Genomic DNA, 104092 nt, shown 5'->3' on the forward strand with positions numbered 1-104092 from the left:
GTGACTGTAATTAAGTGGATTATTAAAAATAAATGGAAAGTCTGGGGGCCTCTGGTGATTATAGTAAAATCAGTTAACTTAGAAGAAACTTGCATATGTGCCTTAAAGTATCACCCCATACATGTTCTCTGATGACATGCAGGGACTAATTTGTGCCTTTAAAAAAAACAAATAGCATTTTAACTTTGCAGGTTTTTTTTCCACAATGATGGAAAAATCTAACTGAGGTAAAAGGAATTTGAATTATGCTGTTCCAAATTTTTTTAAAAATGTGAAAACTGATGTATTTCTAGGAAAAAAAAAAAGTTTTCATTTATCAGCATTAAGTTAGAAATAAGCGATGTTTTCTTCTACAGCACGACACAAAGAAGCGAGGACACGAGGGCTGTTTTGCGTCACTATGTACAGCTGTTTTATTTGTGTGATTTCCCCAAAACATCATCAGTATTTTACTAAATACAATGCATTTAACCAAAGTACAATGGATCAACTTCAAAGAGAAGAGCAAATAGAAAAGAGCAAAAAACAAAATAAAAGGTGGTGATTCATACCACACAGAGACATTAGTTCATGTATGTATAACACTATCTGTCTTTACGTAAGGCTATTGATGGTGCCATCAACAGCAGCGCCCTGGCAATTGTGTATTCTGAAAAAGACAAATTTCTGCTCAAAGCACTGAGATCTGCTGAGTTTTACTGCATGGTGGTGTGCATGTGTGAAAGCAAAAGTACTTATTTTGGGACTCTGGTGAGATCAATTATTACTTCAACTTTTATTTTTATTCTACAAGAAATACACAGACCTACATAATAGATCGTTATCTACTGGAAACCCTTTAAAAAGACTTTTAATAGAGCCAAATTAGATTTAAAAAAATTAAATCAGACTCCAAAATGTTTTTTTTCTTGCTTGTTTTTCTGTTTGCTTTAACTCTAAAGTGTCGTCTGAAAGGGGAATAAATAAAGTATCACAACTAGCTGAAACACTGACATAGCACACCCTGTGGAGGATGCGCACCTTCCACATGCACATCGTAAAACCGATTGTGGAAATAAAGGGAGGGTTGGGGAGGGCTACTCGATAAAACTCAACTGTCCTCTACAGAACATCGTGTATTCTGGTTAAAACCCCTGATATTGTCCCAAAATAAGGCTGTGGGTTCTAGGCACACCAAGGTACAACTGAGCTGAGATATATGTGCATTTATGTTTCTTTTCTCTCGTATTTTTAAAGACATGAATCTTTCTATACAGATGAATGAAAAACCTACTCACTTCTAAGCACCTGGCTAGCCCAGGTCTTACTATGGAGATTACAGGTTTTAAAAAAATAAAACTTGATGACTAATTTTTAAAAAAAATGTTTTTAAACATATGTTTTGCAGAGCATTTGGAGACAAAAACACAAGTGCATCATTGGCAAAAAACTGCTGGTGAGGGAAAAGAAGTGGGCACAAGTGTGCGTGTGTTTGAGTGTGTGTCATGTGTTCACTGTCTTCTTACAGTCAGTTACAAATGGGTGCATGTTGACCTTTGAGTGCAGCGTTTTCAGTGTGTGTGTGTCTGTGTAAGCGCATATTGAAAGAGGTAGCAAAGAAATGCAACAGATGACAATCTGTTTAGAGTGAAATCCATCTGTTAGACAACAGAAAAGCTGGCTTTCTATCTGTCCGCTCTCCTTAGGTTCAAACACAGCCAACATATGAATCATATGAGTCACAGCCTGTTGTTCAGAATACAGCTCGTTTAAGTGTAAACTAAGACTAATCCTCCTAATAATAGTTTTAAGGACACTATATGACGTCAATCAGGAGGCAAATTGAATGAAGCATCTCCCAAAGGATTTCCATCAGCAACAGATGAGGGTGCTAAATGAACCTTAGAAAACCAAAAGCACATGCTGTGAGCTGAAACATGACCCATTAATTTCTAGAATGCCACAGTGAAGTCTCGCTAAGTCATTCATATCATATATTTCTAAAGGCCTGCTTTAATTTGAAAGCTAAGTGAGAGCAGCACATAGGTGAAGCATTCAGAGTTAGAAGAAGGCAGAAGTGCTGGGCTGGTGCAGGTGCATGATACTTTGATGCAAAAGAACCCAAAACTGTTACTGTATCTAAAATAGGATCCCAATGTTGTAAAAGCTTATCAGACAACTGAAGGGCACTAGAGAAAAAGAAAACACACGCACACACAAACACACGCAGACAGTAACGGGAAAACAAAGCTGTCCGAGGGTCACTGTGGTGGGAGTTATTTTTTTACATTTTGAATGTTAGGGGGAAAACAAAGTTGTCAAAGTCGAACTGCATTTCTCATTATCTGAGCTGAAGCTGACAACATTTACATAAGTTTGACTGAGAGGTTTCTGACTGTGTGGGATGAATTCATCAACAGCAGTGGGTCAGTAGAGACAAACATCTGTTAGCGTATTATTTTGATTAACTGACGAGCAGACTCAAGTGGGACCAGCTTCCTCTTGTTTCGCAGAGCTCAGATTCTTTTGGTTTCTTTGTAAAGTTTGCACTTAGGTTCTCTGGCTTTATGCTACTTTCATACAACAACCCATGAGACTCGATTCCTGACTGCTCATAATGAACCATCTCTATTTTGACATGCAATCAATTAGCCTCATGAAACTCAAGTTTGTCAAGTATGTTTTGATTTAAAATCACTCATTTGTATTTTGTCCCTGCTTTGTCTTTGATTAACTGCTCTCAACTTTACCTTTGCCTTCTGTGACTTTGTTGTTTAAATGAATTGTTGGGGCAGCGTGATGCTTGCTTTCTTGTAATGGTATAAATGAGATTCATACCACTCTCATGTCTGTATGCCTAATATAAAGCTACATCCTGGAGACAGTTACCTTAAAGTGGACCTGTGATGTTTATTTCCAGCCCCATATTTTTATTGTTGGTCTGTACTGAGTAGTTGGCATGATTCAAGGATAAAAAAAGAACATCCCTTCTTTTAGCTTATACTTGTCCTTGGTGCAGCGCCACAGCTCATCCTGTTCGAAACATTCCTTTCCTCTAAGGGAACCCTCCCCCTAAGCTAACTTTCTTCTGATTGGTTGCCCCTCATACACACACATAGTGTGTACAGCAACTAGGTGAAGCTTACACCAAGACCAAAGGCATCATACAGATCTAGGAGTATAAAAACAGAGTTGAGGTTTTGGCTCACAGTGATTACTTGTACATAAGCCATTCATTATTTGAAGCTTCAGCCATATTTAATATGAGTAGCTTCCATCATAAGTATATATATAAATGATACCAAGCCCCACCCCCCAAACAAATAGGGAAAACATAACAGGTCCACTTTAACAGCAACGTTTGTATGGGTGGAGGTAAAATATGGAGCTTATATAACTTTACATCTTGTTACAGAAACAAAGTCGCCGCTTAATATTTGCACCGAGCCAAAGTGGTATCAATCAAACGTCTAACTTGCTTCATGAAAGCAAGAAAATGAACTTCCATAAATGTTAAACTTGTCACTATTATTTTGCTGAGTTTATGACACATCTCTCTTCAGAATTTTTATAAACTGTTTTTAGGTCCCGCAAACCTCGCAGTAGAGCCTGACTGATACAGGATATTCAAGGTCGATTCTAAAATCGAGTGGTATGAAAATCCAATAATCCAAAATATCGGCTGATTATTTTTGTTTCGTATGCACGATACATACAACTTTCCTGAACATTTGTTATGTGTAGTTATTTATTCACTTGTTCACCTTCTATCCAGCTCACCTCAGATCATCCACTTGTTGTTTGTGCCAAGTGCCCTCTGGTGGAAAAACTATGTAATATCACCGTTCGCAACATGGCTGAAGGGTGTTTCTTCTGTCTCTTCTTTCCATTTCTATTTTCAATTAAAAATGCAGATAACAAAAAATAGCAAATATAGTCCAATAATATCGCCTTGCCAATAAATCAGTCAGGCTCTACCTCTCAGTCATTTCAAAGTTCTGTTATACGATGCTTCAGTCTACAAAACTTCACCTATCGAGTCAACTCTTCTGCTTGGTAAAGGGGACTTTGTAAAGTTACTGTTTCATCAAAATTATGTCTGTTCCACCAATAAGTTGCTCATTTAGATATTTACCTAAACAAATGGGTTTTTTTTCTCTCTTGGGTAAAACAATAATAATAATTATAATAATTTAAAAAACATAAATCTGCTCTTTGAGACACATAAAAAGAATCCAAAAGAATTCTGGCACTTTCTGCTGCTCTGAATGTAGCCTCACTTTCATGCATCATTTTTAACATGCATCTACACACTTAGGTGAGAAAGTGGAGCTAAAGAGGCCTCGGATTTAAGTGAGTTTAAAATTTTATATAGAAATTTGAAGTAAAAAAAAAAATAGATATCATCCAGCATTTTTTTTAAAAAAGAGATAAAAAAAGGAATATACTGTACATATACACCAAAAAACTTCTAAATTAGTGTTAACGTAAAAATGGATGTTTTATATTAAGCACAATCATGCTGCGACAAAAATATATATATTTATAAATTTATGTGCAGAAGGGAGAGGTAGTATGTTTGGCTAAACGCACTGCTAAAGCTTAGCGGTGCGTCGTCCGTTTACAGAGACAGAGAGACGACAAAGTCCGAAGAAAAAAGAGAGCAAAGCAGTGATGACAGCAAGTGAGTAAAGAGAAAAAAAACGAGAGTGTGAAAGTTAACACTGAGAAACATTGGGATCCACTGGCCTACTCACAACAGGATTCTACCTAACAACCTTTTTACAACAATTGGCAACTAGTTTCCTGTATATCTTATGAACACTGCAAAGGTTGCTGAGGAGAGAGTTGTAGTGTGTGTGTTTGTATTGGTGTGTGCTGAGTACATCTGTGGTATGAGTTTATGTTTGGTTCCCTTGAAGGCTATTGTGAAAAGTTGTCCTGTACATTACTGAGGTATCTGTTAAATGTTTCCAGCTGAGTGAGGTTGCTGTAAGTAAGGCTACCGAGGTGGAGCTGCTGACCTGGGTTGAAGGGTGGAGGGGTAATGGTGCGAGAGACTTGTGCATTGTTTGGATTCTTTTGAACGCTAACGGCCTCTAGCATCAGCTACAACTATTAGGTTAAAATGTATAAGCCAGATGTTTCATGTTTAACCCTAAATATATACATTAATAATGGCAAGTAGGGCTTCTCCAGAGAGGAGTCAGCATCCAGCAGCAGCATAGCAAAGTTAAATAGGGAATCCTTACAAGTGAGCAGACTCTCGCACCATCACCCTCTCCTTCATTTCTTTTGAAACAGATGATGTAGATGTAACTGTAAAAAGTCTGTCAACAACTGTTCTTTAGCAAATGACGATTACTTTAAAACAAAACAAAACAAATCTGAATTTAAACAGCTGCGATGCGAGACGCAGAGCAGTGACAAAGGTAACATCCCGCTTTGGATTTTAACAGGCGACGTATCAGTCAGTCAGTGTCACAGTGTGTCACTAAGTCTGCACATCTGTGGCAATTCTCTTTTTAAAGTCTTTTATCTCCTTTAATCCTCTATACAGATTCTACACAGTCTTCTAGAGGTCCACTCCAAAGGTTTCCTGGGTCGAGCCGGACAGAGGAGCCATTCTCGGTTGTCATCTCCACATTTGAGCGACCTGTACAATTCCACAGCAGTTGTGGCCCCTAAAACTTACACTCCCATCAGCCCTTGGTGCACCACAGTTTTCCAAAGTAGAGCTTGACTCGCTGCTGAGTTAAAGCTATGAAGAGTAATCCTGCTGTAACTGGTTATTGAGGTGGTTAGATGGTTGATGAAAAAAGAGGCACGCCCATGCTGTAGCTGCAACAGTTTGCGTTGGTTAAGTCCTGTGAAAGTCAGTTGAGGCAGTGTTAGTTTAGGGTTTGAAGAAGGAGATGTTTTTGTTTTTCTATACAGAGTTGGGGACTGCCTCTCCGTTCACAAAAAAATGGTACAGCTCCAGGTGGAAAACAGCGACACTGACTTCTTTCCTTCCATTAACAAAAATCAGTGTCAGTGTTCCTTCCCTTCCCCGTATGTGAGGATGAAGCCACTATGTGAGTTAAGAAAAAGCTATTCCATCTTCACTCACTTGATATCAGGGGGAAAAAAAGGGAAGAAGAAGCTTGTTCTTGGAAAACGGCTCCAGGAGTCCGCTTTGCTCATCTTTGCTTCACTAAAACGACACTGCAGCGCAGCAAGCCAAGCGCCAGCAAGACGGCAAACTCTGACACGCTATACAAGTGACAGTCTTGAAAGGAACAAAATTAAATCAGTAAATAAAATCAGATGTTCACCAAAATGAAAAGATTATGAATATACTGTATAATTGTCAGAAGCTTATCGATTGACTTTAGAAGGAGAGAGAAAAAGACATACATCCATAAGCCTGAAATGGACAGAGAAGACATTTACTAGCGAGAAGTTACTGAGCTGTTGGGCATGTTTCAAAGGCCGCCAGTGTGTTAGGATGCTTACACCAACTGTGTGTATACTGTGTAGATGGAATGCTCAAAAACAAATGCCACTGGGAATGTTTAATCATATGAAGTGTTTGTAATTATAAAACATATTTTTTCGAAGTCTCATTGATGTTTGTCCACTATTTGGGACTATATTGGCCAATTCAGTAGGAATTCATTTAGCTGTGGTGGTGTTTTACTCATATAAAACAGGTACATTTCTTTCCACTTAATGTCAAAAAGAAAAAAAGCCAGCAGTCTTCTCTGGTTCTCCCTGAAACAGCTCAGCAACCTGTCCAGAACTGCCATGTCTGTCCGTTCTAGCAGAATAAAACATAAGAGTTCAACTCCTAATTGCATATAGCAGAGCATCTCGCCATTAACAAGTGAATTCTCTTCCTATATTATCCTACGTTAAACTCTAAATATGTACAGAATTAGCAAGTGGTATTTACAAAGTTTGTCCACAAGGGGGTGGTCCAGGTCTGCATGAGGGTGAGCAAACACTGTGTCAACAGAAATGTGATGTATGATATGTAGTGATGTTGAAAATTAACATTCTAAACCTCGCTTATGTGGCTGGTGTTAAAATTATACAAATGTGATAAAAAGATATGAGGCTTGAGTTTACCTTTTTACAAATAAAGAAAATCTTTCTCGTGCGTTGTATCGCTACTCTGCTACTAAGAGCATCTTCAGGATTTCATTCACAACATTAAACTACTGTATATTGCTACTTTTCTGACTTTGGGGGAAAAAAACAATCAGACAAACTAAAGCTAAGGCAGATACTTTCACACCAATGAGTCTGCATTTGAAATGTATTAATTATGACCTCTAATGTAATTTCTTTGATCAGATAAGCTTAGAAAACAAAGTCTCGCATTAACTATTATTTCAAAAAGTCCCTCTTTTAGCTTCCTCCTGCTGTTATTTAGTATGATTAGAAATCACAGTGATGCCTAGAGCTTCAAAAACAATCTCGGACTCATGATTGTACGCTTACGCCGCACACATCGTAAACACCAAGTACACAATATGATCAGACAAACTTTTCCCTGAGGCAACAGCTGGTAGCTGGTTTCTCTCCAACTACGCAGCTCTGTCTTAGCAGCAATCTAACCAGCTGAACAAATACTTTTGGATAGTCACTATCCATGCAACATGAAGTTGTGTTTGCGTATGTCACTCTACAAACTTCACAGGTCCAAAATGCTTCCCTGCACTAGACCCTCAGTCAGAGCCTGTACACCCCCCCCCCAGTGGTCCATCAATATTCTCCCTCTCTGTACACGTATCTCGCAAATAAAAGGATTCCTCACACGCTTCTCAGTGTGTGTGTGTAATTGCCTTTTGAAATATGCCCTATACACACACACACACACACACACACACACACACACACACACACACACACACACACACACACACACACACAACAGAGGAGAGGCCTTCAAATCCTCTACATAGTACAATAGTCAGAACTATTTGCTTCCATGGAAGCAACCATGTTTTCCCATATATGTCAGCTTATACGTATCATTTATATTTATATAGCTTTATACATACATTCTTTTTTACTAAATTCCTTTTTGTCCTGTGAAAAAGGAATTCCATCATCTGTAGCACCTGCCTCCATTTATCCAACCTCGTTTCCTCCTTCCTTCCCACCATTCCCATCCTGACGCTTTCCTACTTAAATGTCCTTCTTCAGTCTATTACACTATCTGAGACTACATGCACAGATTCACAGGGAAACACGCCTGCTCCACTCTCACTTTGTATTTCTATGAGATTACTGTAAGCTTGCCGATGGCTTCTGATATTTAATATATTTGGATGTCTTTGCTTTTGAAAACTGTAAACCAACAAGAGTTAATAGCTATCTAAACCGAGTTTATCACCCAGCATGGGTAATGAAAGTAAATCTGTGCATTTGCTCCTGTGTATTGTGGCAATGGCGTGAACATGGAGCAATGTTACAAAGAGGATGAGACATTTGTGTCCATCCCACTGCAGGAAAAGCGGCAGGAATCTAGTAGTTTTTGAGGAAAGGCCATCATGATAAAGGGGTGATTTTTGGAGTTTGGGGATGGAGAGAGGACCAGGATGTCAAAGAGTCTGGATATCTGAGTGATCTAATGAAATCTGATTCTGTACAGTGTTTGCAAATCCAGAAGCAAAAATAAAATCTGATTATCCAAGTGCAACAGAAAGCAAGAACCTGTTTAGTGTGTTTCATTTTTGTAAATCCAGAGGTCCAGTTGTCTGAGTCTTGTAGCTTGAGGTTAGGAGGATGAAGAGATGATGAAGAGGTGAAGATTACTGTCTACCTGTCAGAATATCCATCTTTCTCCCACATGCCCAGGTTTTTATGAGGGCAGTGGCGTTCTTGGGGAAAAGGCAGCAGGGGTTGGTTACTCATCCTCTGTGTTACGAGCGTGTGAATGCATCCACCCAGGCCTCCTCCACCGCTATGACACCTCGCTGCCAAACACTTCCAGCACCAGCGGGGTCAGCTGCATGCTGTGCTCGGGCTGGAAGGAGAGCGAGCGGTACTGCTTGGAGTGCTCCTCGTTCAGGCTGCGCAGGTCAGCCAGCTTCTGGATCATCTTGGCGTAGAGCAGACGTCCACCTGGGTGGTTGACTCGGATGTAGGCCTGCAGCACTTCGGACAGGTCGTCCTGGAGCTGCTCGATGCGGGCATGGTCTTGGACACCGGGACGATCTGACATGGGAGAACAAAGAGGGTGGAGGGAGTGGAGAGTATAGCCCATCGTGAGCAAGGTCACACAACAAACGAGGTGGGGGCGTGGACGGAAAGGCATAATCAGACAGAAGCACAGAGAAAATTAAAGAGGGAGCAGCAGGGTGAGATTGGAGACGGGAGGTGTGGGTGGATGGAACGAGAAAGAAAACATATTTCAGAACATTTAATTGTTTTGTTTTTGAAAATACTGAATTTAAATGTTAAGTAGTAATGCTACCAGCCTACAGACATGTAGGCTGGTATCATGCTCCCTGTTAATAAAAAGTTTGATTTGATCATAAAATTTATGTAATTATCATATCAATTACTTAACACTGTTGCCGAAAAGCGCTATATAAATGCAATCCATTATTATCATTATTATTACTTCTGTCTCATTTCTGTGTTAAATATGCTCCTCATGCTTGACTCAGACTTTAGGATCTTTATATACACGTGTACAAGACGTGATTAATGACGTGGGAGAATGTCTCTTTTCAGGAATGTTTGCTGTTATCTTCACTCTGTAATATCCTCCCTGCACTCAGCAGAGACAGCTGACGCACAGACGCTCTTACTGTCTCTTCAAGAAAAATGCATCAGCTGTCTAGTGTGCATTTCAAATTGAACTATAAACAGTTTTTTCATAGATTGTACAACAATGTTGCTGCTCTAACAGAAAACATTTACCTGCTTTGTATAAAATGTTGTGCAAAAGTTTTGAGCCATCCCTCACATTTTCTTGTAAGTTTGATAGTTAACCCAATCATAATGACCTATCAAGCATTCAAGCATAAAAAAGGCCTACATAATTCTAGCACCAACAAAGTGATTCATCAGAAGATATTACCCATCAACCCAGTATCACGGCAAAACATGTAATAGACACGCCGGTACGTCGAGTCCATTTCACACTTTGCCTCTTTAAAACATGAAATGGACACACATGCAGAAGCTGCATCACCAGCAGGGGGACTCAATATGTTTAAAGCAAAGAAGTAAAGAACAAAAAATGTATAAAGTGCACTTCAAGGTCCTTAATCATCAGAAACGACTATAAAGGACATTTAAAAAAAAATAGGAAAGAAAGCTTGCCTTGAGACCCCACAGTATTGCACAGTATTGTATATGAACAGGTTTATAAAAAGAACACTGTCTGCTATCAGTTAGTGTCTGAGACGTGTAAGGGCCATGGTGATGGGATGTTCTGGGTCTTGATCACACGTCTGTCACTGTTAGTCTTTCTTATTACTGGATAAATATATTTTGAACCTTTTTCTTTTCTGTGTGCTTAGAAATCTGCACCACAGAGTGTGTACTGTAACTAAAGATGTGTAGATAACAAGTTTATATTGGATTACTTTCAACATAATAGCAACAGAGAACAAGGACAGAACTAATGATTTTTTTCCCTCCCTCAAAGAATTTAATTTCTAACTGCGGCTACTTTCTAAGTGCTGTTGCTTTGATACAAATAGTGTGTCCCTGAGGCTCTCGAGTCTCAAGGAAAACAAAACAAACTGTTTTTGAAATGGTGTACATTCTCTACAAATGACCCTGCTGCTTGACAGATTCTTTCTGTGATTCAGGGATTTGATACTCCTAATGTTCATTCACTGGTTCAAACTTGTCATTTACAGCATGCAAACTTCTGCTTCCCACACTGTTTTGTAACCTCATGCTTTAATGTACTGAACAGCACATTTGGTCTTCCAGGAAAAGCTTTTTCTTGTGTTACTGGCAGCACACAACTATAGGAGGAATCTAGGTCGGAAAGAGAATGCGACACACACCCTGCGCCATGCTGTTCACACTTTGATGATACGGTGTTGTTAGTAGTGAAACGAACCACTAACCATCTCTAATCTCTATTCTCAATCTTTAAAGCATGGCTCAGCTGGAAATACTCCAAGACAATGAAGGCACGGACGAACACACAAACAGCAGCGGCAGTACCTGGGGAGAGCAGGCAGATGGCCATCAGCAGCACGTGCTCCTCCTCGTGCAGGTTGAGTTTCTTCAGACCGACTTGGAATTTCACCAGCGGCTCCAACAGCTCCAGAGTGTGACCCGCTGTGAAGGATGACACACACTCACTGTTAGTACATTGTGCTTATGAATGAAAACACACCTGGTCTCTATGTGTATTTCGATTTTGCGGACAGAGAACATCGCTACCTGCCCTTCATGTACGAGTGAATAAGCACAGAGTGTGCGCTTGTGGCTGAAAATACCTGAAATTGAAACCTCACAGTAATGTGCAAGTGTGCGTAAAAAGCCGAGTGTGGGGGATCCTTGTAAGACTGTTATATAAACTGGGAGAAAAATAATCCCAGCTGTGTCACCAGCTTCAACAATTAACACTCTATACCTGGGAGTGTGTAAAGCTATTATTCACCAATGCCTCCAGAGCAGTGACTCAAGAAGAGGACTCCATGTTTTAAGAGTATATATAACAGATAAGCATGGTCTCTTACACGCTCTGTACATGCTTCTTTAAAAATACATACTGTAAACATGAAATGCAGTCACCGATGCTTTAGTTCTACTGTGCAGCTGCTACATGAATGAGAGGAAACCAACCCTTTGTCACATCGGTGATGCAATACTTAAAGTCAGGTCCTCCACAGCTCCAGGACATGTCTTCCAGACTGAATGACTGGTTTGAACGCAGCATGATGATCTCAATGGCACTTGACTTTAAAAGAGCGATCTGGTCCTCTGCTGTCAGGTCTCTGTACAACACACACAGTTACAGATAAAAGCATGAGTCACACTACACTGGTTCAGTCAGGCACAAGCACTGTCAAATCAGTGAATCTGGACCTGGGACAGAAGAAGAAGGTGTTTTCTTTGGTTTACTTTACTTTTTGAAGCCCTGAGAGAAATAGTGCCTTCATAATGCATTAACCATACAAAGTTATACATGTATAACTTCATGAATAACCCATACAAGAGCAAATAAAATAATAATAGATTATCATAAATTGTGAATTAATCATGGGTAAATATATTTAAAATACAGTTTTAACTGTAAAGTGTTTTGTTTAAAAACAAAAAGCCAAAGAAACAAATAGTGCATGTAGTAAGTTTGGAAATGGGTCAGATTGTACTGTTATATAGCGGTACACGTGCACGGTAACAAACACTGGCTGCAAACAAACTTTACATTTTAATTGATGCAAATTAAGCGTGCTAATAAAAAACCCAAAACTTTCTTGTCCCCAGAATACACATGACCCTGTTCCATCTGACGAGTTCCACTTAACCACCTATATACACAAATAACTGTTCGTCTGTGAGGTAGAGAGATAGTAGAACAAGAAATAAAACAATGTATTTTTAACAGGTACTTTAGCAACAGAGATCTTTGCAAACAGAACTAAAAGTATGTGCATCTGCATTCACTGATGCAAGCAGATGCAAATGTAAGAGAACCACAGACCTTTTATCTACATGTTCATGCCATCACTGCTGAATGAAATCAGATTTTTTTTTCCTTTGTTTTTATATACCAAGGATCTAAACACTATTTAAATGTGTCTATAATTATGCCTACAGAAAGAAAAGAAAAAAAGAAAGTTGACAAAGAAATCCCAAACTTCTTCATTTGGGCCTCACAGCATAGACCTTACTTATCCATGAGCCATTATTGTTTCCCAAGATGCAGACATGTATGCGTTATGCACACCCATGTGAGAGATACAGTATTCCATGTTTATTCTTCTGTTTCATCGTCTCTGTATGTGCATACATTTACAAATTTATCTCTGCTCTGCATGTATTTATAAAGCTACAGCCTGTTCTGGAGTATTCTTGGAAGAGCATGTTTGTTTGGGGGTTGATAATAGCATCTCGCCTTACTCGGTAATGCCCAGCAAACAACCGGGCCCTTCATGTGGGTGGGGCATCGTCTATGTGCTACCCATTGGATGCACCAGAATTTACAATGCATCGGGAAAGTATTGACAGTGCTTCACCTGTTCTACATTTTATCATGTTAGTCTTATTTCAAAATTAATTAAATTCATGTGCCACCTCAAAACTTTGGTGAAAAGAGCCCATAGTGAAAAAGTGAAGAAAGTTTGCTTGAAATTCTTGCAAATTTAATTTTAAAAATGAAAATATAACATGGATATACTGTAACGAGTCCATAAAAAAACATATCAGAAACTTAGTTAATGGCATTGAGAATAAGATTGCTAGAATATTAGCGGCTTTATGGTATGAGACGTCTAGCAATCAGAGCCCCTCTGAGCCCAGCAATTTTCCTGCTTATCTCTAATTGGATCAGATTAAGCAGTCTGCTTTGTCTCTAAGACATTTCAATTACATTCACAACAAAGTATTCAAATTATATGTTCAGTCAGATTACTGAATAATCTGCCAATCACTTTATTGGTCTCATGTCTATGGAAATGAAATCTATGTGGGAAAAAAGAAACTGAAAATGTTCTTTAGAATCTTCCATAGCCAAATTAGCAGATTCAGTTAATCCGTACATATTGAAAGTTAGAATGGCCAAATTTTTAGCATTTATGTTTATGTTTTCTTAGTGAATCAAATGAGTAATCTACCGAAATAGCTGATCAGCTATTTTATCGGTGCATTGGGACCCACGTAAACCCAAATAAAGCTAACATTATATAGTGTTTAGCAACTGTTGGTAAATTATGGCAAATTAGATGAATCCATCTTTTTAAAAATATTAGTTACAAAAATAACAAAATGCTTTAATGTACTTTCTTGGCAAATCTCATTAGAGGCTTTAATTGGTACCTGAAGCCTGGGATCATCTTGGCAAAGCCTATAACCTTCTGAATGCTGTAGGACACCAGGTCAGCCAGGTGGGGCAGCATGGAAAGTTTTGTGTCCTCTTCACTGGAGTCTGGACTACTTGCGCCATCTTGGTACATCATTAACAGGTTGCTGAAGTTCATTTTGGTGTCCACTGACTCTGCTCAAGGAGGGGATTAGGAGACAAGTTGATAAAGGAGGAAGGGGGGAAAAGGGAACAGGGTGGGGAAGGAAGGGAGGGATTACAAGAAAACATTTAGAACGGACAGAAATAGCAAAGAGCAAGTTACCGGTTACACAGCGGAGATGGCAAGTGAGTTCACCTTGAACCGATGGGTTTAAATAATAAATGCACCAAAGACTTTTAAGTAATTTAATGAAAGGTATTAAGTGTATTCTGTTTGGCCGATATGGCAAAGAAGCAACAAATTCTAAAAAAGATTGACACACAGCAGCTCAAGATCAGTACAATCACTACAGCTTCACTGTGGAGCATCAGTGAGTCAGTATGACTAACAGTGGGCACAAGCACCCCTCATATTTCTTGTAACTGCAAATATGAGTATTCCTTTATTGGGTCTGTTTGTTTTCCACAGTGGGTATGATCCAGGAGCTCACTGACAATGCAGCTGGTGTGATACAACCGCAAAATGGAGCTTAGTTATTATTATTTTTAATCAATAGATCTCTTCACAGCTGGGTCCTTGTGTCCTAACCCTGATTGATAAAACACACAAGAGAAGAGGGACCCTTTATTGTCTCACCAAGTGAGTGGTTGAATGAGTCAGACGAGGCATCAGAGAGTGAGTGAAGAGAGGCAGCTCTGCTGGCACTGCGTGTAACCGGGCCTTCGCGTACCGGGGGCTGCAAACACACACGTAAACACAAGCATTAATATTACCCAGTGCTGCTTGGCTTGTTTTCATGGGCTCCAAAAGTCCAAGTAATCACAACACACCACAGGTCTGTGTCACAGGAGCAGGGACTGCTGGAACTGTTCTTTTTCTATTTGAGGTTTTACTCAGAATAGCAGTCGCAATAATAAAGTAATAAAGCTTCACATAATAGAATTAGAAATGTCAGGTTTGCCGCACAGTGTGCATGAACACCGTGTTCTGAAAATTTCCTGTATGTACTGGGGTTACCAAAAAAACAAAGAACAAGCAAAAACAGCCCCTGCCTCACCAGCAGCTGATGTAATCACTGATCACTGAAGAACACTTTGATGAATTTCAATAAAGCCCACGTTTCAACAACAGTGAACTATTAAACAGCTAACCTGGTCGGCACACATGGCACAACACTGTTGCTCTATTAGCTCTATTTTTGTATATAAAACAGTGACATTACCAAAAAGTACCAAAATCATGTTCTCAAATTCTCATTACTCATTCAAAAATATTTGCTTCATTGTTACTTATAATTATTTTCTGTGAAAAATATGCATAAGTGGAAACTGTGATTAAAGTATGTCACCTCACATATACATGTCCAGCTCAAGTCAGTGTAATTGTGTAAGAGTTAACGCTCAGTAATAATGAATGGGGCTTGCTGTGGTGTTAACACATTGCAGCAATTCCTGATGTTTTACTGCAGACAAATTTAATCTAATCATATTCATTAGGCACAAAGTAAAAGACAGATCTGATTCCATGCTTTCATCCTGTGTGTACCAGGTCATGACACATGACACCTGGTACACCCATAGTCATTTGGAAAACAAAATGAATTTGCTCCACTAATCATAAAGTGAGCTGTCACTGTCCTAGTAGGGCCTGCTGTGGTTTTACCCTGTATGGTCGTGGGTAAGGTGCTAGCCTTTTTGTACAGCTGACTCTACTCAGCAATTAAGACCAGAGAATAGAGAGCGCTAGTGCAGGGGTGTCAAACATAAGGCCTCCGGACCAGAGTCAGCCCAGCAAAGACTCCAGTCAGACCCACTGGAAGGCTGGAAAACGTGAAAGAGGGGCATACATTTTTGGACTTTTAACTGTAAGTTTTACAGTTTCTCCTCCCCCATGGTCGTTCATGCTAAATCAACTGAACTAAGTAGTACATAAACAATTACATGACAGAAATGTTTCTGTCATTAACCATCTATAGAAATATAGAAACTTTATGTTTTAGAAATACAGGAGACTCTGGGCAGTGAGCTACTTTTTTCTGTAATTTTGCACATTTTTCATGTCGAAACCTGAGACATGCAGTTAAAATTGCACATCTCAGTGATTTCATGTGTAGTTAAACATATTTGCACTGAAAGAGAGGAGATTTTCCTTTATCCCATCTTAAGGTCAAACTGGGCTTTATGTGGCCCATGACGCCAGAGTGCCAGAGAGGCTTTTGTTATGTTTTCTTTCTTTTGAAGGCGATAGCAGCTCGTCCATCTCTTTAAGTTTAATTATTCATTTTTTAAAACTTTAACAATTTTCCTTCCATGTCTCTTTTTTTCAAACCGGACACTTTTTACTTTCCCACACCCCTTGGACTTTTTCAGGAGAACTTAACAAGTGGGGGCTTGTCTCAGATTTTAACCCAGGACCTCTGGCAGGTGTGAAGAAAGAAAGTAACTTTTCACAGGACTAACCCTAAAGCGTGTGAAGTCAGAATAGGAGGCATCGTAGGTCTTGTGGTGAGCTTCCACCAGGCAGGAGATGATCCGAGCCTGTTCCTCATTCAGCCGGGGCCTCATGGCCTCTCGGGCTGCCTCCTCCTCTTTTCTCTTCATTATCATGTCCCTTTTCCGTTGAACCTCTTCATCTGTCAGTATGACTGAAATGGAAGATAGAATAAAAGACACATCAAAACATTTTACAAAGAAATTATGAAAAAGAAGCAAAATCAAGTTAGGAGTTAAAGGAAAGCAATTCCTGTGTGGTACCTTAGATAATAGTTAAGGCATCATTACCAACTTTCATAGATGAAATCTGAGAAAGTCAGCAATAAAAGTAGCTAAGGGCGATGTAATGTAAGCCCCAAATATTTCCATCCCAGGTTACATTACCATTGCATCGCTTCAAGTTGGCAAGCAGAAGAGCCTGTCATGTCTCCTGTCTTTTCATTCAGATGATGCGGTTAATGTTAGATATTTAAGTGCCTTTTTCCTTATTCATGCTGCCCGACAGAAGCTGCAGGCAGTGCGGCGCAGTGGTGCAGAACAGAATAGACTTACTGCTTATAATGACTCTTGACTCGATGAGACGGTTGCTTGGGAATTCCTGGGTTTGCACGCACACGTTTTAGAGCCTTACATTGCTTTCTAATCAGAGACTATCAAAACATATTATTTACTACAGATTGCCGCTGACCTGCATTTGTCTGCTTTGGATTTTAAATATGATATACAATGACAGATGGCCGTGAATCCTCTGACAAAATCTGATCCCTTTGACTAGGCAAACCATGATAGATGGCGCTGATAAAATTGTATTAGAAAAAAAGATCACTGTCAACATTTCCTGAAGTGGCTAATCTCTGGTTTTACATTACAATAAAATGGTCCTGCCACAAGGGATTCATAAATACCATATTTGATACATGGGTTTTGTGAGTTTATGTAACATCTTGTCAGAAGTTTTTTTCACCCCTAAAAAAACCCATAAATGAATCGCAAAATAACACATTGCCGTAAATTACACAAAAATGCCAGCAATGGTAGCAAAAATGATACAAATTAAACTGATCATTAATTTCTTTTTTTTTAAATTAAACAAAAGGTTCAATAAACACTCCAGTTTCAGTTTCTCTTTTAAATGAGCATCTGGATATTTGTCGAATTGAAGGGGCACCTGATTGTAATTTAAATTATTGAAGATAACGTTTTCAGAAATGCTAAAAATACTGGTAAATATTTTTACAGTTAGTATTTATGTTATCTGAAGTTGGAGCCCATGGGTCACTGTAGTCACTGCTGAAGCATTCCACTGACCTATGAATGCCTTGGCCCATATTATACCTTTGACTCTGCGCCATAGTAAACGATTACCCATGAAGAGCTCAACTGGGCAGACAGACAGTGTGATTGCCAGACAGGCTGCGACTGCCAAGAAGAGACAGACTGTCATGGCTGAAGCCCAAAAAGATGAAGCTGCAATCTGACAGCTACAGAAAAACTGTTTTGTTTACGTTTTATGCACAATTAATTTAGTCTAATCACATTATGCTGTTTTTTTTTTAATTGTTTAGTATTTATAGCATGTGCAATTTTTAAAAGACAGGGAACTTTTGTAATTCAGCTGTAGCCTTTCTAATTTTAAATACATCTTTGGATCAAAGGTACAAGGATAGCAAATATTTATGTACTTTAGAGCTTAAGAGACCAATTATATGTCATGGCTGACTGTAAATTAAATAGAACTCAGAAAACACACACTTCATCTTGAATACTGGTTGTTTCCCTGGAAGTTGTAAACAACTAATTTTAAAGTGAACTTTCTGTAATTGCACCCTGGACTGCAACCACAGAAGCAGCGTTACATAATCAAATGATTGGGTGATGCAGAGACCAACGACAACAACAAATACTACTACTTGAGGCTTAAAAAGGCAATTCAATAAGCTTGACTGCTTAGCTAACTAGGTTTTACTAGGCTTTCATCTCTTTTAACTGACTGTAATTAATTAGGCTTTGGCTACACTCCGGTGTCCATCCAGTCACAAGCCAGGACTGTCTTGAACCACTCCTTGTGGTGAAGACATCCAAATAACTCAATCGTGAATGGGCACAATTTGGTCAAGTTTGGCACCAGCCGTCAAAGAAGCTATTCTAAAGCCCAGAACATGATTGAACCGGTTTCCAGCCAAGTTTGAGCACTGGATGGAATCATTAAGGCTTTCCACAAAAAACAACCAACCATCAAAGGAACATCTTGACCACCCCACAGCACTTGGCAGGCAGCAGCAGTTTACCAAAAGAAAGTTTGCTGTTTGTAAAGTCAGTGATTGGATGTGGTGAAGTGCCCAGAGTGGCAGAGGAGAGCAAAGAGAGAAAGGCTGAAAGAAAGAAAGGCAAACTGTGATGGGGGCAATTAATTAAAATCCAACAAGTTTTGGTCAACACCGGTCCTGTTCCCTGGCAATAAGCGAGCAGCAGAGTGCCCCTGTGGTGGAGGCCCAGAGGTTCCCAGCAGGCTTATTCATAAACCAGCCAACCAACCACTTAAACACAATTGAGACTTCTAATACTCCAATTTGGTGAGATATATGTAGAGCTGGGCGATATGAGATTTTTTCATATCACGATATGTTTTTTTCATTTCAGGCGATAACGATATCTATTACGATATAAGCCAAATAACTATATTTGTAAGATTTAAATGTGCCGTTGCTCACAAGTAAAATGTGAAATAATCAGCAGCTTGTTTTTATTTAAATATTTATTTCCCATAATAAGTTCAACAGGGTAGATGTACTTAAGGAACATGAGACTTTTTCAGATAAATAAAGGCAAATATTGCAAACTACACAAAAGGCAGCCGCTAAAGCGTTTAAGTTTCAAAATAGAACAAACGAAACAGACTAAATTGTCAATTCCACTTAGAAACAAAATATTAATTCTAAAAATAAATCTTAGTTTGTTTTACAGAAGATCAGACAAAACTGACTAACTTTTGTCAATATCAAATAAACTGAGAACTAAAAGGAAATTCTCAATCTCTCCTTGTTGTATAGCTGAGCTTTTCAAACAGTTTTAACAGTTACTTTAGTCTGACAAAAGCCGAATGACGAATTAGCGCTTCCAGTCAGAGACTGAGGCTACGTCCACGCGTACACGGGTATTTTTGAAAACGGAGATTTTCCGTTTTCGTTTTAAAAAATAATCCCGTCCACACATAAAGGGAGAAATGAAGGAAAACGCTGCTATGAACATGCCAAAGCAGCAGGTGGCGCTAGATTCCTAACCGTGCAGAAATGTTGGCCAATCAGAAGTCTAGAAGCCTCGGTGGGAAAAAGTAAACAAAGCTGGGGCATAGAAGCAGAACTGAGTCGTATGTGTGGAGGGACAGTAACTGTGTGTATATGTAAGCATTTAAACACTGCAGAGAGTAGAATTAACAGTAACAGTATTGTAGAAATTCATTTCACCGAAACAATAACGTGGCGCACAGTGTGACGCATGCACCAGTTTATTGTATTTCCAGACTTGCTTTCGGCACAATTTACAGTGCACGCTACTCTATTTTTTGTCAGACTTGAAATAGCCGAAATACCTTCACACTACGGAACTTCTATGGCTCTTCCGTTCGACAATTTCTCCGGCATTGGAACCATCATCTGTTTTCTCTTCGGTCACGCTCGGTTGATTTTTCTAGTCGGCACACTCATTTCCTCCATTACGTGCTGGCTCCATTACCCGCTGGCTGCTTCCCAAACAAACACACGTGCGGCTTGGCACTTGTGCTGTATGCAACAAGTCACGCGACGTGACGCTGCGGCTGTGATTGGTTCGGCTCTGCGCTACTTAATTTGGATTGGCTGACCTTTTTTTTTTTTTTTTTTTTTTTAAGAGGACAAGAGCGGCGAGGTCTATCGCGATAGCTTAATTTCTCTATCGAGTAAAAGTTATATCGCGATACATATCGTTATCGTTCTATCGCCCAGCTCTAGATATATGTCAAGGTGGTTCTGGTGACCAATACTGTTGCAGCACTTACTGCACTTACTATTTAGAGAGGAAATAGCCCATTAGATTCATGACGATGAAGCTGGGAGATCAAGCTTTTAGTTTTGGATCCACACCATTTCCCTCTGTTTAACATGTTTGGTCCACAAAGTGAGCATCTGGCAATTCTGGTTACATCGAACAAGAGTAAAGGTTGTCAAAAGGACAGAATACAAAAACATTAGAGAAAGGGTGAAGAATTTAAATTAGGGAACTGATGGGCTTGGCAACAGCAGGCGAGAATCCAGCCACCTAAACGGTAAAATGTTTCAGAAATTCTCCTTAACTTCTAATCCTGTTACAAATAAGCACCCACCCAAGGATAAGCACACAAAAATACACAAACACTGCAAGTATTATGACACACACACACAGGCGTGGGGGAGGGGTGTCCTGGCATCCACCTAACCTCTGTCAAATAAGGACAGCATAGGGGTGTTTACTATGAACTCAGCTGGCACAAATACCAGAGGGCAAACACACACACGGAGTTCTAATCTGAATGGCGGTGAAGCTTAGACAAAGCCGTCAGAATAAAGAGGATAGAATACAGAGACAGAAACACATACACACCAACACTGATGCTAACTGAACTGTGTGAATGAAAAGACTCGTTCAAATTCATTTATTACATGTTATCCTCAAAAACAAAAGAAAAAAAACCCCAAAAAAATCCTGAAACCTAATCCTTATGTTATTTTATTTCCATGGAAATAAAAGCTGACAAAGACATATTATTTTTTTATGAAAATACTTTTGAGTCAGAAGTTTTAACGCAACCGCAGCGAGGCCGCCTGATGAAATAAATCACAAACAGCTGGGATTAGCGCATAAGAACCGCATGGAGATATATGCACAGTTATCAGAGTTATCTTCTTTGTCATACAAGCAAAATTACCCTAAAAACAATGCTTTGAAAACTACTACGAGCACTTGTTTGTTCTCCTTTATCAACTCGACATATCACTTTAAATAAATAAAAAATAAATAAATGTTTGAGTAGATAGAATGCTGTATCTGGCTCTGTGTTGGGATCAGTTTGAATTTTCAGTAATCTGCGGGTATGTTATCACAACAAAGACACATCAGTAAAGATAACTGTACTCTTTTATAACTGGAGGTACACACAGCAGTCCATATACACTTTGATCTTATCTTCTACAGGGTGGGCCATTTATATGGATAAACCGTAATAACATGGGAATGGTTGGTGATATTAAAGTCCTGTTTGTGGCACATTAGTATATGTGAGGGGGCAAACTCCTCAAGATGGGTGGTGACCATGGTGGCCATTTAGAAGTCGGCCATCTTGGATACAACTTTTGTTTTTTCAATAGGAAGAGGGCCATGTGACACATCAAACTTATTGGTAATGTCACAAGAAAAACAATGGTGTGCTTGGTTTCAACATAACTTTATTCTCTGATGTAGAAACTTGTAAATAACTCAAGAAAGAAGCCAACTGTATGTATGTTGCTGAAGCTCCAAGGTGCATACACTACGTAATTTTTATTCAATTCAATTTTATTTGTATAGCGCCAAATCACGACAACAGTTGCCTCAAGGTGCTTTATATTTCAAGGTAGACCCTATAATAATACATACAGAGAAAACCCAACAATCATATGACCCCCTATGAGCAAGCACTTTAGCGACAGCAGGAAGGAAAAACTCCCTTTTAACAGGAAGAAACCTCCTGCAAAACCAGGCTCAGGGAGGGGTGGTCAGCTGCAGTGACCAGTTGGGGTGAGAGAAGGAAGACAGGATTTTATATTGTACAATACTGCATGCATTTTTGCATGCACTCTTGTACATGTTATCTATTGATAATATATTAATATTTTTAACAGTTACTCTATTCACAGAATGCTAATAATCTGACTCGATTCAGTCGTGTGAACTGGGCTTTAGTGTCAAGCTTGCTAGCATACAGTCCTGCTACATTTCTTTTCAGTGTCAATGACACAATTGCAGTTGGTATTAATACGTCTCTTCTATAACAGATTTATCATTACCAAAGATCTGAGGCTTTAACATAGCATACAACGGATATTTATTTGGAAAAATTGCTTCGCAGGCACAATAGAGACAAGCAGAGCAGCTGTAATTCCCAGTAGTGAATACAGTGGGCTGCGTTTTCCCCACAAACCTGTGTATAAGCTCTGACAAAGAGACCATTTTATCCACATAAGAGTCCCTGTCGCTCTCTAACTTCTCGCTCTCTCTTCGCTCTTCTTTCATCAGACACAAACAGACACTGCAGTGTAGCATGTCTATTTATGGTGAACACGGTGGCAATCACCAGTCTGAATTGTGCCCTCTTACACACACACACACACACACACACACACACACACACACAGTCTTTTTGTGAATGAAATGGAAGCTCAACAATTCTGTCTCTTTGAAGAAAGCGAGCCATTGTTGAAAAGTACTTTAACCCCTCCTGGCTTCCTTCCTTCTTTCCTTCCTTCCCCCCTTCCTTCCTTCCTTCCTTCCTTCCTTCCTTCCTTCCCACTTGCTCTCTTATTTACCTCTTGTCATCTACAACTTGTTACAATTATGCTCATGCAGTGATGCTGGCGGTACTTTCTATTACTATATAGTTAGTTTTAATGTGACTGAAATGCACACTGGCTTGTAACATTAAAGTCCCTATTTTTCATTTAAATAAGTTGGATGCAGGACCGTTGATGTAAGCACTGTATAATATGATCGTTTGTAAACATGCAAAATAACTATGGTAGCCACTGCGCATCAAATGCTATTTTGTGTTAACAAAAGGTGAGGTGATGGCTCATTTTCCCTTGACAGCACCTTCTTCTTGTGTTACACCCAGGCCTGCTGCTGCATGCATAACCAACACAGTTAAATGCAGAACACTATCAAACTGAAAATATAAGACAATATTACTTCAGTAACTGATTACAATGCTTTAATCCTACCAACTAAACTTCACTAACTACAGAAGCCCTAATCTGGAAGGCTATAAGGAGAATTAACAACATTATTAAGTTCAGCAACAATCTGACCCACGACTGAGTTTGCCATATGGTGCAAACCTTATGATATCTACTTCCTATAAATCTGATCAATTTACACCAAAACCATTTATGCTATTGGCTGATTTTCCATCCCAGCTACAGAAATAAAATAATTATTACAGATCAATTGTCTTTTGTGCAGCGGTGGCCTTGGTTTCTAATTTAAGCAGTGACACAGAAGCAGCATCAGACCAGCTGCTCAGTATCTCAGATACGAACATGAATATTACATCAAAGGTAAGTCAAGCAGGAGCAAAGCTGTTAATGCTCGCTTTAATATCAGCCTCAGTATCACTCTGCAAAGGCATATATCAAAGTCCAGTACAAACATCAAATAATAGCATGATTTTTAATCATAATCGTGATCTTGAAGCTATCGTAATTTTTCCATCTATAGTCATATAATTTATAATAATGTAATTTATAAAAATAATATTATTTCAGTGTATCTTACTGAAATAAAAAAGTGCTTTGTCTATATGCCCATTTGTTTATATGCTTTGTCCTCATTAACAAAGCATATATTCAACCCCACAGTTGAATATATAAACCAGCAGGTTTCACTCTGATACCCAGCCCAGTAACTTACAACTAATCATTAAAAAAAAGGATCACTTACATACAAGATACTTTAGTCATGTTTTACATGTCAAGCAATGGCACCAACAACATAAGTGCTGTTAGACTATTAGAGGTCATAAATATCAACTTACACTCTTTCATCATGCCGATGTCAATGCAGCGTTTAAGACGACAGGCCTGGCAGTGACGCCGGTTGTCCTTAGTGATGGTGCAGCTCCCGTTAAATGGACAGGTGAAGGAAGCTTTACGTTTCATGCTGCGCCTATGAAGAGCCACAAAGAATCAGTTACTCATTTGGGATCATTTATTATTTATAACATAAGCGATATACTACTAAAAACAGGCATTTCTGGTGATAACCCAGCAACAGATGAACTGTACATACTACTGAAATGTAGACATCCAAAATTTTAAAGTTAAAAAGAGAAGGCCTAAACCAAAAGATTAAATCCATTTTATACTGTACAGATATACTCTGTGGTGCCAAAAACATGATTTGCTGGGACATGAATAAAAAAAAAAATCCTTTTAGTTTCACAACATTTCTGAAACTGGGACGTTTGGTCTCTTAAGTCGTGTGGGTTACATACTTCTGTGATGAGATTAAGATCTGAGTTTGAAGACAAAGATAAGAAACACAATACAGATGAATTGAGTTGTTTCCGAGCAGTTTTTGTGGTTTGGTGTGGCACCTTGTGGGGAAGCCACAGCTTGTGTAACAATGGGTGTTGGTTAGCAACAGTGTTTAAGTGGGTGGTGCGCAACAAAGTAACATCCACATAAATACCAACAGGCAACGTTTTCCATTGTAACAAGACGGTCATTTACTTCAGCTGTCAGTGATTTTCACACTGTGGCTGAATAGTATACATACATTAAAATATCACTGTTTGAGTAATGGGTAAGAAAAAGGAGAAGAGAGATGAGGAAGAAAATGAAAAATAACAGGACTGTGGTGAACACTGAATAATTTATAATCTTCTGAAAGCACTGCAATCGTTGTCATGCAGCCAGGCAGAAACAGACAAACTGTACCTCAGTGTCAACAATAATGCACTCTTCATTAACATGCAGGCAGTAATATCTACAGTTATGATGTAAACTCAGATTGGCAATGTTCAATAAACAGAATGATCATTTTCTTTTCCCATAAGCTATTGAATATACAACTTCATTTATTTTAAACTAGCAAGACCCAGAAGTATACAACAGAAGGTCCCTTTGCTGTTTGAAAGTAAAAACATAACAGCTTTTATTTCTTATCTCAAACTTTTTATTTCTAAGTTTCACTATTTTAACTTGATTAATGGTCCTTTTGGCAGAAATGTGCAAACAACATTATTAAGGGGGCAAACAAACCCCCAAACCAGAGACTGAAATACCCAGCAGGATGTATTCACATTGCCTGGACCCAGAAAAACCCTACACTCAGCAGAAACATACACCAAAACGCAAAACAGACAACATGCAAAAACATCAACTGAAGTATGAAACTCACCTGAAGAACCCTTTGCAGCCCTCACAGGTCATGGCATTGAAGTGGAAGCCGGTGGCCTTGTCCCCGCAGACGCCACAGATCCTGGGGGCATTGCGATCGAACTCCTCCGGCCCGACCACTGACGTCGTCACCGTCATGGGCTCCATCACTAAGGAGAAAAGGGAAAAGACAGTAGAGGTTACCACTGCGGCTCCATGCTGTCTTGGTCACAAAAATTCAAAAAGACATTAAAGTCAGCATAAATACTCTAAGCACAGATCCATAAAAAAGCCAACCTCAAATAAGCTTAAAAATCTCTTTGCCTGTGTCTTCTGTGTGCTCGACAGAGAGGTGAAGTGTGTATTTTTCTCTCTTATACAAACAGGTGTTGGGTTATTAGCATATTTAGCAAAAGGCATTGACAGTCACACTCTGCATTGTGCAGCTATTGGCTGAATGAGTCTGCAGGGACAGCCACAGCCACAGCCACACACACACACACACACACACACACACACACACACACACACACACCTCAAGAATTTTCAAATTACTGTGTTAATGGCAAAAAGAATTAATGACAGAACAGCGTACATTTGAAGAGGCTGTGAAAAGACTGATGCATTTAATACTGCCAAGATGAAACATTCTCTGCCATCGGAATTTTTCCAGCACATCCACCATCTGGCTTTCCTCTGAGAGATATGCAGGAGTAGTGTAACAAAAAGTTACTGGCAACTGTGACCAAAATAATACCAGCAACAGTCTTTTTTTTCTCCAAATGCAACTTTGTCTAAAGTCTGACTAAGACCAAGACTTTCTGGACGACAGTGCCTCTATTTATAGATTTTGTGGGGTGGATGATTTTAAAATGATAGACACCAAATCTCCCCCCTTATGAACCAGCATGTAAACTAGCACAATTGCCCACAATCATCACGAAAACACCATTTAAAGCAAAAATGTTTGGAGGAATGGTGCTCCACCCATCACCGTATGGGTTTCCAGAGATTTGAAGAATCAATGACAAGAATCACTAAAGCTGTTTTTGTGGCCCACTAACTTAATAAATCGCTTGATGTTTTTCATTTAATTTAATTCCCCATTCATCTGTGCATTGATTAAAGTATTGTATTTTCATCAAGTCAACTCATTTGGCTTAATGGTTAATATTTCTTTTTCTCTTTGTGTTAAAAAGATGTCAATTTTATTTATTCACTGTTTTCGCAGTGCACATATGACAAACACCCCGCTACTTATGCAAGTCTTAAAAAGCATTAAAATAGAACATAAACTTTTTACCGCCTTTCATGTTCATTCTATGACATGTTTATTGCGCCTTTAGACTCAAATTGAATTTCTCTTTAAACTTTTTATGATTCTGTCTTCACTGTCTTTGTCCCCTTGTGTTGCCTATGTAATAATCGTATAGATAGTGGTGTTGACTTCCAAGAGTAAAATTTGAAACATGTTGAAATTAATTTGATTTTTAAGAATAAAGTTCTTGAAAAAAGTGAAACAAAACTGTAGAAAATACAAGGAAAAAAACAAAGATGGAGATTTCAATGTGACATATAAATGAGTAGTGTGTTGGAGCCTGCTGATAAACAGCACTACAGAGGGGGAGGTCAAGTTAGGGGAAGACAACAAAATGAGGACAAAGAGAGGAGGGGGCTGCATGCACTGAAGTAAGGAGCAGCAGGAGTCACGTGGCTGCAGAATATAGCCGGGGAGGAGCTGACGTTCATAGAAGTAGAAGCTGTAACACCAGTTCCCAGGAAAACATAAACCCACAGACACGTGAGCTGGGAGCTTCTGGCTGTGAAGGCATCACTCCACTTACCCAGAATACACTGTAGTGGGAGTGCAGGTCACACACCAGCAAACATACAAACATACTTAATACTGAAGGAATATTACTTTAACACACGTTCACCATCTAAACCTGGCTCGTATGTATCGGTGTTTACATATCAGTGATTTCCTCTAACAGTGCGTGTGCATGTGTGTTGGGGTGGTTGGATAGGACAGATCTGCACACACACATACACACAAACACACACACAGACACAAGACCTCCACCATTAGTCATCCTGTCACAAAAACAGCTTTGTTTACTGATGTAGCAGCAGGTGAATAATGAAATAATTAGAGAAGGTAAAGCAGGGAGACAGTGTGTCAAACCTCTCAACAGATCTAAAAAACAAAAAACACCATAACAACCCGCACTTTCATTAATAGCGCTGATTAACAACAATGCGATTCAGCCGCAGGTATGTAATTAACAACTCAAACGGTACTTCTCCTTTAAACACTTTCCCCCTTTTGTGTTTTCTCTCGTTTGTCATTTGTAACACTGCTTAATAACTGTCATTTTATTTATTCACAGCGAGCATGATTAGCTGATAGAGATGACAGCCCTTTTTTCTTCTTTTTTCTCTTGTCCCTCTCCTTTTTTCTTTCTTTCTTTTTTTTTTTACCTGGCAGGTTATTCAGTCTCTCCTCTTGTCTAATCCTGTTACTGAAACCACCTTAATCTCATCATCATTATCTTTCCTTTAAAACAGCAGTTAGATCTGCAAATCACTTTTTCCACAAATCTGGAATCATACTTGAAATGTGTGATAACTAAGATCAGCATAATTGATGGAATAGTGCTACCGCAGTCTGCCAGAAGTCTTTGTGCTTTGTTTGGATTCATTTTAGCAATTTTCAGGGTTTTGCACGCTTACTAGGTATAAGCTGGTTTAAACATTTGATAAACATTTACACCCCTAAAACAAACTGAACTGGATTAAGGGAGCTAACACAGGCAATATTTCTGGACAAAACAGTTCAGCTGTGAATAATGGATTCTAACTATGAATACAATTTTGCCATGTTGCCTTAACCCCCCCCCCCCCCCCCCACACACACACACACAAAGACATTTTACAATAGCACTGAATATAATATAGCATTTTTGTAAAGAAATATATGAATGTGAATATCTGACTCAGTCACCTCATATTATTTTTATACCTCAGTTACTTTATATTTCTTACTATTTATATTCAAACTACCAAGACATAGAATGAATAATGTCTTCCATGTATAAGTGAATCTATGCTGTTTTTGAAACGAAAGCCCACCCCTGCTCACCACACTATTAGAGCCGTGTGACTCCCATCTCACTGTAAATACTCAGTAACAGAATTCAATGGTAAATCAAATGTGTACCAAACAATCATTTTACTAAATGTTATCCAGAAGAGTCATTAAAATTTCATGTCCCGGGTGTGTACATACATAGACTGAGGCATGAAAATAAACCAAAAAAGGTCTGATCTTATTTATGCATCACAGCATCTTGAATTTAATGACTTAAATAAAACAGAAAGACGCGAACAGGACACCAGTTCTAGAATCTCACTGTTCTTTTAAGGACTTCTCAAGTATATAAATATATAGGAATATAAGCCAATTTACATTGTTTGTGGCTTCTTTTCCCCCCCTTCTTTTTTGTAATTAACACTCCAGCATCAGCTGTAAAAACACATCCACAATGCCTCTGAGGGCCATACAGATGACATCTAATGTCAACAGATGAAATATGTAGTGAGGGGGGATAAACAGGCTAGATTACAGTAGCTGTTTATGCTGATGCTGATGCAATTATCCTCTGTGAAGCAGTGGGCAGTGCAGCTGAGAGCCATCTAGTCTTGTTAAAAATTCAGCAATCCCCTCATCGTATGTAAAAACTAGTTCCACAAAGCAGGCTTTAAAATCCCATAGCAGTGCATCGTACAGAACAAACACTCACCAAGAGGACATTTAAAATTCTTTACCGAATCACTACTTTGTGCTTGCTCATAACATAAAATACACTGAAGCTTTTTCAAAAGCGGCAGTGCCACACAGCTTTTAAAAACAACATCTATTAAAGACGCAGGCAGTAAAGGTCAGCGCTGCAGTACACCTGTGGTGATTACATGAGGGTGTTTGCTTCCAGTTGTAAAACCACATTTTAGTCATTTTTGATTACTTTATTAATTATGCACCTCAATGCACTTACCCTGATTTATAACTATTTCTAAAAATGGTTTTTACAGCCTATGATGTTAACACATATGAGAAGAAAATAATTATTTTACCTGTGAAATGGATGAAAGAAAAAAACAACTAAAAGAGCTATGAGTGATGATAAAACTGAAGACCAATAAATACAACCTCTTGCGTAGGAAAACACTCTACTGGAATAAAGCCCGCCCACAACAGTTCACCACAGGGTGGGTACGGTTTTTCTTTTACTCCAGCTTCCCTTCTATCATAAATCACATTTTCTACTTAGACAGATCTTTATATCCTACATGCTGCTAAAACAGCAAGACCACATGGTTGTGGTGGAAGAAACAGAAATGTGCCACATTCCCTGAAAAAATGGGCAGATGTGATTAAAATTTTTGGTCTTAATAGAGAAATAGGGTTGCTGGGATGGCCAGTGTATCTCCCACGCTTCCTTCCAGCATTGTTAGACCATGAATTCAGGGAGTGGTCCAGGCATGGAATCACTGCAATCTCTAAGATAGTTAAGCATGGGGAGCTGATAAATTTTGAGGACATGTGTCAGATTTACGAGATCGGCAGGGAAGATTTTTATCGTTACCTACAGGTTCGGAGCTTCTTCCGGAAGGAAATTAGAATGTTTGACACAGATGCTAGTGGGGTGATCCAAATATTTATGGATGCTTATGGTGAGAACATTATAAGAAGTACTATAGGCAAAATGTACAGAAGTTTTATAGCTATGAAAAAGACCTCAACAAGACATGTCAGTCGTCGATGGGAAAAAGAAGCCGGTATAACTATCTCAGAGGAAGATTGGTTGCGGATGTGGAAGAATGTGTTATCTACCACAAATTCTTTAACATGGCGAGATTTTGGATGGAAGAATTTAATTAGATTATTCATCACACCAAAGCAGAAATCCAAAATAAGTGGTTCAGGCGCTTCATGCTGGAGGGTGTACGGGGAGGTCGCTGCAGGTTGCATCCATGTCTTCTGGTCATGCCCTAAACTGAAGACCTGGAAGTAGCACTGGACTTCTCCTTTAGTACCATGTACCTTGGGAATATCCCTGAGGATATAAATAAAAGAGACTCATACTTACTGAAAATAATTATGGTTGCATGCAAAAAGGCAATTATTAAACGTTGGTTACAGACAAGCCGCCCCACACGGAAGCTGGTCATAGACATTATTAACACAATTCATCGTATGGAACCGATTACCCTCTCACTGCGGCTACAGAAGGAGAAAGGAGAGAGACTTTGGGAACGATGGGCTCGTTATACGTCACGAGACTAGAAACTGATACCTCTGTGATGCAGAGGGACAGCTGCGAATTTGTTTGAATGGAACATGCAACTGTGTAATATGTAATATATGTAAGTAAAATAAGGCGTTGTGTATTTTGGAATATGTGAACATATGTGAATGTGTTGGTTTCCTTTGCCCTCTTTATTTCTGTATGTAAAATAAGATGAAAATCAATAAAGAGAAAGTATAAAAAAAAAGATTTTGCCCAGACATGCCATCTAAGCTCCAAAGGGGAGTTCTTCTAGTAACAGTGACTGAAATACATGCACAGATTAACAAAGACTTAGGTGGAACAGTAAGGCAGACTGGCTTTCTTAAAAAATCTTAAAGTCAATAAAAATGCTTGACTTGTTTGATCAGAATCATAACACATCACATGCTGCTGTAGTGTTTTACAGATACTGAAACTTAAAGCTGGCACTAACTGAGCACAGCAGATAAACTTAATTCCTACCACCTACACTGCTGCTGCTGACCTTTGATCTGGTGTAAACATCAAGAAAAAAGAACAATAAAGGGATCAATAAAGTATTACAGTATTACACTCTTTGAGTGACTAGTTGAAAAATAACTTTTACCACACAAACACTAACTTCTGAACTTCAGAATACTTGAAGCTCCTGAGAAGATGCATAAAATTAGAGATGTGCAATCCAACACCAGTGTAACTCCTACCAGACTGAATGTGGACACAGCATGTTAATGAACCATAGTAACAATAAAGTCTAAACCAGTGTTAATTTCAATTGAAAGCAAGCAACTTTCAATGGTTAAAAACATGACAAACCTGTACACTTTATATTTTACTTAACTGAGCCTTAGATTTGCTCTACTATAATCTTATAATATTCAGTCGACTAAAACTAGAGTAAAATATTGTCAAAATATTCTGTCAAAATTAACCAGAATCTATTTGACAATATTTTACTCCGAAACACAACTATCCACTGCACACTGTAATGCCATTTTAAAATTATGAAGCAGTACATCAACATCAACTGTCCTGTATTTGTTGCATGTACGCTGAGGTTCCTCTCCCTCTCGGCTGTCTAAGGTGGGGCATTCTTAATAACAACATTGGGCTAAATAGTTCAACAAAATACTTTCCATCAGCATTTTCTTCTGGTTAACAAAATCTTGCAAGGCTTAAGAGGGGCCTAACATTTTCCCTCCGAATAGTTTCACTTCAAAGCTGAGCAGAAAAAAGTTTTTTGTTGTTCTTTATATGATATAGTGTGAACTCCTCTATACGCGGCACTACAGGGAACATGGCCTACTTTTACTACCAGCTGCCTCACAGTGGGCCTCACTAGAAGCTAACTGCCATAAACTCTAGTCCACTACATCACAACAGAGCAGCAGCTGAGCCGGAGCTTTAACTCGTACACATACTCAAAAATCCCACAACTCGAAAAATAAATGACTACTTCTAATGTTTCCTCTCTCTGGTGATATACAGAGACTTCTGGCTGTGTCACCTCAGGGCTTGACAGGTTTTGTTTACTGAGCTGGAAAGTGAGAAACTACAAGTTAAATTTTGTTTGACAAGGTGGGTTTTCTCTTTAAAAATTTCAGTCCAAAGACATTTGATTCCCATTTGGCTCCATGAATCCTGGACATCAAAACATACAGAGGGAGGTGGGTGATTTTATGATCTTATATCAAAGACAATCTTGACATATGATCTATGTTTTAGACACATTATGAAATAAATTGCAGTGCTGTCAAAACATTCTCCTGCAAAAGGAACAAGAAGAAAGACTGTTTGTGACAGAAACAGGCTGACCTTCAATGCAAACACTAGGTAAATAGTGGATTGAAAGACAACTATAGGTAGAGGTATGATGGTGCTATCTGGTAAGCAGAATCGGACTTTCAGTGAGCTCAGAAATCAAGCTCAGTGGAGGATGAAGTGCCAAAGGACTCATCACACAGGCTTAGAGAACGATTGGCAACTGCCTGGGAACCACCGGTCTCTATGGAAAAATGAGTGTCTATTGCCGACTGGTCTCTGGGTCTATGTGACTGGGGCCTAAAGGGCCAATATTATGGGGGAAATAAACAAACTCAAAGCAGCAGGTACGTTTAATAAATGTAGACACTTTAGAATGTAGAAACTAGACAATAAATTCTTGAGTTATAACCAAACATTGTTTGTTAACAGAAAACTGAAAGTTTCTGAAAAATTGAGAAAACTAATTCTGTTCAAGGCTATTCTAGATGGCTTCAAACTGACAAGAATAAATGGTCTGATCACGCTAAAACACAATACCTCTGACTTTGGAAGAATGGAGGCTGCAAGGATTAATAAACTACAATAGGCTTGATTAAAGTATGGTAAAAAATCGGCGTCACAAGATGTCAAACATTATGATTTTACGCAAACAGATGCCTGAACGTTGAATGCAATGAAAGCAAAGGAAGTTCTCGTCTTTCAGTGTGTCCAGGTCAGTTTAAAGATACTAATTAGGGCTGCATGATTATGGCCAAAATGACTAAGCATGCTGCTGCCCCCGCAACCCGGCCTCGGATAAAGCGGATGAAGATGGATGGATGGATGACTTATTATGATCAGTATTGAAACCACAATTATTGGTCATGTTTATTCATTGATTTTAGTGAAAAAAGTTTATTGTTGCACCCAACTGTGACACTGCTGTCACAATTATTGGACTACAGTTTACTAATGTACAAATCTTTGCATCAAAATAAAATTTCTCTCCCTTATTAAACTAAATTTTGCACATATCTTAGGAGAAAACTATAAATATATTTTTTTAAATTGCGCCAAAATCTTAAACAAAACTAAATCAACAGTGTACTCGCTTTCACTTTTTAAATGTATTACATTCCAGCTAATTAAAACATCTTTGCAGACACATCATTAATTGTACCTGCTTGCAATTGAAACTCGTAGCAAAGTACTCCCCAGTTGTGAGATCCCTCTCCACTTCCCCTGCATGCTCTTGCGCACAGTACAGGTACTGCTACTTTGAAAAAAATAATTGCTTTTGTCCAGCATGCTGACCATTTTCCAGAAGCCTGGAGACAAAATATTTGTCCAAATGTAATATGGCTGTGTTGGTGGTTTCTCTCCGTCTTTGTGAGCTGGACTGCTATGCAGAGTCTTCTTTCTTAGAGACGACTTTAGTTGATTTTTGAATGCGTTAGTAACCATTGCATTGCTTTTCTTGGCCTTCAGGCATAAATTATCCAGCAGTTTGTGGTGTGTTTTCAGTCAGTTGAATAAGTTGTGTTGCTTTACAGTTGAGACACAACTCTTCAAAACTCTTTGGAGGATTTTTTGGTTAGCACCATTTGCACTAATTCCAAGAATTTCCAACAATAAATGATGGTTCTTTTCCAGAGACAAGCTCTTCACTTTCTACTGTTGTAGACATTTGGATTTTTTGCATATCTGTCTTTTAATGGAGAGTTACTCATCAAGACTATGTCCAAGAAACTTTGTGCAGGAACAGCTGTAATTGGCACATACAACCCTGTGGTCAGGTACTCAGACACAATGTAATTGTGGAAAGTTAAAATTGAGATCAGGACTAAAATTATATTAATTGTGCAGCCCTAGTACTAATGGAGGCCATCAGAAAATTTAATTGACGCAACAACAAAGTCGTGATCTTCCTGCTGTAAGAGCAAAGTCAGACTTAAAAGTCCTCTACTAATGCAGGCTTATTAACATTATTTGAACTGCTAAGAAAGTAGTAATGTTTCAGCTTTGTCAAGGTCTTTAACCATTATGTGCTTTAAGTAAATATAGTTTTCAAGCCAGCAACAAATCATCTATAAATGATACTCCTCAATAAAACACAAAATGCAGATGCACTATAAATTCCTGTTATTCATTAGCCCTACTCAAATTATTACATACAACTCAGTGAACACATTGCAAAACCAGAGCATGTTCTTACCTCCTTTATATGTGCCTACTTGCCAGCATGGTACATGCTGAGCGTGTGCACAAGTTAGTAGGTCAGTTTGTTTTATTTTTTTTTTATTACAGGTACCACAAAGATGGAGGCTGAAAGAAGATGTGCTGGGAAAATACAGGTGAGCACTTAGCTTACTCGGGTGGAGGCCCACGAACAATAGAGTACACATGTCTTTGTGGCAAACACACTCACATTCTAACATTGGAACAACCCAGAACAACCCAGCCGTACAAATGAATAGATTAGTCACATAGAAAATATGCTGGTATACACTAAGCATAGGCAGGATGTGGAAACATGAAAAATGACCAACCAATCAAAATATAATTCCTCAGAAAGTGGCTTTGAACATCGTGTGTTTGTTGGTGCCACACTGTTTTGGTCTGAGTAATTTAGAAACTGCTGATCTGCTGCAATTTTCCAACCATCACTAGTGTTTACAGAGAATGAACTAGAAAAAAGTGAAGATCCAGCAGCAGTTCTACATGTAAAAAAATGCCTTATTGATGTCAGAGGTCAGTGGAGAATGGGGAGACTGATCCGAGCTGATAGAAAAGCAACAGTTACTTAAATAATCACTCAGTACAACCAAGCTATGCACTAGAACATCTCACGTTGAAGCAACTGGGCTACAGGAGTCACTGCTGTCATAACAGGTTACAATTCACACACGTTCATCAAAACTGGAAAAAAGAAATTGAAAAATGTTGCCCGGTCTAATGAGTCCCAGTTTCTGCTGCTGGTCATGATGAGTCATAAACAACAATGACAGCATGGATCCATTCTGCCTTGTATTAACATTTCATATTGTTGTTGCTGGTGCAGAGGGTATTTCCCTTATTCTGAATGCATTTAAGGCACAAGACTTAAGACAAAAACATTTTATTCTTTCACTATCGCATTGAGGGACCAGACAAAGAGCGATTCATAAGACCCTTATGAAAAGGACACCGAGGGAACAGTTTACCCTGCCCGGGATAGGGTTACCGGGGCCCCGCCCTGGAGCCAGGCCCGGGGAGGGTGCCCGAGGGCGAGCGTCTGGTGGCCGGGCCTTAGTCCATGGGGTCCGGCCGGGCACAGCCCGAAGAGGAGACATGGGCCCATCCTCCCGCAGGCCCACCACCCGCAGGAGGCGCCATAGGGGTCGGGTGCATTGTGTGCCGGGTGGCGGCCAGGAGCGGAGGCCCTGGCGGACTGACCCCCGGCTGCCAAGACTGGCAATAGGGACATGGAATGTCACCTCTCTGGTGGGGAAGGAGCCTGAGTTAGTGCGTGAGGTTGAGAGGTACCGGCTAGATATAGTCGGGCTCACCTCTACACATGGCTTGGGCTCTGGAACCAGTCTCCTGGAGAGGGGCTGGACTCTGTCTCAGTCTGGAGTTGCCCCTGGTGAGAGGCGGCGGGCTGGGGTGGGTATCCTAATATCCCCTCGGCTTGCTGCCGGTACGTTGGGGTTTTTCCCGGTGGACGAGAGGGTTTGTTCCCTGCGCCTTAGGGTCGGGGAACGGGTCCTGACTGTCATCTGCGCTTATGCGCCGAGTGGCAGTTCAGAGTACCCAGCCTTCTTAGAGTCCCTGGGGGGGGGGTGCTGGAGGGTGCTCCACCTGGAGACTCTGTTGTCCTGCTGGGAGACTTCAATGCTCACGTGGGTAACGACAGCGAGACCTGGAGGGGCGTGATTGGGAGGAACGGCCTCCCTGATCTGAACCCGAGCGGTGCTCTGTTATTGGACTTCTGTGCTAACCACAGTTTGGCCATAACGAACACCCTGTTCGAACATAAGAGTGTCCATAAGTGCACGTGGCACCAGGACGCTCTAGGCCGTAGGTCGATGATCGATTTTGTAATCGTATCAGCAGACCTGCGACCATATGTTCTGGACACTCGGGTAAAGAGAGGGGCTGAGCTGTCAACTGATCACCACCTGGTGGTGAGTTGGATCAGGTGGCGGGGGAGGACGCTGGACAGACCTGGTGCACCTAAACGCGTAGTGAGGGTGTGCTGGGAACGTCTAGCAGAGGCCCCAGTCCGCGAGATCTTCAACGCACACCTCCGGCAGAGCTTCGACAGCATTCCGAGGGAGACTGGGGACATTGAGTCCGAATGGACCATGTTCAGAGTCTCCATTGCCGAAGCTGCTGTATTGAGCTGCGGCCGCAAGGTGGTGGGTGCCTGCCGTGGTGGTAATCCCCGAACCAAATGGTGGACACCAGAGGTGAAGGGAGCCACCAGGCTGAAGAAGGAGTCCTATCGGGCTTGGTTAGCCTGTGGGACTCCGGAGGCAGCCGACAGGTATCGACAGGCCAAGCGGAATGCGGCTCGGGCAGTGGCTGAAGCAAAAACTCGGGTGTGGGAGGAGTTCGGAGAGGCCATGGAAAAAGACTTTCGGACTGCCTCGAAGAGATTCTGGCAAACCATCAGACGTCTCAGGAGGGGAAAGCGGTGCTCTACCTGCACTGTGTATAGTGCTGGCGGAGCGCTGCTGACGTCGACTGAGAAAATTGTCAGGCGGTGGAAGGAATACTTCGAGGACCTCCTTAATCCCACTGACACGTCTTCCGAGGAGGAAGCAGAGTCTGGGGATGAGGGGAATGACCCGCCAATTTCCGGGGGCGAGGTCACTGAGGCAGTTAAACAACTCCTTGGTGGCAGAGCCCCTGGTGTTGATGAGGTCCGCCCCGAGTTCCTGAAGGCTCTGGACGTTGTAGGGCTGTCCTGGTTGACACGCCTCTGCAATGTTGCGTGGAGATCAGGGGCAGTACCTGTGGACTGGCAGACCGGGGTGGTGGTCCCCATCTTTAAGAAAGGGGACCGGAGGGTGTGTTCCAACTACAGGGGGATCACACTCCTCAGCCTCCCTGGGAAAGTCTATGCCAGGGTGCTGGAAAGGAGAGTTCGTCCGTTAGTCGAACCTCGGATACAGGAGGAACAATGCGGTTTTCGTCCTGGTCGCGGAACACTGGACCAGCTCTTTATCCTCTCCAGGATACTTGAGGGTGCATGGGAGTTTGCCCAACCAGTCTACATGTGTTTTGTGGACTTGGAGAAGGCATTCGACCATGTCCCTCGGGGTGTCCTGTGGGAGGTGTTGCGGGAATATGGGGTGTCTGGCCCATTGCTACGGGCCATTCGATCCCTATACAACCGTTGCAAGAGCTTGGTTCGCATTGCCGGCAATAAGTCGGACTCGTTCCCGGTGGGTGATGGGCTTCGCCAGGGCTGCCCTTTGTCTCCGGTTCTGTTCATAATTTTTATGGACAGGATTTCTAGGCGCAGCCAAGTGGCGGAGGGCTTTCGCTTTGGTGGCCTCAGAATCTCATCTCTGATTTTTGCAGATGATGTGGTTCTGTTGGCTTCATCGGGTGAAGGCCTCCAGCTCGCACTGGAACGGTTCGCAGCCGAGTGTGAAGCAGCGGGAATGAGGATCAGCACCTCCAAATCTGAGGCCATGGTTCTCAGCCGGAAAAAGGTGGAGTGCCCACTCCGGGTCGGGGATGAGTTCCTGCCCCAAGTGGAGGAGTTCAAGTATCTCGGGGTCTTGTTCGCGAGTGATGGGAGAAGGGAGCCGGAGATCGACAGACGGATTGGGGCTGCAGCTGCAGTAATGCGGACGCTGCACCGGTCCGTCATGGTGAAGAGGGAGCTGAGTGTAAAAGCGAAGCTCTCAATTTACCGGTCGATCTACGTCCCTACCCTCACCTATGGCCACGAGCTGTGGGTAGTGACCGAAAGAACGAGATCGCGGATACAAGCGGCAGAAATGAGCTTCCTCCGAAGGGTGGCTGGCCTCTCCCTTAGAGATAGGGTGAGAAGTTCGGCCATCCGGGAGGGGCTCAGAGTAGAGCAGCTGCTGCTCCACATCGAAAGGAGCCAGCTGAGGTGGTTCGGGCATCTGACAAGGATGCCCCCTGGGCGCCTCCTGGGTGAGGTGTTCCAGGCATGTCCCACCGGGAGGAGGCCCCGGGGCAGACCCAGGACACGCTGGAGAGATTATATCTCTCGGCTGGCCTGGGAACGCCTTGGTATTCCCCCGGATAAGCTGGAGGAGGTGGCTGGAGAGAGGGAGGTCTGGGCCTCTTTGCTTAGGCTGCTGCCCCCGCGACCCAGCCCCGGACAAAGCGGATGAAGATGGATGGATGGATGGATGGACTATCGCATTTGAATAAAATGTGTTGAGACGCTGGTCAAGACCAGAGTAAACGATTCCTGTTTTATTCACCCAATTCAAAGTGATTACGTGTGCTGAAATTAAAATGTGGTATCTGGTTAAATTCAAATTCCATCTACTTAAGACGATATTCAAATCTGTTTTGACCCAGGTCTGGCCTCCTTCTGTGTTCCCTCTCCTTCCGCCAATCCACAACAGCAGCTTTGAACTTTAGACCTTGTTTTCTAGGCGGAGGACGAAAACGAACAGGCTGGGCTGTTGGGCTGTTGGCAGACTGTCAGGGAGACGAAGAGGGAGGAGTGAGAGAAAGAGAGGGTGAGACAGAGAGGAGCTTGTAAAGAAAGGAATGAAGTCATGAAAAAAATGAAAGCAGGGAATTAAGTAATGAAAGGAGAAAGTGAAAAAGGGAGAGACAGATGGAAACTGAAGGAGTAAAAGAGGAAAGAAAAAGTAGTATTTGAGAACACAGCGAAGGCCCACTGCTGAAAATATAACAGAAAATAATGAGGCAGTCGAGTGTGGATAAAGAGAAGGAAACAATGAAGATGATTTCTTTCCATTACTCACTGCATGAGCTTTCTTGCGGTAGCACCCTCAGGGCCAAATTTTGCAAATGTTTTCCACACAACTTATAGTTCTTCAGATATGTTAGTCAGGAAATTGTCCTCATAGTTTACAGCTGTCTTTTTTGGAGCCACAGGGTGTCACGTGGTGTGTCCAGCACTGGATGTGGAAGCTTGATTTTGCTGGCTTAGTGAGAAATGTAGCTGTGATGTACACACTGGCAAGGAGACCATTTATTTTGCACAAATCATATCCACTTTTGTTTAGAGGGCATACGGGGTTAAATTCAAAATGCCCAAAAGAGATCTGGGATAAAACAGAGGCTCTTTGCACAACTCCTTCAACTCTTTCAACTGAGAAGACACTTGCACACATGATGAGCTAAGGCTTTGTTATTAGTGATCAATATATTCTTATCATCTGCTGACCTGGAACATGTGAATAATGGCAAACAGCAGCTGATTGAGCTGTCATGCAGAGTCAAAGTCAGAGTACAGCTACAGTGTGGAAAACAGAGCCACAGATAACGACGCAAGCAACCAATCTGTTTTAACTGTAAGATAGTTCTGCTGTTTTCAATAATGTCAGCATACAAGGCAGCCCCTACTTCTGGATTATTTCCAAAATTGATTAAGTAGTGGATCTTGTCAAAATACTACATCAAAAGAAATAATATGCGATTCTATTCAAAATTTTAGGACTGACTAAAGCATCTCTTATACTTTTAAACACAGCTGATTGCTAGCTTACAAAGCTAAAACAACATATACATAAAACTGTACAAACTGCACTTTACAAAAGGGTCTTTGTCAAGCAGCTGAGTGGATATCAACATAGACATTAGGGCTGGGCCATATCATATCGTTCACGGTAATACCGGTATAATGTTGGGCAACGACTATCGCGATAGAATATGGGTAAAACGCGCATGCACAGTGCCTTTGTTTTCATACGCACATGGCGAAAAAGGCGACGGGGAATGAAAATGGCGAAAGCAGATCGTTGAATGAAACGGATGAACCAGAATTGGTTTGTAACAATGCTGCAACTTCAGTGATGTGGAACTGGTTTAGCTTTCGTCTGTCAGATACACAACAAAGCACTATTTTTGGTAGAGCGTGCTAGCGGGCCGTCGTTATTACCGTGTTTTTTGGAAAATACGGCACACTTAAAATCAATCCTTTGATTTTTTTGAAAATCAACAGTGCCCCTTATAATCCCGTGTGCCTTATGTTTGAATTCTGGTTGTGTTTACTGACCTCGAAATGATTTTATGTACACGGCGCTCGAAAATCTGTCAGATGTTTCAGTACGACTTTACTAAACTACGAACCCGGACTGCTTGATGGATTGTCGGAGCATTACGGCTATCGTAGGCAGGAGCCTCGCGGAGTGATACGTACTGTGCTTCAACATAATATTACCGTATTGTGTGTGTATAGCCTCTTTTTAAGTTTTGTGGATATTATACATGGTTATGCTGAGGATATGTCGGCCAATTTCCACTGGAAATGCGTTTTGGTTAAACTATCAGCGAGGAATTTACACTGGCACTGTTACATTTTTATACAACTTAAATGCAGATAAAAAAACAGCTGCTTGTTTAAGTGAAAATACATTGATTTTTTTTTAACTAATAAAGTTGTGGAGTTGGAAAGTATTTTGTCTAGTGTCAATTATATCGTCAGTTATATCATTATCGCAAATTTTCAAATCTATATCGTGATAAATATTTTTGGTCATATCGCCCTGCTCTACTAGACATTATGCTATTTAAATAACTTAATATTAATAATGCCCCTGCTTTCCCTTAAAGCTGGGCCAAGTAAAGCAAATAGCACATTAATAAAGGCTGCAATTCAGGCCAGATCCCTGCTGACGTAAACTGTGATCTAGTGGAGAGATCTGATGGCGGGGCAAAAATGGTAGCAAGCACTGGACATACACCAGTGTTTGCTACATAGATATGTTTGCACAGTAGAAAATGATGTGTGGGAAATAACAAAAAAATGACAAGCATTTAAAAATTAGACAGTAAATTCTGCATTGGATGTGTACTATTTTCGTGTTTTAAAAGCACATGGACTATGATTAAATAAGAACAAAACCTGTTTTCTACCACAGTATCTTCTAAGGATAAACACAGCAAAGTGCAAAGGAAATGCTTCACATTACATTTTGACTTAAGCATTATGACACATCCGCGTAATGCATTACATCCATAACAAAAGACCACAGAACAATGGAAAGTAGCTTATGCCTTCTTTCACAATGTCATTATCAGATTTGGCACACATTTGCTCAACTTCTTATTCCCAATCACTTCTAGATATGGGTTCCATTACATAAAGCCAAATCTACTGCCGCTCATCTGAAATTGCTGTGGATTTTATAGACATCTGTACTGCTTTCCAGTGTTTGCCTAAAGTGAATGGTAACTTCTAATGAGGCATTTCATTGCTTTGCAATGTCTATTCATGTTATCAGTGTCAACAGTTAGTGGAAAATGACTTAGCACTTACATTTTTATTACTGTTACCAGAAAGATAAAACGCAGTGATTTAGGAGGGCTTCTAAACATTAGACCTGCAGAAACTCCCCTCAAAGCATGTTAGGTCCGACAGGACCCAGTCCTAGTTTATATCAGTTTCATCTGGAAAGGACTTTACTGATTACCTTCAAATCACTATGTAGTGACTCTATATTAGGGCTGGGTATCGTCACTGATTTCTAGAATCGATTCAATTCCGATTCACAAGGTCCCGAATCGATTCGATCCACGATTCGATTTAATTCGATTCGATTCGATTTAAATCTGGGAAATTTTGACAGTCAGAAATATTATAATTCAGATCAGTACATTTACATATTTTTGTATCAATAAAAAGGAAGCTGACACACGCAAGACTTTATCAAAGGTGTGAGCATCACAGCAGATGCCTTTGTGTCAAAGTAGCTGAAGATAAAACACAGAAAAACATGAAGGTGGTTTTCCTGGCCTGGGATTTTATAAAAATATTCTGCAGTACATCAAAAACGAAAGAAAACCATTAATCAACATATGAACATTACCTCTGAAGTTACAGAGGTTTTATTAGAGACACGGTTAAGCGTTTTGCATTTTGAATAATTTTAAAAAGTTTAAATTTGTTCAGTATTGAACAGCAGAAATGAGGTTTTCTTTTCAGAAGAATGTAAAAGGGAAAAAAACAGCGGCCGACAGCGCTGTAAACAACGGTAGACTTGTGCATAACAAGCAAGCGAATAATGAAGAAAGGGAAACTGTTCTTGAAGTACACAGAGAGAGAGGGGGGGGGGGGGGGGGGAGAGACAGAGAGAGAGAGAGACAGAGAGAGAGAGAGGGCGAGAGAGAGAGAGACAGAGAGAGAGAGAGAGAGAGCTGTGCATCGCGGTGGAAGCAAAACAGTAAAAGTCAGAGTGAATTCATGACGATGTTTATGTGAATCTTCTTTTGCTGCTGGTTCGGTCAATATTGTTTGGAAAGAGATCAAACTAACAGCTTTAGAATCAGCGCATAAAGGGCGTGAACACAAAGCGTGGACCCGCCGACAGATCAGAATCAGTGAGCTGTCGGCTTTCAGCCCCGACCGTGTCCGTGCCGTCGGGTGAGAAAGGCGACATCTAAATGATTCTGATCCGCGGGTCGCGCTGTGTGTTTAAGTCTTTGTGCAGAATCCGTGTTCCTGCTCTCATTTACTGTCTTAGCTGTTTGGTGGTTGTTGAAATTTTGTGAGATGTCACCAGAGATTCTGGCATTTCGGGCAAAATAAATTTATATTAAAAAAATCGATTCAGGATTTTAATTAATCGATTTTACGTTATCCAAGCCATAATCGATTTTAATCAATGAATCGATTATAAAAACCCACCCCTACTCTATATCTCGGAAGTGTGAACATCTTACACCGCCCAGATGACTCAGACTACATAATCAATTACAGTTAAAAGGTTACAGGCTTAAAATAAAGGATCGTGCTTTATCTGTTTTATCCCCAATTCGGTGGAACAAACATTACTTATTTAACACCAGCATGATCAGTTCCTCATTTCAAAAAGCTTTCAAAGACCCACCAATACAGAGTGGCCTTTGTATAACTTGCATTACTTGTTCTTTTCACTCATTTTATATGTATCAAAAGTTGATTATTATTTTTATTATTTTAGTAGCACTAGTAGTAGGAGCAATAGTAGTTTACCTATTTGCATAACAAGTCAAAGATCCCCAGTTCAAACCCAGGAGGAGACACAGAAAATCAGGAAGGGCACCTGCTGTAAAATCATGCCAAATGAAACACTATAGTGGTTCCAAGCAAGTCAGGGAACAGCAGAAATTAGCTGCTTTTTTATTATTAGTTAGATTGTTAAAGAATGCTCCAGTGATAAGGCAGCCAATGAAGAGCTTTGACTGGAGGACTTTGTCTGTGTTGGTCTAATTAATAGTTTCTGTATACAAAGTTACACTATACAGTGCATTTTTTAAAGCTGAATGTTGAAAGTGTATTCAGTTAAATTTATACATATAAGGGTGTACAAAAAAGACAGGTTTCCATACCATTATTATTCTATCAATTTACTGAACTTAACTAACCCCCTGAAAAATACCACATAGCGCAATCTGCCTAGAGAACAAAAAAACGAAACCTCAATCAATGGACCTTTTCAACTGCCAGTATAATAAATAAAATAATTATTAAAGTCCTATTTGCCTATGTATCTCTGTTTTTGTTTTTTTGTTTTTGAATTTTGGATAAGTTTTGCCTGGACTCATTAAGGCTAATTGTTTGTTTCATGGGTGCCGATTTCCCCGCAATATAAAGGAAGAATAATAGCCAAACATGCCTCATAAACTTGTTCTGTGTGAGTCAGACATTACTCATGTAGCATGGGTTCATGGCTGTTTTATGAAGAACAAAACAACAATAAATTCAGAAAGAAATACTTTCTATTTAGCATCTCATATCTGTGGGGAGAAAGACAGATAAAAGTGTAACTTTGATGCGAATCCCAAGGATGTTGGGATTTGTTTAAGTCAGTGTTGCTTGACTTAAATCAGAAAGACAAAAACATTTTGATAGAAAGCAAACAATATGACACTTAACGTAACCTAAGGGCACTGTCAATAAGAGAGGCTTGTTCTTTTCCCTTCAAACAGATAAACACTAGAGCTTACCGTCAAAAAAAACAACAAAAAAAAAAACACCCCAGGGACAAAAATATTAATTCAACTCTTCATATGCTTTCCTTCCTCTACAAGAACCTTGCAGCTACTTCAATAACATTTATTGATACTCCCTTATAGAGCAGGGCGATATGGCCAAAAATATTTATCACGATATATATTTGAAAATTTGCGATAACGATATAACTGACGATATAATTGATGCGAGACAAAATACAACTCCACAACATTACTAGCGCAAAAAGACAACCTTCCATTTATTTTCACTTAAATAAGAAGCTGGTTTTTATGTACATTAAAGCTTTATAAAAAATTTAACAGTGCAAATGCAAATTCCTTGCTGAAAGTTTAACCAAAAGGCATTTCCAGTAGAAATGGGCTGACATATCCTGAGCATAACCATGTAAAATATCCACTGAAGTTAAAAAGAGGTGCTTTGCAACATTAAACTGCAGTGTGCAATACGTATTTTTCGGACCATAAGATGCACGGGATTATAAGGCACATTAAGCGAAACAAAGCAGTCAGATAAATCAAACTTTATTAAACTCATTCTTCTTGCTTCCTCCACTTCTGTACCATTGATTCATTAATGTTGAATTCTCTGGCAGCTGCTCTATTCCCATGTTGTTGCAATGACTAACCTCATATTGTGGATGGATTATCTCAGTTGTTCTCCTGACTGAAGTTTGGTCCGTTTACAGCATCCTGCCATGCGATTGCATTTGTCTCTAACTATCAGGAACCTTAACGTTAACTTTTATAAGTGGAAAAGTGTTAGTGTTCGTCTTCCAGCTTCACTGTTTATGTTATGCTAACATAGCTGTGTCGCTAGCGATCACGTAGCACATCATCATCATCATTTATTTATTTATATAGCACTTTAAAAACACACCTGGTAGACCAAAGTGCTGTACAATACTAATATGCACATAGTAATAAAACCAGACATAGCAATAAAGTTAAAAAACATCATTATATACTAGCTAGCCCAACTTCAGTAACCCTACAAATGTCACTGTTGTTTAGTTTCCTGTCTTCATTTATGTTGGAAGTGATAGCAGAGCTGTACGTTTGAATTTTTTCAGAAATCTCTCCGTCAGAACATGCTATATCATGCTTAGGTAACTAGCGAAACTAGCATGCTAACTTCCGCTAGCTTCCTGCTAACTTCTAACTCCGTTAAATGTAATACATTTTGTTTTCATGGATGCCTGGAAGTTAAACTTCATAGTTACACCTGGTAAAGCAGCAATGCTGATCGTTTTATTAAAGATGAAAGAATTTAGACAGTTTTTAACTCTCAGTGATGCTGCAGTGTTCGTTTGACTGGAAGGATACGGAGTTTAGGACCCAGATTACTCCCAGATTTAAGAGCATCTTAGTCCGACAAATACGACAATAACGACGGCCGCTTGTATGTTCTGCAAAAAAATGTGCTTTGTTGTGTATCTGACGGACAAACACCAAACCAGTTCCACATCACTGAAGTTGCACCATTTTTACAACCCAATTGTGGTTCATCTGTTTCACTCAACAATCGGCCATGTGCGTATGAAAACAAAGGCACTGCGCATGCGCGTTTTACTCATATTCTATCGCGATATTTCATTTTCCTATCGTTGCCTAACATTATACCGGTATTACCGTGAACGGTATAATATGGCCCAGCCCTACTCCCATACTCCCACGGCAAGCCTCTTTCTTTGCATCCTGACTATTTCCTCCCAGTACTCCTATCACATCAGTAACTTCCCTTTATTTCTCTTCCTCTCTTATTAACAAGAGGTTAACATACTGGAATCAGAACAGAGTAATGTAGCCTGTGGCCACGTCAACGATGTCACAAAGTTAAGGACGAGCAAGGTAAAGCCTGAAGGTTAATGCTTAACCTGATAATAAGGCTCAGCAGGGAGAGTGGGAAACCTCATAAATATAGCCAAAGCCATGACCGCAAGGGAATTAGGCAGGAGAAAATAGCAACGTAATGACAACAGAAATATACAAGTAAAAGCAAGAGATGGGATGATAAAATGGGAATGCAATGAAAAGGAAATAGGCATGAATACTTAACTGTCAGGGAGATTCCTACTAACAGATAAAAGGAAGCCGGAAAAAGGAAACAAATGATGAAAAAAAAGTGAATGAGACAAATAACAGGTGCAAATGTGGGGAAAGAGTGAAAGGAGGGGAAAAAAAGCTAATGAAAACCAAAATAAACATGAGGATTCCCTGAACTCAGCAGGAACCTGACAAGAAACAACCGCTGCACAAACATTCCCAACACTTTGACTTGAGCAATAATTTCAGTGACATCATTAGATCAAAGGAGTGTGTAAATGCTCCTAAAAGTTCAATGAAGCTGCTGGAAACTGTTTTATAATCCACAATTTGGTAATTTTCTCAAGAAAGTGAAATTAGAAAAATGTGTTAGCCATCACAACAAAGGCTTCATTCAAATGCATGGATGCAGGTGGAGACCTTTGATGTAGCTTTTACTACAGCAATTGTTGAACTCTTGAGATAAATAAGCTAGCAACTGCTTGTGTTTTGGCGGCACCACAACCTTTTTATATAATTCCTGTTTATAGTACGATGGAGAGTAAATGAGCAGGAACATCTTTAATCTATATATTGACGATAAACATACCACCTTTGTCATGTTTGAGTGTGATGTAGTGAGTATGTAAATGCAAAGACTGAGAAGCAGAATACAAACAAAAAGTGAGCCATTTATTCAGGCTTGAAAGCCCATTGGTAACAAACAAAAGTGAAAAAACACGAGGGTAAGTAGCTCAACTGACGCGAGAAAAAAAAAAAAGCAGGGAGCACGAAAGCTTAAAAAAAAAATCACAAAACCAGTTCAGGGGACTGGCCTTGAAGGACACCCTCTGGTGGCTTGGCTGGAGGCTGGTGTTGAAAGAGCTGATGGAACGCGAGAGCCTCACTTCCACCTGCAAAAGAGAGAAAAGTGGGAACAAAGGCTGGAGGCTTCTCATCCACTTAATGTGACTGCCAAAGAAGTAGCAGAATCGGAGCTGAAATGGTGGTAAGCACAGAGTCCGTGAGCCCCAGAGCCAAGTCCAGCAAGGCAGATGCCAGATAAAGTGAGCTGACAGAGGTCACTGGCTACTGATTCCAATTCCACCTGAAGCACCCGAAGCTGGTTAGTTGGAGGAGCAATGTGGAGTTGGCTTGCTGCAATAGAGGGAAGGGAGCTGGCTGGCATGAAGCTAAACTAACCAACCCTCATCAACAGTGATTCAGGTGGTGGGGTATCGTGAGTATAATTAACATAATCTGGATTAGTGGAAACTGCCCAGTTAATCTGGATCCTAACTGACTTCTTCTCTGTGAACAAATCAGATGACCATCCACAAAGCCCAATAATCCAGAATAAAAGCCCCAGAAAGTTACTGAGCATTTGAGTTCATCATCTACTCACAGTGTGATGTAGTGGGGACTAGGGATGTGTACCAGTACCGGTTCTGACATAAACAATAGTAACCAGACCGAAAAGCAGCGCACATTTCGGTGCTTTTTTTTCCTGAGATGTCATACACTTTGGATTCTAGCCATTTTACCTTTCCAAGGATAGTAGGCGGGCCCAGGTACATACGTTCTTTTAGAACAGAGCTACAGATTAAAAATGCCCAAGGCGAAGCGGTCAAAAGTTTGGCTGTACTTCACAGCAAAAGATGCAAACTCAGCAGCCTGCAACAAGTGCTTTAAGGTGATACTGTGCAAAGGAGGTAACACCTCAAATCTGATGAAACACCTGGCGATGCGTAGCGTTTTTATAAACGCCGAGAAATGCACTGTATTTGATAGCTTGCTACAAGATCTCACACCGAGCACATCTACTGTGGGTGTGGTGCCTGTTATCGGACCTGGAGTTTGTAACATCCCCCAAGAACCCGAAGAGGAGAGTCCTGGCCCGTAGCCCTGCCAGTGTAGCAGAAATGATGAGGATGATGATGGCAGCAGCAGCCGTTCTCTGCGTGAGTAGCTTAATGTTGTTCGTGTGTAATTTACGTTGAGTACTCTAACCACGTTATTAAATTAATGCATGTAAGGTGAACTAGCAAACACGTAGTAGTTACATGAGGCTGTCTTCTTGTTTGATACTCCTTTCATCCGGGCCAAAAAGGCTAAAATGACGAAAGAAAAAGTGGAAAACAGCTAAACATGAGAGGTTTTTGACAAAGTCTGTGTTTTTTCCATTGTTTAAGCACTGCTTCCAGCCAAGAGTGATACCATATATGCCCTATAGCTGCAGAAAAGGCTAACATTGTTATCTTTTTACAAAACAACAGCTAAACATGAGGTTTTTGGACCAATTTTGTGTTCTCCATTCTTTAAGCACCGGTTCGAGCACCGGCACCGTTTCAAAAGTACCAGTTTGGCACCGGTATCGGATAAAACTTAAACGATACCCATCCCTAGTGGGGACTCAATTGCAAAGATGGAGAGAGGTGGAGTACAAACGAAAAGTGAGCCATTTATTTAGGCCAGAAAGTCTATTGATAACAAAGAAAACTGAAAATACCAAGAGGACAACTACAGCATTAGGACTCTCAAGGAATGAGTTGGAAACAAACAACAAACTGAGGGTTTAAATCAGGGAGAAGTGGAAACAAAATAGTAACACAGCTGAAAGTAATCAGAGATTAAACAAGGGAAGTAAAAGTAAATGAGGCACAAGAGGCAAACGAATACCAAAAAAAAATATGATCACTAAGTGCACCTAACACAGACAGACACTTAACAAAAACATGAGGGGGGCAGGATAAACTAAAGCTCAAGGAATAAAAGATAAACTATAACCATGAACCGAACACAGACAGCTCAAATGAAGCTTATGCTTCATTTCTGATCTGTAATCACTCATCTGCCTGCTTTCCTGGGTGTTCATATGCTTTTCTTTTCTTTACATGACTACAGCTTACCCACACTGTCAATCTCAATACTGTAATCATTACTCCAATCATTTTCTCGCCCGCTTTATTTGAATAGATTAGAAGAATAGAGTAGAAGAATAGAATAGAATAGCCCTTTATTGTAATTTTACGGGTACAACAAAATTGTGGGTGCTCCACACCAACTGTGCTGGAATAAAATATAAATAGTAGACAGCAGGAATAAATAACAAACAGGAGAATATATACAAAAATATGAGAAAGGAACACAATAGAGATCAGCCTCCACTTCACATGTTTAAATCTGTGCTCTCTGTCATTCTCCCTTTCAGACTCTTTTGTGCAACTCACCTCCTCCTCCTCATCTCCACCTCAGACATCTCAGCCAGAGCTCTATTTAAGCCTCAGTCTTCATCTTCGCCACCACTAGCGTCTAGACTCCGGGGGGTCCTGTCCTAAATCCTATCACTGCTGGGATTTTGTTCTGCCATGATGGGTCATTGGAATCTAACTGCCAAATAAATGAATTTCTCTATCTCGATAAATTATATTCAATTCTTCCTAGTGAGCTCTTCTTATTGAACAAAAACCAGAGAGTATAACATAAAGAAGCCAATAAGTAAGGATCTATAAATACCAAACCTCGGGAACGAAACCCTGGATCCATGACAACGTCTGATTCATAATGTGGTCCAAGTTAATATATTAAATGATGTTAAAAATCCAGATAAATCCCCATAACTATGGTTACATGAGATTCATTTTAATAGGGTAAATAAAATCAGCATTATACGAGAGAATATCAGGGATTTCTTATTAGTAGACAACTTGAATTAAAGCGGTAATAATAGATTGTTTGGGCCCTTGGGCCACAGGACAACCTGTAAACATAACATTCACATATTATCACCTCATAAAGTTGATAAAGCACATGCATTATTAGTTGCCTACAGCTTTCCTACACATCCAGAAGGAAAGGTATTACATTATCATAATTCTTTCAGGCCACCTGGTAATTATAAAGTGTAGTAATCAGTTGTTTTTAAGTCCTGAACCACGAAAAACTCAATACTATGTTCGGAAGCTAATTACTAACTTTGTTTGCATGCTATTTGCGTCTTGCCAGTTTGTGACAGTTGAGTTTTTGCTGAAAACAGTTATGTATCTGGAAACGGACTGAGTGCAGTGCACTGAGAATAAATCAAATTTTTAAAAAACGTCATCTATGCTTTACGAAATAAAAACAGTATTCTGATCCATCATTTCTTTAAAAAAAATAGTTATTGCAGCTTTATCTGTAGCATGTAAATATGACAGATGACATTCAACCACAGGCAAGTATCCTAAAATCACCTGGAGTCGTGTAAGCCGAATAACAAGGTACTTGAGTTGGTGACTACTCTACTCGGGTAAAATTCCCCTCATAAACTAAGGGTGCAAGTCACATGATAATGGAAAGCCATGGAGCAGCAGACATTAGATGTGAAGAATTTCCTAAGCCCCAAACAGCCTGAGGAGACCACGGTTAGTCTTTTTAAATGAAGACAAACTGAAGTTCAGATGTGCATTTTTGGATCAACATGTTTGCAAGGTAAAAAATTCTACCAAATTGCTCTGACACATCTGTGTTAACTTAAGTAAATAAAATAGGAGTTGACTCATCAAGACTCCCTCATTGATTCTCTATTCATTAACTGCACTATATAGTTTTTGTGGCCTTACAACCATTCCACTTCACAGAGAGTTAAGCAGCATAATAGAAGTGTTTCCCACATATTGTTACTATTTGGACAGATTACTTAAGAAAGACTGCGGCTTAAATTCATGTCAGATGTAGTGATGCACAATATAATGGCAAGCCCTGCATGCATCACCAACTTATGATTCCTGGTATATAACTGTACAGAAATAAAGAGAAAATGTCAGTTGTGTTGAAAAGAATGCATTGAAAGAAAGCAATATCACCGCCATTATGAAAGGTCAAATCTCGTTTGTATGCCAAAGTTGGGAACTCCAAAAAACAGTCCCAAAGAAAGTTTGAAAAAATAAACAAAATAGTTTTTGAAATTTAAAAAAAATAACAAATACAATAACGTAAGGTTCCTTTGGCCACTGCCAAACTCTCAGCGTCAAAATTAAAACACAACATGCCAAAACTAACATATCAGCTTATTGACGTGCAGGTTGCTCAATGTTGACAAAGACTAAATGAACTTTGTCTCACTGAACTGACAGAACCGTTTTTAGGATTCAAAACAAACTCATAAGGACGGCGTCCTCTGCAGCCATATTAAAGGGTTGCTGAGAAATTTGTGGCTGGTGTTTGTTTACCGCACTGTTTCTGCAAAGATGAAGGCATAACGCATGTACTAAACACGGAGCAAAACTTTGTAAGGGTTACTTACTGTTAATTTCCCTTCGAAACAAAAGTGTATTTAATTACACTGTTTCTTGTAAAGAACTGCTACATTTAACAAAAACATGTTGTTCTTTTTTTTATTTAAAAAAAAAAAGCAAACCGTTTAGGAGGGTGGATGATAGACTATGACATCAATGGCCATTGACAGTCCCTACTCACCTCCCATTATAATTTATTAACTGGAAATTTCCCGAACAGGAAGCTTCTGCATACATTCAGTAAGTCCCTATACACACAGGTCTAGAAAAAAAGTTGACAACTGCCTGGCAACCACTGCTTGCAAAAGAAAAATTTAAATTCCCCAGCCAGTGAGTTGTTGCTGGAAGTAGTCAAGTCAATTGTGGAGTCCCAATTTCCATTGCACTTGTTCGACATCATGGTAGTTAGTCAGCAAATTAAAATACAAAGAAGTCAGCATCTTCCATGCAAACTATCCGGTTGTTCAGTGATGACGCGACGAATCCTACTTCCGGGTCTAAAGTAGTCTGCGTTTAATATGGCATTTGTGTTGTTAACATGTTTAATTTTATGTATTTTCTTCTATTTGATCTCAAAAAGCTCCTAAAACAGTCAGCGATCACTGTTGACCTCCCTCGGCTTTTATTACCGCTAATCATTTATTTAAGCTCAGTTTTTAAAACCTTAGGATGTAACTACAGCCCAGCCCATGCAGCAGTATATGAATGACTAACCTCGTATTGTGGATGGATTATCTCAGTTGTTCTCCTGGCTGAAGTTTGGTCTGTTTACAGCATCCTGCCATGCGATTACATTTGTTCCTGACCACCGAGAACACTCACGGTAACTTTTATCAAGTGGAAAAAAAGTTAGCTTGTTTATATTATGCTAACATAGCTGTGTCGCTAGCGGTCACGTAGCACATCATTATGTACCAGCTAGCCAAACTTCAGTAACCCTACAAACGTCACTGCTGTTTAGTTTTCTGTCTTCATTTATGTTGGAAGTGATAACAGAGCTGTACGTTTTAATTTGTTTCCAAAACCCCGCAGTCAGGACATGCTATATTGTATTTAGATAGAAGCTAGCGAGCTAACTCCCTGCTAACTTCGTTAAATGTCATAAATTCCGTTTTCATGGATGCCTGGATGTTAAACTCTGGATGTTACACCTGGTAGAGCAGAACGCTGATCATTTTTATTAAAGATGAAAGAATTTAGACAGTTTTTCAACTCTCAGTAATGCCATAGTGATCATTTGATATATGGACCTGCAGCGGAGTTTAGACCCAGACACGGCTAGTGACGTCAGACTGAACAACCGGATAGGCAACCGTGCCAATCTGCCTCCAATCAGCCCCCTCTTTGTGACTAACGCTAACCAGCTGTTGCTGGTTGAAATCAGTTGTTGATTGATTGATTGATTGATTGATTTATTAAAATAGTTGCTTGAGGCAGCAACCTCCAGCAATTACTTGCCAACTGGTTTGGGAGTATATATTTTTAATAATGGTGACCAGGATGGTTGGGAGTTTGAACTGCTCTCTAGGCGTCTGAGATGCAAAGCAAATGAATATGTATTCCCTCAAGTTCTGCCTCTTTTCCTGTTGTTCATTTGGGGTAGCCCTGCTGCTCCATCCTCCTGTCCATGTTCCCATGCTGTTAAAAATCACTATATTTATAATATCAACATTGCGGATCTCGTCCAGTGAGCTTGATGCCCACGTCGTCTCCATCAGCTCTCCACCAGTCATGAGACGATGGGGAGGAGTTCCTGTCCCTAATGTCTACTTTTATATGTAACTGGTCTATGGCATCCCTTTTCATCAGTCTAACTTCCAAAATTAGTTTTCAAAAGGCTATATTTGTCATACACTAACAAACAGAAATGCAGGCAGAATAAGGTTATTGTTTACAGAAATTAGATTATATTTTTATCATTACTTGACAACGGGAAAGGTTCTTTAAATTAAAAAAAATAAGTTTTGAGTTGGATTTCACAGGGAAATATTATTCTATTTAGTCTTGAAAGCTTAGCAAGCTGATTGTGTTGGGTGCGGGTACACTATATGTGTAGGAACTGCTACCAGCCAAAAGTACAAGATAAGCCAGCCCGGTATGCAACTCTAGCTTGCAGCTCCTTTTGTTCTCTTTAAAGGCAGAAAGGTGAATTCCTTTGTGTATTATCTTGTTGCGTTAACAAAAACAGGCAGTGGAATGAAAAGAAAGAGGCCCACAGAAACAGTCATAATCCCAACATTCATTATGATAAACACAGGTATTATCTGGACAACTAACAGTCAAAAATGTAGTGTCTCAGCTATGTGTTAATTATGTGCTGTAAATGAAAAACACATTCACTTATACACACTCAAACTAGACCAAAAACACGCCTCCTACATGCCTTCTTGTCATCCTCAGACTTGACACCCCAGGCACGTGAGGTGGTCCTGTGTACAGCTGCCAGGTCCTTTGTTAAGTAGGTAATAGTTATAATGGCAGCATTAAGCCAAGTATCAGTTTATCTTCCACCACAGCATTGTTTGAGTACTCCTCCCAACTTGTCTAGACTGCCAAGTATGCAGATGTAAATCAATACCCCCATCACTACCACAAACACCACCAAACGAACCCAAAAGTTCACATTTAAACTTCTCATGAATGAGAAGTGCAGTTAACAGGGTGCTCTCAGCGAGCATTACAACACAAGAACAAGTGCTCAGGACAAATAAATAAATAAACAAACAGATAACACAGGAAGGACAGACAGATGTAAGAGCACAACCCCATAAAAAACTGGTGACTGTAACAGAAGACAGGGTTCAGGGTCAGGAAAGGGGTTAGGAAAATAAAAACTGAAGTGAAGGATCTTGAGTCTGTCCTTGAAAACAGACTCTTTCACATTCCCTGATGTGGTTGGCAAGCTGTTAAAAGAAGAGTCCCTCCGAAGGAGCCTTGTGTGGCACTCAGCTAAGCAGATGTGCCTCTCACTAAAGGAGAAGAGCCTGACTTTTCCAAGATCATAGTAGTGAAAAGGCAGTTTCTCCTTTTCTAAACCTCATTTCAGAATGCCTCTGTGAATTTTTTATTTTTATTTTTTTGGTATCAACGATCTATGGTTGACATAGCAAAATGTTATATGGTTTCTAATAAACAAAGCAACTTTTTGTTTTGTGAAGCAAGAGGCAAGTGTCACTTTCACATGTGACACAACAACCTTGAAGTGTAAACACATAGGCTTAAATTTTTAATGCGCCTAATTCAAGCAAGGTATTACAGGTAAGCGCATGGATACCTGATCATTTACTCGCTCTCTCTGTCTCACACACACACCTGTGGGGACTAAGGATCAAGCAGCCTCTGGGAGTCCATTAGTCCAAAGTAGGTTGACGGAAAAAGAAACAGAAGGTGCATGTTTCACTTTCTGAACAACAACAAAATTTTACGTGGCTATTTTACATATATACATTTACATATATTTTACAAAAGCCATTTGCTTACTTGTGGATTTTTCATTCATTATTTACTAAACAATGAAATTCAGTTTCAGTCAGTTAAAGCACATTTTTCCGTGTGCCTATATCTTCTCTATTTTGAGATAGAGTCACTTTGTATATACTATATGGCCATATCTTGTCCTAACACATCTTCCTCTATTGGAAGGATCTATTTCTGTAAATAAATATATTTTTCAAGATTTTATTAAATTAAATTGACTGTGTTTGATGTGCCAACAGGCAGTTAAAAGGTGCAAAAAATGAAGCCCTGCTATATAGAAATATGGCTGTAAAACAAATAAAGCACAAAGAAGAAAATTAGGGTAGCAACATTGTGATGAATGACCAAAACGAACAAAAAATAAAAACCATGTTTCTTATAGGAAAAAAACAATGTATAGAGTTTACAGCTATAAGGAGCTAATGACCACTCTGCGCTTTTCATTGAACTCTTTATAAATCTGCCTATCAAAGGTTAACAGGTAAGATTAGAATTATTCAACAAAATATAGCCTGCTTGCGACAGGTGCAATAACAGTGGTTTACTTCTGTCAAAAATCTGGCAGGTTTTCTAAAGAGTAAATGCCACTCTCTACAATGGCTTATGGTGTGGAAGCTTCAATCATGGAGAGAAAGAAGCGCTTACAGTGGAGCGATCAAACCAGAGATTAGTCACTATAATAAAAGGAGAGGCTCTCGCAGGCGGCTTAACGGGGAGCAAATGGTTTCTTAAAAGAGTTCCTTCAAATCCAAATGCAGACACAAGTATCTACTCAAACCCTGTTATCCAATTCAATTCCAGTTCATGTGTCATTTGAATTAGCTCAATAAAAGCTGTTGGTGATCTAATAATACTCCATACCTTTCTACTTAGTTCGAAAGATTTTAATGCCATCTTCCATATCAGTCTATCCAGCGTCTGTCCAAGAAGGGCCAAATAAATATTCATTGCTTTATTTTTCTTCCTGTCAGTAGTTTGCTTTACACAAGTTGTGATCAAGAACTGTCTCTCTAACAACCATGCCTGATTTTAATGTAGCTTTTATCCCCTTTAAAGTCATCTTGTGCACTTGGCTCACAACTCCTGCAAAATTATTTTTATTAATGTCTGACTCTCTGCAACAGTGTGTCTTTTGTCCCGTCTCCCTTCCCTAATACCCAACTGGTCACGGCAGACCACTACCCTTCCCTGAGCTCGGTGGCAGTGGGAAGGAAAAACTCCTGATGAGCAGGAGGAACCCTCAGACACAACCACGTGCTTGCTCAAAGCTAAACAACAGATCGACCCTAATTTTCATCAATCTTTCAAGCTAACAAGTGTCAATACTAGGTAGAGATTTGCGAATTACTGGTTTTTTAAGAACTCCCCGCATTAAGTATTGTAAGAACTATGAGCGTTTCACATGTTTTGGTTCATGCAAAGTGAAAGGAACATTGGAATAAGTTCATAAAAAAATATTTCAAGTAAAAACCACAGTCTGCCCCATCATAAAATTACACCAAATGTGAAAACAAAAAAAGATACTCTTTTTCCACCCACTACCTGGCAACCATTTATGAGCGAAAATAACAGGGTTTAGTGGAAAACAACAGCGTCTGACAGAGAAAATGACTCATCTCTCACTCCATCCCTCCATCTCTCACTCTCCATGTTCCTCTTTTTTCTCATTACCAGCTTGAGCACATCCTGTACATAAAAACAAAGCTCAACTTGAATGAGAACATAGACCATAATACTCTACCCAGCATACTACCTCTGTTCCCAGAAGCAATTGAGCAATCAGAGGGGAAAAAAAGGTTAAATAACACAGTGTCTTAATTATATACTATACAGCACACATACACGCATTTAAACAAAACAAAAAAGAACTAAAAACATTTTTATATAACCATATTTCCACATATAATATATGAAGTGGTGGCATGAAGTCTGCATTGCTTGCCAAAGTTTTTCATGTAGTTGTGGCAGTTTGCCTCCACCATCAGCTGATTTATTCTGACATTAGTAACAGCTAGTGGGAGGATCTACTGGGAGAGTTTGACTAGATAAGATTCATTTTCCTCCCTCATATAAGCCTCGTGTGAAGGTCAGGCTCCTGCTAAAGTACAATTATTGCTAAGAAAGTGCAAAAAATAAAAATAAATAAATAAAAAATAAGAAAGTGGCTCAGGTAACTGGCAAGCCTAGCACATGTTGGAGCTTGATTAAAGCTTAAGCTCTTCCATTATTCCAGGGGTAGAGGAAATGAGACCCCTCAGACTCCAGCCTGTTGGTATCATCTGACAAGACTGGAAATATCTCCAGGACCTAAAGTTTTGCATAGTGCTGTATATTTGGATTTTTGAACTCTAAAATTGCACAAATTGATGCAGATCTAAAGACTATCAGCTTGAATGTTTATACATATTATTAAATTGAAATTTGTCCCTGATGCTACAGTCACATTCAGAAAGATTCTTTTAAGAATTCAATAAGATCCAGGTTTTGTTTTCAACATGTGTCTTGAGCCACACCTCATTTTGTTCTATTTCACTAGGAAAATTGGAAATAAGTTCAGTTATGTATTGAAAGATGCAATAAATCACCTTCACTGTGTGATGACACACACTGTTACCTCACTCCTGACCTCCTATGCACATATCAAACATTTGAACCAAATGTTTGATTTGAACCACTAAATTCTTAAATTAAAATGAAATTCTTTTAAATTTTAAGATTCATCACTAACACTTGTTGCCACTGATTTTAAGTCCAGTACTTGTATAACTTGGCATATCTCCCCCTTCTATAAGAACGGCTTGTCGACAGCCAACCTTCCACTGAGATAATTTCTTATGAGGCTTCAGCAACCAGTGAATAGATTAACTTGAGATGTAGTCCAGAGCCAGTTTCTCAGGTCCTATGTTAGTTTCAGCATATGATGTTTGCTTTTACTTTTGGTTTTTAGGCCTAGCACTGCTTCATTTTTAAGGACAAAATCCACATCATGTAGAGATATGCCAAATATTTAGCTAATCATTCTTCATGAATCTCCTTGTTGTTTTAAAAATACGACTTTATATCTGCCAAACTGATATCTTTAGTTGAATATATAAAATATGCCGAAGAAATGGGAACAAACTGCGTGGTTTTGACAAATTGTCTAAAGTTGGTTCTTTGCTAAACTCTCTGCTTCAACCCTTAAGTTTGGTGTCTTTCTGAGGCCTGAATGATTCATATTTAAGGGGGGGAAAAACCCTGAAAGTCTTTAGGTTTCTAAAAGAAAAATTTGAAAGACCTTCAGAAAACCTTGAAAACTACTGCTCAGGAAACACTTTAGAAATATTACAAGAAAATCTGGTTCCTTGGAAAAAAATTGAAGTATCCGTAGCATGGCTTTTGTACAGTACTGTGCTTTTTTTTAATTAATTTTTTTTATTTAAACTTTATTTAACCAGGAAGATCCCATTGAGATTAAAAACCTCTTTTTCAAGGGAGACCTGGCCAGCAGCGTCTCACAGTTACAGAAATTACTCAATTAAACACAGGCAGCAGCAACACACATGCAAAAATAAATGGAAAAAATAAAATTCAATAAAATTCAAATAAAAATAAAAAATCCGTTAAAATGACAGGCTGGCACATCAAATGTAGCACATTTGGAAATATTTTGTACTCCGTCATCTACAGACTCCAGCTCTAACAGAGGCCGGCTTAACACACACACTGCAGAACTTTGACATTACAAAACCTCAACCAGTTCTGGTGGGGCAAGGAATATAACTTGGTCTTTTCAAAATACCCAAGTCTGTCCAGTTTTCGGTAACTGAGGCTTTCCACTGTTTTCCAGTCCCTGAGACATAAACATTAACATCAGCAGCAGCACTGCTGCATAAATGCTTTCAGATTAACGCATTGAATTGAAAACAAGAAAAAAATCTCTTGGAAAAACAAAAGGTTCACCCTCATCAATCTTACTTCAAATGGCAAAGGGCAGGAATCAGCAGTTGGGCACACTACATCAAGAAAGTCCAAATCTATTGTCATTTTACTGGATAAAGAAAACAACAGTTTTGATGACAACAAATAAGAAACTATAGAACCACATCTGATGTAATATAATGCAACAGTATTAGATTCACAGAGACTAAGGACAATGAATAATCTGTGTGTGCATAGGTGTGTCTGTGTGTGCACACTGGTGTTTTGGGGGGGGGGGGTTTAAACAGCATGTGAAGGACACTTGCAAGATGCTCGTTTATCGTGAAACCCCACTTAAAATAAAGGAGATCCAGATTGCAAACAGCAGGACGTCTTTCAACAAGCATGTGTGTGCATGTATTTGCAAGCGCATGCTCTAAGACACGACTTCAGTTTTGGCTTTTTCTGGCAACTAACTAAATAACTTAGTCTCTGTCAACACCCTGGTTGCTGGCCCTGTCATGCACAATTTCATGGTTTGAAAAATGAAGTAAGACTTACATGAAGATTTATTTAAAAAGGCTTTGGGCATGAAAGGAAATAAAAGAGAATGTGAGAAGGGCAAGATAAGTAGCACCAAAACAAATTTGTGCTTGATTAAAAAAATATATTCTGCCCTCCATCTGTTTTAGTGGAAGCCTTCTGACACTCAGGTAGAGGTGCCTTTTGCTCATATTGCTTACACATTTAATCAAATGTCACAGGGCTCTTCCATAAAGAGCCAGATACTCATGTGACATTTGCCACCTGGACAGGCGGGCAGCGGGGGGAGAGTGAAAAACAACGTTTTCACTTCACTCACAGGCTCCAACGTTGACTTTAAAAGCCACCGAAAGAGCCCAGGAGACTCTCACTGACACTTTGTGATGCTGCATCTCAGGGGGAATTTTGGTTTTAAAACCTAATTGTGCCAAGCTTTGCCTGAGCAAGTTAAAATCATTTAATTAGAATGTCGTGTTTCTCTCCTGCAAGTTGTGTAATGTATGTATGGTTGGAGGGTAAGATGGCGCCGCCATTGTGTGCAATAGGTCGGCAGCCTTGTGAAATTTCCCCTTGTGGGACTAATAAAGGTATATCAAATCAAATCAAGTTTCACTTTGTGCTGCTGCAGCCTTTAGATTACACTGACAGCATTCAATTAAAAAACCGAAACTGATCTACTAAGGCTGTGGTTAGTGCCATAATGCGGATAGATTTTCTGTTTGGCAAGTAAATCAGAGAAAGCTTTCTGCCACACTGGTGGGTAAATGTTTATACTGAACCTGATATGTGATAAAAGGCTCAGAGAATCACATGCAGATATGCCGCTTCTGTTTTTGTGTGTGTGTTTGTGTCATGATTTGAAACAAAAGCACACAGCTTTTTGTAACCTTTATCTGTAATGCCACGCCCTCTTGGCTTTGATTAACCATAACTGTAACACTAGCAACGAGTGTTGAGTAGGGCAGAGTCATTACCGAACACTGCACCGTCAGGTGTAGGTGGCCAAAACTCATTCACCATGCAAATTTATTTTAACATTGAGTGGCACATTCAACAGAACTTGGAGATTAAAACGTTTTGAGTTGTATTCTAAAATTGTCCTCTGGCAGTGTGATTGGTTGTTTGTGTCAGACGACACCTGTCCATCACATGGCTATCTTTAAGTTTTTCTTTTGCCTAATTGCTTTTAAAGAGGATAAAAGGTTTAAAAAACAATGCTCATTGTCCATGTAAACAAACAGTCAGACAATCCTTTTAATGCTGTATGACCGCATTTGTTGTTATTCTGTTTTGTTTTGGGGTTTTTTTAACTTTTAAACAGTTTTTATGACTGTTAAAAGATGTTTATCGATTGTGCCCTAGTATTTAGCTTGAATTTCTTTTGATCTTTAAATGGCATTTCCTTCTACTGAGAAAAGCCACTCCTTTTCTTTTTCTTTTTTTGAAGGCATCTTTCTCTAACAGTGATTTCATTGAAGTTGTGCCATCTGCCACTGCTTTTATGGATTACTTTCTTGACATTAGTTCAGTAAGTGAGAGCTCACAGAGAAGAGATCGGGGGAGGGGGGGTTGTGGCGTAACAGACAAAGACGCACCCTTAAACTTACACAAGGAGCCTCATCAACAAAAGATTTTACCATTTGAACATAAACAACTACGGGCGGCTGTCAAAATAGCATACGTAAATCTAAATCTGTGAAGGAACTCTGAAAGTGCAGGTCTGTCAAACAGGACGACTATTTTTTAAACAGGAGGTCGACATCACCACATGTGAGAGTAGAATCTGATTTTGAGTGGCAGCTTTGAGTCTGCGGTAACCAGTACAACTGTAAACAAGTGGGATATGGGAGGGAACAGGCTGGGCTAAATGGTGAGCGTGCAGACGTTTAGTCCTGCTTTCTTGAAGCCTGCAAATGTGCTTGAATTAATGGATTTTTATCTGTTTGTGCATGCAGATGCATGTATAAGTTCATATACCAAAAACAGCAGCCACAAGGTCTACAACAAATCATTACATACACAAAGAATTGCAGAATACAAAAACCACAACCACACAACAACATGGGGAAAACACGGAGAAACTGTGGGGAGAAGAGAAGCTGGAGGGAAACGATTAACTCTGTTTAGACTCGTGTGTGTTGTTTGTTGCTTGGTTTTTCTTCTCTGGGTTACTGACCGCATATCCAAGAAAAAACAAAACCGCTTTCTCCCGGTTTCAATGTCTCTCTGAACACACACACACGCAATAATGCACACGCAGACATACAAAAGTATGTACACTGGAATTCAGCTTTATGTTGCTTTTGCAAGCACAACACAAGCCCAACGCACAGTGTCCTGCTAAAATACTCAGCTGATTGAGAAGTGAAGCTCAAATACGAATAGCTGTTGAATATTTACAAATTTTACTGAAACAGTGCCAACAGCATTGCAGCCTTTTGGATCTTTGCACATAACAGACAACTGTCTGTTATGTGCTATATGCAAAATGAGGCAGATTACTTTTAATAGCAAACGAATAATGATTAGATTTATTTATTGCATCCATGGGAAATAAGCTAGAAGAAGGAGCACTGATTAGGAAGTTCTTGGCAGAGTAATTCTTGTCCATCAGCACACAATGCATAACCGATTAGGTTTATCAGTGTCACTGCCCGCTCATTAGGGCAGATCTGATCTACAACCCTGGTGGTCTTAAACAGTCTTGGAAGCAAGAAAAATGTTTGTTTTGTTTTTTTGTTGATCAACAGGGCATATTCTGTTTCATGTTATCGAACAATGGCAGTCCTTTGAGTGACTTATGTATGTATGTATGTATATATATGTATATATTGTACTATTCTTAGTTAGTGTATTGTCTGTCTTGTCTTAATGTTGGTTTAAAATGGAGCACTGTAACAAAAAATAATTTCCCCCAGGGATCAATAAAGTATTCTGATTCTGATTCTTTAACATAGCTGGCAGACAGCAGGGAAAAAAAGGGACAGAAGAAAAAGCATCTCTCGTTGATGATCATCAGGAAAAACTAATCTGTACACCAAGGTCTGTGGGATCTTGTAGCACCAAAATTAAATCAGGTCATCAGCAGTCTGGGGTTGCTTGCTAGGTGTTTAGCAAAGGTTACCATGGCAATAAAGGAAGAAAAAAAAACCCACCCTTTTTTTAAACTGAAAGACCAGAGATAAACCTGGAGATACTTAGTTAAGCTCCAAATCCTACAGGATTTTCTTAACATCAAAGAAACTTTTTTTCATCTATATACATTATGAAAAGATTTTCTGTTGCTAGACTACATCACTGTTCCCCAGTGATATTTATCATATTATGGCCTGTAATTAGTGTGAACAATTTCTCTTGGTATTTTTTACAATTAATCAAACACCAGAATTACAGAACCTAACACTCAAGCAGCCAAACAGCAAAATCCAAAATTGTATAACTATACACACATCATCAGCATTACACTTTCTCAGCCAAAAAACCAACATACAGTGATATGCATAACACTAAACACACCTGTGTACATTAGTCAGTGATATATCACGATGTCACTTCCTTGTAGAGGTTGGTGATAAAATAATAAATTGCGCAAAAATGTTCCTCAATAGCGATATGAAACATGCTCAGTGCTCAAGTTCAACTAAACTATAAATGGCAGGCAACAAAAAAGGCCAATGACAACGAGAATAGCACCGTGCTGAACGAATCAAGTAGAGTCACGTCATGTCAGATTAACAGCATAGGAGTGGGCGGCAACAGCATACGTGCTATTGTTTGGGCTGCTGCACACCAGTACATTAGAAGTGAGAGTTCAGGAGGATAGAGATAGTTTGGCCATTTAAAGTCCGAAAAAGAGAACTTAAAGCGTTTGCCTAGTCAGAATTAACAGTTTAGTTTACTATATGTACTCATGTTTTCTATTTTAAAAACAGTTGTACAACGTTGCAGTACATATATCATGTTCAACCTTTGACAGAAAATAAGTATTTTAAATAAATATTTTCATATGAATACACTTATGAACCACTTGTTTAAACACAACAAAAATTGACTGACACACGGCGACTTAACTGTACACACACCAATTCAGGTTTAAGAGCTATAAAACAGCAACACGCGCGTTAATTGGGTGTAGTGATTAAACAAAATAAGCACAATTTTGAAAACGACCTAAATTAAGTAATCTCAGGACAGGACAGTCATCTTTATGCATTCAACTAAGAGTAACAATTAACTCCTTTACATCAGTAAAGACAGTAAGCATCAAATTGAAGAGCTAATTATCTGATTCATAGGCCAATATGTAGAAATAATATCAGCTAAGTTACAAGGTATTTGTGGAATGACAACGTTATGTAACTGCTGCTGAATCCAGTCAAAGCTGCCATCAGGGAGTCTGGATGGAAAAGAAATATGAGCCCGAGTTCAATTTGGGTTCTTCAGATGTTTTCCTTTTTAAAATTGAGTTGACTTCACTTCTGACCATGGGCCAGGATCACCATAAACATACATATACTTTATTACATATGTACGCTGCATCTGAAACACACAGAAAAGTAATTTAAAAAAAGAGACCTTCTCATTTAAAAACAAAAACAAAACGTGACCACACTCTCTTTTAATAAAGTAGAGCATCACTTAGATGCTATGCAGATAATGCTATTTTCATCCATAACCCATAATAACTAGAACTGAGGAGCCAGACCTTCAAACAAGTACAGCACTTAATATAAATCTACAGCGGAGATAGACACTGATGACTAACGTTTATGGCCTTCCTGCTTGCTTCAACAGCCTCTCTACTTAAGTAAAACATACGACATTCTCATTTTCCAACCTCCTAATATATAAACGTACCTGCATGCTGGGTTTTGGCATTGACTCTAATGTGAAAACCATATGAGACCCAAGGCTTAACATAACAGCTGCTGCAAACCACCACCACAGGGGAAAACTTAACTAATTTACCTACACACATTCAAACATTAATCATGACATTACCAACTACACAATGACTCACAATTGTGTGCTTTTCAACCTGTCAAATTGCAGTTTGTATCCACACATCATTTCACCCATTTAATGAGAGCTGTCATCTGAGAAGAGGTTGTAAGGACAGCGGTACAAATTGATTTTTCCCTAAACCACATTTTTGATTTGTAAAATACAGATGAGTGGTATAAGAGAAACAGATTTCATACACCTTAATAGAGCAGGGCGATATGGCCAAAAATATTTATCACGATATATATTTGAAAATTTGCGATAACGATATAACCGACGATATAATTGATGCGAGACAAAATACAACTCCACAACATTACTAGCGCAAAAAGACAACCTTCCATTTATTTTCACTTAAACAAGAAGCTGGTTTTTATGTACATTAAAGCTTTATAAAAATGTAACAGTGCAAATGCAAATTCCTTGCTGAAAGTTTAACCAAAAGGCATTTCCAGTAGAAATGGGCTGACATATCCTGAGCATAACCATATATAATATCCACTGAAGTTAAAAATAGGTGCTTTGCAACATTAAACTGCAGTGTGCAGTACGCATTTTTCGGACCATAAGGTGCACGGGATTATAAGGCACATTAAGCGAAACAAAGCAGTCAGATAAATCAAACTTTATTAAACTCATTCTTCTTGCTTCCTCCACTTCTGTACCATTGATTCATTAATGTTGAATTCTCTGGCAGCTGTTCTATTCCCATGTTGTTGCAGTATATTAATGACTAACCTCGTATTGTGGATGGATTATCTCAGTTGTTCTCCTGACTGAAGTTTGGTCCGTTTACAGCATCCTGCCATGCGATTGCATTTGTCTCTAACCATGAAGAACCTTCACGTTAACTTTTATAAGTGGAAAAGTGTTAGTGTTCGTCCTCCAGCTTCACTGTTTATGTTATGCTAACATAGCTGTGTCGCTAGCGATCACGTAGCACATCATTTTAAACCAGCTAGCCCAACTTCAGTAACCCTACAAACGTCACTGCTGTTTAGTTTCCTGTCTTCATTTATGTTGGAAGTGATAGCAGAGCTGTACGTTTGATTTTTTTCAGAAATCTCTCAGTCAGAACATGCAATATCATGCTTAGGTAACTAGCGAAACTAGCGAGCTAACTTCCGCTAGCTTCCTGCTAACTTCTAACTCCGTTAAATGTAATAACTTTTGTTTTCATGGATGCCTGGAAGTTAAACTTTATAGTTACACCTGGTAAAGCAGCAATGCTGATCGTTTTATTAAAGATGAAAGAATTTAGACAGTTTTTAACTCTAAGTGATGCTGCAGTGTTGTTTGACCTGAAGCATACGGAGTTTAGGACCCAGATTACTCCCAGATTTAAGAGCATCTTAGTCCGACAAATATGACAATAACAACGGCCGCTTGCATGTTCTGCAAAAAAATGTGCTTTGTTGTGTATCTGACGGACAAACACCAAACCAGTTCCACATCACGGAAGTTGCACCATTTTTACAAACCAATTCTGGTTCATCTGTTTCACTCAACAATCGGCCATGTGCGTATGAAAACAAAGGCACTGCGCATGCGCGTTTTACTCCCATTCTATCGCGATATTTCATTTTCCTATCGTTGCCTAACATTATACCGGTATTACCGTGAACGGTATAATATGGCCCAGCCCTACACCTTAATTAAGATTTTTTCTTTTCTGCTGCATGTCTACTGTATTCCTTGTATGTTATGGCCCACACGCTTTGTTCTGTACTCAGTGGACGAGTTATAATAACATGTCTGGAATTTCATATGCTTCTGTTTTGCACCCTTCAATCATAACACTATAATTTGGTAGTATTTGTTACCTTGAATCTGTTTTCTGAAACATCTCTGGTCTAACTACTGCCTGGTGGCATACTCACTATCACAAAACTTGCCTCCATTGTCTGCCTCACTGTGGTGCAAATAATTTCCTTTCCAATTTCCTTTCTAAGGTGAATTAAAATACCTCACCTCCCGGCTGCCCCTGGCTCCCAGCCAGCCCAGAGGCCTCTGAGGCTGGAGGATGGGGGCGAAAGCCTCTACCTAACCCTCACTCTGTATCATTCATTTTCTCTCTCAGGATCTTTGTGAAATTTATGATCCATTAGGAAAAAGCAATAAAAATGAGTTAACACTGTCCAAACCTCTGTAACAGCATTTTATGTTTGCTGCTTAAGTACACTTTTTTCAAATAAAAAGAACATTTGTGAAATAAGTAATGATATAAATTTACTCTGTATGATACATCCCATCAGAAGTGTGCTAACCCATCCTGGTGATGCCCTACCAGAACTCTACTCTGTGTCTGCTTTAGGACTTGGTTTCATTCTGGTTTACAGCAAGTGGGACTCAGGACAGGCGACCTAACATTCCACTGTTTGGCCACAATAGTTAAAAAACACACTGGTTGTTTATGCTCCATGCTGAATAACACTGGAATCGCATAAAACTCAGAACTGTGCATAATTAAAGGGCTACTATAATTAAAGGTTGCTATTCTGTTCACCTAATATGGATGGAGAAAACTACAGCAAAATGCTAAAATAACACAATGTGTCACTGTTAAATACTACTGAACATACATTTTTTCCTTCTTCATTGTGACACCAACACGTCTTTACAATGTCCAGCCTCTATCATGCATGCCAATCAACCCACTGCTGCATCTGTTTGAAGAGAGACCGGGCCAGGGAAAACAATTCATGGCTTTCCTTTTGCTCTGTTTTTCACTGCTTCAATGTTGAGGTCTAGGCTCTGAGGAGGCCAGTCCATGACTGATAGTGTTTGGTTGTATGTTTTTCTATTCAGGCATGCTTTTCCTCCTGCATTGGCAGTGTGATTGGGATCACTGTCATGCTGAACACCACTGTTGTCAACCAAATTCCAGTTATTATTGCATGGTGGAGGAAAATCTGGCACGTTCCTACGTTCATAACTCCATCAATTTTGAAATGCACCATGACACAGCCTCCACCATGTTTCACAGACGGCTGTGCAAACTCACTGCTGTACTCCATGGGATGTGTTAACACTGATTTTCAGTTCAGTTGTCTGTAATTTGGCATCTTTTTTTTTTTTTGATTCAACTGAACTAATGTAATGGAAACAATTGGTGTGTTTTTGTTACAGGCTACTAAGAAGAATGACTAAAGATAAGACTGCATCTTTGCCAGGTTGTCCATTATGTGTAGACACAACACTGGTTTAACGTTCAGTGGTCAAGTGACTAAACACAAACACACACACACACACACACACACACACACACACACACACACACAAAATTTCTCTGGAAGTGGTCAAATACAATTATTGTACAGCCCTTTATTTGCACAGCACTATAATTCCCTAATGTGATTTCTGCTGTTTTAATGTATTTTCTTCATTAGTTCATAATTTGTTTTTCCTCAACCAACAAAAAACTGTTTTTTGTCATTTGTTGAAAAATCTCTGAATCGTTTGATCACTTTTTACACAATGACTAAAAATATCCTTCCTTCCAGGCAATTGCTTTTCCGTTTTCGTGACCTTCCTGAAACTAGACCTCACACAGCTAATTTGTATAAATGACTTCCTGGTAGACGTGTGCACAAAGAGTGACCAAAATGGCCATCTGAAGTAGCTAGGTGCACCTGGCCACTGAGCAAAGTTGAAAACAAAAGGAACCATCTACTGCAGTAAATATATTACATAACGGAAAATGGTGTAAGCTGACCAAAAGGACACAATAATGGCAATGTGAGAACACATTAAAATGCACACACACACACTCAGGAAGTGAATCTGCAAAACAGAGAGAAAGGAAAATCTGAGACTGAGAAAAACAGTGATGGGGAAGTAGCTGGAGGTGACAAAAAACTGGGAGAATTGTACATGGTGTGGAGAAAGTGTGGGGTTACTACACAAAATCAAAATCAAACAGGAGCATTTTCTTTGCGAAACACGAGCTCGGAATACACACAAACACACACACACAAACTTCGGCACAGCTGCCAGATCCAGGAATGTCGGATCTTGCAGACGCCCACAGCCGCCGACACTGAAATAAACGTCATCCACATAGATTCAGACTAAAGTATGTCACAAATAGGGATGGGTACTGGTATCCGGTGCCATTACGGCACCAGTTCTGACATAAACGGTAGTAACTAGACCGAAAAGCAGCTTTTTTTTTCCTGAGATGTCATACACTTTGGGTTCTAGCCATTTTACTTTTCCAAGGATAGTAGGCGGGCCCAAGTACATACGCTCTTTTAGAGCAGAGCTACAGATTAAAAATGCCCAAGCCGAAGCGGTCAAATTCTGGCTGTACTTCACAGCAAAAGATGCAAACTCAGCAGCCTGCAACAAGTGCTTTAAGGTGATACTGTGCAAAGGACGTGACACCTCAAATCTGATGAAACACCTGGCGACGTATAGCATTGTGTTAAAAGCCGATAGCTAGGGCTGCTCGATTATGGCAAAAATGATAATCACGATTATTTTCACTGAAATTGAGATCGCGATTATTTGACGATATTTATTTAACCCTTTAAGACCTACTATAGAACCAAGTCCGCCAGAGCTTATATTATTTTTTTACATGTTGTAGTGCCATTTGTGGGAGCATTTCAAGTTGCTATACAACTGTTATAGCCCATATTTTAATAATATGTATGCATTAAGTCCATAGTAACTACATTAATTGCAAAAAAGTGCAATAAACTACAAAAAAATTGAAAATTGTTTTTGTTTTTTAACATATATTTCTACTTGGAGAAATTTAAGAGGTTTATCCCTCAAAACTTTAAATACAAAAAAGCTTATTTTGAGTGTCTTCATAGTTTTATTTTGGAGATACAGCAATTTTTATATACTGCAGGAAAAACAAAAACAATCCTATGATGCAAATTTGCAAAGAAAACAGCAGGTGCATCAAAATAAACTATTTCCAACAGTGCAATTCGAGTTCTAAGCATCCCAGAAACTATTCAGAAAAGTCAAGCATGACCAGTATAGGCTTTAAAGGCCTACAAGTAAAAAAAAAAACTACATTTTCCGCGAAAATGACATCACTTCCGGTTTCGGGCAGGAAATGGCGGACATGTGATAGTTAGCGGTGACGTCTGTTTCAATGTGTGAAGTGTTACGAACAGCTGATCGGCTCGGCAAAGCGTGTTTCTGGAATATTATGTTTTTGTTCCTGCAAGCGCTTTTTATGCAATTTATGTGGAAGGAAACCGTGACCGAGGACAAGCTGATGGCATAAGATGTAAGTTTCATATGCAAAACAAATTATTGCGCTAGCTTACAAGGTTCAGGTTCTACAGGGATTTAAAAATAGTTACACAAAACGGAGCGTGCTGCTCTGACCGGATTTAAAGGGTTAACAATAACAATGTATTGAATAATGACTTTAAAAAATAATATAAAATAGTGTGCAACACCACTGAAGTTTTTTTTACCTCTCTTTTCAACCAACGGCAGTCACTCTCCTCTCCAAATAACTTCTGCTTAGCTTTCCGAGCTTCCCTCGGGTCCTCTTAATCAGCAGTCTCCAACCTTTTTTGCGCCACGGACCGGTTTATGCCCGACAATATTTTCACGGACCGGCCTTTAAGGTGTCGCGGATAAATGAGGGAGGGGCTAATAATCGGCTCAGTCATTTTTAATGATCATTGAAAGCCCAGATCGTAATCGTGATTAAAATTCGATTCGAAGTTAGCAACATCCCCCAAAAACCCGAAGAGGAGAGTCCTGGCCCGTAGCCCTGCCAGTGTAGTAGAAATGATGACGGATGATGATGGCAGCAGCACCTGTTCTTCTCTGGGTGAGTAGCTTAATGTTGTTCGTGTGTAAGCTAACCACGTTATTAAATTAATACATGTAAGGTGAACTCGCAAACACCGTTGTAGTTACATGCGGCTGTCTTCTTGTTTGATGGCAGGTACTCCCTTCACCCTGGCCAAAAAGGCTAAAATGACCAAAGAAAAAGTGGAAAACAGTTAAACTTGTTAAAATTGTTATCTTTTTACAAAAAAACAGCTGAACATGAGAGGTTTTTGGACCAATTTTGTGTTCTCCATTCTTTAAGCACCAGTTCGAGCACCGTTTAAGCACCGGCACCGTTTCAAAAGTACCGGTTTTGGTACTGGTATCCTAACCTAAACGATACCCATCCCTAGTCACAAACACACACAAGCACAGGAAACATCATGAACGGGCAGACACCAAAATATAGTCATCCATCAACCCAAATCTTGCTAAATGCTCAGAATGTGCAAAAGATAAAAATAAAATAAATAAATAAATAAATGTATGGGACACAAACCATATGCACTAACTAATTTTGAAAAAGCAGGAAAAGGGTGGTAGTTTTGACACCAGTAGCTGACAAGCTTTAGTTATCTGTCAGCATGCGTAGCAAAGAGACAAATAAGTAGACAGAATCAGCAGACTGCTCGATTTAGGGTTTTCTACTTCATAAAAAATATTACTGTTAGCATAGTGCAAATATGAACATAATTGTAGCCTTCCCTCAGATTTCTATTTCCTAGAGTAGAAATTTTCTCTCTTTGGCTTTAAATGTAAACCCTTACCACTCCTGATCTTGCCAAACATCATAACAGTGCCATCATTTCAGACATGTGTGGGATAATTCAGTAATAGCAGGGTATGAGGTACAAAGCAGAAAATAAAACAATAGTGAAAGAAACTGATATATAAGATATGTGCATTATTAAATTCTTTGTGGTGCTTTTTGCATTTTGTTTTTTTACATTTTTAAAATGCGCAGTTATGCCGATGCTCAATCACAGCTGCAAGAAATAAGTAATGACACTTTATTTCCTTGTAATTTGACTTGAGTCACAAAACTGCCACCAAACAACACACACCAGTAAGCCTGTCTACAAAGACAGCATTTTAGGCAGTTTTATAATTACTGGCGCTATTGGCTTTGCTTCATGAGAACAGCCTTGGTGGCCTGAGCCATCTTTTACTTCTTCACACACCTCCTGCTGTTTGCTGCCGACTAACCCCGTCTACACTTCTATGGCTGTGTTTTCTATCCAACTTTGTTACCCAGCCCAAAGAGCATAATGGGTAAACAAAAACAACAAAATATTCCAGTAACTTCAAAAAAAATTCATTTATATGTTTGAAACAGTAAGACCTTGTCAACTGAAAATGTACTATATTCAGAGAATACTTGGTTAAAATAGAGCACACTTATTTAAATAACAAAGGCAAGTGTAATAAAAGCAGCATCTAAGTGGCTACACACACACATCTCAGTTTCTTTTATAGAGTTCAAGTTGCATCATTTTCTAAAATAAATCATTTGGTGATGGCAGAATACAGTATACATATGTTAGAGAAAGAGGCTGGCAAGAGTGTCTGTGCAGCAGTCTACTGTACTCTCTGGAGAGCATACTACAAGCCTCTATCAGTGTAGCACTAAAACAAATGTGACCCAAGCAAACTCCAGCTACTGGCAGAAGCAAACAGAGCTTTAAACGGTACAAGATGCAAAAAAAGTGATGGAAAATAGCAACAGGACAGAGAGAAACCGGGGCAGAGAAAAACAAAAAATTGTAAAACGCTGGCAGAAGAAAAAGAAAAGAAGAAACAACAAAAAAACAATGACAGAAGAAAAGGCAGAGACTGCATGATGTAGTGTGACAGAGCACATTTAAAGACATATTAAGATTTTACTGCTAACAGGAATCTGACTTAAGGACAACTTTGTAAACAAACCGAAACGCGCGCACGCACACACACACACACACACACACACACACACACACACACACACACACACACACAAAGAAAGAAAAAAAAACAGGGAAAGCTGCTTTGAATTAAACCCATCCTGTAAGCATTTGCTAGTGGAGAAGTATGCAAATAAAAATCTCTTACCACCTGTGGAACTAATTAACATAACACCACCATAGGAAAAACTCCTTTTCGAGATCCATTCTTAATCTGTTTGTTTCTCCCATCTAATTCAAAATAAATATTATTATATTATATTATATTATATTATATTATATTATATTATATTATATTATATTATAAGTATTAATGTAAGCCACAGTTTATATTGTCTGATTATTCAAGACAAAGTTCTAACTATAAAGTTTATTCTTTGATGGGAAAAAAAACTGTTTTCCTGACACCTTAAAAAAATATCAATTTTATTAATGATTTTGACAACACTTTAGAAGGACAGAGTTTCAGAGCTGGAGCTCAGTGGAGAGTTAACCCTCTCAAGGCAGGCGTTGCCGATTTGCAACAGTTAAAAACTAACAACCTGATTACCCCACATACATATTTTATGAGTTTTTTTTTACTCATAAGTACCACTGCAGGACTTGGTTGTGCATTAGCAACAAAAAGTTTAATTTGAGCCTGAGAGGGTTAAGAGGCTCCAGCCATCACCATAACAATGTGAGCTCTTTGAGCAATAATGTGGACGAGCTTAGTGATGTGACTGAGACCCAGAGAGCTTACAGAGTGTACTCCAATGTGTTTCATGGAGGAGTTGCTACACTAACACTTCCTAAACGACAGTGTGACCGTACCTGGCTTCAGGATTTTTCGGATGGACAGAAACATTAATCTGTGCAGTAAGAAGAAAAATGTGGGAAGAAACGCTATTTGTCTAAATCAATACAACATTTGGATTCCTCTATCATCTGATGCAGAGGTCATCCTACTAACTGTGGTGAATAATTATGGACATTAAATGGATACATCTGTAACAACATTCTCAATTCAGCTGCCATAAAAACAGATCAGAGAAAACTTATTTTACTGTTTTATATTTAGGTTGAAATGTATTGATCTCATAGCTTTTACTTTTTTAGCTTTTTTAAAAAAAAAAAGAACTTATTGTAAACATTGACATCAATCATCACAGAATTTCACAAGCTGCTATTTCAAACTATTTTAGAAACTCTTGAACAATTTGGAATGGCAAAGAAACAAACAGAAAATACGCGTAAAAACAAAATCCAACTATAAAGAGTCTTAACTGACTATTGCAGGCCATAATATAATACTCTGAATAAGAGAAAATAATAGTGAGAGAGCGTGTGCTTCCCTGTGACTGTGTGTAAAAACACAGAATAAAAGTGCTCTGCCTCTGAGCCAAGATATGCTTTGTCTTTGCTTTTTCTGCTGGCATCTGCCTGTTGTTTTAAATTTACACTGGATCCAAAGTGATTATGGTAAATGGTAAATGGCCTGTATTTGTATAGCGCTTATGTACACGTGTCAAAAAATCTGCACGAAAGCAGAAGTAGTGAGAAGAAGGACATAATTACACCAGTAGTAATGACCACCATAGAACCTGTGTGCACATATACAGTGGATTGCTTGGTCATCCACTGCCCTTCTGGATGACTAATTATTGGACAAACAGGGTGAGATGGGCGGAGTCTTCTGTAAGGGGCCCGTTAAGCAACAGCCAATCGTCTTCAGTGGGCTTGTCTCTCTGTCTCTGTGCTAAGGTAGCATAAGGAAAGTGGAAATAAGAATGGGGGGAAAAAAGAGCTCAGAAGAAGGGTTAGCAGCTCAGTGAAAGCCCCTTACAGTGGGCCTCCGTAAACAGACACAGTAGGACAGACAGAAGCCTGAATCTCATTTCAGAGTTTCATCCTCCAACATTTCTCTGCAACAGTCAGAAATTCTACGATCCTTTTAAAATGAAATATTGACATGATGAAAATGATATGATGTTACCCATTTGAGGGACAGCTGAAGCCAATTCAAATTACAAAAAAATTACAAAAACTTTTTTTGTCCAACTCAAAACACTCTGCACTGAAGGCTTGGTGTTGAGAGCTGTCTGTCACTCTCCCTGTGTCTTCTGTTAAATAACAGTCCAGTTCGCCATATTCTCATGCACTCTCTGAAACACATGTGCTCCTGGGTTTAATGAGTGACTACAGTAATGAGCCAGTCGTGCTTTTAGTGTGGCTGTAAAACACATCCAAGTGAAGTCTCACATCACTCTAATTAAAAAGCCCAAAGTTTAAATCAATGGAAAGTGTGTCTAATCTTCCACAGAGGTGGCAGCGATGGTAACAAAAAGCTTTTCTGCTGCTTTAAGAAATATCTTTTGCATTTTAAGTTTGGCTGCCTGACTTTAATTAAAATGAATCAAAGACACTTAATGATTTGTGCAATTCAGGATAAACAGTCACAATTTGATTCTTTCTTTTAAAGAGTGTGTATCTTGTCCTCCAGCATGAGCTGTAGAAATAAACTGTGACTGGCTTATTTTTGCCAGCCTGTGGACAAGGTTTTCATTGCATAGACTGAATCTATGGCTGATGGACTGCTTTTCTGTCAGCTTCAATACCATCTGTACATATATCACTCTCATCAACATTCAAAGCACAAAATGTGACGCAGAACCTCTAAAAGTCTGTTCCATGCTCGGGGGTGGGCAGGAAAACAGAAACGTGTGGATTAATTCTGTAATATCCTACAGCAGTACAATGTCTGACATAACACACTCAAGTAATTCAGTTCCATCACTCCTTACTCACCTGTTGCTTATAAAACATTTGTCTCTTTTTATATTTACAGGTATAAAGAATTATATGTTGCAATAAGTATATGCTTCTTGTATCGGGTGTTTGCTACTTATTATTTTAGACCTTGGCACCTTTTTAATCACCTGAACACCAATCTACCTCTGCAAAGACAGAATAGTGATTTTAGTTTCCTGTTGTCCTCTGGGCACATTAAACTGTGCAGGCCATGCTAAAACAAATGCAAGCCCGTGTTTTATTTTAAATCAGTCTAACAGGTAAGTGGATGATGCTGTACGTTAAATTGACTGATCTTAGATCTTTACCTGAAGACGTAATTTCATCACCGCAGCAAATTTTCCAACTATTCATCAAAGGTACGGCCACTTTCAATTTAATTGAAATTGATCTGGTTGAAGGAAAATGTCCAAGACCAAGAATCGGTAATAAATGTTTTGTTTAAAGCCAGAGTGCACAAACACTAACACAATCATATATTACACAGAGATTGTGTTAGATTTGCCATTGTCTATCATTTTGATGCACAATGTGATAAAAAAAAATAGCACAGATTTAATAGCATTACAATTTATTTTAAATGACAATAGCAAAAATATAAAAAGTGCATGCATTCATGAACTCACTACTACCACACTTCACACCTCATAAGGAAGCGTGATAGCATGGTTAACATTTCTTCCAAGGAAGCAAACAGATGTCACCAATTGAATATGGACTCTCAGATGGTGCAAGTACCAGAGCTTGTTATCAGTTTTCATTATTATTTTTTTATAAAAAAAAAAGCAAAAATTAATCAAAACTGACATTCAGATCCTACTCTGCCCCATATCTTTTTAAAAAACTGACTGGTTGTTTTTTTTTTTCTATTAATGCTTGGCCAAACATGGAAGCATCATTGAGTCGACTTTGCAACCCGAGCAGCTCGTACAAAAAAAAAATTTAAAAATCTTATGCCTGCCGTGATGGACACATTTTGACAAAGATGACACCAAACAAAAAACAAAGTCAAAAACGAAACAGCTTCAGAAAACAAAGTCAACACCACCAGTCTGTTTCAATACTTGAAGCACAATCATATTGCAAAATATCTTATGGGCAGGGATAGCTCAGTAGGTAGCGTGGTCACCCCATGATCGGAAGGTCGAGGTGTTCGAATCCACTGAACGGCTACTCTGAGGTACCCCTGAGCAAGGTACCGTCCCTACACACTGCTCCCCAGGAGCTAGATTGGTGGCTGCCCACTGCTTCACTGAGTGAATGGGTTAAATGCAGAGAGGAATTTCCCCACGGGGATCAATAAAGTATGCATTATTATTATTATAAAAACCCCACCTTGACAGATAGATAACACAAAGTAGCAACACATTTATAGTACAAATTTGCAAATGTTGTCAGTGAACAATCATTCAGTCAATTCAAGCCAAAATGTAATTGGGATTTTAATTTAGCCCTAGCAAGCTCTAACTTCAACTCATTCTGTCCTGTTATTATTATTATCATTAGTAGTAGTAGTATTTCATTTAACAGTAGCTCCACCACCAGAATTTTAATCTGTCGCTATGGCAGTGTGCAGTCAAATTTTTCTGTTAAATGGATAACAATATTCGGTTACTGTGACCTCTGACGAAAAACCCTCACCCAATATTCAACCATCCCTGCAATCTTGAAAACTACATTAAATTAAAATGGCTCCTGACAAAACATTTTAAAATCCCTGAGAAAAGAATTTCCAGCAAGAGCACAGAGGAACTGTTTGTCTCTTGACTGGAGATCTATTATCCAAAAAGCTTTTTATTTCCAGTGGTGCAAGCATTTTTGCCTTGTGGAAATTGAACCTCTAACCCCATTAGTGTTATGCAAAGTTGCACTTGACCACAACATAGTGCACAAACCCTGTGATCTACGCCACTGTTTACCAACATTCAGTGTGGGACGCAGAGAAGTTGCAGCTCTGTGAGCGCTACTTGCATGGTAGCCTGTGACCTTAGGCTGTGAGGTCAGCTGCTATTGACGTTTATCTCGCCAAATCCCTTAGGGCTTCAAACAAGACCTAATCAGACTAACCACAACACCAGAACCTCCCCTGCATTTATGTTGTAGCTACACAATTACCTCTCATAAGGAATCTATTAGCCCCTGTTGAGCATGTTCGCATTAAAAAGGGAGGTGGAGAGGAGATGTGGCTATGGGAATAAAGGAAAATCTATTACATGTGAACACCACGAAGCAGAAAAATATCTGTTTTCCTCAACTGAATTTCCGATTTATCATTCATAGCAGAAATCCAACAGCTGGCAGGCTTAAAATTTTGAAACTACAAAACACCTGGTGTCTTTTAGTCCTTTCCCTTGGGGGAAAACCTTCGCCACACAGGGAGTGATGTGTTTGTTTTTTAAAAAACAAACAACAAAAAACTGAGGAGATAGTGGTTGGTATGATCACCAGAGCAGCAGAAGAAAAAAGAGAAAAGATATTGTATTGAGTTTTTTAACTGAACAGAAAAAGGTCAGAGAGAAAACACTGAAAGCATTAACAACAATATATGGACAAATTAAAACACAAGAATGAGAACACTGCTACTGTCAGTATACTTTAAAGTTGTGTCCACATACCTTTGACGGTATTATAAATACTACCTAATAATAGCCTGATTCATTCATGTGTGGTAAAGGCCAGCAAGTGCTTATCTCTCTAAGCCCAAAGACAACACCCCATCCTGATCTGATGATGGTGGTTGAGCTAATCGGTACTGCTATTGGCTAAAATGAAGGACATGATATTTCGATCTGCTCTGCATTGTCCCCTTTTTTCTGATGATGTTGCACTGTTGCTCTCCTGTATGGTAGCAAGCTCTTCAGCATGAATTTTGCTGCACATGCAAGTGCGTAAACAAGGAAAACTATTTTTTTGCGACCATGACTGACTCAAGCTGTAACGCTCTGAGAAGCAAGAAGATTAAAAAGAAGAACCTCGTCTCTGTATCTCTACTAGGATTGTGCCGATGGATGATGTCGATATCCATCAGCACCAGGGATCGGCAACTGTCAAACCAGTGGTGATAGTTTGCTATAGTTTTATGCTTTTCCACTTACAAAATACTTGAATCACAGTAATGTTTTTCACACCAGTTGATATTGATATATATCATCATATAAATCAAATCACTATTTCTGTCAAGCTTAAAGATTCCTTTTTACTCCTTAGATATGAGGTTAATTTAATTTATTTTTGTCAGAATTTGAACATGATAAATATACTGCAAGACATTTACAACTGTAGGTGTATATATAATAAACTAAACTCTTAATTCCGACCAGTCAAAGGCTTCAAATGTTGCAGAAGCATACAAACAAAACGGGAAACTAACTCCTTTGGTCAATTCCAAACAAATAACAAGAACATGATATGAATGCAAAATAAATCTCAAGAGACTACTCTGTATTATTTCCCTTATGGTCCAGGGTAAGCAAGCAATCAGCAAATTTAATGGATACTTTAAAAAATGTACAGGAAGTGCATCACTGTCTCAGTGACATAGACAGTGAGGCTCATTTATGGATGTACAACTTAACCACAAATCCAATCTGGCAGCAAACTAGAAGAAGACACAGCTATTCAACTGTCTCTCTATGCCTCAGCTGTGAAAATGCCCTCTGAAAGAAATGACTTGGGCCAGGGAGTTGGCAAAGAGTGTCAATTACTTTAATCAGCCACTTAAATTCTACATGTGCTTACTGGCACCATGTCTTTTCAGTATAGTAGTCTGCTGCATTTGCGAAATCACTGTCTCTTTGTGTTATCATTTATTATTTTATCACCAAGCCCTACTTGCAACCCAGATGCCACATGACTGCAGTTTGTGCAGAGCCTATTGTCCAACCCTAATCACTTATTTTAAAAGCTAGAGTGTCCAGGTTAAATGTAAGATTAATTAGTACAATTAAGGACATAGTCATTTTATTCAACAAGCTTTATCACTATTTGGATCAAGCAGCTTTAGAAAAATAACACTATTGCTTCTGCAGGTGTTTTAATCAATAAGGAGATGAACAGAAGTATTCAGTTGAACTCACACCAGCAAATAGCCAATTCTCCAAATCAGACCCAAAAGTTTTTGTGTGCAGCGTGCCAAATAAAAAAAAAACACTAAAAAAAAAACCCTTAAACAATCAACAAGTGTTATTGAAAAATGCTGACAACCAGGGTATGGGGTTACCATCTAATACATACCCTGATCTTAAAAACTGATTTTTATAGGACTGATTTCAACCAGGGGATTTGGTTTTATTTAGATTTTATAATGAGCCTTCCCTCTAACATTTTACATTTTTAAAGTGATTGATTTTCTATCCCCATCAGAGCAATGACTCTGCTTATCTTATCTTCAATGTTTTTACCCAAGATCACTTTCAACATGTAAGAAAAGTGGTTGTGCCCGCATTGCCACGAGACTTTAGTACACAAATCACAGATGACTTGACCGGCATAAAGTTAGACAAAAAAATGTAACACGCACTAACAAGTACGTGTGCATGTGCACATGTATGTACATGTGCATTTCATATTCCTGGGAATTTCAAAACAGCACTCTCCACCTTGAAGACTCTATGCATCTGTTATCATTTTACAAGTTGCCTGTAACTCTGCGAGTACAAACCTCTCAAGCACAATGTGCCCCACTAAGCACCTCATTACAGAAGAAAGGTTCTGTGTATCCCGCTAAGGTAATAGATGGGAGGTAGGATCCTTTAAATGAAATAAATAAAACTGCAAAGTGGCAGAAATTACGGTTTCTGCTTCTATTCAAATTCATCTCAACTTCTAGCTTCTCCCATACTCATAGAAGTGTAATAAAGTGAACACTGATCAAGTGCATGATGAATCTTTGCTAAACCCTGTGATAAGTGTACCATCTCACCCTATGTGAGTCGATAGAGGTATATGGTATAGGTTGCACCCTGCAACCTTAAATTTGATAAGGTGTTAAGAAAATAGATAGATGAATCGTTCCTGGCAATATGAGCGTAAGCAGCCAAGAAATCATGTCATTGCACAGGCTAGCATTGTGTTTTTCCTCGGGACAAAGGAGACCAACAAGCAGGTAAGATCAGAAGAGCTAGGCAAAAAAAACCCCAAAAAACAGATGTACAAATAATGCAACAAAACCATAATATGACAAATTACCAGCTCATTTTCTTCATTTTAGCATTAACTTTCTGATGCCCTGGTTGCCTTGGCATGAAAAGACGTACAGAGACTTTAGCACTAAAAATAAAGCAAAACAGCTATATAAACAAATAATAATTAAGTCAAGGAAACCACTCTCTGCGCAGGTGGAAACATCCCAAGAAATATGTCCTGCTCTTCCAGTGAGTAAAACATTTACCTCTTCTTATTTAAAGCAAGCCTAACAGTGTGTTATTAAATTGAAACACATAAGAAACACAAATGATATGATGGGCACTAAGGACTGAGAATGAAAGACGCACAGGTTTCAGGATAGTTAAAGTTTACTTTGTGAAAAACAAACACTGAAATTAATCACTAGATGGTGTAGCTTTGACCTTTTAGTGGCTCGTATCTGCTAATGCATATTTAAGACATAAAATAGAATGGGACAGCAGACTCAGACAACATGTCACCTTACTGAAGTCTATGCATGTCTACTCTGCTCCCCTTGGCTCCATGCTAATCTGTCCCTTTGTCTTTTCCCTGCAGTCTCCTCAGCACCAGAGGCGGACAACCTCTGAGAAGGAAAGTATGCAACCCCGTAAATTATTGATGTGTCTAAAGCCACATCAATAATCCGCCTGCTGTTTTGCACGCCAGGCTAACACATGTTCATTTTAATGCAGTGTAATAAAGGATAGGGATTTTCGCATTGGCCCTGCTGCCTGGGCTGCAGGGGAGGCGAACATACACATGTAGAATGTGGAGTAACAATAACACAACACACAAAACGACACCGGGATGAGGCGAGTGGAGAAGCGGCAGAGCTTCACAAATATCCCGAACACGGCACAGCGAGCAAACAAAGCGAAAAGCTTTTTTTTTTTTTAATATACAGATTTCATTTTGTTTGCTCGTGTTTAACTGATAAGAATCGCCACGCACGCTAAGCGAAGCTGTGATGCACCACAAAACCAAGCCAGTGAGTTCCGTCTTACCTGATGTTGCATATCAACCTTCACTTTTGTACAGTAGCAGAGAGGTGCCCAGATGTTGCAGCCAGGTCACTAACTAGTGGAGCTAAAGGTGAACAATTTCCCCCCGCGTTGAAAAACTTTGCCCTCTGTATAAAACAAAAACTGTAAACAGAGAAAGAAAGAAAAAAAAGACAAGTGAATTAAGCAGGACTGTCTAACGGTCAGTCGGAGAGGTGGGAGTTGGGTAACATTACCGCTGACGTGCCGTTATTTCGTGCATGGAAACACTGTAGCGCCAAACGTCATTCTATAAATCTGGCGATTTTAACGACCTGACGTGCTCGAGGTAAACACGTCCAGAGGAAGGGGCTTTGGACTTTTTTCCACAGTCATTTCACGGGCTCGTGTGTGAGGAGCAGTAGTTACACATGATGCAACACTTCATTCAAACTAAACTTTGCAACACGTCCACGCCGCTTTGCCATTAAACGCTGTTTTGTTTGCCCGAATAGGACTTGGAGCGTACAACCAAGTGCTTACGTGTAGCCAGAAAATCTAGCAAACTGAGCATTTGCGATACCACCGGAGGTTACATGGCGTGTAAATGTGTCGGTACATATTCAACTGACACATAATTAAAAAGACTCTTTTTTTGCCCCTTTCCTTTTCCCTCACACACAAGCGGGCTGAGCCTGATCGAGGACCGGACTCGGGGTAGTAAAAGAAAAAGAAGAAAAACAGCGGTACCAGCGGTCACACACCGCCAAAGTGTCCTTTAATTTTCACACGCCACGCTTATTACTGAATTGTTGTGTTACAGTAGCGGGACGGCTGTGAAAATGGCCTCTCTACAATGGCATTACACCTAGCCTCACTGGACGCATTGTTTGTGTCAGCTGCATGTCAAAATAATGCAGACCGCTAGAGAGCAATGACAACAGCTAACGTTAACGGCAGCACCACTTTGCTGGCCTGAAAAGCGCGTGTACCACTCGGCTTGAAAAGCAGTTTTAAGCTAAACGAAACGAGAGGGGGTAAATGGCCTAAGTATAATGCTACAAAAGTGTTATAACACGTCAGACAGCGCGAGGCACGCCCAAAGGTACGGGAAAGTCTAAAATAACTTACATTAGTCCACGCGAAAAGCAACGTAGGCAGACGCTCCGTTAGTCCAGTTTTTTTTTCAGATCTGTATCAACATAGATGGACAGCACTTCTCCGTAGTCCCGCCCCACATGGTTTAGCAGTCGGGCATATCTGTACATATATATAATCCCCCTCCCAGATGTCCAATCACAACGCTCCACTCTGGAATAGTGTCTTTTCCCATTGGTCGAGAAGCTTTTCAGTCTCGTGCTGAGTTTCCAGCTGTCTCCGTACCATATAGGGGTGTGTCGTGACGTAGCTGACGGTCCGATAGATAGTAAACAATTGCAGAAATAAACCTTAAGAATATAAACTGAAATAAGGGGTAAAGTCGAAAAAAGTAAGGGCAGCTTTTAAAGTTCAGGGCGTTTAGCTGTATGAATCTATAAAGATGTATACTAAATATACTACACGTGTTTTGACCAATTCACGGGTGTGTGTATGTGTGGGTGGGTGGAGGGATCTGTTTTAATACCGTTGCATTTGAAGCTTAAATGTGTCCGCATTTCTCATCATGAATCATATATGGTTCACCTATACATAATATATGAAAGTTCCAGCTTCTTCTAACCTTTGTGCTCCCTCTGTACTGGAAACTGGTGGTAGCTGATAGTATACCCATGATGACGGGATAACGGCTTAGCCTAGAAAACATTTTGACCGACTCGCCTATGGTATGTGTCCATAATTTACCGTATATTGGGACACACGCCAAAGCTAATTTGTTTACTGGGTGAAAGAATTCTGTGGGAATGATAGGGCCCTGTGGTGCTATTCTGTGTCACCCCTGGGCGGTTACTGTAGCACATCAATCACCACATCGCCCACTCTGTAATTAGAACTGATTCTCTTCTTTTAGCTATCTCTTGTCATTTCCCTGGATGGCTCAGGGTATCACTCTGTATGACTTGGTTTATGTTACTTATTTATTTTTTTGTTTATTTATTGCTTGATCTCATTGCTTTATGAAAATCCCATGAGCTGGATTTCAAACCTTCCAACCTATGCAAAGCTGGCACTGACAACAAGCCAGTTACATAAATCCATAAGTTTCTGTACATGTGGGACTGAAAGCACTGATACCATGTGAGCATATTGATGGCTTGAACTTTTCTGTAGAAGTAGGAATTTTTTAGCATTTGGCATAAGGAAACCTGTTGTGCTTTGTTTTTGCAGCAGACCATGCTAACTTTCTCTGCTCTATGCCCCTGCAATTGCTGATAGACCTCCTGTCTTAATACACCTACATGCTTTGCGTGTTCTTAGATGCACTGTAACATTGAGATATTTCTCTACAGAAGTAGCCACTGTGGTATCTCGATGCATTTACATGTCTTTGCGTCACAGTGTGATATGCATGCGAGCCTAAGCCACTTCTGCATCCTGTACACTATAGACCCATGCTGCAACTTACTGAAACATTTTCCACAAGTGTCATTTATCAGTATGTTGTCACCATTAATGCTTGATGACACACAGGTTGAGGCTGTGCAGGTCAGTCTAGCTGCCGGAGGTCAAAGGTATTCACGCGTTCCTGTTTAACCTTTCAATTCAAGTAAACACTAACACATTGCTCTTCTCCTTCTTATAGGTGCGACTGAGCATGTCAATACACTATCTCGCTGAGTCATTCGGTCATACAGTTATGTGGCATTATTCTGTCAAAGCCTAATGTCGGCTTGATTACTGCATTGAAAATCTTTACTTTTAAGCTCTGCGCCATGAGGATAGTCAGCAGTGAATGGCACTGTAAAGGTCATTCGAGCTGACGACTGCAGATTCTCATACTTCTATTCATGTCACTCTCCCATTTTTAAGAGTAATTGAATTGCATTGCCTACTTGTAGTTTAGTTGTCATTTTCTGCATATAAGGAACAGGCCACCTTGGTTAAAATGATCTGTATGGTTGGATATCACATAAGGGAGGGAGATCAAAGCTTTTCTATTTGTTTCCCGCTTTTTCATTTAAATATTAACTGGGTTAGACAATCTCCATTTACTAACCAAATATGGATGTCAAAAAACTAATGTTTACTGAAAAATATAATGGAATCCTTCAAAACTGGATATGTGGTTCCTATCGCCAAATAGCCTTTGTAACTGCAATAAATGCATTATTCAAATTTACAGCAGCATGGCTGCTCCCATTTGGCTGATAACAGTAATGTTTCTTCTTCCCCACCCCCCGCCTGACTTTCTTATCTCAATCAAGCGGTGCATGAATCAGTGCAGCCAGCTTTAACAGGGCAAATATATATGCATGTACATTCATAAACCAATATACGTGACAATCACGTGTACGGGATATTTCCTCTGTACAGCGTTGCCTGTGTGTGCATGTGCTGGAATCTAGGCCATCCCTTGTTGCTTTGTGTCTGAGAGGCGGATCAGTCTATACGATGCAAGGCATATGGGCGTGTTTATGTCAGGGGCATGCGCACAAGGGACTTAGTCTTCCTCTGGGTTTGTGTGTGCATGAGAAAGAGAACAAAAAAGAGAGAGCGAGAGAGAGAAGGTGAGCGAGTATCACATGAGATGCCCGGATTTTCTCGGGGTGTTTTCACTGTGCACACACACTACAGCAATAGGAGCAGAAGAAACACGAGGACTCCTCATAGCTCTCTCTTCCTCAATAGTTTCCTTCCTAGAACTCGGAATGTCTCCATCTCACTTTAATGCCCCCACCTACTAACCAACGCACACACACATACACACACAGCACTCTCTCCCACTCACAGGGTGAGTCTAGAAAACAGCTGGAAAAGCAAATAGTTGCAGGCAGCCCTGGCCCACTGGCTCTTATATATGACTGGACCTTTACTTGGATGAATGCAGTCCTCACACTGGTTTTTCAGCTGCAGTCAGAAGGCACAAAGACCAGTGCAATTGCACAAACCTAAAGGAATGCTGCAGTACTTGGCAAACACACTCTTTGATCAGCTTCACAGTGTGCAGCCAGAAGATTGGTTGCTGTGTCCCCTGAGTGAGCCACAAGATTCTCAGGGATGTTTTGGCACCTACACGGCCGCACACAGGAACACACTGTCCAGGGAAAGGAGCAGTCTCAGTAACAATCAGGCCCTTTCCTCTGTCCCCATTTTAAGATTTTTTTTATGCTCCTTGGCTCTGCCTCATCCTTCAGCTCTTCGACAATGTCATCACAAGCCTCCAACATCAATAAACTGGACCCAATATTCTCAACAAATTTGCTGCATTCTTTCCATTCAGACACAAGGAAATTTGAGAGCTGAGCAAAAGTGGAACATGGGGTCAGTAAGTCAGCAAATTGTTTTTGCCACTCCTGCATAGACCAGGCTTTGTTAGCATAGTCCGCTCTGATTAGAATTTACAAACCTGAACTGTAATGTTATTGGAACTAGATTACAGTCATGTAAATGGAAATCCATTTTACAGTTTTATTCAACCAGAAAACAGTTAAAAATAAGGCAACAGCGACTTGAAATGTGCTACATTTCATGGTAATCCATCTTAATGTTGAGACATTTCAGTCATAATCACAAATGTCATTCTTGGGGTAAGACTAAAGCCCATGAATCACCAGAGTAAGCAGGACTGACTTATTTATTTCCTCTGTTTATAAATATCAGTATAACATATTACTCATGTCCGTATTATAACAAGCCATATTTCTTGTGGACAGTCTTCTTAGCTAAGTTCTTCTGCTCTGTAATGAACGCGGTCCAGCAAGAGTGCAGTGTAGAAATGCAGCAAATGTGTTATCAGTGTAGCTTTGTCAGAAATCAGGGAGAAACTTACAGAAATCAGAGCCGCCGTGCAATCTGTCCATCCATCTGCCATACTCAAGTCTGGCACTGCGTTTCAACATAATTATGAAACTCGAGGAGTATTTCTCTCATACACAGCAGATAATGCCTATTCAGCACCTTGCCCATTGTGCCCAGAACACACTGTTAAAATTCTTACAAACCACATAAAGGAAGTTTTGTATCCTGAGATTAGTGGTACCAAGTAAAAGCTCTGACCGCCAAAATCCCACTGACGCTGCAGTCCACTTTATGGAACATAAACAAGAACCAATCGAGCCGCAGAAAATGTGAAACTTGACCTGTTGTTTCTTTTCAGAGTTTTAAGTTTCCTTTTGATGACATGTTTTCTACATGCGCCAGTTTTACTTACTCATCTGGTTACATGTTATGTAAATGGTTGGCTTTTTTTTAACAAAGAGGAACTGATTCTGTTTATTTGACTCTGTTTTTAAAAAAGTGGTTTTTGTTCTGTTTACAAAATACAAAAAGCATTTACAAATGTGAGATTTTTCTTGTCTCACATGTCTGACACATCAGGTATTTATTTTACCATTTCAAACAATTTGCTTCTTCCTTTTTAGATGCTGTTTTTTTCACCTTGAGGTTCCAACAGGGACATAGAATGTGCTCTATACAAGCAATAATAATACTGATAATAATAATAATGAAAAAATAAACAAAAAAGCACACACAAAAATATTTAAATATCTCTTAAAATTGCATTTGAGCTTTTAATTAGTTGTAGTAAATGATTCCCTTAATCATTTAAATTTATTGTCAATGGAGATTTTTTGTAGAAACCTGCATTATATTTTATATATGTTTCAACACAATTTTACAATAAAATGGAATGAAATATCTAAATCACAATACTTCATAATATCATTTACTTTAAATTCATTAATATCATCAACAATTTTCCCTGTTTGTGGATATGAAAAGGAAAGAACCAGCAGAACACATGCAACTGGTTTCCCCCAAAAATAATGATTATGCTGAAGACATCAATGTCTCGAAACTACTGTGTAAATGTGATGCAAATATCTTTATAGAGTTACTGTAACAGTCATTCTTGCACTTTCCTTTTTCTCAGAATACATCCGTGTCTCACGTTTCCTCAAGAAGTGATGAGCTACAAAATATGTTGCCTGTGTAAACTGCACATTTAGACACACTCAAGCACTCCTTTCTGTGCCGCTGGAGCTCATTTTATTTGTTCACAATCTGAGAAATCATATATGTTACGTTACTGTATTGCCACTTGGCTGACGAGCGCATAGGGGTGGGGTTATTTGATGGATTATTTCCAGTCTTTTCAGCTCCTCAGGAAGCGTTTAATGTGAAGTGGCTGGGTGGGAGAGAGAGCGCAAGCACTTCCAGCCAGAGTGGAGCAGTCCACCGCGAACACCTACACAGTCATAAATCACCTCTATCATAACACACCACCTGTGTACAGACAGAGTCTGCAAAAATAGTTTCCATCTGCGCTTAAAAGAGATTTTTATTTTTTATTTTGGTCAAATGATGGAATAATTGTAGAATTATTCAATGTGGAAAAAACACAGGCTGCTCTAGGAGTTTACAGCTTAAGTAAAACCATACAACAGCAATATCACAGAGCACTTAAAGCTGTATTTATAAATAAAATGAATTTATACATTTGCATCAATGCCTAATACACATAAATGTTGAAGTAGTTGGGATATAGGTTGACTGAATAGAAGCAGGAGGATGAAAACACAGAAGACTTTTCTTTAAAAAAACAGTTTTCTTACTTTTTTGCTACTAACAGTTATTTTAATTGAACCCTCAGAAAAGAATTATTCTTACAAGCTGTGGGGTTGTAATACTTGTCATAAAGAGCTCAAAGTGAAATGTTTTAAATAGTTTAAATGTTTAAAACCAAAACACTTGGAAAGCACCTGGCTGAAAAAATGCACAAGATCGCTATGAATACAAATATTTTGCAAAAACCCTGAGCTACAAAAACGTTACAAAGTAAAGTAAAACCACACAAATGTCTCGGAGTAAAATAGCTTTCCAGAAAAGTAGTGCAGTTTAAGTATAGCTTAAGATAGTGCTTAATTGTAGTATTTGAATGTGTTTAACTATATGTCACCACTGCTTCAGTCAGATTTAAATTATTTGGCAAATTCATTAACATTTATGTTGATTTATGCAAATCAATTAGGAACAAATGATCAGAACTGTCAGATATTTAATGTGATAATTCTGATAAACACCAAATAACGACTTGAAGAAACTTATCAGTAATTTCTTTTATTCATTATTTTCAGTAATGTAAGTATTAATAAAGATGCTGTGTTTGTAATTAAAAAAACCTCTCCTTGCCTTGTGTACCCAAATATGTATTTGAAGGTAAATAAAATAAGTCATAAAACAATAAATACAAAAGGAAACATCTATGTTGAAGTTAAACAACACTAAAACAAAGTAAATATTGCACTAAAAAATTGGTTTGTTCTATATAGATTGTTTTTCTTTAGATTTAAAAAATATAGTCTGCCAAGATTCAATTAAACTTAAACATTTGTTTTATAATACATCTTCTTGTTCACATATAATATTGGTTTAAAAAAAAATATAAGCAAATAATGACAGAAAACTAAAGATATAATCATCTGAGAAAAGAAAAAAAGAAGATATACATTGTACTTATAAGAGCAGCATCTTACCACATTATAACATATTAATCATAACCTGGCTGAAAGCACAGAGGAAGCAAAAATGGAAGAAAAGCAGCTCCCACATTTCACACATAGCTCTTAGACATTCTGTGTAGAATTGAGAAAGATTTCTACAGATTTTAGATTGAGTGAAAGTATACGTTTTCCAGCTGTGGCAGAGGTGGTAGAGAGTCGTGATCATTTACACGGAGGAAAGTGTTGAGGACAGATGAATGACAGTTTGAGATTCTTGAGTGAAAAGAAATACGAGGGAATGTGATAGTTTGGGATACTTTGGTGCTAAAGTTGAAGATTTATGTGGGAAGCAGGGAACATTATCACCCTGTTTTACGAGGTTATGCCATGCCCTGTGGATACCGCTTGAACAGAGCAACTTCCTCTGATGGCAGGACACTGAGCCGAAGAAAAGGCTCACAGTGATGCAAAGACTATTTACGGAAGAAGCCTTCAGTTAGTATTTTCTTTATATTGGAGCTATCTATTGAGCTGTCGTGGGAACAGCTTTGCCTGTTGTACAGAAGAATTAACCAAGCCAATTCACTAGCTGGGAGGTGCTTTAAGAAGAGCGGAGTGAAATATCACCACATAATCTCAAACATATGCAGCTAGATTACCAAAAATCAGTAAAGCCTTGTGTTTGAAACATAAACTGATTTTTCTCAGTCAATACATGTTTCATTGCCTCTCTAATTTACTCGATAAATTAAAGTGTCAGTTAAATTTTTGGCTTATTTTAAGACTAGGTAAGATCAATTCACAAAACACAAGACCATTACATGGGGTTAAGTCCACACATTTAAAACAACATCTTAGGTTTCTTTTAGAGCTGTGGTAATGTGGACTTCAACTGATTCTCTATCTAAAGTATGTGCACAAACATAAAGGAGAAGTTTCTGGGTGGGGAGGGAGAAGTCACAAAAAGAGAGACTGCACACAGTGCAGATGGATGAGACAATGGACTGCCGCGTCATCATTCGACAACCCTGATCAATGTCAAGCGGTTGCACAACACCAAACCCCCTCTCTTTTGTCCTCCTTTCTTGCTTCATCTCCTGTCGCCCCGCAGGCTTGCGCTCGGTCCATGCAGGAGAAGTAATTACAGAAAGTTATTCTTTCTGAAGCCAAAATAAGAAAGATCCCAAACCGCTACGATGTGGTGACAATAAGACATGATAAGAAAACACAGAAAATCTTTAAATGGATCATTTTGTCAACATTCAAAGTTCAAAGAGCCCTCCAAAGTTTGGTGCCTCATCTCTCATCCTACAGCATTATATACTACATTGCTACATTAGGTAAAGACTTTTAGTGTTTTTGTTGTTTTTTTCAATGCAGGGTTTCTCAGCTGTTTTCATTCCTGTCACTCCTCCCTCTCCCACCGGCCCATCAGGACCTCCACTGTACTGCTAAATGGAAGGGAGGAAGCCCTGCCAGCCTAAACTGAAGCACTCTTCCGTGTCCAAATTGCTCACGTTCCCTTTCTTTAATTGCCGCACATCTTCCAAAAAGTCCACGTGCTGCGTAACAGCATAAAGGAATACCTGCCGTGTCAGAGGCCAAAATGGAGTGCCAGTGTTGGCTAGAAGCCCACAGATGACATACTTTCTCATGAGCACGAATAAGCCTGATAACTCCAGCTATCATCTAAACTTCATATATAAAAAAATGGGGGTTGTCTTTTTAGAACTGAAGCTAGAGAACAGAGCAGCAGGGCGAGACCCCTTCTTTTCCAGCTGTATTATTCGCCCTTACTCGTGTTATTTTTCTCATGGCATTTTTGTCCCTTTTTTTGATGTGATTTCACTGAACTATGAAATCATACACTTTGACTACTGGCAATTTCCTACCACTAAAATTCCTGTTTTTATGTAGTATCCCACACATCCCACACTGGTTTCCCCACAGCTGGAAACTGGCAGCAGGTTTCAAAAATGAGATGGTGCCTTACAAGTTCTTCTTCGCCCTATTGTTGGACATGTTGTTTGTTTGTTCTTTATGTCATTGGCGCAGAGGCTCTTGCTGTTTTGCTTTTCCCTCCGCTGGAGGTTAGGCAGTGTCTATTTGTCTTTGCCCCTCGTTTTTTCCTTCTACAGTCCATGGAAATGATCACGGCTCTCTACCACCTCTGACACAGCTGGAAAACGTACGCTTTCACTCATTCTAAGTGCACAAAAGTTAATGAAACAACTGGAAATCTTTGTCATTTCTACACAGAATTTCAAGTGCTGTTTTCTAGCATGAGCTGTAGAATATTCGTGAGCAGATCCAGGTAACACACATCACAATACTCCAGGGGTTAAACTGAGCACGGAACATGTGACTCTAGGAACATACACATCCGAAAACAAACATGTGGGAGGAATTGTTACTCTGTTTGGCCATTAGGGTTTAAATTAAATGGCAGTGATCTGATTAAACTAAGTCCAAACTGAAAGCAATAATAATAATAATAATATGAAATAAATGCATTGAATTACACTTAAATTTCCACAATTATTTACTTACTATTTGTTTATTATTTAAATTTACCACAATTAGTCTAATGAGAAAAAAATCCATGTCTTATTTATAATTGAAATAATCCCTAGATGAAGACATAACTTTATTTTTGACAGTACTGTTTTAGACCTTTGCATGTGTGCAAACAAATGCCTGATGCATATTACAGCAGTACATATGGTTGGGCGCCTCAGGATATGTTTCCACATGTTTGGTGGCATACACCAGGATGTCTGTGTGTGGCCAGGCATACTCCACCGAAGTACAGGCTGTCTTGTGCTGCTGATGTTTTGCTCTCCTTCTAAGACAACAGGTGTAAATCTGGATAAGCCCGAATGCTTTCTCCATTATCCTGTATAATTTCCACAGAGGGGAAAAAAGAGAGAAAGGAAGATCTGAGGAGGCATGAAAGGCTTGAAAAATCTCTGGCTTTCCCCAGCTGTGCAGCCGAATGAAGAGACAAAACGTGCATGAGCACACACGCTCATATGCGTATTTACAGTGTGTGTAAGTCCATAAATTTATACTTTGTGCATGAGTGGTGTGTGTTTATCCCATTAAAATAAAAGAACATCAGAAGAAAATCATAAACTGGAAACGCTGAAAAGCGTAAAGCCTCAGAGCCAGGGTTATACATAGAAAATTACACACTGGCGTACCAACACCGCCTTTCTTGAGCTTGGACATGCAAACACTGAAATTCGCCACAAACACGATTCCTACTGAGACAGCCAGTGCACGCAGCATTATTCCTTAACATCCCGGCTTTGTATTTACTCAACCGATGAAGGTCTGCCTGCCACTGCTGCTATCTGACCACCAAACTGTTATGTAATTGCAAGGCGGCTCTATTTTAATTTTTTAAACCTCTACTTTTAAAAAGCTTTGAGGTAAAACCAGGAGAAGCATGATTGTTGAAAGTCTCCAGGCAAAGCAATAAGCTCCCTGACAAGCTCAGGTTAAATGTTTAATGTGAGGGGGGAAAGGGAACTGTGTGTGTGTGTGTGTGTGTGTGTGTGTGTGTGTGTGTGTGTGTGTGTGTGTGTGTGTGTGTGTGCGCGCGTGCGCGCGTGCGGGCATGAGTGACAGGTAGGACATAATAAAGCAAGCTCAGTCAGTCGGTAAGTGACTGTTTGAGGCAGTGTTTCCATTGTCAGGTTTTGACAAAAGCATTTTAAAGCTGAGAGGAAATAAAGCTCTTGCGTGTAAACATTCGAAGGTCGGTGTGGGACGGAGCGTCTGCTGTAGCGACCCCTGTTTGGTTCAGACTCATTTGGCTTACATTTTAAATGTTCAGCTTAAGAACTTGACTTGAGAGGGAGAAAAGGAACAGGACTGTTAGGCCCCTAGACACTGCTGCTGTCGCCCTGAGTTGTCATGGGTAAATGTTTGACTACGAGTGTCCGTGCTTGTCATATTTGCTGCATGCTAGCGTGCAGTGGAGGCCTGTGAGAGGGGAGCAGACAGTAAGCAGTGTAAGCAGGAGTAAGCATGCAAGCTAAGCTAAATTTTTTTAATTATCATTTATGTTCGCACCAGGGTATGTACGCATACACTCCTGCTTCCGGATATGTGCACTTTAGACACTTTTTAGCACTTTTTATTTCGCACTATTTATCACACACTTGTATACTCTGTATTTTCTTATTCATGCTCTTATTTACTGTATTTACCTAACCATAGGGACTGTGTACATATTTGTAAGTTCTCATTTGCTTTTCAATATAAAGCCACAACTGTTTGACTGTTTGGCTCAATGGTCAAAGAATAGCTGATATTGTCTAAACAAAGTGTTAAACTGCTCACATTTTTTTGTGAAAAAAATGAAACAATATTTTTCCTTTAGTGAACAGCACTTATCCTTGAAAGAGTAGTTGTCAAACAGCTAACAGATCATCTGCAGAGGAATGGTTTATTTGAAGAGTTTCAGTCAGGTTTCAGAGTTCATCACAGCACAGAAACAGCTTTAGTGAAGGTTACAAATGATCTTCTTATGGCCTCTGACAGTGGACTCATCTCTGTGCTTGTCCTGCTAGACCTTAGTGCAGCATTCGATACTGTTGACCATAATATCCTATTAGAGCGATTAGAACATGCTGTAGGTACAGGGAGTGCAGAATTATTAGGCAAGTTGTATTTTTGAGGAATAATTTTATTATTGAACAACAACCATGTTCTCAATGAACCCAAAAAACTCATTAATATCAAAGCTGAATGTTTTTGGAAGTAGTTTTTAGTTTGTTTTTAGTTTTAGCTATTTTAGGGGGATATCTGTGTGTGCAGGTGACTATTACTGTGCATAATTATTAGGCAACTCAACAAAAAACAAATATATACCCATTTCAATTATTTATTTTTACCAGTGAAACCAATATAACATCTCCACATTCACAAATATACATTTCTGACATTCAAAAACAAAACAAAAACAAATCAGCGACCAATATAGCCACCTTTCTTTGCAAGGACACTCAAAAGCCTGCCATCCATGGATTCTGTCAGTGTTTTGATCTGTTCACCATCAACATTGCGTGCAGCAGCAACCACAGCCTCCCAGACACTGTTCAGAGAGGTGTACTGTTTTCCCTCCTTGTAAATCTCCCATTTGATGATGGACCACAGGTTCTCAATGGGGTTCAGATCAGGTGAACAAGGAGACCATGTCATTAGTTTTTCTTCTTTTATACCCTTTCTTGCCAGCCACGCTGTGGAGTACTTGGACGCGTGTGATGGAGCATTGTCCTGCATGAAAATCATGTTTTTCTTGAAGGATGCAGACTTCTTCCTGTACCACTGCTTGAAGAAGGTGTCTTCCAGAAACTGGCAGTAGGACTGGGAGTTGAGCTTGACTCCATCCTCAACCCGAAAAGGCCCCACAAGCTCATCTTTGATGATACCAGCCCAAACCAGTACTCCACCTCCACCTTGCTGGCGTCTGAGTCGGACTGGAGCTCTCTGCCCTTTACCAATCCAGCCACGGGCCCATCCATCTGGCCCATCAAGACTCACTCTCATTTCATCAGTCCATAAAACCTTAGAAAAATCAGTCTTGAGATATTTCTTGGCCCAGTCTTGACGTTTCAGCTTGTGTGTCTTGTTCAGTGGTGGTCGTCTTTCAGCCTTTCTTACCTTGGCCATGTCTCTGAGTATTGCACACCTTGTGCTTTTGGGCACTCCAGTGATGTTGCAGCTCTGAAATATGGCCAAACTGGTGGCAAGTGGCATCTTGGTAGCTGCACGCTTGACTTTTCTCAGTTCATGGGCAGTTATTTTGCACCTTGGTTTTTCCACACGCTTCTTGCGACCCTGTTGACTATTTTGAATGAAACGCTTGATTGTTCGATGATCACGCTTCAGAAGCTTTGCAATTTTGAGACTGCTGCATCCCTCTGCAAGATATCTCACTATTTTTGACTATTTATGGCACCAAAACCCATGCCACTTTCAGCCTGTCAAGTCCTTCTTTTGACCCATTTTGCCAAAGGAAAGGAGGTTGCCTAATAATTATGCACACCTGATATAGGGTGTTGATGTCATTAGACCACACCCCTTCTCATTACAGAGATGCACATCACCTAATATGCTTAATTGGTAGTAGGCTTTCGAGCCTATACAGCTTGGAGTAAGACAACATGCATGAAGAGGATGATGTGGACAAAATACTCATTTGCCTAATAATTCTGCACTCCCTGTATTACAGGTACTGCACTGCAGTGGTTTGTATCATATCTATCTAATAGACTCCAATTTGTACATGTAAATGGAGAGTCCTCTTCACACACTGAGGTTAATTATGGAGTTCCACAGGGTTCAGTGCTAGGACCAATTCTGTTTACATTATACATGCTTCTCTTAGGCAGTATCATTAGAAGACATAGCATACATTTTCACTGCTATGCAGATGACACCCAGCTCTATCTGTCCATGAAGCCAGATAACACACACCAATTAGTTAAACTGCAGGAATGTCTTCAAGATATAACGACCTGGATGGCCGCTAACTTTCTGCTTCTTAATTCAGATAAAACTGAGGTCTCCAGTAACGCTGTGAGGAACCTTGGAGTCATTTTTGACCAGGACATGTCCTTCAACGCACATATTAAACAAATATGTAAGACTGCGTTCTTCCATTTGCGCAACATCTCTAAAATTAGAAATATCCTGTCTCAGAGTGACGCTGAAAAACTAGTTCATGCATTTATTACTTCCAGGCTGGACTACTGTAATTCATTATTATCAGGATGTCCAAAAAACTCACTGAAAAGCCTTCAGCTAATCCAAAATGCTGCAGCAAGAGTCCTGACAGGGACTAGAAAGAGAGAGCATATTTCTCCTGTTTTGGCTTCCCTTCATTGGCTTCCTGTTAAATCTAGAATTGAATTCAAAATCCTGCTCCTCACATACAAGGTCTTCAATAATCAGGCCCCATCTTATCTTAATGACCTTGTAGTACCATATCACCCTATTAGAGCACTTCGCTCTCGCTCTGCAGGCCTACTTGTTGTTCCTAGAGTATTTAAAAGTAGAATGGGAGGCAGAGCCTTCAGTTTTCAGGCCCCTCTTCTGTGGAACCAGCTTCCAGTTTGGATTCAGGAGACAGACACTATCTCTACTTTCAAGATTAGGCTTAAAACTTTCCTTTTTGCTAAAGCATATAGTTAGGGCTGGACCAGGTGACCCTGAATCCTCCCTTAGTTATGCTGCAATAGACGTAGGCTGCCAGGGGATTCCCATGATGCATCGAGTTTTTCCTTTCCAGTCACCTTTCTCACTCACTATGTATTAATAGACCTCTCTGCATTGAATCATATCTGTTATTAACCTCTGTCTCTCTTCCACAGCATGTCTTTTATCCTGTCTTCCTTCTCTCACCCCAACCGGTCGCAGCAGATGGCCGCCCCTCTCTGAGCCTGGTTCTGCCAGAGGTTTCTTCCTGTTAAAAGGGAGTTTTTCCTTCCCACTGTCGCCAAAGTGCTTGCTCATAGGGGGTCATATGATTGTTGGGTTTTTCTCTGTATCTATGAAGCGCCTTGAGGCGAATTTTGTTGTGATTTGGCGCTATATAAATAAAATTGAATTGAATTGAATTATAGTGGCACAGTCATAGCAATGATTTACTTGGTATTACACAGGGAAAAAATTTACACTATCATGTCATCCAAAACAAAAGAAATAAATCTTGTTCCACGGCAATATTTGTTTTTATTTCTTATGCCTTAAAAAAAAGAAGAAAAAGAAAAACATGTATTCTTTTAAAACTTTGCTTTTGGATTTTGTGTAATTAATTTTGTCCTGGACAGAGAAGCAAAACTTAAAAAGACTAATAATGTCTCTACCTTTAATCTAAGCAATCATTCTATAACACTCTAAAAACACACACACATTTACATATACACTGGAACACACATTATGCCATTAGTGACTTTGTAAACAGAATACAACATCTAAACCATGTCAGCATCGACTGCTGCATGCTACTGCAACTGCAATAATTTATAACAGTCACAAACAGTGCAGGGAATCACTGAACATCCTGTCATTCTTCTACACTGGAAAATAACTCAAAATGTTAGAAATATTCCAGTGTTAGAAAATCAGCACTGCTCAGTGTTAGCCATTGTTGGTTAATCTTCAAAACTGACTAGGTTACTTTTAAACATATAACACTGTCAAAAGTGTTAATTTAACACTCAACAGTGTTGTATTTAACACTCAGAGGTGTGGACCCATATAGACACTCTCCAGTGTTAATTTAACACTGGAGATTTTGCTGTGTACCTTTGGCTACAAATTCTCATAAACTTCACACTTAATGCTGTCCTTCTGTAAAGTATTACCTAAAAACAGGACAAATAAACAATTTGTTATAATGGATAATAATAATGGATTGGATTTATATAGCGCTTTTCAAGACACCCAAAGCGCTTTACAATACCACTATTCATTCACTCTCACATTCACACACTGGTGGAGGCAAGCTACAGTTGTAGCCACAGCTGCCCTGGGGCAGACTGACAGAAGCGAGGCTGCCATATCGTGCCATCGGCCCCTCTGGCCAATCTTAAATGCTGTTGTCTCACTTCCCCATCCTTATTCCTCTTCCTTCCCCATGGGCAGGATGTGCTTATCTGACCAGGATCCACCATGATTGCAAATTGTTGCATGTTTTACAGTCTTCAATTTCATGACTTACACCTGTAGAATACTTTGACCACAAAATACAAATACTACCAATAATTGCTCTTAGAGTCTTTCGTCACGTTCTGTGATCATTTTGAGATTTGAGCCAAAGCAACTGGGAAAAACTCTAAGCTTAAATGAGTTCTGAATGAATAATGTGGGAGCTACTCAGATAAACATTTTACACAGGACACGAAGGGGCGATGACATGTGGTGGTGTGGCGAGGGGAAGACGACAAATTATACAAAGATGCAGACGGTGCAGAGGATGGTTGCGGGATGCACATCACATTACAAGAGCAGTAGGTGTGAAGTTGATGACAGTCTGTGGCCAGAGTGAAAGCAATAGTTTGTGACTTAAGTATACCTCTGCACATAGAAGGCTTATCCTTTATTTCATTTTGATAGTGTATGTATTTTTGTGTGGTGTAGTGCAGCATAATTTTCAGCTTGTTTTTTTTTTTATGTCTTTTTTTATACTATACTATACACGTATAATTTTATTTGTATAGCACCTTTCAAGACAGAAATCACAAAGTGCTTCACAGAAAAGCTAAAACATAAAAACATAAATCAACCAAAAGCAAGTTTAAAAAGATGAGTTTTTGGCTGTTTTTTAAATGAAACCACTGAGTCCACAGATCTCAGGCTTAAAGGGAGTTCCAGAGTCTGGGGGCCACAGTTACAAACGCTCTATCGCCTTTCGTTTTCAGCCTCATATGTTGGACGACCAGCAAGCCCTGATCACATGACCTCAGGGACCTGCTGGGAATGTACGGATGTACGGTACCAATTTTTTGGGAGCACAACAAGGAATTCAGTTTTCTCCTCATTTAGCTGAAGAATGTTATCAGCCATCCATCCCCTAACGAAATCTAAGCACCTATGCAAAATTAGTAGTTTGGAAACATCTTGGGGCTTAAAGGAGATATATAACTGAATATCATCTGCCTAGCAGTGATAAGAAATATCTTTAAAAGTGCTCAATAAGTGCTGAAGAGAGTGTATATACAGCAAAAACCATAAAGGCCCCAAAACAGAGCCCTGTGGCACACCATATTCAAGAGAAGTAGAAGAGGACCTGTATTTAGAATTAGCCACTGAAAAAGATCGTTCACACAGATAAGATGCCAACCAGTCCAAAGCGGACCCTGATATACCCAACCAATGTCTCAGCCTATCTAGCAAAATGTGATGGTCAACAGCATCAAAGGCAGAAGTCAGGTCCAACATCAGCAGGACAGAGCATTGTCCTGCATCATAATTCATCAGGATGTCACCAGAGAGTCTAATAAGTGCAGTTTCAGTAGAGTGTGCTCTACAAAAACCAGACTGGAATTTATCCAGAATGCTGTATATATCTAGAACAGCAATAAGCTGCTTAGCAACAACCTTTTCTAAAATCTTAGCAATGAATGGTAATTTTGAAATTGGTCTGTAGCTGCTAAGAAGAGAAGCGTCAAGCTTAGTTTTTTTTTAACAATGGGTGAATGACAGCATGTAAAGCCATGTCCTCATGAAATCAGTGTCTCAACAGTATTCACTTGTGTTTAGAAAAATGTCTTTAATTTCAAAATGAAAGGAAATTCTTCTCCAGACTTCTGAAAAGCCTGAATAACTAGCTTTTTGATGGCACTTCATCTCCAAGGTCTCTTGCAATACAAGTTAGTTTTATACATCCATGTGTATTTAAGCTGGCAGCCAGAATGATTAAAAAGAGTGAAATGGGATTAAAGACGTTAGTATTTTGTCACTAATTTAATTTTCATTACACATTACATTGCATCGGAAACCTCAAAAGAAACTTAGTTGGACTAGAGTGGAAAGTAATGGTCTCATAATAGCCAACGTGCAATCCAATTTTTCCCTTTCAGCAAGAAACACTGACTTCTTGTCATTTACGAGCTGAAAAAAGAAACATCTTTCATCTTGTCTGACATTGTAACATTATTCATGGCTTACAAATCAAGAGCATAAAGTCCAGCGTGTGGCCGTAGAAGTCTTTAAAGTTCTAAAATAAGACCATTAACACTATACTTCTGTTTGCAAACCACCTGCAAAAAACCTGGAATGAATTACAGCCCAGGACCATCTAAGCCAATCAGACAAGCAGGATCCCAGGAGGACGCCAGCAGCTTTCTTTGTGAAAGCGTGATTTAAATTACCACAAGTGGAACTAAATAAATATAAATTCTTCTAAACTTTAGGAAAGAGTGTGACTAAATATTCATATCTCAAGATCCACTAAACTACTGTTCCAGTGAACAATCGATCTTTGGGGAAGAAGTTTCTTCAAACACAGATTAGTTGGATATTTTGGGAGACTCTGGTTTATTGAATGTGCTCATCACTCCAATTTCTCTATAATGCATTTGAAGCTATATTAAGATATCAGCTAGTTTTTATCTTAGCTTAAAAAATATTAATTTGTTCTTGGTATGCAGAATTGGCCAGTTTGTCTACGTCCAAAGGTTAAAATAAACTTCTTCTAGCACATCAGAAGCTCAATTATCAACAATGAATATGTTACTTACCTAATCCAAACGGCAAGTTTAAAAACACCTGTCTGGTCATTCTGTATTTAGCATAATGATGATTGGATAGGCTCATTGCCAGCGTGAATCAGGTCACATTGTGCCTTTCCTTTGCCTTTTTGCTTCTTTGATGAAGGGGACCCCTTCATTAATAAAATTAAGCACTATGCCAGGGGGCACCTCCTGCCATCCTCAAAACACCTGTAAATCGCTGAAAAGGGGGGAATAATTCTTCATAGACCTGGCACTCTGTACACAGTGTGCTGTTGCCAAGTTCAGTTTAATCTCCACACCTTAATTATAAAAAATGACTGTGTCTGACTTTGGTTACTGGGGAAACTGCATGCTGGGTACTGGAACATCAAAAAGGATAGTTCCTTTCCTGTTAACTCAAAACGTTTTCAGTTTTCAGTGAAAAATGTGTTTGTCTGAAGATAACTTTAAACATGTAAAAGTACCAGTTTTTGTAGACAGGACCATATGTGTCTTCTCATTAGGAAAGGGATTTGTGTCAGTGTGGGACTGCAGCCTAGCTTTATATTGTTAAATGGTAATTATGAGGCAATGTGTTTCAGGTCATTATACAGAAAAATGTGATTAGTGCATTACTTTTAAGAATAAGTGATATCAACAATGGAATCAAAATGACTAAATTCTTTCATGCCTTGAACTACCGCAGTGGAGCAGCAAGTTTAACACTATCCTGGCCACTTATGGTATATACTGTGTGTGTTATATTGCAGGGGGCAGTATTACAGATCTTGTGAAGCAGTGTAGCATACCAGGTTCAAAAACAAGCAAAGGATAAGAATCACTAGAAAATTAGCTCGTTTGGCAAAAATATATTTTTGCTTGTTTTGATCCAAATGGCCTTTTTTGCATGATAGTAACTAATATTCAAATGCTGATTTGCAAAACGATTGTCAGAATAATACTCTGATGTGTCTTCTTGCCTTAGACGCCTTCCCTTATGACTCCATTTGATTTGCAAGGCAGCCTCACTATTTTACACACACACGCACGCACACATCCTTGCTTACAGTGTGAGCCTGTCTGTGGGAGTTCTTCTCAGTACAGTATGCAGTCTGTGGGTTTTATCAGAGGCGTCCCACCTGGAGGGAGTCTGGAGGCAAAATCACAGCTTCAGACAGATTTAGAGCTCTTTCTGCTCCACAGGAATGAACGAGCGGTGTTTGTCTTGCACCGTGTTTGAATAGTTCTCTTTTTGAGAGCGAGCCTCCCATTGGAAAGTGGCTCCTGGGGTGTGAGGATGCATAATGATGCCGTTGGATAAAAGTCTTGCATCTGTGAAATGGTGACAGAACACACAGAAGCAACAAAAAGATTATAATTAAAGGAAAGCAAAGTATTTCTGCACTTTTTCATTATTATTATTCAGTGAAAAGTTAGCCTTGACTAATCTTTGACATGTCAAAGAGGTTTTTTTCATCCTATGAATAACAATGTTAAAATGTGTTTTGCAGAATTCCAGCCTTTAATGAGTAAGAGAAATGACAAAGGCCTCAATGAAAAAAACATTTTTTAAAAAGAACGTTGGAGTCAAGCATGTTCCTGGTTTGTTAGCTATTAATCTCCCCATGCAAGGCTTTCCTCATAACTTTTTAGCACCTTGTTTAATGTTGGGTAAAGAGGACACTTAAGAAAAGATGAGACACATAAATGTTCCAGTTTAAGAATCAAAATCAGAGCAGTCTGAATTGCAACTCTGGGCATATCCAGTCATATATTTTCTGTGGATGGAGGAGGAAGACGTGTTCGGCAGCTGTCACTACTGAGAACTGTGTACCTTCTTAAAATATAGTGAAGGGCCAAAAATAGGTCACATGCCTGTTTCTGAGGCTGATATGTGCCTCGGATTTAATTTAGTCAGGCTGACTAAGATGCACGAGTATATGCTTTTTTAATGACTTGTCAAAAGTGCATGTGGTTACAATCAGAACACGTCTGTTTATAGTCTGTTTATAGGTATGCCACATCATAATGATTGCTCTCTCTCTGATATATATATGTATCAATGGAGGGAAACCAAATCAGGTGACCTCGCTATGAGCAGATTCATGAAGCCTCAGAATAAACATATAGCACGTTCAATTAATGTGATAAATGATCATTATAAATCCACAGTTCTCTGTGATCACTCTGAATGCAGGGGAGCTCAGATTAATAATGCCCCTCTTCATGGTGACTGTCTCCAGTGTAGCAAAAGTATTTAGTATTTTTTCTTTTGCTTGAATTTGTGAAATTATTATAATTCTATACATTACGGCTTTGAGCAAGGTGGAAAAGTTGTGAAAGCTCTCGTGTAACTAATAATTTGCCATCATCTACATTTGGGCCTTTGTAGTGCAACTATTGTGTCCTTTAGCTCAGGTCCCCCAGGAACAACAGCAGACTGCGAGGCAATTTTAGCCCCCTGATCACGCTCTAAATTTCACATCACGTGACCATCACAGAACTCGACATGTATTGTTCTCACCGATGGTTACAAAAGAAACGCAATTGAAGCCATCAAAGTCTCACTGAGATAAAGGGTTTGTGAAGTTTTAAAAAAATGTTCAACCTATGCAGGAAGGGATCAACTTAGAGGCAACTTAGAAGATTATGCCATGTGCTAATATAACATTCATGGCACACATATTAGCATTAGCACTGATAAGGATCTGATGTACAGTCATAGCTACTGACATCAAACTTTATATATTGCCTGAGTTTTTGTGAGTTATTTTTCTAGATTAAAAAAACAAACAAACAAATTTTGATAAAAAGATCAAACTTTATTTATCCCAAAGAATAATTCTTGTACTGCTCAGAAAAATCACACTGAAAAATAATAAAAAAAATAGAAGAATATATATGGAGCAATAATGTAATAGATTAACATCAACACCTAAAAGTATGACACTAAATATAAAGTATTCACTGTAGAATTTAAGAGAATCTTAAATTAGGATTAATGTAAGTTTATTTCTGTTCACTTTATACTTGTACATGTTTGTTATGTAAAATAATGACAACACAAAAAGTCAATACGTGAAACAGCTGCAACAGACAAAAGACAGAGAACTAGGCAATCTGCACAAAGTCGTGAAAACAAGGTTAAAGGGATGTCCTGGCTGCTGTGTTTACAATATTGTTATTTTTAGAATATTAGATAAAGCCTCAGAGTGATCCAGTAACTGAAAGTAAAGATGATACAAAAATAAACCACTGTGAAGTCGGAGTAAATAAAACAGAAAGAAGGCGAGTATTAGCGGAAAGGCTACAATTTGCGCTG

The 104092-nt window shown here is 39.4% G+C and overlaps 1 protein-coding gene across 1 annotated transcript; it reads right to left on the reverse strand.

The window, feature by feature from the left end:
* Positions 1 to 386: 386 nt before the first annotated feature.
* LOC113012800 (vitamin D3 receptor A) lies at positions 387 to 83191 on the reverse strand. The gene is made up of 10 exons (XM_026153118.2): positions 83070 to 83191; positions 81963 to 82103; positions 25793 to 25940; positions 24426 to 24556; positions 16595 to 16779; positions 14772 to 14871; positions 13990 to 14167; positions 11794 to 11945; positions 11167 to 11283; positions 387 to 9189 (listed from the first exon to the last, which is right to left on the reverse strand). Exons 3-10 carry the CDS (start codon positions 25936 to 25938, stop codon positions 8936 to 8938), a joined length of 1263 nt encoding a protein of 420 aa, XP_026008903.1. The 5' UTR covers positions 25939 to 25940; positions 81963 to 82103; positions 83070 to 83191; the 3' UTR covers positions 387 to 8935.
* Between the last annotated feature and the right edge of the window lie 20901 nt (positions 83192 to 104092).

Source organism: Astatotilapia calliptera, chromosome 20 (assembly GCF_964374335.1).
Source record: "Astatotilapia calliptera chromosome 20, fAstCal68.1, whole genome shotgun sequence".
NCBI lineage: Eukaryota > Metazoa > Chordata > Actinopteri > Cichliformes > Cichlidae > Astatotilapia > Astatotilapia calliptera.

What these genes read in the sequence shown, in the direction of transcription:
- LOC113012800 (XM_026153118.2), bottom strand. Translation starts at nt 25,938, where the DNA reads ATGGAGCCCATGACGGTGACGACGTCAGTGGTCGGGCCGGAGGAGTTC. An exon ending in CTCATTCAACCACTCACTTG is followed by an intron (nt 14,168 to 14,771) that starts GTGAGACAATAA and finishes CTCCTTGAGCAG; the next exon opens with AGTCAGTGGACACCAAAATG. An exon ending in AAGATGATCCCAGGCTTCAG is followed by an intron (nt 11,946 to 13,989) that starts GTACCAATTAAA and finishes TGTGTTGTACAG; the next exon opens with AGACCTGACAGCAGAGGACC.